At 53.6% G+C, this 116,608-nt stretch overlaps 6 protein-coding genes and 1 long non-coding RNA gene across 16 annotated transcripts; 5 read left to right on the plus strand and 2 right to left on the minus strand.

Annotated features, from left to right (window-relative positions):
- The first annotated feature begins 7,121 nt into the window (after positions 1–7,121).
- GNB2 (G protein subunit beta 2) lies at positions 7,122–12,359 on the plus strand. Of its 4 annotated transcripts, XM_077140812.1 has the most exons (10): positions 7,122–7,270; positions 9,533–9,678; positions 9,934–9,972; positions 10,060–10,166; positions 10,500–10,563; positions 10,659–10,821; positions 10,915–10,981; positions 11,275–11,476; positions 11,571–11,787; positions 11,871–12,359. In XM_077140812.1, the coding sequence occupies exons 2-10, from the start codon at positions 9,622–9,624 to the stop codon at positions 11,975–11,977; spliced, it is 1,023 nt and encodes a 340-aa protein (XP_076996927.1). In that variant the 5' UTR covers positions 7,122–7,270; positions 9,533–9,621; the 3' UTR covers positions 11,978–12,359. The 4 variants fall into 4 exon arrangements, with proteins under 4 accessions (XP_076996927.1, XP_076996931.1, XP_076996929.1 ...); XM_077140816.1 differs by lacking the exon at positions 9,533–9,678 and having other exon boundaries at positions 7,174–7,270; XM_077140814.1 differs by lacking the exon at positions 7,122–7,270 and having other exon boundaries at positions 9,661–9,745.
- Positions 12,360–14,702: 2,343 nt separating this feature from the next.
- On the minus strand, positions 14,703–27,008 carry GIGYF1 (GRB10 interacting GYF protein 1). 4 transcript variants are annotated; one of them, XM_077140808.1, is made up of 29 exons: positions 26,993–27,008; positions 23,670–23,742; positions 22,908–23,129; positions 22,096–22,246; positions 21,939–21,999; positions 21,676–21,788; positions 21,452–21,581; positions 21,232–21,327; positions 20,960–21,071; positions 20,725–20,833; positions 20,346–20,386; positions 19,967–20,137; positions 19,514–19,767; positions 19,292–19,400; positions 18,649–18,786; positions 18,360–18,460; positions 17,999–18,170; positions 17,689–17,855; positions 17,446–17,546; positions 17,254–17,358; positions 17,028–17,128; positions 16,724–16,806; positions 16,483–16,626; positions 16,169–16,396; positions 15,705–15,892; positions 15,443–15,603; positions 15,185–15,354; positions 14,979–15,108; positions 14,703–14,879 (listed from the first exon to the last, which is right to left on the minus strand). In XM_077140808.1, exons 6-29 carry the CDS (start codon positions 21,708–21,710, stop codon positions 14,827–14,829), a joined length of 3,099 nt encoding a protein of 1,032 aa, XP_076996923.1. In that variant the 5' UTR covers positions 21,711–21,788; positions 21,939–21,999; positions 22,096–22,246; positions 22,908–23,129; positions 23,670–23,742; positions 26,993–27,008; the 3' UTR covers positions 14,703–14,826. The 4 variants fall into 4 exon arrangements, with proteins under 4 accessions (XP_076996923.1, XP_076996924.1, XP_076996925.1 ...); XM_077140809.1 differs by lacking the exon at positions 26,993–27,008 and having other exon boundaries at positions 22,109–22,246; positions 23,670–26,206; XM_077140810.1 differs by lacking the exon at positions 26,993–27,008 and having other exon boundaries at positions 15,705–15,889; positions 23,670–26,206.
- On the plus strand, positions 26,628–42,076 carry LOC143667055 (uncharacterized). The gene is made up of 3 exons (XR_013167832.1): positions 26,628–26,720; positions 40,503–40,652; positions 41,716–42,076. It is a non-coding gene; the product is annotated as an uncharacterized LOC143667055 (long non-coding RNA).
- POP7 (POP7 ribonuclease P/MRP subunit) lies at positions 37,119–38,216 on the plus strand. Its single transcript, XM_077140189.1, has 2 exons — positions 37,119–37,319; positions 37,572–38,216. Exon 2 carries the CDS (start codon positions 37,586–37,588, stop codon positions 38,006–38,008), a length of 423 nt encoding a protein of 140 aa, XP_076996304.1. The 5' UTR covers positions 37,119–37,319; positions 37,572–37,585; the 3' UTR covers positions 38,009–38,216.
- A 4,589-nt stretch (positions 42,077–46,665) lies between the features above and the next one.
- Positions 46,666–48,683, plus strand: EPO (erythropoietin). The gene is given in 4 exon segments (XM_077140817.1): positions 46,666–46,968; positions 47,218–47,304; positions 47,571–47,750; positions 47,940–48,683. Coding segments are annotated over 4 exon segments (726 nt in total). The 3' UTR covers positions 48,096–48,683.
- Positions 48,684–56,688: 8,005 nt separating this feature from the next.
- ZAN (zonadhesin) lies at positions 56,689–96,517 on the plus strand. Of its 4 annotated transcripts, none has more exons than XM_077140819.1 (48): positions 56,689–56,731; positions 57,254–57,350; positions 58,384–58,436; positions 58,935–59,081; positions 59,216–59,487; positions 59,700–59,787; positions 60,557–60,709; positions 62,613–62,678; positions 62,877–63,041; positions 63,343–63,434; positions 63,623–63,701; positions 63,813–63,941; positions 64,446–64,717; positions 65,025–65,109; positions 65,528–67,735; positions 69,402–69,586; positions 71,536–71,674; positions 71,834–71,953; positions 72,447–72,571; positions 72,789–72,934; positions 73,518–73,670; positions 74,079–74,186; positions 74,302–74,471; positions 75,127–75,329; positions 76,579–76,720; positions 77,036–77,283; positions 78,039–78,219; positions 78,489–78,600; positions 79,113–79,207; positions 79,512–79,688; positions 79,990–80,198; positions 80,328–80,478; positions 80,837–81,084; positions 81,186–81,350; positions 81,523–81,650; positions 82,019–82,311; positions 90,641–90,852; positions 91,302–91,443; positions 91,848–92,095; positions 92,590–92,719; positions 92,927–93,101; positions 93,421–93,594; positions 93,818–93,957; positions 94,383–94,582; positions 94,680–94,818; positions 95,218–95,358; positions 96,113–96,212; positions 96,300–96,517. In XM_077140819.1, exons 2-48 carry the CDS (start codon positions 57,274–57,276, stop codon positions 96,382–96,384), a joined length of 9,270 nt encoding a protein of 3,089 aa, XP_076996934.1. In that variant the 5' UTR covers positions 56,689–56,731; positions 57,254–57,273; the 3' UTR covers positions 96,385–96,517. The 4 variants fall into 4 exon arrangements, with proteins under 4 accessions (XP_076996934.1, XP_076996937.1, XP_076996936.1 ...); XM_077140822.1 differs by having other exon boundaries at positions 96,116–96,212; XM_077140821.1 differs by having other exon boundaries at positions 71,837–71,953.
- A 2,111-nt stretch (positions 96,518–98,628) lies between these two features.
- Positions 98,629–113,719, minus strand: EPHB4 (EPH receptor B4). The gene is made up of 17 exons (XM_077140823.1): positions 113,547–113,719; positions 110,962–111,032; positions 110,536–110,823; positions 109,335–109,731; positions 108,290–108,445; positions 107,765–108,097; positions 107,402–107,526; positions 106,865–107,030; positions 105,672–105,774; positions 105,392–105,456; positions 105,177–105,290; positions 104,811–105,058; positions 101,906–102,121; positions 101,468–101,617; positions 100,955–101,148; positions 100,642–100,797; positions 98,629–99,628 (listed from the first exon to the last, which is right to left on the minus strand). The coding sequence occupies exons 1-17, from the start codon at positions 113,596–113,598 to the stop codon at positions 99,499–99,501; spliced, it is 2,964 nt and encodes a 987-aa protein (XP_076996938.1). The 5' UTR covers positions 113,599–113,719; the 3' UTR covers positions 98,629–99,498.
- Positions 113,720–116,608: the final 2,889 nt, after the last annotated feature.

Below are 116,608 nucleotides of genomic sequence, written 5' to 3' on the forward strand. Positions count from 1 at the left end.
GGACTGGCTCCCCAGTCTGGCGGATCTGGGCGCAGTGGGAGGATGAGCTGTAGGGGAGAGAGTAGACCCCGAAGCTGGGGCATTGAGACTATCCCAAGTGACCATAGATCAGTCATTGGCCTCTCTATGAATTGAGACCTAGGTGAGTTGGATGAGTGCCTTAACCTCTCGGAGTCTGTATTTTTTCATCTTTCAAAGTGTCGAGGTGAGGATTAAAGGAACACTGCAGGGAAAAATTATTCCATTCACAATCTGGTTTTATGATATTTAATGATGTAATCGTCACTTCCTGGGTAAATTCACCTGGTCAATTCCCACTACTCCTTGGGGGCAGCCACCTCACTGTCAAAACCTGCCCCCGTTGGAGAAACCTTAGTGAGCAGATGCCTAGGGAGTCACTGGGAAGGTTATAGGGTTGAATATGGGTTGGCTCCCCATTACATGGGATCTTTTTTTTTTTTAAGGTTTTTTTTTCAGTATTACATATTTTAATTTTTTAAAAATTTATTTTGTATTATCAAACCAAAACAGCATACAAACATTCCATGTATGGTGTACAATCAATGGCTCACAATATCATCACATAGTTGCATATTCATCACCACAATCATTTTTTAGAACATTTGCATCACTCCAGAAAAAGAAATAAAAAGAAAAAAGAAAACACTCACACATACCATACCCTTTACCCCTTCCTCTCACCGACCACTAGTATCTCCATCTACTCAATAGATTTTAACCTTTGTTCCCCCTATTTTTTTCTATACCCCTTATCAGCCCCTTTCATTGTTCACTAGTATTTCAATTTACTCAATTTATTTTTGACATTTGTTCCCCCATTATTTATTTATTTTTAATCCATATTTTTTACTCATCTGTCAATATTGTAGATAAAAGGAGCATCGGACACAAGGTTTTCACAATCACACAGTCACATTGCAAAAGCCATATCACTATACATTCATCTTCAAGAAACATGGCTACTGGAACTCAGCTCTACAATTTCAGGCACTTCCCTCTAGCCTCTTTAATACACCTTAAACTAAGAAGGGGATATCTATAAAGGCATAAGAATAACCTCCAGGATAGCCTCTCGACTCTGTTTGAAATTTCTCAGCTACTGACACTTCATTTTGTCTCATTTCTCTCTTCCCTCTTTTGGTGGAGAAGGTTTTCTCCATCCCTTGATGCTGAGTCTCAGCTCATTCTGGGATTTCTGTCCCACGTTGCCAGGGAGGTCCACAACCCAGGGAGTCATGTCCCATGTAGAGAGAGGGAGGGTGGTAAGTTTGCTTGCCATGTTGGCTGAGAGAGAGAGAGGCCCCAGACATGGGATCTTGGGGTTTTGTTTGAATTGTTGAATGGATCAATTTCTTCCTGAAAGAGCCCAGCTCTCTTGTCAGCCATTGAGAGAGGGCCTTGTTTCATTAACAGCTCCGTCTTCCTCTCCAAGCTTCACTGTCCTTATCTATAGAATGGCTGGTGGTGAGGACTTAACCTGAGACCAGAATCAGGTGCCTGGCTAAGAACCGGGCCCCAGGACTACTCAGTAGTCATTGGTCCTTCAGAACATACTTGGGAAGTTTTTGAGGCTTTAATATTATTAAAAACAAGTCCAAATTCTGTAGTTTATCTGGTAATGAGGAGGGAAGTTTCCTCTCAAGCCTGGTGGAAAAGCTACAATCTGCTATCTACAGGACTGGACTTGGATTCCTTCCTAAGCAACTGTGTTCAACTTTCACTGGTCATGGGATCTGACATGAGTCCATTGTATTATGGGCATGGTTACAGTGAAGGGAGTTAATATATTTCATTTGTCCACTCACTGACTCAAGGGACTTTTTTTTAAATGCTTACTGTGTGCCAGGCACTATGCTAGGCATGGGATTACCAAGGTGTCTAAGGTATTTCTGCTGTCAAGGAATTTTTGAGCTGGAACTTAGATCTAAATGGAAGTAGGGTGCATTGAAGACTCAGAAGATGGAAGAGCTACCTGTCTTTGAGAGCCCAGGAAGGTTTCTAGAAGTTTGAACTGAATCATAAAACATTTTGGTACATGTGGGAATAGTTAGGAGTTCGATCTAGAAGGAGGATTAGACATGAGCTGTTGGCAGAGGCCAGTGCCACTGGGGGATGAGACTAGACAAGTCATCAGAGACCAGCTCTTTCATGCCTGTAAGTATTTAAAAAAAATTTTTTTTTTTGCTTTTTCTATTTTCTTCTTCTTTTCTGAAACTATTTTTATTTAGCAGACACAAAGCATCTACTTTATGCCAGGTACTGCTATAAATGCCTTACCAATATTAAGTCATTTAATTTATCCCCAGTTTGCAGATGGGGAAACAGAGGCATTATTCTAGTCTGCTAGCTGCCGGAATGCAATATACCAGAAATGGAATGGCTTTTAAAAAGGGGAATTTAATCAGTTGCTAGTTTACTGTTCTAAGGCTGAGAAAATGTCCCAGTTAAAGCAAGTCTATAGAAATGCCCAATCTAAGGCATCCAGGGAAAGATACCTTGGTTCAATAAGGCCAGTGAAGTTCAGGGTCTCTCTCTCTCTTAAGTGAGAAGGTTCATGGTGAACACAGTCAGGGTTTCTCTCTTGGCTGGAAGGGCACACGGTGAACAAGGCGTCATCTGCTAGCTTTCTCTCCAGGCTTCCTGTTTCATGAAGCTCCTCGGGAGGCGTTTTCCTTCTTCATCTCCAAAGGTTGCTGGCTGGTGGACTCTGCTTCATGGTGCTGCAGCATTCTCTGCTCTCTCCGAATCTCTTTCATTCTCCAAAGTGTTTCTTCTTTTATAGGTCTCCAGAAACTAATCAAGACCCACTCAGATGGGTGGAGACATGTCGTCACCTAATCCAGCTTAACAACCACTCTTGATTAAATCACATCTTCCAGGGAGATGATCTGATTACAGCTTCAAACATACTTTGAACAGTATTGAATAGAGATTATTCTGCCTTTACAAAATGGGATTTTGATTAAAACATGACTTTTCTAGGGGACATACATCCTTTCAAACCAGCACAGGCATGGAGGTTAAATGACTGGCCCAAGGTCACTCAATTGGTAAGTGACAGAGTTAAAATCTAAACCAAGGCATATGAAAAATGTTAATCCTGGGCAGGTGTTATGCTTTCATTCATTCAATAAATGTTCCCTAGGTGTCTGGTAGGCACTGGGAATAAAGCATAATACAACTTCCATTGAGTTTAATGTCTGTCCAGGAAGGTAGATGCCTAAATGATTAATTTCATAAACAGATCTGATGGTTCTCATATTTCAAGCTCCCATTCTGGGTGGACAAACCTGAACACCTGGTAAGAAGGTCCAAGGCGGTAGGAGCAGGCCTCTCAGACCCCATATCCTGTAAATGTTTTGGCATCTTCCGGGGGTCTGTTCATGGTTTGCTGAGCTCTCATCCAGAACTGTGTCAGATCAAAAGTGTGCCTTGGCTTCACTGAGAGCCGCTGGCCCAGTGCAGGTGGCAAATGCCCAAAAATAAACAGAGTCCAGTAAAGGCTGCAACAGGAATGGAGCCAGCATTGCAGCGGGGCACAGACAACAGCATGGTCCTGGAATGCTTCAAGGAGAGGCAATATTTAGATTGAGCCTGAGAAAATGACCTGAATTGTCCGAGCTGACAAGGCAGCGGGGGGTGGAAGACATTCTGAGTAGAGGGGACAAGACCTGGCCTGTGTGTCATGCAAAGAAGTTTGGCCCTCTTTGTGGAATTGATGGGGAACCACTGCTTGATTTTAAATAGGAGAGTTATATGTTCCAATTTGCATTTTAGAAAGATATCTCTGGCAGCTATTTGGAAGATCGATTAGGGACAGACTGTCCTGGAGGCCAGGAGATAGGCAAAAACTAAGAAAACAGCAATTGGCAAGCAGCAGAAGGGTTGGATTTAAACATCTGGATAACTTCTGAGCAGAAATTTGTGATGCCTTTAAACAGGAAGGGACTTGTACTCTCCGTCCTCCCCCTTCCCAGTGAATGCAATTCAGGTATGGCAGTGGGAGCTGCCTGGGTTACCTTGGATCCAGAGATGGGAGCTACTTGCTGAGGATGGCAGAGATGCCCCCACAGTGGAATGGCCACTTTGGGCTTGTGGCTTAGGCCATTGTACTTTGGGGGCCTCTTTGTTTCAGAAGCTTAGACCATATCTAATTAGTTGATCATCCTTTGTACATGGGAAATGAGGGAGTAGGAAGCTCCTGGGTGGGTGGTGGTACTCTTAATTGGGCCAAGAGATTCAGGAAGGAGTAGGGTGGGGCAGGGTGGGGCGGTGTGGAAGATAATTAGTTTTGACTATGTTGGGTGTGGAATGTCTGTGAATACTGGTATGTAGTAAATATTTTAACAACCAACTCTGGGGCAGTGGGCGAGAGGAAAGATCTAAGGGATTTGCCGATCTCCATTCTGAAAATACTCCCCCCAGGGCTGCTTTCAAGTTTCTTACTATCAACATGACCTTACTGAACAAGGAGTTGGGAAGAGCAGCGTACAGTGTATGAGCCGGCACAAGCTGACTCCAGCGCACCACTATTCACGAACATTCGGCTGGAGATATCCGCTCTGCATTGGACACACACCAAGACTGCACTCCGGCAGGGACATTTGGGCTAGAGATGGATGTCTGAGAGTTTTGAGCAATCAGGGGGTAAAGTCACACTAGTGGATGAAATCACCAATGAATTACACAGACAGTGAGAAGAGAAAGAGGATGAAGTTGAGGTCATGGGCAACACCAATGTTTACAGGGGGCCCTGAGGACGAGAACGTCAAGGAGAATGAACAAGAACAGTAAGAAGAAGCAAGTGTCCCATGACCCATCAGAGCCAGTTCATCTACTGGCTTACTTCTATGTACCCCGCATATCTCTCCTTCTCCTTCCCATTGGCATCCAAACAAGCTCTAGGAGCTCCCATTAAAAACAAATACCTTGACTTGGCATTCTTTTCCCATTGTGCCATTTTCCTACACCCCCTCTAAGCCAAGATGTCCAATGGCTTGGGCACTTTGGCTGTCTCCCTTGCCTCTTTTTCTCACTTACCCTCAGCCCACTGAGAGCAATGCCAGCCTCACCCTACCAGCCACTAAAAATGCTCTGGACAAAGGCACCCACCAGTGGTCTCTATGTCATTCAATCTCCCCCACACACTTTTCAGTCCAGTCTTGCTTCATCCCTCTGCAGCACCCAAGAGTTTACCATTGCCTTTTTGGAACATGTTTTTCTTCTGGTGTCCAGAACTTCACATTCTCTTGATTTTCTTCTTAGCTCTCTGGCTTCTCCTTTGGCAGCTCGTTCTCTGCTGCCTGACCTCTAAATGTGGGAGTTTCTCAGGGCTTGGTCGTAGGCCATCTTGTCTCTTTCCTGAACCTCTTTATGACTTCACCTGCTCTAATATGCCACTCACTCCCAAGGCGCTATTCCAACCCAGACTTCCCTGCGGAGTCCCAGACCTGCTTAAATCCGCCAAGTGAACACATCTTGCGTGTCTCACAGGCACCTCAAACCTAACATGTCCCAACCTAAAACTCTTGATCTTCCTGCCTAAATGTGCCCCCTCTCAAGGGCCCTATTCTCAGCAAATGGCACTTCCAGGCAACTAGCACTAATTGTTACTTCAAGGATTATCTACCATCTGTCTCCTTTCTGGATTGTAAGCTCCCTGAAGGCAGCAGATGGTGCATATGCTGTACACGGTTGGACCCTCTGGGCCTACCACACACCCCACCCTGATACCTAGCTGGCGCTCGATAACTATTTGCTGAATGAGTAAAAACAGGGAAGCATGTTGGCACAGAAGCCAACATGAGGGGAAGCAGTGTCAGATGCCCTAGAGATTAGCAACATTGATTTCTAGTCCTAGGCGGCTAGTTTTCTGAGCGACTTTAGGGAAGTCATTTTGCCCATTTGTAAACTGAAGAAATTGAAATACATTATCTCCGAGATCGCTTCCAAATCTCATAGCCTATTGACATCTATCACGGACTGCTAATTGTGTCATTGAATTGGTAGGTGCATGTAAACGGAATTTATGCCTAATAAGGAATGTGACTTTTTTATGTAAACAAATTGTGCTTTGAGAAATGATAGGTGAGATCCTTAACAGAGGCTAAACCAATAGCGTTGGTTTAGATAGTTTTACTTTCTATATTGCACCGGGACGCAAAGGTCATTTGTTGAACTTTCCAAAACATTTTCACGGGGATTTTGTAGCAGTCCAAGAGACTTGTGAGCGGGTAGCCATGCACACCGTCCTTTTACAGGAGCAGAACCTGAGGTCTATCCTTTCATTCTCATCCCAGCACAAGGACGGTCCACGGGGGAGTGGCAGCAAGTGGCTGCTGTTGCTATAATTGCACGGCAGAGTCACATCCCAACGCAGCAGCCCTCGGTCTCTGTTTTCATTACTATAAAATGGGGATAATGCTAATACTTAACCTCACCGGATTGTCCTTACTTAAGTAAGGAACTCAATAGAGGAGTTGTAATGTCAGGGTCGTGCGGCCCTGTAACGGGCTTTCCAAAACCCCCCTGCCCAGCGCTTGGGGAACTGCCCCGTCGGTTCGAGTCTCAGACGTCCCCCTGTGCTGCAGCTCAGGGACTTGGGGAATCGCAGCTCTTACCGTCAGCCGCCTGGTGGCGGGCCCTGCCCTGCCCTGCCCTGTCCCCGGCCGGAGGCCTCTGACTCCGCCCCCCTGATGAGGGGCGGGGCCGCACCAGTGCGGGGGCGGGGCCAAACCGAGAACTGGGGCGTCGAGCTCCCCTTCCCAGCCTGGAGCCGCCCAATCCGGGAGGGGCGGGGGATCTGTCACGTGACTACCGAGCGGGTCCACCCTCCCCTTTGCCGGTACCACCTCTGCTAGTCCCGAGGGGGTAATGTCCTCATCTTTTTCGGGAAGCAAACCATTTATTTTGGTCCGTTTTGCGTTGAAATAGTGTGCAGTGATATCTTTGTTGTGGCTGAGTCAACCCTCGCACCGAGGCGGTATTTTCTCTCCAGACCTCCCCGCAATCAAGAGTTGGTCTCGCCCAGCCGGACCCTGGGCGCGGCGGCGACGGCCGCGTCACCGGCGGGCGGGATCCCTCCGCTCTGGGGAGAGCAGCGCCCGGCGGCCGAGCTGGGGTGACTGAGAAAATCCATCCGCGTCGCCGCCGCCGCCGCCGCCGCCGCCGCCGCTGCCGCCTCCGCCGCGGAGGAAGACAGGACCTTCGCGCTCCTCTAGCTACCCCTCCGCAGAGTCCACCGCCACAGGTACCTCCGCTGACAAAAGGAGTGTCCGTACCCCCCAGCCCCAAATTCCCTCGAGGGTCCTTCTCTTCCTTCCCTCCCCACTGTCTGGCCTCTCGGGAGCGGACGTAACTCCGCGGACCTCTCCTCCCTTCCTCTGGCCCCGTCGCTCCCAAACCCGGAAGGGGATCTAGGGGGACCCTGGCCCCCCGATAATGCACTCGCTCCCTGCACCAGCTTCGGCTTTTTGCCGGACCCCAAGACCCTATCCCAGCCCCACTTGCTGCTTCTTGCTCCCTCAGAAGTTGGGGGGCTAAATTTGGGGCTTCCTCTAGGCCCCGTCCCGCCCCCTTGCCTCAGCGCCGCCACCCTCCCGCCTGTTCCTGGCCGGCACCCCTGTGTCCTCCCGTCTCGCAGCCCCGCCGCCGGTCGCCTTGCAAAAGCCCGGAGTCCTCGGAGGGGCCAGCCCGGCGGCGAGGCCACCCGTCCCTTAGTCGCCACCCTGTCCCGGATTGGGGCTCTGCCCGCGGTTCCTGGCCCCACAGCCCCAAGCCCTCCGAGACCGCGGCACCCCGTGCCCGCTCCACGTCCCAGCCCCGAACCCGGCTCCCCGGCGCCCCCGCCCCGCTTTCTTTTAGGCAAAATGGAGGTCGTGCGGGCCGGAGGGCCGGGCCCACTGCGCTTCGCAGCGCGGCCCCGGCCCGCACCTTCCAGCTGCCACATCCCGGGACCCTCGCCTGCCCCCTCCCCGCCGCCCCGCCAGACCTGCGGAGGCGGCGGCACCCCGTTTCTCCTTGGGGCCTCGGTTCCTGTATCCCCCGAATCCGGGGGGAATGGACGGCGAGCCTGGATGGCGATGGGGACCGAGGGCTGGGCGCGTTGCCCCCGCCCCCAGCGGCTTCCTCCGGGCCTGCTTCCCTCTGTCCCGGGCCGCTGGCGCTGTCGCCCGCTCTGGGCCGCTGGCTGCGGGAGGAGGGGGTTGTGTCCGGCCCTGGATGGGGAGTGGGGGGTGGGGTCCTAGCCCCTCATTTCTTTTCCCTTGGGGGGAGGGGCATCCCGGGCGCTGGCGTAGAAAGCTGAAGTTAGTGAGGGGAAATGTCAGTGGGGAAGAGGAACGCCCAGGGCCTGGGGGAAGTGGGAGCAGGGGTGGGGGGAGATCCTGGATCTGCAGGGTGCAGAGCCGGATCATACAGGTGTCCACGGAGGGAGGGAGGCAGGCTCCGGGTTCTGGAGAGGAGCCAGCCCGGCCCCCGGGGCCCCAGCGCCAAGCCCCGCGCGGCCTGTGCTCCTGGGGTGCCGAGGGCGCCGGGGACCGGCCGCCTGGGGCCGCCGGCTCGCCGCCGCCGGCGCCTGGGAGAGAGCAGCTCTGCGCCTGGGGGCCGGGGACCTCTCTTCGGAGCCCTAATTACTGGCGAGCGGCTCCCGCGGGCTGTCTGCGGACGCGGCGGGGCGGGCGGCCTCCGCGCGGGCCGGGAGAGGCGGCTAGGGGCTGCCTTCCCCTCCACCCTCGTCCCCTCCCGCCGCGGACGGCTAATGGGGCGCCGCCGGCCGGGGGATTATCCGGGGTGAGCCGTCCCAAACCTATTAGTGCCCAATCGGCTTTTCCCAAATCCTGTAAACAGCCACCCTGTCCGGTTCTGGGGAGGGGCGGGTGCTGAGCCCGGCGGGGGCGATGGGGCCGGGGGTGGGGTCACCCACCCTACAGGTCTCTGCCGTGGATGCGGTTGCCTTGGCAACGGGACTAGGGTGGGGGCACTTCACCAATGAGGTGCTCTCAGTCCGGGTGACGGTTGCCTAGGCAACCCCACGAACAGCCCAGCTTCCCCCTCTGGTCTCTCCCCCCCACCCCGCGTCGAAGCTGGGGGTGTGTGTGCGGCGTGTGGGGGTGAATTTAAAGAGGCACCGCCCCTTTTAAAATTAGGTGCTGGGAGGGCGGTGCCTGTGCGGGCTGGGGCGGACGCCAGGTCTGTTTTTTGACGGGACTCCCCACCCCACCCCCCACCCCAGTTCCTGCCGCGGGTGTCCCGCCCGGCTGCTGTCCGAGGGAGGGGTTTCCCCTGCGCTTCCTCTTGCACTTCCCGCTCCGTTTCCGGGGGGCGGGAGGAAGATTGGGGAAGTCTGCGATTCCAGGGCAATATCTCTCCTGTGCCAGAGATCCCAGTTCTGCCGCGGCCGCCCCTCCCCCCTCCTGCCCGGTGCTCACCCCTTCCGGGCCGCGCGTCAACCCCGCCTCACCCCCACTTCCCCCGCGGCCTTGGGGCCTGACGTCAGCCCTGCATCCCCCAGGCCTCGGGCCAGCGGCGAGGAGCTGCCTCCCCCAGCCCCCGTCCCGCGGCCCCCAGCCGCCCCCAACCCCGCCCCACGGGCCCGGCGCCATGAGTGAGCTGGAGCAACTGAGACAGGAGGCCGAGCAGCTCCGGAACCAGATCCGGGTGAGGGCCTGGCCGCTGGGATGGGGAGGCCAGGTGGCCTGTGTGCACTATGGCCCACTGCGCTGGAGTGCGTCTGGGGAGGTTTTTTGTTTTCTGTTGTTTTTTGTTTTTTGTTTTGCAGGGGGGATGGGGTACCCTAATTTCTCAGTGTCTCTTCTTCACCTGCTTGTCTCCTGTTTCCTTGCCTTTTCTTCCTCCACTCCTCTCTGCTTTTCTCTCTACTCTCACCTCATACTGGCTCACCATCTCTTACAGGATGCCCGAAAAGCATGTGGGGATTCAACACTGACCCAGGTGAGAAAGCTGGGGCTGGACTGGGGGTGTAGTGAAGGAGCCCCTGCTGCCTGACCCTGCCTGAACCCATGCTGCCTCTATCTCCAGATCACAGCTGGGCTGGACCCAGTGGGGAGAATCCAGATGAGGACTCGGAGGACCCTCCGTGGGCACCTGGCAAAAATCTATGCCATGCACTGGGGGACTGATTCCAGGTGTGTGCAGGGTTGGGTTGGGCTGTGTGCCAAGGCGGCGCTCTCTGTGTCAGGTGCTTGTGGGCTGATTTCATAGCAGGTAGAGTGCCGGGGAGAGCGGCCTGGCGAGGCCTCTGGGAGGGCCAGGGTGCCCATGGAGCTGGAAAAGACTTCAGAAGACTGTGGCTCCCAGTTTCCCCATGGGCTCTGGGAAACTGAGGGCCCTGCGGATAGGAACTCCTGGGCCTCAGCCTGGAGTCATCTCAGAGGCCCTCCACCAGATGGGAGAGAGGGTGTCCTGCTCCAGAAAAGGGCTTTACACTCCGACCCCTCTCCCCTGCCACCCTCCAACAGGCTGCTGGTCAGCGCCTCCCAGGATGGGAAGCTCATCATCTGGGACAGCTATACCACCAACAAGGTAGAGGCTGGACCTGGGTCGGGGAGGCGCTGGGCTTCTGGGCCTAGGCTGTGGGGCCCTGGCTGGCTCTGACCTTGGGCTCGCCCTCCTCCTAGGTCCATGCCATCCCTCTGCGCTCCTCCTGGGTCATGACCTGTGCCTACGCACCCTCAGGGAACTTTGTGGCATGTGGGGGGTTGGACAACATCTGCTCCATCTACAGCCTCAAGACCCGTGAGGGCAATGTCAGGGTCAGCCGGGAGCTGCCTGGCCACACTGGTGAGCAGGCCCGGTCTGACCCCGGGTATGGAGAGTGCTGCTGGGGAGGATGACGGCACCACGGCCCCGCTGAGTTCTGGCTCCTTTCCCCAGGTTACCTGTCGTGCTGCCGCTTCCTAGATGACAACCAAATCATCACCAGCTCGGGGGATACCACCTGGTAAGAACCTGCCGGGGCTGCGGAATCTTGCTCACCCACACTTCCTGCCTTGGGGGCCACGGCCTTCGTTCTTAGCCAGGACAGAGCCTGCTTTCAGAATACCTTGCCTCCCTCTGCTGGCAGGCATGAAGGGGGTGGGGGAGGGATGCCTACTCCCCCCCACCCCCGCTCCAGGGCGCTTTGATCCGTGGCTCTGGGGTCCCTTCCTTTTATTCAGCCAGTGGAGGGGGCCAGGAGGCAGGTAGTCTGTCCTTTACATCATCCCTGATCCCTCTTTCCTGTCCACTCTCCAGTGCCCTGTGGGACATTGAGACAGGCCAGCAGACAGTGGGTTTTGCGGGACACAGTGGGGACGTGATGTCCCTGTCATTGGCCCCTGATGGCCGCACCTTCGTGTCGGGTGCCTGTGATGCCTCCATCAAGCTGTGGGATGTGCGGGATTCCATGTGCCGACAGACCTTCATTGGCCACGAGTCTGACATCAACGCAGTGGCTGTAAGGACTGGGGCTGGAGCTGGGTTGGCCCCTTCCTCTGCCACCTCTCACCCTGCCCTGCTCCCTCTGCTCACTGGAGTCCTGTGTCCTGCAGTTCTTCCCCAATGGCTACGCCTTCACCACGGGCTCTGACGATGCCACTTGCCGCCTTTTTGACCTGCGAGCTGACCAGGAGCTCCTCATGTACTCGCATGACAACATCATCTGTGGCATCACCTCTGTGGCCTTCTCCCGCAGCGGCCGGCTGCTGCTCGCTGGCTACGACGACTTCAACTGCAACATCTGGGACGCCATGAAGGGCGACCGTGCAGGTGAGGGCTGGGTGGCAGCAGGGTGGGGCAGCAGGGCGGTGATACCTGATGGGATCAGTTCTCATCTCCCCCCTCCCTCCCAGGTGTCCTCGCTGGCCACGACAACCGCGTGAGCTGCCTGGGGGTCACTGATGATGGCATGGCCGTAGCCACAGGCTCCTGGGACTCCTTCCTCAAGATCTGGAACTAACTGCCCCAACCCCAAGTGGGCCCAGGCTGGGAGGGCCCTGCCCACGCCCACACTACAGGCCGGGAGCCCTGGGGCTGGGTGCACCCTGAGCCTCCCTCCCCGGGCCATGGGGCCTTGGGTCCCTGCTCCCCACCCCCACCCCCCAGGCTTGGTTCCTCCCGGGGCCCCCACTGTGGAGATGAAGATGGGAATAGGATGGGGAAGGAGGAGACGATAGAAAGCCCTCTTCCTTTTGTTGCCCTGGGGTTGGGGCCTCACCCCTCTGGAGGGCCAGAGGCAGGAGGTGGAAACTCCAAGGGGCTGGCTTTTTAAAAAACTGGTTTTATTTTAATTTTTATTATATTTTCAGTTTTTCCATAAAGGAACCAATTCCAACACTGTACCTGGTCTCCACCCTTGCTTGTGTCTTCCTTGCCCCAGCTCTCTGCCATCTGGGTGTAGAGGTGGGCTGGGGTAGGGGGTGAGGGCCACACCAGCTAAGGAGTCAGGAGGCTGAGTGCCCCAGGCAGGTGTAAGCCCAGCCCTCCCATGGCTCATCTGCCAAGGCTGCCCCTGCCCAAACCTCTCAGTGCCCAGCCCCGGCCTACCTTCCCTCACTGCCCCTCCCCCCAAATAAGGACAGAAGCGTAGAGGGAGAACACACACCGAGATTTATTGGGGGAAGGGAGGTATTTACAGGGACAGGTAAAAGAAAGGGTGGTCACACAGTTGGAAAGTGGGGGACTGGGGAGTACAAGGCAAACAAGGGAGTACAGCATGACTCCCCTCCCCGCACCACCCTAACCCCAGAAAGGAGGGGAGGCAGCTGGGGCCACGGAAGACTGGGATTGGGAACAGGCGGTGGGGGTCTGAGTCCCTGGGCTGGGGAGGGCTCAGGGGCTTGTAAACATTGACCACTCTCAGAAGGGGATGGGGGTGGGAGAGGGCTCCCCCTACACTTCCTCACAGGGTTAAGGCCTCTCCAGGCTCAAGGGCCCCCTAAATTCAAAGTCTCTTCAGCTGGGGGAGAAAGGGGAGGGATGAGACAGGGAAGAGTATCACCCCCCCTCCCCCTGCATTGGCTGCAGCAGGGGTGGGGGCAGTTACATTCAGTCACAACAGTAGTCCCCCCACCTCTAATGCCACTAAATACTGGCAAGAGGAAAGGGGGAGCTGGGGGGCCAGCAGCAGCAAGACATTCCCCCTGGCCCATCACCCCCTTATTGCTTTAGAGAGAATATTGTCTTTTCACGGACGTTAACACTGTTGAAACCAGGGAGAAGCAGCCGGAGGGAGCCCTTCAACCCCCAAGGCCAGCTCTGCCCCCCAACACTGACTGACCCAGTTGCCACTTTGGTGCAAAAAAAAAAAAAAAAAAAAAAAAACAGGAAAAAAAGTCTCTCCGGGGATGAATGGGAAAGCCAAATGGGGGAGAGGCCTCCCCCCCCAGTTTTCCCAGGGGAGGCAGGATAAATACATTCATGGCGGAGGCGGTGGCAGGTCTTGCCCCAGAACTGCCCTCTGAGCAATGAGGTCACAAGAGAGGTCAGGTGAGAAACCCCAAAGATGAAGAAATCGGAACAGTTTTTTTAAAAAAAGGATGGAGACAACCAGGTAGGCGATGAGGAGGAAGTCAGCGAGAACTAGAGGGCCGCCTACCCCGACCTCAGCCAAACTCTCCCTAAACTTACTCAATGTTAAAAAAAAACTTGCCAAGGGGGCAGGGAGGGCACTCACCCCTCCCCATTTGGTCAGTGGAAGAGGGCATGCGCAGAGCCGAGTGGTCCGTACCCCACCCCAGCAGCTGCAAGTTGAGGGGGCTCAGTACCAACCCCTGGCGGGGCGTCGCAGCCAGGCCGCCCCTCCCTGGTCCGCCCCCACCCCTGGGCAGGAGCAGAAGCTCCGCTGCGCAGTGGTACCGCCCTCCGACTCCTGCTTGGGCGCCGCAGAGGCATGGGGCCCAAAGAATACATTCATGTGGCAAGGCAGGGGGCCAGGGCTTCAGCGTCACACCCTGCCCCGTCCCCCAAATGGCAGCGGTGGGAAAGCCCCTTACCGGGGCCGGCATCCGAGTCCTGCCGCCCCGAGAAGGTTGGCACTGCCCAGCCCCTTTCCCCTGCCCGGTGCAGGACAGCAGCCTGGGGACAGGAGGCGGCTTATCCAACTTGTGCGACATTCCCCACAGCAGCAAAGCTGAAGGGTTCCTGGGCCCCGCCCTGGTCGCTCCTGCCACAGTCACAGCAACGAGGGTGCCGTTCACAGCGGGTCCGGCATGCGGGGCTCCGAGGGGCCTCGCTGTGCAAACTGCCGGCGCCCCAGCTTCCAGTTACCCCGATGGCCCACCTCGCAGGGGCAGGAAGGGTAAGTGCAGCCTTGGGGGCCAGGCAGGACAGGTCCATGGGGCCTGGGTCCGCACTGCCCCAAAGAAACAGTGTGGTTTTTTTCTTTCAGTCTCCTAACCCTTTTTTTTTCATTATTTTTCTTTTTTCTTAAAAAAAAAAAAAAAAAAAAAAAAGAACCTCTGTGGACCTTTCATTGTCTCCCCCCACTACCCCAGAGGGCAGAGGGCAAAGGGGTGTTTAGAGTCTAGGTTTTTAAACATATTTTTTTGTCTCTAACGTTGTCTTCAATGTTGTTTAAAATAAAAAAGAAAAACAAACAAACAAAAAACCCCTTCCCCCCAATCTGTAAAGTGCCTCGTGGTGGGTGAGTTAAGGTGCATCGTGTGGTTTGTAACAAGTGCTGGGGACCCTTGTCCCTTGCCTCCTCCTATGCTCCTTGTGGGGAGCCTGCAGGCTGGGGACCCAAGGGTCCAAGCTGCTACCGCTGGCCCTGGCCTGGAGACCAGGGGGCCGGGTGGAATGGGCTGCTCAGTAGTCATCCACGCTCTCGATCTCTCCAGAAGACCCATGCAGGGAATACCCTGAAGCCAGGGGAGAAGGCAGGTGTGAGCTCCATCCCCCAGGCTCCGCGTGCCCTGTCTGGCAAAGGCGCCTCCTCCGCCTGCCCTGCCCAGCCTTACCCAGGATGCTGGGATCCGAGTGGAGCATCAGGGCCCGCCTCTTGGCCTTGCTGCCCTCCCCAGGGCCGAGTGGGTTGCTGTGGTTGGTCTGAAAGGCTGACTGCAGGGAGGCGCTGTTCAGCCAGGCCTCCTGCAGGCAGGGGGCGGGGAGTCAGGAGAGCAGCCTGGTACCCTCACCCCCATGGGCCAAGGCTCTGAACACTCACTTGCTGCTGCTGCTGCTGCCGCTGCTGGCTGGCTTTCTGCTTGGCCCTCCGCTCCAGGAATTGTTTGGCAAATTCTTTGGCTTCCAGCGTGTCCCCCAGGCAGGAACGGATATAGTCATGGACATCGTAGGGGGACTCTACCTCTTTGAGGATCGCTACGGCCATGGGCACTAGGGGGCAGAAAGGGTCTGTCAGGGCCTACCACCCAGGCCTGGTCCCCTGGCTCCACCCTGACCCTAGGGCCCAGCCCGCCTGTACCGTCCAGGCTGCCTGTGGTGCTCAGTGTGTGTAACATCTGCTCACACCACTGGGTGAAGCCATCCTGGGGCCTGGGGATGCCCTGGAGCAGCTTCAGCAGCTTCTCTTCCTCCTCTGTCTTCTTGCGCACAGGCCGCCCTGAGAGGTGGCTGTAGGAGTCACTAAGGGGACCAGGGCGAAGGAAAAGCAACAGATCGGCTCAGGTACTCCATACCCTTCCGTCCCTAACTCCCCTGGGGACCCTTAGGGCCCCAGCACCCACCTCAGCGAGGGGCTGCTCCGGCTGTTCTTCAGGCCAAGGCTGCGGGCCAGGCTCCCGCCACTCTTGAGGGTGTCCTCCCAGAGCCCCAGGCCACTGCTGCTGCCCCCACTCTTGTCGGGCCCGCCCCACAGCGGCCCAGCCTCAGACACCCACTGGGACAGCGGGGCGGTGCCCAGGCCCCCGAGCTGCTACAGATGGCAGGCAGTCAGGGCAGCCCCAAGAAAGGTGTCTGAGAAAGCTAGGCAGGGACGTTTGCTTGGGTGGCAAAAGGTGGGCAAGGTGAGGACCATGCAAAAGGGGGGGGGGGGGCATTCAGAGGCAGGTAAGGACCCAGGGCTGGGGTTGAAGAAGTCTGTCCTTAGTGATCCCCCTCCCCATTGTCACTCTGGAAGGTGATTAGAAGGGGTTCCTGAGGGCCCCGAAAATTCCAGTCACCCACCCAGGGAAGGCCCCAGCCTGCTCACCACACGGTGGTTGGGGGCCTGGGCCCGCGATGGCTCCCGAGGCAGGGGCTGCTTGTGCAGCTGTCGCTCACCCTCCAGCTGCAGCTCGAGCAGTGCCTTCATAGACAGTCCTTGCTTGGCCAGGCCAGCCCAGAGCGGGGGCGGCGAGCTGGGCGCAGGGGGCACGGGGACGGTGGCTACTGCCTGCTGCTGCTGCAGCAGCTTCAACAGGAGTTCCTGCTGCCGCACCTAAGCAAGGAGAGCCACGGTGAGGGCAGCCGAGCTAGCCCTAACCTCAGACCCAGGCAGTCCAAGGGGCTCAGCCAGGCACCAACCTGCTTGCGCCGGAACAACTCCTCCTCTTCCTGCCGCCGCTTCTGCTCCTCTTGCTGCTGCTGCTGCCGGCGCTTCTCTTCCCGGCGCTTCCGCTCCTCCTCCTCCCGCTTCGCCCTGAGCTCCACTTCTCTGCGCTCTTGGAACTGATGCCACCAAAAAAGATCAGAGATGAGTCCTGGGGTTCTCTGGACTTGTGATCAAGTCCAACCCTTAACATCCAGTTCTAGGATGCCTACTCACTTTATGCTGCAGCTGGAGTTGTTCTAGAATTGGACCCTGAGTTGAAGAGTTAACTGGTATGTCCCAAAGACTGGCCTCACCACCTGCAGGCAGCAAAGCACCTTCAAAGGGGAGCTCAGGCCTGGCCCCACTGCCCTGTTCAGTGGTCTGGCTCCTTAGCCACAAAGATAGATGGGGCAATGCCAGGGAAAGGAACAGACTGCCTGGGGAGAAGGACACATGGCAGAGATGGGACAAGGGCCTCTCCTATCAGGCTGGCCAGGGGAGGGAACTGGGGAAGGCTGGAGATCTGGCGGTCACACACCTGACTGTGACGAGGCTGAGGTATGTACGTCCCAGAGGGAGCCCGAATCCGGCACTGACAAGGAACGGTTTATTGTTGGGAGCAGGTTCTGGTCCCCACCTCTGAAAGGCAAAGCACTGATCTCAGGGCCCCTGTGGCCCATTTCTAGTCTGCCTGCCTCCACTTACCTACCCCAAGGGCTGGTGTGCAGCCACTCAGATGCCTAAGGGGAGGGTGGACCACGGACCTGGGGGCTTTGAGAGCCTGGAGCTGCTGCAGGAATGCCGTGAGTTGTGGCGGCGGGCCTCCCAGAGTTGCCTTTTCCCGGAGCGCACACTGTGGGAGCTGGCGGCTGCAGACACACAGCAGGGCATGGGGGTGGCACAGGGCCCACATACATCCAATACCCTGGCTACTTAGAAGCCCTTCCAGCCCTTACCTGCTGACCAGCTGAAGAAACTGCTGGTGCTGCAGCTGTTGGTACAAGGCGGCTGCTGCCAGCTCCTGTTGCTTCTTCAGCCGTTCCTGATCCATGTTTCCCTGGGAGAAGGGGTGAGAACATTCTTAGTGCAAACGGCAAGAAGGGTGGAGCAGGTGGAGCCCTCCAGGTGTCCTGCAGTGCACCACCCCTTCCTCATTCCAGCCCCACCCCATGCTCCCAAGATCCCTGCTTCATGCTCACCAGGAGGGGTGGTGGTGAGGGTCCTGGGGCAAAGGGCACACGACCCCACATCTTGATCACTTCCCCTAGCGGCTGGAAGCCCTCATCACAGCCCCGCTTCACAAGCAGTGACATTGAGAAATAGCCAGCCTGGAACCACTCTGCCATCTCTTGTGTTGTGAAGGGGCCTGGCCAAGGAACCAAGGAGGAGAATGAGCACTGGGAGCAGAAGGCAAACCTCAGATGCCCTGAATGAGAACGGCCTCCCTGCACTCCCTCCTTCACGCCTCCCTGTACTCTGCAGGCACCCTGGATCTCCCCCTGTGGGTACCTTGGATCTCCCCCTGCGGGTCCTTGTAAAACCACTTGCGGGCCGCGCCATGGCTGAGCGGGAGGGCGGTAGCGGCTGCAGAGTGGCGCAGGCCTTGGGCCTGCATGGCGGCTGTGAACTGCTCCTCCTCCAGGGAGCTGTCCTGCAGGGAGGCCACCAGCTTCTCTGCCTCCTGGGAGCCCAGGAAGGGAAGTGAGGATTAGGCAGCCAACCACAGCACATCAAGATGGGCTGGGATTGGGGTTGGGGACAAGAGGGTAGTGGGAAAAGCCTGGAATCTGGGCCAAGGGCAGACAAACGCTGGCCTCCCTGCAGGGAGGATCCTCAGGGCTCTCTCAGGCACCCCCCCGCCCCCCCACACCTGCTGCAGGTGCTTCAAGCCTTCATCATCTTCCAGATCTCCAAGTGGGCAGGGGGGTGAGCCCACACCAGGACTCAGCTGGATTCCCCTCATGTCGTCTCCTGGAAGGAGGAAAGAAAGAAAGGTGGGACAGGGGTGTGTATGGTCCACAGAAAGAACCAGGACAGTCCCCCATCCACCCACACTGCAGAAAAATGGGCTCTAATCTAGCCCAGTCAATACCAACACCCTCCTCCCCCTCCCAAGGGCCCCACCTACATAGGAAGAACTCCCCTCTGCCTCTGTCTACCTTCGGCTGCTGGGAGGTCTTTGTCCACAACCTCATCACCTTCCCCACTGGTTCCCCAGAGGGGGCCCAAGGCAGGCAGTGGGGATGGGGAGCTGGGTTTTTCCTCTGGAAGAGGCAATGGGGTCAGTTCCTTCCCACCTGCAAGAGAAAAGGAACCCCCACAACTCAAAACCAAAGAGCTGGAAGACCTTAAAGCCAACCTGCATGAGCCCTTCCTCTGCGGCCATAAGTCGGGCCTCTGGGCACCGGGCCCATCGGATGCCTGTTTCACCTTGGTCACTTGGACTGACACTCAGGGAGTCTGACATGCCACCTTCACTGTGCATGCGCACTCACGCACCCACGCCACTCCACAGGATTGTGTATTTCACACCCTGGATTTAGTCCTGTGCTCTACAGGTTCTTTAAGAGGTTTTCAAAGGTTGTTTTGATCACACTTGGCTTTTATCCAACACACCGCCTTTAAGACACAGCTCTGCTGTTTCTGGATTCCTCTCCCACGTCTGTCGGCATCTGCTTTCCTGTCTCCTTTCTGAACAGCCTTATCCCAGGGGCATCTGGACAGCCGGCACTGCCCCTGCCAGGGGTCCCTGCCTGCGTGGCCCAGCTCCGGGCCGCTAGGGCCCCTCCCCGGCAGGCTCACCCGCCTCAGGCCCGTCCTCCTCCAGGCCTTCCGTAGGCTCCTCCTCCTCCTCCTCCAGACCCTGGAACTCCAGCTCCTGCTCCTCGGGAATCGGCTCCTTCGGGCCCTTCTGCGTGGAGTTGGGGAAGTGAAGGGGCAGAGAACAACGGGGTGGGGGTGAGGGGCCCAACCAGGTTCCCACCAGCCTCTAGTAAAACCCTCCCCCGGCCTCCTCACAGATACCTTGAGAGGCAAGAAGGCCCCAGAGGCATCGAAGGTGCCCATTTCTTCGTCCTCATCATCCAGGCACCACTCTGGGAGCCCATCTTTGTCGTCATCAAAGCCATCGGGCCCGCGGCACCTCCGGAGGTGAGAGCTGGCCCCCCCGCCCCGCCCCTCCTCTTCACCACACCCTCCTCGATCCCCTCGCAGATCAAAGTCAAACTTGCGACGCCGATCCCCATGATCGCGCCAGCCGGCAGAGCGGGGGCCGCCGTCTAGGCAGGGAAGGAGGAGAAGCGCGTCGGTGCCCTAGTCTAGCCGGTCTCCACCCTCCGGCTGCCCACCAGGATACGCCTGGAGCAACTGCCACTTCCAGGACCGCAATCCCACCCACCCAGAAAGCTTTCTGTTTCTGCTCCCTCCTTGTGGTCACGGGAGCCCACCCTCGTGAGACAGTTCTTGCCCCCCTCTCACCAGGGCTGGCTGAGCGCCAGCGATCGCCGTCTCTTCGGGGTCCAGCCCCAAGTCGCCAGCTGCCCTCCTCCTCTTCCTCTTGCTCCTCTCGTAGAGAACGCCAGTTCTCGCTGTCCGAGCGCGCGTGCTCCTTCCTCGGTCCAGCCCCGCCCTCCTCGAACCCAGATCGGGCTTGGGGGTGGGGAAGGAACACACTGTTAGGAGACTGGGGGCCCCAGCACCTGCAAGACTCTTCCTATCAACCTTGCAGGAAATAAAGAGTCCAGCTCCAAGCCCGCGGCTCCCCTCGCCCCATACATATCTTCCATTTTAATCCTCCCCAACTGCCCAATGACCTTGAGGCTCCGGACCCCACCCCCACACTCCCACTCCTTCATACCTCCATCCCTCCTTGCCGACTTTTCAAACCGCCTCTCGCCTCTGCAGGAGGGAAAGGTATTGGTCAAAGTAGCACAGCTCCCCTCTCCCCAACCTGTGGGATCTCTGCACACCGTGCCCATTCTGCCCCAAGAAAGGTGAAAGGAGGGAGGGGACAGGAGACTTGGGAAAGGCACGGTGTGGGAAGAGAGCCCAAGGAGGCACCTAGAACAGGAGGTCACAGGCACCAATGGGTGCTGAGAGACTTGGAAGGGTAAGGGGCAGGGGTTGGAAGACAAGGAATTATCTGGTTCACTGCTACCCTCTGATGAAAAAGACCCAAGCCTGAGCCCTGGAGCACCTCTCCACTCTGCCCCCAGACCACCCCCTTCCCTCTGCACCTGTCGTCCCAACTCTGGCTACGTTGGATCTCCCGGGGGTTTCGTCCAAAGGCCCCATCGCCTTCTTCAATGCTTCTTTGGTAAAAGCAACTGTCACCACGGCCGCGGCCTGGAGGAGCGAATGTACAGCGCAAACTGGGTAGTGGGAAACCTACCAGACAATCCCCTCTGCACCCTAAGTACCCCGGGCCCCACCTCTGCCCATGTCCCTGAACACGTACTAATTCCCTTCTACCTCGGCTCCGTGTGCTGCCCCTGCCACGGGAGGTGCCACCGAGGGGGGGGCCAGCCCCTTTTCCCATCAACCTCAGCACAGCTGCACTGTTCACTGACAGGGAGAAGTTCCTCTGAGGAGGGAGCCAGGGGTGGGAGTGAGGACCCAAGCACCCGGGCACTCCCACCCCTGCCCAGAACCACAGCCTTCCCAACTCAGTGGCCCCGTCGCCCCACCCTCAACATCCCACCCTTCCCAGGAGCCTGCTCCCTCGGCCCCTGGCCCAGCCCCACCTGCTCCTCTTCAGTCACAGGCTCTAGGGCCAGGGGCTGCAAGGGCTCCTCTTGTAACACAGCAGCGAACTCCTTGTCCTGCAGCTCCTCTGGGACCTGGGGTCGGGGCAGGAGAGCTGAGGTGCCCCACATTCCCAGGCCCTCTCCACTGACTAAGGCCCAACAGGCAATGGGGCCACAGACTGCCCACACCTACCCACCCACCCCCTGCACCCCCAACCTTGTTCTCCTTGACGTAGAGGGCCAGCATCTCCTCTCGCCCATAGCGATAGTCGGCCAATTTGTATTTGGGCATGGCAGGGGACGGGGGTGGGGAGGCCACACTCCCCCCGCTGGAAAGGGCCCTCAGCCTAGGAGAGGTGTGGAAGGGGGAAGACAGACAGAGTCACAAAGCCCTCTTTTCTCCCTGGCTTCTCCACGCCACCCAAAGCACACCTGACCCACCACTCAGGCCCAAAGTTGAGAGTCTCTGCTGCCATCGTGTAGCTGGGTATGTTTCCTTGAGGTTGGAGGGAAGGAACAGAAGAGAGAAGACCTTGCGTTCACTCTCCGAGTACCTGTGGAGGCACGGGGGACAAGAGGGCTTAGAGAACGGCAGGCGTGGAGAACCTCCAGAGGACTGGGAGCTGGTGTGACTCTGACACCTGGCTAGGACAGGACCGAGCCTCAGGCTAGCGAGGAGGATCATGGGCTCTAAAGGGACTCACCTAAGCCAGCCACGTGGCCACTCACACCATGAGTCAAAGGTGAGCCAAAAGGGAGAAAGACCTGGAAGAGAGGAGAAAACAGGGATGCTGAAGCCCCTCCACCCCTGCCGGGACTTCTGTGCAGGTACTGAGCAGCCTTTCCCTCTGGCTCACTTACCTGGCAGCCTTACCCCTGGGAAGGAGGGGTGTGGAGCCGGACTCTCTCCAGGCAGAGGCCGAGGCTGGAGTGAAGTGCGGTCCCCAAGGTACTGGATACTGGGCTGGCCTTAGGAATGCCTGGGGAGGGACCTTCAGATCTGGAAAAGATCCTTCCCGAGAGGCAAGGGGGAGATGGGGTAAGATGAATGGGTCAGATGGACATAGGTGCAGAGTTCTCAGCCCCTGTCCTTCTTCATCTCTCCCCACACATCAGACTCGTGAGCAATTTTCATTCATTCACCCACAGTAAGCGCCCACAACAGATGGGTGAGGAACTAGGTGTTGGAGGTACGGCAGGAAACCCGCCAGGCCTGGTCTCCAGGTCACTGGCATTCTCGATGAAAGGCTAACAAAAGGGGGGTACACTGTCCACTACAGGGGTGGTCACAATACGTATAGACAAAAGACCACTGGAGACTAAGATATCCGAAAGAGAGAAAAGGTTAACTACAGAAAGAAGGATTAGATATAAACCTGGAAGCAAAACTACGTCTCTCAAGAAAAAATGGGGGTTGGCTGCTAGGAGGCCAGAATCCAGGAACTTGGTGTGAGAAGAAACCCAGGATACAGAGAACAGGGAGACTATTCTGGGGTCCCAGACGGGCACACACCGAGGCGGGAAGGTCTGTGCACACATCACGGGACTGGTGGGCCAATCAGGAATAAATACCTGGACCCCCAACCCCACATCCAGAAAAGGTGATGTAAGCACAGAAAAGATGGAGAGAGAACGACATACTTATGCTGTAAGTGGGACAAAGGTCCCCTCACCATGAAGCAGAAACAGTCGGAGGCTGACAGGGGAGAGGTGCCAATGCTCTGTTCCTCTAAGGAAAAACCAAGGAGCCTCTCGGGAGGGGGCGCATCCCCGGCACTGCCCAAGCAGGGGGGAGAGTGACGTCCCAGGAGCTGCACCAGGGCTCTGTTGCTGGCTGGCAGGGAGGCTGGCCCAGAGCCCCTCTAGGTGCCCATCAGCATCCAGGTGCCACAGTCCTGGGAAGGAAGGAAGAAGAAAGATTTCCACAAGCAGCTCTCAGCTGCAGTTGGCAGGCACAAAGATGAAGCAAAACAGAATGACAAACAGGGAGCCACTCGCAGAGTCATAGTGTCTCAGGTGAAACGCAGCTTTTAGAGAGAGTCTGCGCTCGGCCACCCTCCTCCACACCCATCACAGCATGGCATCTCTTCTGCAACAGCTGCTGCTGGACACTTCTGGTGGCAAAACATTCAGCACCGCTCAAGGCCGTCACAGGAGACAGGTCTGTCAAAAAGGTGTTCCTTTTGCTAAATTAAAGGTGGTCTTCTCGGAACGGCAGAGTAAGGTTAACTCCTTCTCTCCATTACAACCCTTGAGACACCTGGGAACACCTGTACACCATGACAAGAAAATACCCTGCAGGGCTTCAAACACACCTCAGGAGCCTCCAGACTCCTCACTAGCCACCTCACTCCAGAAGAGTCCTTGTCTCTAGAGGGACAGAAACCAGTCCTGGTGGTAAGGAGAGGGGAGAAGAGGAAAAGGGAAAAACTCACCCTCCCACCTTCCAGGGACTGGCAAAGGCAGCTCTCCTTCGTGTTTTCTGCTTCTTGCCTTCACGGTTCTGTCCTGGGTGGAAGGAGCAAACAGAGGAAAAGCGGCTCACACAAAGATGAGAAGACAGGAAGCTGCAGAGACAGGAGAAGAGAGGGAACCACCGAATAGCAAAAAGCCAAAGTGATCCCACCTTCTTAGAGAGAAGCTAGGAGGAAAAGTCTAAGACCCGTTGCCCAGCCAGAGAAAGGTTTAGTCCCAGAAGCTGGGGGACTGCTGGCTCCCTTCTTCACCCAAACGGACCCACGCAAAGGAGCATGCATGCCATCTCCCAGGGTCCACCCCTCCACACCCTAGTACTTCTTTTCCACATGCTACCTCGGAGCCAGTGGTTCACAACTGGGAGTGACTCTGCTCTCCAAGGTACATGTGGCAATGTCTGGAGACATTTTTGGCTGTCACAACTGAGGGATTGCTACTGGCATCTCATGGGCAGAGGCCAGGGATGCTGCTAAAACAACAGCCAGGTGGGCCCTGGCAACCACTGTGGAATGACTGAGTGTACCACTGCTGAGAAATCACCTCCATGCTACGAGCACAGGGAAAGCCTACTCTGTGCTTGGGAAGGATGGAAGATGAGAAAGCAAACTGACTCTGGCTCATTCTCCCCTCTAAACAGCAAAGAAACCATTCCCTAACTACACTGTCTTGTGAGAGAAATCCAAATCCAGAAATCCTGCCAGGAGAAAAATCCTTGAGAGAATCGACCAAAACAAGCAAACAAATAACGTGTCCCAAGCTTTTGTATCACAAACTCTCAGAGGCAAGCATTTGGACCCTTCCCTGCGCACGAAAGAGCTGGAGGCACGGACTAAGGGCTGAACGCAATATCCTTGCCTTCCACTTCCAGGCCTACGAGCGGAACACAACTTTCTCACCTTCAATTTTCCTGGCTACCTGATTAAAAGGGCTCCTTCTCACAGGCCTCCTCCAGCTAACCCATCGCCCCCTCAGCCTATCTCCTCTCCATGATGCCTCCCCACCTTCTCTTTCTTGGGCCTCAGTCTACCTTCACTTCCCCAGCACCTGGCTTACTGCTGCTAAAAGGCTGCCCCCTGCTGGAGACTGGAGAGAGGTACACACTGGTCCTCTGCATTCACACCAGGTGTGGGGGAACAGGAAGAGAGGCTGTTTTGGGGGTTCAGAACTCATGGGAGAAGGAAAAGATGCAGAGACAGGCAGTGCCAGCAGACACTAAGTAACGAACATTACTTCCTCATGCCACACCCCTAAAATTAGCCCTAATCCAGGGCAATGTCCCTTGGCACAGAGGGTACCACCATCAGCAGTAGTCCCCAATTTCCCCGATCCCAGGTCTGCCAGAGGGGCCTTAGCCCTTTCTCAGGATGAAAAGATTCTCCAAGCATGACAGGGCCTGAACTCGGAGGCTTAAGGGAATATAAACCTGTGCTCTTCCCAGCTGGCCCCAACTCTACAGGCTCAACCATCATGACAATGCCACTTGGCATTTACATGCTGTGTAAGTTTTCAACACCCTTGCATTCCTTATCTCATCTAAGCCCTCCTGCCCACTTGGCTACTCTTGGGCTCCAGCTGGGGGAAACAAGGAAGGGGAGTTGAAGCAGCCCTAACAGGGTACCCCGACTTCCCTCAAAAACGCTATGCCAGCCTGGAGAAAAGGATCACACATCAACACAAACCATCCCAAGCTCAAGGCCATACTTCGTGAGTTTTAAGCCATTTTTGTTTTGTTAGATATCTGTAAGCCTTCCTACAGCCTCCTCTCTCCTTTAAAATCTCTAAAATAGGGCTATATTCTTAACCCCGAACTTTAATGACAGACATCAAAATGAGGCCAATCTGGGGTCCTGCACCCATGAAATCACAAAGGACGCAAATGCATCCGCTGCCTGGAAATGCTCGTGGAGAAATCCCAGGACAAGACTCATGCAACCATATCATGACGTGGGATGCTCAGGGCTGCGGTTCCCAAGCAGTGCTGGGACACAAGGTCCTGCCCAATTACATGATGGCAACAGGGGACCAGGACTGACAGCGAGGAAATAAAACTGGAGCCAGGCTGGAGGGGAGGAGGCCTGGGCCTGCAAGGGGAACGGGAGAGATGGGAAACAGCCAGAGACCAAAACTGCCACGTTGTGTGGGGCCCATGGGGACTGACTGGCCTACTGGTGCTGATGGTGTTTCAGTGGTAAAGGTGAGCAGTATGGGGTAGGGAGGGGAGGACAGGTTAAGTGGAAAGAGCTCCCAGAGGGCCCGCAGCCGATGCAGATGAGCTTTGGGAAAGCAGCACTTTGAGAAGTCAGAGGGGAGCCAGACTGGGGTGGGTGGAGGCAAGAAGCAGCCACAGGTATTTCTTCAGAATCTACGATGGGACATCCCTGCAAGCTGGCATGGAATTTCTAACAACGACTGGGTAAAAGGCGAAAGAGAGGAAAAGCTCCTTGAAGATCCTTGGCGTTAAATAAAAAGAAAGAAAGAAAGAAAAAAAGGCCAAGCCTAAGGGGCTGTGGCTAGGAGCTGCTGTAATGGGGGGGAGGGGGGCGGGGAGGTTGCACAGTTTGGGAGGGTGGACGACGGAGCCTGGCTTGGTGGAATCAAAGCCCCGGCCGCCCCTGCTCAGCCCAGCCAACAGGGAGAGGGGGCGACCCCAATGACCAAGCATTAACGCCGCTCGCCGACAGGAAATTTAGGGGGAGAGGCAGCCGAGGTGCTCTGGCTAACGGGAGAGGCCTCCAGCTTGGCCCAAGTCACGGAATGCTTGGACTGAACGACCCGCCAGCCCCAGCCAAGTCCGCCGAGAGCCCCGGAGAGGGCGGGTTGGGGGGACCGTCTCGGGACTCGGACACTGGGGTCGCAGCGCCCTCGGCGCGCGGGGGTGGTGGGGGGAGAAGCTGCGGCCCCCAGAGCAGGGCTGGGGATGGGCCCGAAGGGGCGACCGTTAGGAGCGCGGGGGTGGGTCGGAGGCGGGCCGGCCCCGGAGGACAACGTGCCCTTCAGGGAGGGGGCGCCAGGTGCGCGGGCCGGGGGGCGGCGGGCGGGCGCCTCCCCCCCGCCATGGGGCCCTGGCCGCGGGCTCGGGCCGCTCTCGGGGCGGCGGGGAGGGCCCGGGAGGGCGGACGCACCGGGCGGCGGCGCCTCGGGGAGGAGACCGGGGAGGGTCCGCGCCGGCGGCCCGCGCTCTGCCTCGGGCTCTCGCCGCTCGGCGCGGCCGTCTCGGTGTCGGGGGCGGGCCGGCCGCAGGCCCGGCTGCGGGCCGGGGTCCGCGGAACTGCCGGGCGCTTACCGCGGGCGGGCGGGCGGGCGGCGCGAGGCTCGGGTCCCGGGGAGGGGGCGGCGGGCCGGGGGCGGCGGCGGCGGCGGCGGCGGGGGAGGGGGCGCTGCGCTCCCGCGGTGGCCGCTCCTCTCTGTTTGTGTTTGTAGCAAGATGGCTGCCCGCCTCGCACCACGTGACGCGGACGCGGGGACGCGGGGCCGCCCCCTCCGCCGCCGCCGGCTCCCTCCGCGCCGCGGGCCCCTCACGGCCCCCGGGCGCTCCCCGCGAACCCCGCGGGGCGCGGCACCGACGCCTGCCGCCCCCGGAACCCTGGGCACGTGACCGGGGAGCCCGGCTCGTCACGTGACGCGGGGCGGGGGCGGGGGGGATGTCCCCGGGGTTAGTCCTGCGCTCCCCGCGCTGGCCCCCGGCACGTGACGCGCGGCGGGCGGGACGGAGGTCGTGGCTCTAGTGGCATCTTGGGCTTCTCCTGGCCGGGCGGCTTCCTTCGGGAAGCCCTCCTGGATTGAAGGAGGCGAAGTAAAAGCGGGAAGCGTTCCTTATACGTCCGGGGCTGTATGGGATAAGCGCAGGACCTGGGATTTAGGAACTGTTCCAGGCGGCCCCGGCCTGGGAGACCTAGAGTTCAGATTGCCCCAGTCGCCCATTAGCCTCTACACTGCAGGCGCATGAGGTGATGCTTTCGAGCCTCAGTTTCTCTTCTTTAGAAGGGTCTTCAATGCTCTTCTCCCCGTTCCCTGCCCCCACCTCCTTCTCTCATGGCGGTGAGAACCAAAGCAGGTGAATATGAAAGACTTTGAAAAGAAGTAAATCACCCTGCGGATGTGAGACATTAGACTGAAGCCTCCTTTGTTTCTGAGTCGCTGAAACTTTTAGGTTGGCAAAGTTGCGTGTTCCCCCATTCCCTTTCGAAGTCATTCCAGAATGTAACACTCTGCTTCCCTGCTTCCTAAAGCAGCTGTTACCAAAGCCATATGCAGTGTTCCTCACTGCTCCCAGGTAAGTTCACGACTGGAAAGTTGAGCCCTAGTGTATGGTGCCCTAGCAGAGCCGCGTGGAAGGCCCTTTATTCCCGCACCACGTACCCTCAAGGGTTTTGTGCATTTGGAGCTTTAGCGTTGACTCCCCGCCCACCCCGGTCCTGTTGGGCTTCTTGTGGTCAGGATTCTTGCTTGCTCCCAGGCTGGAAAATGCAGTGGCTGAGAAAGTAAGAGCCTGTGCTGCTTCCATCCCTTACTGACTGTGGCTTTAAACTTGTGGGTGGCCCAGGGCAGGCACCCCACAAATGTCAGCTAGTAGAAATTCCTGGTTCAACATGACCAGGAAACACACAATATTCAAGAATTAACACTGTATGAAAATGTAGCAACAGAATCCAAGCTTGGGTGAGAACTCTCCTGGAAGATAACCCCACGACAGCTGTTTTTTCTAACTCAGCAGCTTTTGGTGGCGGTGGTAGTGGTTGATTGTTTACCTTTCTGTATTGGAGCTGTGTTCCGGAGGCTGAACGAGTGAGCTCTTAAGTGTGTTTTAACAGTTTGTAAGGAAATGTGAGATTGCAGGATATGGTGGGGAAATGGAGGTGGAAGCACTCGGATGCTGGTGGCATGAGTGGATCTGGAGGGAAGTACAGATTTAGGAAAAGTGGACATAGGTTTGTGAATAGCAACACGCTGTGCTGACCAGAGAAGACTTAGATTGGGAGTTGGATGAGACGTGAAGTGAAACCTCAGTTGGGGACCTGGAGTTCCGATTGACCCGGCTACCGACTAGCTCCTACGCCTCAGGCGCCAGTCTGATCAACACAGATCAAAAAGTCTGTTTTGATCTGAGAGTAGCACTCGTTGTAGATGTAGCATGTCAAGGAGGGCACTCTGGGCTTTCCAGGTAAGAAGACCACAGTGATCCCTTAGGATCCTCCATGTCTCCTGGTGAGTCCTTTTGTCTCCCCTGACAGTACAGAGCGGGCACGCTGCTGCCTATGACATTGTGGAAACTGAGTCGTGTAAGCCCCCTCTTTGAGAGAAGCTAGGAAATCAGGATTGTGAATCTGCCAGACAGAATTAAGGAAAAGGATGATGAAGAAGCCATTTAGATCTAAAATACTTTCATTTATTCAGGCGCTATGCTGCAGTAAAATGTCTTGGTCTGTACTGTTTTAAATTTGCGAGGGTTTGAACTAAACAAAGAGATTTGGCTGGATGATTAATTGAGCTGAAAGGGATGTCTGGGGGAAACCAAGGTTGCCCTTTTTTCTCAATGGTAGAGTCCCCTGTGGTAAGGTGGAGAGAGATAAAGGCGCTATTGTTGTCAGATTGGTTTATTACAGAGCCTGGCTTCACCACCTCAACTTGCAGCTTTTCTGTTTACCTGGATGTCATAGTGAGTAAAATCTGCTTTAGCTATCAGGCAAAGACACACGCCCTGAGTAATGTGGTGAGAGTTCATAAACTGGGCTTATTGTTAATTATTTTAGACATAATGGACCTTAAAATTAATTTATTGCATTCACAATTACTTCCTGCCATGAGCCAAGTTCTTTGGTCGACCTACATTATGGAAGTTGCAGTGCTATTTCCACTATTTGAAACAGTCCCTCTGTATTTACTGTATTTACCCCTCCTACAGAGGTTGCCGTAAAAGTGCTGCAGACAGCTTAATAACCTGAAACGGTGTGTTTTCTTCATATTTCGACACTCCCCACTTCAAGGGGTCAAAGCAAGGGCAGAGTGAGAGAATGGCCCCCGGACAGCGCAGTGCAAATGGTAAAATGTGCTGCAGATGTCAGACGTGGGGTTCGTAAGACTGGGTGCCTAGAAGTTTCTCTCTCTACTGGATCACTTTCATCAACATGCTGCTATTTCTCCCACTGACAAAATGGGAGATGCTAATTTCTCCCATTGACTGCACTGTCCCCTCCAAATACCAGCCTATCTCTGAGGCCCCTCTAACAGCCTACACTTGCAGTTTCCATTTCCCTCGCCTCTCTGTCCCCTTCAGCCTGGTATTCACCCCAACACTCCACCCCAAACTGCTTGTCGAGTGACCAGTGACCTCTATGTTGCTAAATCTAGTCCTCCTCTTCAATGACACAGCAGGAGCCGGTGACAGTGGCCACTCACCGCCCCACCTGGCTCCACTTGCCTTACCTCCCACCTCGCTAGCTCAGGGAAAGCCCTTCTTGCCTCGCTGGTTCCTTCCCTTCTCCCCGGCCCAGGACAGAGGAGTGTCCCAGGGCCGTGTCCTTCCACACCTTCCCACTGGGACAGGGCGGGCTGCCCACGAGACGGGCACCACTGCGGGCGGTCAGCAGATGGGCACTCTGGTGGGTTTGGGGGGAGACAGTTTCCTGTGAGCTTCCTTTGGGAAACCTTGGATGCCCCGCCTGTGTTTGCTGCAGACCCCCCTTTTGTGTGTAGGGGTGTCCACGGCATCCTGTACATGTCCCCTGCATGCACAGGTCACACCCTCTGGCTCATCTGGTCTCCCACACGAACCCACGGGCTGCTAACCATAGGATTGTGTAATATAACTGCTCTTCAAACAGCCTGATAGGGCTCCTTGAGCCACCTTTGCCCCCTGCAGTTCATTCTCAAAACAGCAGCCAGAGGGACCTTTAGGAAACCTAAGGGGCTCCAGGCTCTCTCCTCTGCTCCAAACCTTATGATGCTTTCCCTTGCATTCAGGTTAAAGCCAGAAACCTTAACTGACCTCAAGGTGCAGTACGATCCCCCATCCCATTCCCCCCTGACCTTCTCTCCTCCTGTAAAGCGGGGGTAATAGGACCACTTAGAACAAAATGAATTCTACCTGGAAAGCATTTAGAAGGATGCCGGGTGAAGGTTAGCACTGAGAAGGGTTCCTTACTGAGGCAGGACTCTGCTGGGATTTGCTATAGTCTGAGCCCCAGCACAATGTCTGATATAATGTAGCGACCCCAGAAATGGATACTGAGTGAATGAAAGGAATACCTAAAGAAATGAATTCAAGTAGGCACATCTGGAAGGCAGCTGCACGTGTAGATTTTGGGGAGAAGGTTACTGTTAGTCAGCATCCATTCTTTTTTTTTTTTTTTTGATGATGATTATAGATGCATGATAAATTGCAAAAATACTAGAGAGAGGTAGAGAGGTCTGGTACCCTTTCCCCTCCATCCCTTCCCAATGGTAACCTCTTAACCATAGGACATTAGTAAAACAGGACATGGGCATTGGTATAATACTATTAACTAAACCATTATTTGGATTTCACCACTTTTCATGTGCAAGCATTCGTGTGTGTATGTGTGTGTGTAGTTGTATGTGATTTTCTCTCATGTATAGATTCATGTACACACCATCACAGTCAAGCTGTACAACAGTTAATTGCAACAAAAGAAACCCCTCTCAGTGCCTCTTTGTAGTCACCCTATACAACCTTAGCCCCTGGCAACCACTAATATGTTCTCCAGTTCTCTAATTTTGCCATTTTGAGAATGTTACATGGAAGGAATCACCCAGTTTGTAACCTTCTGAGATTGCCTTCACTCATACGGCTCCTCGAGGTCCATCTTAGTTGCATATCACTAGTTCTTTTTTATTGCTGGGTAGTGTTCCATGGTATGGCTTATCACAGTTGTGTATCCAATCCCCCATGGAAGGACAGGATTGATTCCAGATTTGGGCCATTACAAATAAAGCTGCTGTGAACACTTGTGTACAGGATTTTGAATGCCCAGGTGAACTACTTTGGAGTCATATGGTAAATGTATATTTTATTTTATAAAAAACTGTCAAACCATATTTTCCAGAGTGACTACCGTTTTTTTTTACATTTCCACAAGCAGTGTATGAAGGATCCAGTTTTTCTCCATTCTTCTCAGCACCTGGGAATGTCAATATTTTCTCTTAGCCATTCTAATGGGTGTGTATTGGTATTTCATTATGGTTTAAATTGTATTTCTCTTAATGGTTAATGATGTTGACCATCTTTTCATGGGTTTATTTGACATCCTTTTACCCTCTCTGCTGAAGTGTCTGTTGAGGATTTTTGTCCATTTTCTACCTGGATTGGTTGTTTTCTTACTCAAGTTGAGAGAGTTCTTTAGATATTCTGGATTCAAGTCTTTTGTTGGATATGTGATTTGCAAATATTTTCTCCCAGCCTGTGGCTTGTCTTTTTATCTTATTAATGTGATCTTTCACAGAGCAAACCTTCTTAATTTTGATGGAGTCCAACTTACCAAATTTTTCCTTTAGGATGTGCTTTTGGTATTATGTCTAAGAATCTCTTTGCCTGATCTCAGGTCATGAAGATTTTTTCCTATGTTTTCTTCTAAAATTCTGTAGTTTTACCTTCTATATTTAGATCTACCGTCCCTTCTGTGTTAATTTTCATAGAGGGTCGAGGCCCAGTTCTTCGCCAATGGATGTCCAGTGATTTCAGGACCTTTTGTTGGAAAAAAACCTTTCCTTCCTCCATTGAATTGCTTTTGTACCTTTGTCAAGAATCAGTTGACTGTGGAGTGTTCCTGGGTCAGATAAATCCTGAAGCCCTGAGGGACCAGCCTCTCCAGGATTATGGATTGATGACATCCCCCTATGCTTTAACATCGACACCCCTTCTCAACATGAAAAAGTCAAAATAAGCATTGCCTAAAGATCCCTATAGACTCGGAGAGGAATCAGAAGAAACGGAGGAAACATACCAGAGAAGATAGGATTAAAAAAATGAGCATGACTGCTGAATCATTTTATCAATATTCTTTCCAGCACTGCCTGAAAATGTAGAGCTGTGTTCCAGTAGCCATGTTTCTTGATGATGATTGTATAATGATATAGCTTTCACAGTGTGACTGTGTGATTGTGAAAATCTTGTGTCTGATACTCCTTTTATCTACCTTTTCAACAGATTAGAGGAACATATGGAATAAAAATAAATAATAGGGGGAAAATGTTAAAATAGATTTAGTTTGAAATGCTAGTGATCAATGAAAGGGATCAGTAAGGGGTATGGCCTGTAAAACTTTTTTTTTTTCTGTTTGTTATATTTTTCTGTTGTCTTTTTATTTCTTTTTCTGAATTGATGCTAATGTTCTGGGAAATGATCATGATGATGAATATGCAACTATGTGATGATACTGTGAATTGCTGAGTGTATGTGTTGGGAATGTTTGTTTCTTGTAATTTTTTTTTAATTAATAAAATTTAAAGAAAAAATTCTTTCCAGCCTCTTGTGTTTTGGAGCAGCTAGAAGGAAAAATCTGAGATGGTGGAATGGTAGCTCATGTGAGACTTTGGGATCTGTTCTGTAAGTACTTGTTGACGTGTGCTTTGAGAATTACTGATTTTTCTCTCTTTGCTTTATATATACGTTATATTTTACAATAAAAAACATTAAAGAAAATCAATTGGTGGTACTTGTGACCATCTCTTTCTGGGTTCTATATTCAGTTCCACTGATTTTTGTGTCTAACTCTCTGCCAATACCACAATGTCTTGATTACTGTATTTATATAGTTAGTCTTAACCTCAGGTAGTGTGATTCCTTTTTTTTTTTAATTATTTTTTTATTTTTATTTTTATTTTTTTGGGGGTAGTGTGATTCCAATAACTGGATACTGCTTCTTCAAAATTGTTTTAGCTGCTCTTCTTCCTTTGCCTTTCCATATAAATTTTTTTGTTAAACTGTTTGTTATTTATATCTTTCTTACCCTACAGATATCGTGGCAAACTCTTGAGAAGTTTAAGATATACTCCCTGTCTTGAAGGCAAATGAAATCTAATTTGCAGAGAGAAAACTATTGTTCAGGAAATCAGATAATAAGGAGAATATCCATACCTGTGTACACACACGTGTACATGTGCCCCTTATTATTTGATTTGGTGTCCTAAAGGGGCTGATTTAAATTAATCCACTGAAAATGGAGGCCCAAGTTCTATATTAAATAGTAAAATAAGGTTTTATTTGATCTATCATAAATAAAATTTACTTATAGGCTAAAATTTTATGTTCAAATTGCAACAGTATACTTATTTGTAAAGAATGAATGAAGTCATAATGATGATAAATTTAGATGATAAATATTGTCTAAAGCTACAAAAATTCTTTCTGGTTTCTAAAGCAACTGCATTAAATTTAAAGACCAATGTAGGGAGTCGATATCTTTATTATCTCAGATCTTCCGATACATGAACATTTACTTAGATCTTTTTTTCATTTCTTTCATCAGCATTTTGGAGTTTTCAGCATACAGACCTCGTGCATATTTTGTTAGATGCATACCCTATTATTTTTGTTTTCAATTTTATTTTGCTCTTCTTTTAATTATTTCCTTTATTATTTTCTACTAGTTTCTTGAAGGTGGAAGTTTAAATTATGCTCATTCTATGTTTTTAATACTGTTTAGCGTTTCTAGAATGCACTTTCATTTCTAGGTCCCTGAAGAACTCCTATTTATCTGCCAAAACCTAGATCAGATATCACTTCTGAGGTACATAGGAATGTAAATTCTGGAGCCTGCCTTTTGTTAGACACTAAAGCATAGGGGGGTGTTTCTTTTCGTTTTTTTTTTTTCTTTTTTTCTTGGAGTATTTCTTGTAAATGCTTTTTTAAATTATTTTTTTATTTTTTATTTCATTTTCCAATTATTCACTGCTTACATATGGAAATACAATTTTGTATGTTGCTTTACTTCCCTACAGACTTGCTAAATGCACTTATAAGTTCTAGGATTTTGGGGTAGATTCCTTGGGATATTTTTGAATACTGTCAAGCCATCTTCAAGTAGAGTCAGTTTTACTTCTTCCTTTCCAAGCTGTATCCTTTTCTTGCTTTATTAAACTGGCCAGGACTCCCGATAAGAGTAGTAAGAGAAGACATCCTTACTTTGTTCCTGATTTTAACAGAAAAACTTGGCTTTCACCTTAAATATCATGTTAACGGTAGAATTTTGTATATGTTATTGATCATATTTCTTGTTTTCTGAGACGTTTCTTTTTTGTTTTGTTTGTTTTTTAAATCATGAATGGATGTTGAATTCCATTAAATGCCTTTACTCCATCAATTGATAAGATCATGTGGTTTTCTTTGTTAGCCTATTAATATGATTGATAACGTTAATTTGTTTTTCTTCTGCTGAACCAGTCTTGCATTCCCGGGCCCAACTTGGTCATGGTATATAATCCTTATTATGTATTATTGGAGCATTACCAGTCTACGGTTTTCTTCTTTTGTATAGTTTTTGTCAGTTTTTGGTATTAATGGTGAAACTGGCCTCTTAAATGAGTTATAAAGTGTTTCTTCTTCCATTTTCAGGATGAAATTTTGTAGAATCTTCTTTAAATGTTTGGTAAAATTCATCAGTGAAGCCAACTGAGCCTAGATATTTATTTTCTAAGGCTTTTAACTAGGTATTTAATTGTTTTACTAGTATAGGACTATTTAGATTATCTCTTTCATCTTGGGTGAGTTTTGCTAGTCTGAGGTTTTCTAGGAATTAGTACATTTCATCTAAGTTGTCAAATTCACGTGCGTAGCATTGTTTGTGGTCTTCCCTTAGTAGGCAGTATTCACTCATACTGAGTATGAGTGCCCTCTCATTAGTGCCATTAGTTTTTTTATTTCTGGTCATCATAATTGTGTCTTTCTCTTGCTTTCTTTCTTTGTCAGTCTTGCTAGATTTTATCAATCTTATTGATCTTTTCGGTGAACTAGCTTCTGGTTTAATTGATTTTCCTTATTGTTTTTGTTTTCAATTTTGTTTATTTTGCTCTTATTTTAATTATTTCCTTCTAGTTTCTTGAGGCAGAAGTTTAAATTATGCTTCCTTCTGTTTTTAATACTGTTCAGCATTTCTAGAATGCACTTTTAGTTCTAGGTTCCCTGAAGAATTCCTATTTATCTGCCAAAACCTAGATCAGATAACACTTCTGAGTTAGGAATGTAAGCTCTGGAGCCAGCCTTTCCTCCCTGCCCTCTATGGCATAAACCCCAAGCTTGGGGTTAAACAAAGAATCTGAGGCAAAGGAGAACTACAGGATTGAAATCGGGCTCAGAGAAAAGTTCTTAGAAAACCGATCTCTTCTTTTCAACCCCAGGCAACCAGAAAGAGGCCCAAGGGGCATAAATATGCCAACTCCCGTGTGTAGGCCTACGGTTTTCAGATTGACAGTTTCCAGTACAATCTAGTTTTAGGAGTTATCACCCTTTTGGGTAATGGAGAAATTCAAGCGGCAAGTTCAAGGTCTCCAATGCAGGTCTAACGCTTTATCCGTGCTCTGTCTGCCGGGAACGCTCCAGAAGCTACACAGCCCTAGGCAGAGATCCCCCTCCTCCCTCCCCGGGTGGGAAACTCCTCCCCAGTGGTCTTGGGGTCCCCGGAACCCTGCGCGGGTAGCCACCCCACCCTGCCCGCCAGGGGGCGCGCGTTTCTACTCTCGGGTTCCAAGCAGCCGGGGAAGAGCTGGCGGGCTGGGGCTGAGGGGTGTGGGTGGGTCACCGTGCCCTGGGGGAGCAGACCTGGTACCCCAAGCGCGAGTGCTACATCAGAGCGAAGGCTGGACTTACTGCTCATGGGTTGGGCCCGTAAGGAGGGAGGGACGGGTCCCGGGGCGCTGTCCTCGCCGAGGTGCAGACCGACCTGGGCCCTCAATTCCTCCCTCCGTCTTTGGACTACGGGGCCACCTGGGGCGGGAGGTCCGTTCTGCCCACTCTGCCCACGCCTTGCTAGCCGGACGGACGGCGATGGACGCGGGAGCCCCAACTTGCCTTCAGGCCCTTTTGGGATGTCGTTCTCCTGCATTCACCCTCAACCCCTCCCTGCTATCCTTGGGAAGACCCCCCACCCTCCGCGCCACTCGAAGGGCCTCTCCTCCTCCCCCGAGTAAGGATCCCTGCGGGGGCCGGGAACATGGACTCGCCGGAGCTGGGAGGAGCTAGCTCCTCCCCTGCAGGGACTTGGTATGCTCCTCCTCTCTCTTCGCCCCGCCTCCGGGGCGCCCACGTGGTAGGTCCCCTCACCGCCGGAAGCATCGCGTTACTCAAACCCCTCGCGGGGTCACGCGGTCGCTGAGGAAAGGGGCGGGGAAGACCGAGCGGGGAAGGCGATTCGTGGATCGCGCGGTCCTGGCCGCAGTGGGGCGTGGCGGTGGGGGCGCGCCTGCGCATTTCTGCAGCCTTTGCGGGAGCTCGGCGCCGGCGAGCCGCCTGCGATCTGACGTATCTGTGGCGCGCCCCTTTTTTTCTCTTCTTGTTTTCGAGTCTGGGGGTGGCGGACAAAGCCCTCCTCTTGGGCCGGCCGGCGCAGCCCTTCCGAGGCCTGTCTGGGGCGCGTGGAGGGCCCTGTGGAACGGAGAGAGTAGGCGCGGAAGAGCCGGGGCGGGGGCGCGTGGGAGGGGCCTGAGGTTGGGGGAACATGCATTTGGGGGAGATGCGACGAGGAAGAACTAGCGGGGAGGGGCACGCGGGAGCTTGAGGGAGTGAGGGGAGCGGTGAGAGGCTGGAAGGAGGAACGTCGTATGCGCCCCCTCCCAGGTGCATCCTTTGGAAATGGGGTGGGCAAGGATGTGAAGTTCTTCTGACCCTTCTCTGACCCCACCTCTTTCCCAAGCCGGGGCCCCCAGCATGGCAGAAAACCGAGTGCCCCGCGGGACGGTCGAAGTTGAACTGGACCCGGTGGAGTACACCCTTCGGAAGCGGCTTCCCCACCGCCTGCCCCGGAGGCCCAATGACATCTACGTCAACATGAAGACCGACTTCAAGGCCCAGCTGGCCCGCTGCCAGAAGCTGCTAGACGGAGGGGCGCGGGGGCAGAACGCTTGCACGGAGATCTACATTCACGGCCTGGGCCTGGCCATCAACCGCGCCATCAACATTGCGCTGCAGCTGCAGGCGGGCAGCTTCGGGGCCCTGCAGGTGGCTGCCAACACCTCCACCGTGGAGCTCGTCGACGAGCTGGAACCAGAGACTGATGCACGCGAGCCGCTGACCCGCATCCGCAACAACTCTGCCATCCATATCCGTGTCTTCAGGGTCACACCCAAGTAATTGAAATGAGGCTGGACTGTCGTGGACCTCTGCCAGAGCCGTGTAAGGAAAACGCCTGGCCCCTCTCACCCCAGAGGACTCCAAAATGAGGAGGAGGGTGTTGCTTCTTGTTGGATCCCAGCAGTGGGTTTTCCGGAGTCTGTGTGTGGTCTGGAACCATTGCCCTTTGCAATAAAAAGTGCTAACTTGTTAGTGTCCTGCCACCTCACTGCCAGTGTCTCTTCTCTGTGTATACCTGGAGAGGAGGGAGGGTAGGAGACGCAAAGTATTTAGCTACAGGAGGGGGTACCTGAATGTTTTCTGCCTTCACAGACAGTGTAGATCATCCTAGGGTCTGGGTAACCTTAAATGGTCTAGGGCACTGCAGAGGTTGACAGTCCCAGCGTTTGCTTTAAAATTTCTCATTCTTAGAGGAAGGCTGGGCAGATAAGCATCCACTCTTGCCCCATAAAATGCAACAGTGACAGTTGTATGCTTGGGAAGCCTCCCACTGCTCCTCTGGTGACACCAAAAATGGGAGGGCTTGAGGATGAAGGAAGCACATATAACACCCTAAGGGCCTTCTTTGTCTCAGGCTCGGTGAGAGGTGAACTGGGAACTAAATGAACTGAACTGGGAACTAAATGAACTGACGAATAACCCTAACTCCTTCATTCGCTTAGCTGGGCCACCAGGGCTGCTCCTGAGCAGCTGGGGGCTGGGAAGGGTCAGGCCCTCCTGGCTGGGCCACTGTGGTGGGGAAGGGAGTCTCCCCCTGAGTAATCCCTAGACATGCAGGTGATAAATATGTTCTTGTTTGGATATTTGTGGGACGGTCTGGTTTTTTCATGTTTATCAAACCAGGGTCATCGAAAGCAATGTTTATCAAAGCAGCTAGTGACCTGTTTGTGGGCCTGCGAATCAATTTACTGTGGTCACAGCCTTTTAAAAACAAATAAAAAGGAAAAAGTTGCAACCTATGTGGTAATTTTATTGAAGCTTTTTCAGCTATGTGTGTGTGCATATATTTATATACACACATGTAGTGGTCATATTGGCTGAGGTCACAGAAAGCTTCGGATCTAAAGGTCAGTAATAGTATTTTACTCTAAATCACTGGTAGGTAGTTTGGTTTGGAGCTCTGAACATCAGACCCCCAAGTTTTACCTTCCTCTGGTAGACTCGTGTGTTCCTGTCGATGAGTTGTACTGGGTCAGTGACTGCCACCAACTCAGGCAAGCAGACTGCTGCACACATACGACTAAACATGTGCTGATGCCTGTTGCAAGCAAGACCTGGGTTGGACTCCAGGGAGATGAAGATGGGCATGATACAGCCTCTGCCTGCAAGAAACTCACCATCTAATTGTGAAGGAGTGAGAAGTGGCCTAAACTGTGAGAAGCCCTGGTGGGGTCCAAAATGACTTCACCTTTGACCTGGGTATTGATGGGTGATTAGGAGTTTGTTAGGCAGAGAAGAGAAAAAAAGGCATATCTGGCAGAGGGCTTAGCATATATAAAGGTGGGGATTCATGAATAGTCAGGGTGTGCCCTGGGCCTGGAGATGCACTGAGGATGGTTAAAAAAGCAGGATGCACTGGGGAGATTCAGGCGTAAGACTGAAATTTATTTAGCAGGCTACTTGCACCCCTCATCAAGTTTTGGACCGGAGGGGTTCCTTGTCCTGGAGCCCCACAGTAGCAGAGTGGGGAATCAATCGGCAGGGCGCCGTGTGGAACTGTGTGTCTCCCTGCACGTATGTGTTTTCGTCTCTGTGCTCCTGGCGTGGGCCCAGCCGAGGTGATGGCCGGCGTCCCTTGTGCGTTCGGTTTGTTTTGGCAGCTCCCACTCCCAGCCTGTTTGTTGTTTCTCCTCCATGTTCTCTCGCTGCTAACCAGTGGGGCTTCCCTCTGTGCAGTTCGGCACAAATAGCCCATAGATGCTGCCTCTGAAGGAAGATGGGCTCTAGGGGCTCACTTGGTAGTGCATGTTGGCACGGAGTAGCATGGGAAAGGCCCCTGCAGTTCCTGAGTCCATGTGTGGTGGGCGGGCCTGGGGCACCTACTTTCCTCTGGAAGGAGGCCCACTCGGCCTTTGTTTTCCCTTCTCTTGGCTCCCTGATGTGGCTTCCATCAAAGCTGGGACAAGAGGAACAGGGAATGGGAGTGGGGCTGGGGTTCAAATGCAGCTCCCTTCCTTCTTTTTACTTAACAGTTTGAGAGCCCACGATGAGTGTGGGAGACCTCTTACTGCAGTCACAGACCGCAGAGTCCAAATACAAATCCACATGCTTCTCTTGCAGGAGGGAGTAGACATTCGCTTGTCATGCATAAGCACTTGCTGAGCAGATTTAGAACCTGGTCCTGTCCTCAAGAGATTTACAGTAGGAAATAGGACAGAGAGATTTAAAAAGACAAATACTTTGTCCTTTTGTTTCTGGCTAATGTCATTCAGCCTAATGTCCTCAAGGTTCATCCACGTTGTCACATGTTTCATGACTTTATTCTGTCTTACAGCTGTGTAATATTCCATCGTGTCTATATACCCCAGCTTGTTTAGCCACTCATCCGTCGATGGACATTTGGATTGTTTGTGTCTCTTGGCAATCGTGACTAATGAGAGGCTATGAATCTTGCTTGCTGCGAGAGAAACATACTTTCTTGAAGGTACTAAAATTATTTGCTGGTTCATGAATTAAGACGTGAGCAGAAGGACTCACTTATACACAGATCAGGGGATGCTTATGAGGTCAAACAATCATTGAGATTTGTCAATTCTCAGTGAAACCATTAACAATTTGGGGGAAACATTTGCTAAATGGGGATGTTTAAGAATATGTCTGAGGCTGCTATAAGCATCTGTTGAGTTGGTTTTGGCCTACGTTCCTCCAGTTAGGGAGGGTGGTAAGCACTGACAGGCCCGCCCTGTGGAACTCATGCAGAATCCTCAAAGTCACCAAGCCCATGGGAACAAGACAAAACTTCCTTATTCACAGCAACACACCTCCAGAGCCTTACCAGGGAGAAAAAAAAATTCCTCCCATTTGCATTGTCAATAATGTTTTGTTTACATTAAGATTTTATCATGTTCGTTTTATTTGGACAGGAAAGCTACTCTGGTCGATTTACCAGCTCTGTCTTCCAAAATAGGATGGGTGACGTGGGAAGGGGCTTAGGAATATTCGGGTTTACTTGTGAGCTAGAGATGCCAGCATGTGGTCCAACCAAGGAGAAGGGGTTCTGAAGCCCGAGGTTGAGGTAACTGTGTTTCTAGGGGGGTGTCTGAGCCCTCCAAGGAAGCAAGTGTTTGGGGGATTCAAGAGAGGAGGAACCACGGATACAATACTTCAGGCCTTGTCTAGGCTGAGCTCAAAGGTCTCGTTCAGTACAAGGCATTTGGAGCTCCCCTAGGTCTCCCTAGGAGGTGACCCCTGTGGGCGGGAGAGCTTAGAAACGCTGGATGGCCCTGGGCTTTGAATGAAAAGTTTGAGACTGTACTGATAGGTACAGTACCTCTCACCGCTCTCCCTGCCCCCATGGTGACGCCATTTCACTCAACTGCATTCAGGGGCAGGTTTCTCCAAAGTGTGGTCAGTACGGAAGTGTGGTCACTATGCACGCCTGTAGAAACCTCTGTCCACACCCCACCGTTTTGAGGACCTTTTTCAGTGAGTTGCTTGGTGAGGGCAGTTACAATATCAGAGATAAGGTGCCATGAATTTGTCCGCAGGTCTCAAGAGGGAGTGGAGGAGGATGCTGAGTACACTGGAGCTTTGGTCTCTAGGTCTCCAAGGAAAGGACACGGAGAAGGAGTAAGGAAGCAGGGAGTAAAAGTAAGAAGAGCTAGCATCATTGATTACCCTGTGCCAGCCATGACATAATCTCATGACAGCCCTGGGAGGCAATTCCTATTGTCGGCACCATCCCCAGAGCAGTTGTTCACCGAATAACCCCTCCAGCTGCGGGGTCGCAGGGCTGAGAGTGGACGCCTGCATGCCTGGTTCTACCTCTTGCACGGCTCCGTTGTGACCAAGAAAGCAACCTTTGCCTTAGTTTCCCCAAATTGACCTCCACAGAGGCCTTTTCTTCGGTTTTCCAGCAGAAGCCCCATCTCCAGTGCCCTTGCTCTCTTTCCACTTCCCCAAGGGCCAGGAAGCCCTTAGCCTCCAAGACTCCCAGCCACAGAAAATCTCCCGGGCCTCTGGCTGAACTCCCCAGCAGAGCCGAGAAGCCACTGCTGGAAAGGGAGGAGGGAGGAGTGGCCTGGAGGCACCCCCCAACCCCCCAACCTGGACTCAACCCCGGACAGCTGGGGCTTCGTGCTGCCTGGGGGTCTGGGACAGTTCAGGGGGGCTGTAAATTTGCTTCTCCTTGGATTTTCCATCCGAATTGGCTGCCAGGAGGAATCCATGGAACAGAGCCCACCTCCACCCCCGCCATCCTCTTGTCACAACCGTCCCTTTTCAGCCCCTGCCTCAGTGGCTGCCTGCTCCGGAAGAGGATGAGACCTCCCGTGCCCCTGGGATCCCACAGAGTTGGGTTGTCCGGGCGGGGCTCCAACCCGAATGTGCAGAGAAGGAGCGTCTCACGTCCCCCTCCAGGCCACACATTCTCGGGCTGACCAGCCTGGAGTGGAGGGAACCCAAAGTGCAACTCCACGTACAAGCGATAAACTTAGGCAGGCAATGAGGTGGGCGCTTGCTGGGTCCAGAGCTAAGCAAGCCCGTCCACCCCCGTGCCTCACTCTTCTCCCATTCACAGGGCACCCGTGCTGCCTGATTCCAGAGGCAGCTGTTCCCATCTGTGTCTGCATGAACGGCGCCCCCTGGAGTTGAGCAGGGCTCAGCCTTGGCAGTTGTACATGGCGGCCCTGCCAGTAGAAGGCCTAAGGCTGTGGCATAAAGATGGAGGTGCAGAGGAAGGAGGCAGTATTTCCTGATGGGGGCTCAGGGAAGGCTCCATGGAGGAGGAATAATGCTTGGCTGTGGGCTGGGAAGGACAGGGATGGGTTGTGTGTGTGGGGCCATCTGTGGGGAAGGCTGGCGTGAGCAAAGGTCAGGAAGTCGCACACCCTTTAACTCAGCTCAGGTGAGGGCAGGAGGGGTAGGACCGAGCAAAGTGGGAGAGCAGGCTGGAGAGCTGGGCTGTCGAGTCTTCATTCCGGAGCAATGGGGAGCCACTGCTGATTCCTATGGAAGGGCGTCACCCAGACAAGGTTATTCAATGGGAAAGTTAATCTATCGGCTGGGTGGGGTGTGAACTGGAGAGGACTGGGAGCCAGAGGTGACAGGTTCCAGGAGGGTCCCGGGATGGGGCAGGCACAAGGTGAGGCAGAGGGCAGCCAGAGACCATCTGCGGTGGTGCAGGGACTGGCTCAGCATGCCACTGGATGGGAGCCGGCGGTTGGAGTGGACACTGGGCAGGTGGACCACCAGGTAGCAGGTGGTCTTCTCCTGCTCCCCCAGAGCTGGCTGCTATTGAGGATGGATGACCCCCACTGGGCAGTATCCCGCACCTGAGATGAGGCTGGGCCACCAGCCAGTCTTGGCCCACTTCGCAGGTGGTTCCAGCTTAAAGAGTGGGTATGGGGTGGACCAAGATTTTCTCCTCTTCCCTCTTGCCCAAACTGCAATCATAGCTCTCTCTTACCAGCACTACCGGGCTCCAGCAGGCCCCAGCCTCCAGGATCTAGGGGCCGTGCACATGCAGGCAGGGGCCTGGGAGATTTGCTCAGGGCCTGACAAATTGCTGGGAGGGGAAGAGCAGGCCCATCAGCCAAAAGCCTCCTTCTCCTCCTGCTCCTTAGGCCCCCCTCCCCATCCCCATCTGTCCCTGGCCCCCTCTCCATGGTCAGGTCAGGACAGTGACGCAGGAGCCAGGGAACTGGGAAAGCAGAGCACTGGCGGGGGGTGGGTGGGATGGGGGGTGTCGGGGCAGAACGCACGTGCGGATGTGTGGACGTGAGTGTGCATGTGCGTCTCCACAGCTGGGTTCTGGGAAGGGAGCAGAACCTGGCTCCGGAGGCTGCACGGGGCTGGGAGGCTGCCAAGGTCCTGAGAGGGGAACGGGGACAGGAGCACACAGTGGGGTGTGCAGGACTGGGAGCCAGGGTGCCAGGTTCAAGGAGGGCCCCAGGGAGCAGGTGCAAGGTGAGGAGGAGGGCAGGGGAGCTGGGCTCTAGGCTTCCAGCCAGAGAACTTTGTAACTCATGGCCCTGCCTCCTCTGTCTGCATTTGTCCCACCATTACCCTCTTGATATCCCTCATTGATGATGCTCAGCCCCCAGATATCTTTGAGGACCCTTCCTCGACTCGGACTACCTTCTCAGCATGGCATCACTAGAGGATCTGAAATCCACCCACCCCCAGCCTCCTGATCTCTCCCTTGATGCCTTTTCTCCTTAGCTCTGAGTACCATTTGACACGCTCTATTTTTTATTCATTTCCACTTACGGTCTGCCGCCCACTGGGATGCCAGCTCCCAGAGAGCAGGGATTCTTGTCTGTCACATCACTGCTCTGTCCCCAGGTGCCTGCCAAGAGGAGGTACCCCATGATATCTCTTGGATGAATGAATGAATGTTCCCCACCCTTTCCAAACAAAACTCGAAATCTTCCAGGTGGCATTCCCGGCCCTTCCCAACCAAGCCCCTCGCATTCTACCCCCTCCCCAATGCACGCAGCCCTCCATTCACTTTGGCTGACTCAGCTTCTCCCCCAACCTGCCTCCATCTCTTCCCACTGAAATCCTGCCCACCCTTCAAGGCCAAGCTCATTGTCACCTCATCAAAAGCCTCCTTGATTGCCCCCAGGAAGAGGTGAGCTCCCTCCTCTTGCAAACTCTTGCAGCTCCAGTCTGCACACTTCCGTCCTCACACACTGCCCTGTGTTCCTGTCTCATCTCCATTTACAAGCTACAAACTCCAGGAGGGCAGGAGTTAGGTCTTAACATGTTTTTCTATCCTGCAAAGTGTGTAGTCAAGGGTCTCGCACAAAGTGAGCACTGAATGCAGGAATAAATATCTCAAATAAAGGCAGGGTGGGGAATACAGGAATACACATATATAATCACCTGTGTTTGTAGGACTTTTCTGTCGTTTGAGACACGCATGAGGTGGGACCAATACTTTCATCACGCCCATTCCTCAAGGAAGACACTGAGGCTCAGGGACTCAGGCCACTTCCCCAGGTTTGAAAGGCTAGCTGGCCTTCAACTCTTAGTCCAGGGAGCTTGTTCCCCTTGCATGGGTCTTCCCCGAAGCCCCAAAGTCTTAGCTGCAAATTCAAATTCCCTTCACTCTTGGGGTTAGCGCTATTTCAGGGTTCTGAAAAAATCTTGTGACATGGGTCAAAAAAAAAAAAAAAGTGATGCCAAAATGCATAATGTGTCCTGAACAGCATGCCATGTGCTCTGTGTCCTAAAAGTTAAACTTCTGTGTTTTCAGGGTTCTAGAAAATGAGGGATGAGGGAGAAGAGTCCCAAATTCTTTGCTCAGTACACTTCCTCAAACAGACAACACTGGCTTCTAGAACACACACTGGGATAGTGAGAAGGGAGGCAACTACCAGCTAGCCTCTGCCAGGGGCTTCGGGGGTGTCTGGACCCAGGCAGAAACCCAGGCACTCCCAGCTCTGAGCTGGAGTGGGGGGGTGGGGGTGGTGGAGGGGTGGGGGTGGGGGTGGGGGTGCAAGATTGGAATCCACCCCACCTGGCTCCCACCCCCAGAGGAGGTGTGGGGGTCCCTGCCTTTTCCAGAATCGCCCCCTTCTGGGTGCACCCCCAGCTGCGTTGCCCTCCCAGAGCCCCGGGGGTCCCGCGGGCGGCCAGTGGCCCCCGCACGCGCGCGGCCAGTGGCCCCCGCACGCGCGCGCGCCTGCAGCAGCTCTCGTTCCCTCCGGGCCCGGCGAGCCCCCGACCCAGGCGTCCTGCCCCGGGCTCTGACCCCGTCGGGCCCCCACCTCCGGCGACCCCTCCCGCACACACCCTCGCCCCCACCCCACCCCCACACACGCACGCACACATGCTGATAACAACCCCGACCCCCGGCCGGGGCCGCACAGTCCCCAGGCCAACCCCAGCCGGTCGCCTCGCCGCGCCTTCCTCTCGGACCCCGGCCAGGGGCGCTGCGCTCGCGCTCCCCCGACCCCTGGGCAGTTGCCCCCTCCTTCGAGCCACTAGGGCTTCGCTGCCCCTGCCGAGCTTCCCGGGATGAGGGCCGGCCGAGCCCCGGGTCGCTGAGGGGCCCCGGCGAGGTGCGGAGATGGGGGTGCGCGGTGAGTACCTGCCGCCGGGGGGGGCCGGGGGCGCCCCCTGTCCGGCTCCAGCGGGTCCCGGCCCGGTGTTGGAGAAGGGATTTGCCGCCGGGACTGTTGACCGCGAGGTGGCTGGGTTCAAGGACCCGCGACTAGCCGAGGACCCCGAGGGGGGGGGCGGCGCCACGTGCCGGCCCGGGTTGGGGAGTCCCTGCGAAAGGCAAGAAATCTGAGCGGGAGACGGGGACAAGGCTTTTGGGTTCCGGGCGACGAGGGGCTGCCGTGTGGGTGGGGACGAAGCGGATAGCTGGGTCTCGGAGCCGCCAGCGGGACCTGCGAGTGGGACAGCCTCTGTCAACCAGGATTGAAGTTTGGCCCCGAGAAGGGGATGCCGGTAGCTGGGGGGTGGGGTGTGTAGGCGGCCGCTGAATGAATGAAGGCAAGGGAGGCTGAGCCCCAGGGCTTGGGAGGTTGGGGTCAGGAGGGAAAGGGGGGTGCAGAGGAGCAGGACGCCCCCAGCTGCCCGCCCTCCCCACCCCCAGCAACCCCTTCCTCCCTACCCCTGCCTCATCCTGGCCCCCTTTTCTAGAATGGCCTGCCCTGCTGCTTCTGCCGCCCTTGCTGCTGCCTCTTCTGGGCCTCCCAGTGCTGGCCTCCCCGCCACGCCTCATCTGTGACAGCCGAGTCCTGGAGAGGTACATCCTGGAGGCCAAGGAGGCCGAGAATGTCACGGTGAGGCCTCCCCCCCACACATCCGGGAACCTGGAGCCCTTCCTGACTCCCGGTTCAGGGGTGGGGCAAGGGGAAGCCAGACGCCCCTCCCCCCCGCCATAAAAAAAAAAAAAAAAAAAAAAAAGACCAAGCGGTGACCCCCCAAAGCACGTGTGGAGGCTGGGGGAGGGAGAGAGGCACAGCGGGTCCTGCGATGAGCCTGCAGCTGCCAAGGGTCCCTGGGCCTTGACCTGAGCCTGTGCCTTTCAGGCGGGCAACCCTGAAGGCTGCAGCCTGAGTGAGAATATCACCGTGCCAGACACCAGGGTTAACTTCCGTAACTGGAAGAAGATGGAGGTGAGGTCATGTGTTCCTTCCTCGTGGGGAGTCTCATTTTGGGAACCTGATTGGAGAGGGAGGGAGACTGAGACAAGAAATTGAGCTGCAGAGATGAGGGTGGGATGGAGTTCGTGCACTCACTTACTTACTCATTTGTTCTTTTATTCATTCAACAAACCTTATTGCACACCTCCTGTTTGCTCCGCTCGGTGCTTGGGGCTGGTGATGGGGAGCAGGGAAGGAATGGCTTGAGCCAGCTGACTCCGCGTCCCTGCTCCCTTTAGGTTGGGCAGCAGGCCCTAGAAGTCTGGGAGGGCCTGTCTCTGCTCTCAGAGGCCATCCTGCAGAGCCAGGCCTTGTTGGCCAACTCCTCGCAGGCTTCCAAGGCTCTGCAGCTCCACGTGGACAAGGCCGTCAGCGGCCTGCGCAGCCTCACCTCCCTGCTCCGGGCGCTGGGAGCCCAGGTGGGTAGGAGTGGACCCCCTCACACTTGTGTTAGCCTTTCCTGTAAAGTGGGGGAGAAGGGGCTCTGCCAAGGAATTCTGGGCTGTCTTCAGCAAATTCCTTCCCCCACCCTGATTCTGTCCCCAATCCCATTTCCCTCCGGGGTCCCCGGCACTGCAGTGAGTAACCTCCCGCTCACTCCTTGGCAGAAGGAAGCCATCTCCCTTCCAGATGCAGCCTCCACTGCGCCACTCCAAACATTCACTGTTGATACTTTGCGCAAACTTTTCCAAGTCTACTCCAATTTCCTTCGGGGAAAGCTGACGCTGTACACGGTGGAGGCCTGCAGGAGAGGGGACAGGTGACCGGGTGTCCCCCGCCGCCCCAGGATGCATCCACCACCTCGCTCACCACCCCTGCCTGTGCTGTGCCTTTCTCACCACCACTCCCACCACCCTTTGCGGGTCCATCAGCTCAGCGCCAGCCTGTCCCAGGGACACTCCAGTGCCAGCAGTGACATCTCAGGTGCCAGAGGAACAGTCCAGAGCTCACCTCTGAGATCTAAGGATGTCACAGGGTCAGCATGAGACCCCGGAGCAGGAGGAATTCAGAGATCAACCTTCAACTCAGGGATAGAACTGTGCTGGGGAGATGACTCGTAAACGCATTTCCCTGCCCGGCAGAGCTGTGATGCCACAACGAGCTTTGGAGAGAAAACATGTCTTTTTGCACCTACGAAGCAGGGCCAGGATGGACTGGAGAATTTAGGTGGCGAGCCTGGAATCTTCCAGGTCTGACGGGGACTCCCACTGCAACAAGCACCCCCTGGACAATTGTGTGTGTGTGTGTGTGGGGGGGATGATGGGAGTTGCAAAAATGGGATAGGGGCTGGCCCCTGCCTTACATGGGGCCCAGCATTTGTGTATTTTTCAACCTCACTGGCTAAGAACCAAAACCACTAACCTCGTCTCTTGGCTTTCTGTTTTCCTGGGAGCCCCGATCTCTTTTTTTTTTTGTCCTCGGAGTCTCCAGAGTGGCCCATCCTGGCAGTGGGGCAGTCCTGGGGAACGAGGGGTGGGGGCAGTCAGGCCCTACGTGCTGCCTTGCACAGCCCGGCTGACCTCCTGACCCTCCTGGGCCTGAGGCCACAGCTCTGCCCACATCAGTCAATAAGGTGTCTCCATTCAAGGCTGTTTCTCTGCGGTAGGCCGCCAGCCCCTCCTAGGCCAAACCTTTGGTGAGCCCCGCTGCCCTCGAGGAATCCAGAGCCGGGACCCGGGAGCGGGGGGGCCCCCAAACCCTGCCCACTGGACCCTGATGATTTCCCGTCCCTTTATGGCCCCTTTGACAAAGGCTACGTGCCCAGCGTCCGTCTCTGCCACGTCAGAGCCTAAGCTGAGCACCCCCTGAATGCAGCTGACCTCTTTCCTGGCCTGAACCTTCACCGTGAACCCTCCACCCCAATGCTCCCAGGAGGGGGCAGAGACAGCAGTGCATCTGGCAGGGACAGGCCTCTCACCCAGCATCATTTGTTTTTTCCTCACACGACCCCATGATATGGGGACAGCTGGCATTCCCATTTTACAGATGAAGAAGTAGAGCTTTGTAGTTTCCCCAAGGCCAGGAAAACAGGGAGTCCCAGTCCCCCCCTGCGCTTGCCTCACCCCTTCCTGCATCCATTCATGCCCTCCTTGTGACAACAGAACAAACTAACTCAACCCCCACTCTTTTTAAACTTCTGATTGCAGCAATATAAATACAACGCAAAACTTCCCACTTTAACCACTCTCAAGGGTAAGCTTCAGTAGTATTCATTAAATTCACAATATTGTGCTTTCATCGACTTTTCCATCACCTCAGACAGAAACTCTGCACCCGTTAGGCAATAGCGCCCCCCCCAACCCCAGCCCTGTCACCTGTAATCTACCTGAAACTGTCTGTCTCTATGACAACCCTTACTCTTGATTCCTGCTGCTAACTTTACCCTTTACTCTGACAACGGACTTCAGGTTCCTTCCCAGAAATAATCCTTCAGCTGGAAATCACCACCCGGGGGAGAACTGTACAGACAGCAAGAGATCTTGTGCATCCCCAATCCTGAACACTGTCCCAAATCTTTCTGCTTCTATCACAAAAATTAGAGAGATGGGCCTGCGTCGGGGTGGGGGATGGGGGTGGGGCGCTGTGGTGGGAGGGGGCGGTTCAGGGCAGGACCCCCAAGGCGACTCCCTGCCCCGCTAAGCCGGCTCTGGGGCTGCAGTGCCCTCTGCAGGCCCTACTGGGAAATGCTGGAGTAACCCGTAAAGAAGAGGAGCCCGTGGGCTCTGAACACATATATTTCAACACAATTTTGTTTCCTGGTTTCCCGTGTGGCTTCTGACTCTTGCACTACTGCTGTAAGTGCGGTAGGCAGGCATCTACTCTTTACATTGGGGAAGTTGAAACTAAGAGTTCTTAAGCCCAAGGAATCCGGTTAATGAATGACAGAGCTAGGACCTGAACGCAAGATTTTAGGACTCATCCCCCAAGCCTTGTCCACCGCTTAGCCTGCTGCGGACCCGAGGCCTACACACCTCCTGTCAAACATCTGGCTCTTTCCCCCAGGTTTTAGGGCTACTGACCTTATTCCCTGACTTCCGACTTTTTACAGCTGTGGAACCTGTGCTCTATGCCCACCCCTGGGCCAGGTGTGGTGGGAGAGTCCGTGAGAAACATCCAGAACACAATTCGTTTATTCGGCCCTGACCGTGAGCAGCCTCTAACGAAGGCCGGGACACAGGAAGTGATGCTCAGTCCGGACTACCGAGGCTGACCTCGCGCCATCCCACAGACTCTCCCACAGTGGGCACTGCCCTGGGGGTGGGAAGGTGGCAGCACATGAATCGAGACCCAGACAGCTTGGGATGTGATTGAGGGCTGAGAGGTGGGGTCTGGAGGCTTATGGGAAGGGAGGACACCCACCTAGGAGGCAGTGTCCCTGCTGGGAGACATGGTCATGCCAGGAGGGTGTGGCCAACTTCCAGAGGTTCTTCAAGCCCAGGCCAGGGCTGCAACCTTAATCTGTACAACGGGGACTATTCTTCTCAATGACACACTGAGACTCTTGCACCTTCGTGGTCGCTTGTGTGTCTCACTTCTTCTCCATGAAGCAGGAGGGAAGTAGGTACCATCCCCATTTGTCAGATGGAGAAACCAAGTTCTGTGAGGCAAGTGACTGAGATAGCTCCTGCGATATCCTCTCCCGGGGACAGGAACCAGTGCAGCCCAGGCCAGAGCCAGCAGGTCGCATAATTGCCTAGTGGCTTGGTGCACCACGAGGTACTTTCCCAGCCATTCTCTCATTTGCTCTCCTAATCCCGCAAGGAAGGCAGGGGCAGTAGAGGAGACCCATTTTGCAGATGAAGAAACTGGGGTCCAGAGAGATGACGGGGCTTTCCCAGGTCATAAGGCATGATGAGGGGAGGCCAGGAGCAGAAGCCAGAGGACCACTTGACTCCAGAGGCCCTCTTCATCTGAAGTATGGGGTTGGGGTTTGGATCATGGCCCCCTACAAAAGGCATGTTCAGTCCCAAACCCAAATGTGTGAACCCATTTGTAAAAAGTGAATTTTCTTTGAAATTACTTTCGAAGAAGTAATTCATTAAGGCGTGCCCACGCTGAATGAGGGTGGACGTTTGTCCAATAGGGCTGAAGTCCTTATAAGCAAAGGAAATTGGACATGGAAGGAGAGACCACGGGCAGCAGCCAGAAGCTAAAGTCAATGGAACCTGGACGAGAAAGGAGAAGATGCCCCATGCGCACCGCCTTGTAACAGAAAAGCCAAGGAACCTCAAAGATTGCCTTCTGGCCAGACGGCACCAACCCTGGTGAAAGCAATCCTTCTCTAAATTCCTGTTAAGTCCGGCCATTGTGTGGTGTTTGTTTTAGCAGCTGGGGCTCTAAGACACACAGGTTGTCAGGTTGAGGAGAGAGCAGAGGGCATGGACGGCAGGAAAAAACAGCTGTGGCTATCAAGGCATTAGGACTGTCCACTTCTCGCTAATAACTTTCCCACTTTGTCCCCTGCCTGCCTTGAGCTCCTACTAACCTCCTTGGACAGTCAGAGGTTGCTTCCTGTACGAGCTTCCCCTCTGGGCCTCCCTCCAGCCCCAGCTCTCTACCTCAACAGCCGTCCCCAGGCCTCGGACACTCCCTGGCCCAGATCTTTTCCCAGGCCTGAGTGCCAGGCCGCCCGAATGCACCTGCCTCACCCTGGCACGCAGGATTTTTACTGGAATTACTCAGCCTCCTGGTCTCGCCAGAGCAGGTGAGCATTGCTGGAGTTGAGTCAGCTCAATGGGGTCTCTTAGACGTTGGAATCTCTGCTGAATGGTAATTATATCATTTCAAGCGATTCAAGGCTAATTCCACTAAAATTCCATCGTAAAATTGTGACATTATGAAAGATGACTGGCAAAAGAAAAACAGATAGCAGTCGTTTCCCGACGTATGCGAGTCATGCCCCAAAATCTATAAATTCCCTTCTTGATTTTTAAAAAGGAATTCTTAGGAAAAATATCATGTGACCCCCACACATATGGATTTCCAGTTACCAGCAGTAACAAAATCCCTTGGCTGGGCTGATTCTCTGTCTCCCCTCCATCTTACAGATGAGAAAACTAAGGCTCAGAGAGGGTGAGACAAGTGTCCAAGGACACAGAGTAAAGCCAGGACTGGCCTCCAGTTCTCTGGAGTGAATCCCGGGGTTTTCCTACAGCCTGGGTCTCTCACACCTATTCCTGCAGCTGGCGACAATCCCCCTCCCCCACTCCAGGACCTTGCCCATTCCTGGTTTCCCAAAATGCGCTGCCCAATGCTGCCTCCCTTCCTGCTTTGACTTGAGTGCCTATACTGCATTGAATAGTGTAGAAATGGGCGACAAAACTTATATCCACCTGGAACCTCAAAACGTGACTTAATTTGGAAATAGGATCTTGGCAGACGTAATTACTAAGTTAGGATGAGGTCATACGGGATTAGGGTGGGCCCTAAATTCCATATGATTTGTGTCCTTATAAGAAGATCCAGAGGTACAGACACAAAGGGAAGACAGCTGTGAAGGTGGAGGCAGAACTTGGAGTGAGGCGGTTCCAAGCCAAGGAGCACCAGGGAATGCCGGTGTCCAGCGGCAGGGAGAAAGAGGCGAAGCTGTTTTAAGCCACTTGGTTTGCGATTTCCTCCAGCAGCCCTAGAAAACTACAGCTTGCACCCCCCACCTCCCCCAGGTTGGAAGCAGCGGTTCTTCAGTCCTATGATGCAAAAGGGAGGTCAGCAAAAGCTGCCCTCAGAGGACCTGTTGCCCAACCTCTAGGGGCTGTAGATCGATTGTCTTCTGCAGTGGGTTAACCGTTTCCTAGCCTGTCCTGGCTCTGTCGATTGCTCTGCTATCCTGGTATCTGGGAAGAGAAAGGTTTGGCGTGGGCATCCTTTATGTCCCGCAGCTATGACATAAAGGGAAAGAAAGTCTCTCTTGTCCCAGTTTGCCCCTGCCCTGGGCCCCACTGGCACTCCCCAGGGGTGCTCTCCAGCCTGTTTAGGAAGGAGTCCCCGGCCCTGCAAAGGGGCTTTACTTCTTTCCTGGAGACTGGTAGCGTGACTGTGTCACTGCTCCCTGACACCTCTGGAGAATGGGCACTTGTCAAGGGCAAAAGCCAGTCACCCAAGAGATGGAAGCGGTCCAAATGTCCATGAAAGAATGAATGGCTAAACAAGCACGGGTATATACACACGATGGACTATTACACAGCTCTAAGCTAGAACGAAGGATAAACCTTGAGGACATTATGAAATTAGCGAGAAACAAAAGGAGAGATATGGTATGGTCTCATTAATATGAACTAATATTACTGAGTGAACTTGGAGAATTAAAGTTAAGAACACAGGTTATCAGGAGATAGAAAGAGGGTAGAGATTGGGCATTTGGTGTGAAGGAATACAGAATGTTCCACAGGACTGATTGTAAAGATCCAGAAATGGATAGCACGATACTATCTGATGTTAGCACATTTTTTTCAAGTACACTGAGCGAAGCTAACTGTATGATTGAGGGAAGAGGGCTGGGGACCTGTATGACACAGAAGGAAAGATAGAGGATAAAGACTGAGACAGTATAACTTAGTGATGACTGGAGTGGACAATGGTGGTGATTAAATGTACAAATATAAGCATGTTTTTGCATGAGGGGGAACAAATGAATGTCAACATTGCAAGGTTGATGGAGATGGGGTGGTATATAGGAAAAAATACAACCAACACAAACTAGGGTCTACAATGTAACATTGTTATATGCTCCCATTGACTGTAACAAAGGCAATATGCCAAAACTAAATGTCAATAAGGGGGGATATGGGATTCTTTGCAGAAGAAAAGGAAATGTCCTCATATGGATTATGATGGTGAAGGCATGGCTATGTGATTAAACTGGGAACCACTGATTTTTTACTTAAGCTGGATTATATGATGTGCAAATAAAAGTGTTTAAAAATGAAGAAAAAAAAAAGAAAGAAAGAAAAGAAAAGAAAAAGCCAGGCATCCTGGGCTCGGATTTGATAGCAGGGGTGGGTGACTGCCCAAGCGAGGCACACCTAAGGTTTCTAGGAACACCTGGGTGGGGTGGGACACAAGAAATCCCAGCCCACTGTCCCGCCCCAACCCTCCAGCCTCGATGCAGCCCTGTGTGTGCCGTGGGAGCCAACGGGTTTTGAAAGCAGCAAAACTGCCTCTTCAGTATGATCTTATGTAGAATTGCCATTTATGAAACTGACGAAAGCGGATCTGTTCTGGCTGGGGTAGGAACCCTCTCCCTGCTCATTTCAATCCCCAGCAGCCCAAGGAGCTCCTCTGCAGAGCTGTGGCTCTCAGCAGAGCACAGCGAGGGAACCACGTGTGTGGTGGAAAAGCACGTGGGAAATGAAGACGAGATTGTTAGCAATGAAGAGGAGATGACATGCAGTTAGGTTAGCCTGGAAGAACTGGGAAGCTTCTGGACCCACGTCCCCAGCCCTGTCGCTTTGACTTCAGACTTGAGCACCTACCATTTCACCTCCTACTCCACATGGCTGCCAGAGCAATCTTTTGAAAATGTGAATGGAATCAAGTCATCCCCATTGCTTAAAAACTTGCATGGCTCCTCAAAGCTTAGAGTACCAAGGTCCTTCAAGATGGGGCATGCATCTCCCAGTCTGACATCTACATGCACACATTTACACACACACACACATTCACACTAGCCATATTATCATCCTTGCGGGACTCCCAAAGTGCCATGCTCCTCCAAGCTCCTTTAGAAGGAAAGCCAGGTGTCACCTCCTGCCGAAGCCTTCCCTAACCAGCTCCCCTCTTCCTTAGGCAGGTGGTCAGGTTCGCCTTTCACAGGCTCACCCAGCAGAGTGCTTGTCCAACTGGGCCACAGTTGTCTGTCCACTTGTCTGTCTACCTACCAGAGGAAGGCGGAGTTGGGGTGGAGCCTTGATGCAATGGGGAAGTGTGGATAAAGGCGGGTGGGGTGGGGCAGAGGAAGGAGGGGTGGTCTTGGCACCAGCAGGAAGGTGGGAATGAGCCGCTGCAAGAAAGATTGGGCTGGAGCTCGCCTGATAGGGCAGGATTGGGGTGGAGTTCGCCAAAGGAGCCTTCTCCATTTGTCTCCAACTTTGCAGGGAAAACAGAAGGCACGAAGAACGCACCACCGCCTGCGTGTGACATGCAGTGCCCTCTCCCAGTGCACAGTGAGCTCGACCTTCTGCTCTGGGTACTAGACTCTTCCCACTCACCCTCTCAGGGACCCTTTCCCCATCTCTCCTGCTGGTGGACTCTTCCCAGAAGCAGTTACAAGGGCTCAAGTTTCTCTTATCTAGAGAAAACTCTTCCTTGCCCCCAGTTTTTACACCTCTCCTCCAAGTAAAAAGGTATCCCGGCTCCTTACAAGGGATCTTCAACTCCCCTCCCTCCTCCAACCCCCAGGCTGATTTCCTCACACCAGACCCCCCCCCCCCCCCCCCAAATGGCTCTCATCACGGCCTCTAATGATGTTCCAGATCTATCACACGAGGCATGTACTGAAGCATTCCTGCTCTGTGAGGGTCACAGGATTCTTAGGCAGGACAACAGGAAAACCCTCGCTTGCCCCTTCCCAGAGGTAGCCATGTTCCTTTTATATGCTTCTGCCTAAATATGTGTATGTAAACACAGACCTTTGTTTTGGGATTTTACCTAAATGGCATCACATTACAACCATTTTTTTTCCTGTGACTTTCCGCTTTCATTTAATAATCTGTCTAGGTGTTCTTTCCACTATCAGGACATACAGATCTACCACCATCCTTTCTAATACCTGTCTAATATTCCTTAATATGAGTAAGATTTCTTAATATGATCTGATCACATATCTGCTGGCAAACATGTAGGTGACCTTGGTTTGGGCTTTCCTATTGTAAACAGTGCTGTAATTAACATCTTTAATATAGATATCTTTGTGCAAAGGCACAAGTATGTCCGGGGGAAGATTTTTAGAAAGGAAATCCTGGGTCAAAAGATAAACACTCGCTTGAAAGTTTAATAGTCATTGTCAAATCACCTTCCAAGAAGTTTTCACCAGCATATGGCTTTATCACCAATGTACTCCAGTGTGTCTACTGTGGCCTGGCCAACCTCATGTTATGCATCCTTTAAAATTTCAGTCACTATACCAGTTGTCATCTTCGCTAGTATTTCCCTTTTTATTAGAGAAGCAGACGTCTTTTCCAGGCTTGTATTTTTCCTCTGTGATGTGTCTCTTTGAATTATTTGCCAATGGACATTTCCAATCCTCACGTTACTTGACCTTCCAGCAGCCTTTGCCACTGTTGCCAGCTATAGAATTTTAGCTTCGAAATGATTTTCCTCGGAATTCTGCAAAGTTCCATTGCCTTTTAGAATCCATGGTTGCCAGTGAAAAGCCCAGTGCCATGCGGATTCCTGATCCTTAGTATGTACCGTTTCTTTCTATCTGGAAGTGTTTAGGCGCTTCTCTTTTCCCTGATATTCTGAAATGTCATGACACAGCTCGCACGGGTCTCCTTGCAGTCATTGTAGTAGGCACCTTTTAATCAAGAAGGTTCATGTATTTCACCTCTGGGAAATTTTTTTGTATATGTTTTTTTAAAAACAAGTTCCTCTCTTCTGTTCTCTCTTTTTGGTACTCTTTTTCTTGGATATTAGACTTCTCAGACTGATCGCCCCAAGTCTCCTACTTTTTCTCTTACTTTCTCTCTCCCTCTCTCTCTCTCTCTCTCTTGCTCTCTTTCTTTCACTTGCCTCGATTTCCATGTCTAACTCTCCTATTGGATTTTAAATTTCACTGATCATAGATTTGCTGACCCTGAGCTTGTTTTCTTGTTTCTGGTTGTCCGTTTTTCATGGCGTCCTCAGAGGGCTGCTGAGCAGGGCGGGCCGGGGGCGCATAGGAGCAGCCCAGCGCCTCACTCTGCCCTCCCCCCTCTCCCCTGAGAGCCGGCTCTGAGGATCCTCATGGCTCCTCCAGTCTGGACTCTGGTGCTGCTGGTAGGCGCTGTCTGGGGCCAGGGCCGAGCACCTGCCCCTGTGCGGTAAGCTGGGCTCAGGGGTGCGGGCGGGTGGTAAACCAGGGGCAGGTTGCGCTTCGGGGGGGTCTCTGAGCAAGATTATGGGGCAACGCTGGAGGAGGCAAACAGGCTAAGGGTGAAAGGCAGACTCCTGCAGGGGGATGTGGAGCCCCCCGGGACAGGAAGGGGATTGGTGGCGCATGAGGGGGCCAGGCTCAAACCCCAGAAACTGGATTTGAGGCATGGTGGGGTCCCAGGTGGGAGAAGCAGGACAGAGCTGCAACGTGAGGGGAAAGGGAGCTGGGGCAGAGTTGGGGAGACAGGTCTGGGGTGGAGGAGGGGGTGGACAGGGAGGTCGGGCCCTCAGAAAATGGTCCAAGCCCATGGAGGGTCCAGCTGAAAGACAGACCTCAAGTAGGAGGCAGCAAGGACTGAGGGATGGTGTGGTGACCTGGCGCTTATTTGGGGGAAATCTGAACAAGTGGAACTTTAAATAAAGAGAACAAGGGGCTGTTGTCTGTGGTCCACAGCACCTGGGGAGGGGCAGCCCGCCTGTGGGGTTTGGAGGGGGAGGGGGAGAGGCCGCGGGACGGGTTCCTTTTTGTTGCTCATTTATAAGTTCAGTCACACGTAGCAGTGGAAACAGCACCCTCCCCACGCTCCTGGCAGGGTGGCACTGACGCAGTCCCTCCTCGGTGGGGACACTTGGGCTGTGGCTCAAAAAGACCTCAACCACAGGGCAGAGTTGCCCAGAGTGCAAACCCCCGAGCTCCACGGGAGAACTCCCAGGCAAGGGGGACAGGCTTCTCCCACAGGCGGGCGGGGCACCGACTCAGAGGTGGGAAGATAAGAAGTTGAGGGGAGGAGCCTGTCAGGTGACCTTTTCAGAAAAATATGAAGACAAGTGGCAGACGTTCACCGCAGCACACACCGATACAGTACAGATAAACCAGAAGAAAAGGAGCATCTCTCATGGTTTACCATTCAGAAACCTCATGACTGCAGAACCTTCTGTTTCTTGATCATGACAAATATCAACCTTTCCTCTTCCTCCAAGGAAAGAGAAGCCTCCGGACTGGAAGCCAGTGATTCGCAAAGCTAGGGACAACTGTGAGTTGGGAACCAGGCCTGCTCGGACCTTCTCTCCCTCCTGAGAACCCGGGTTCGGGCACCAGCACACCCGGTCCCGGGCCCAGGGATGGGGCCCCTCAAGTGCCCTGGGGGTTCTGGACCGTGACCTAAGGATGTGCCGAGGGAGCCGAGGGAGCCGAGGGATGCGGGCAGGGAGAACCCGGCACAGCCCAGCCTCAAAAGTTCACATTCAAATGAAGAAAATGACAAAATGACCGAACCCGTCTGCCCTGCTGAACTCAGCCTGCGGGACCCCAGTTCGCCACCCCTGACCCAGCCATTTGGCTCCCCCTGCCTCCCCCTCGCCCCCAGCCCTGAGTTCCCCCTAAGAGATGGCTTATTTCTCCGATCTGCTTTCCCAAATCTCTGCTTTGGGCCCCAAATGCCAGTGGCCCCCAAACAACCCTGCTGCCCCCAGCCCCTCCACTCTGGCTCTGCTCCCCTCACCCCCGCCTCACGGAGTCCCTGTGCTCCCAGCTGTCCTCACCCAGTGCGACTTTGAGGATGACTACAATCCCTTCTGTGGCTGGACCCAAGAGTCTGGAGATGACGGGAACTGGACTCGCACCAAGGGGGCCAACCCCGATGATATCACCAGGCCCCAGGGGGGGTACCCCGACGGAGGTGAGGGCCCACGGCCGCCCTCTCATGGAGGGAGGCAGCTGGGAGTCAGGCTGCCTGGGTGCTCCGGGAGAGGGGCTGGGGGTCAGCCCCGGAGAGGGTCAGGGCCTCACCCTCGCGGGCCCTGCTTCGCCCAGAGGGCTCCTACCTGCACGTGGATTCGCCCACCATCAGCAGCGGCGGGGTGGTCGCCCTGAGCAGCCCCATCCTCTCGGACACCGGCCCCCTGTGCGTCCACTTCGCCTACCACATGTTCGGGAGGTCGTGGGGCGCCCAGCTCAAGCTGCTGCTGCTCCCCGGCGCGGGAGGCAGCCCCCGCCAACTGCTCTGGAAGCAGACGAACACGCAGAGTACCTCCTGGATGCCCGCCACCATCACCGTGCCCGCGGGCATCGTCAGCCCCAGCCGGGTGAGGCCGAGGGCAGAGACTGGGAGCCCAGGTCTGGGTGTTAGGGGACAGGGGGGTAGGGGGCGGCTGCAGCAAAAGGTGGGGGGCGCTGGGGGTGGGCAGGGGGCGTGCCTTCTGAACTCAGAAAGGAAACTGAGAGCCAGAGGCAAAGGGGCAGGAGGCCCGGCCAAGAGGTTCATGGGGATGGTGGCCCCTTTTCTTCCCTGTGGCAGCTGATGTTTGAGGCAGTGAGGGGCAAAACGGCTTACCTGGACATCTCTCTGGACGCCATTTCTGTCCGTAGGGGCTCCTGCGATCAGGGTGAGCCCCCCCTTACCCTTCCTCCTGCACCGAGCCTCTCTCTCTGCCCACGCACATCCGCAGGGGGGCAGTGTGTGGGAGACACTCAGGGACCAGAGAAGCCCTGGCTTCTCCCTAAGTTGGAGCTACCTGCTCCACTCTACCTCCACACCCCCCACACCCCACACCCCCACACCTTTGATTCCTGAAGCAGTCGCATCTAAAGAGAGGCTCTCTTGTGATGTCGAGTTGTGGTGATGTCTGTTCCAGTGTGACCAGCCGTCCCCATATGTCTTGAAAAGTTAGCACGGAAAGTCCAGATGGTGGGAAAGCCTCAGTCCCGGGCAAACGGGACGTTTGGTCACACCTAGCTGTTACTTCAGATCCATCAAGAATCAGCCCTCTAAGCTGAAGTGAGAGATTCAAGGGGAGGAAATTCAAAGGAAGGAAAACTCCAGAAGCTAGGTGAAAAACTAACCTTTGCTAAACATAGACACAGAGCTGGAAGTTCCTCTTACATGATCTGATTTATACCTTGTGACAGTCCAATGAGGCGGGCATTGCTTTTCCCAATTTATAGATAAGAAAACTGAGGCGCGGGCAGCCTAAGTCATCTCCACCTGGAGAACAGCCAGTATGCAGTGGAGCGATATTAGGCTTGAAACCGCACCATGGCTCACAACAGGATCCGGAGTTGAACTCAGAATTCTGACCCCACATTGAGGCATCCTTTTCTGAGCTGCCTCCTCTTAGAGCAGGCTCAACCCTCCCTTCCTTTCTTTGTCCTCAGTCTGTGTGATGCAAACCTGCAGTTTTGATGTTCTAAATGACTTCTGTGGCTGGAGCTGGGTGCCAACTGCCACCGGGGCCAGGTGGATCCAGAAGACGGGGCCATCGGGGCAGTGGCAAGTGGGACCTGAGGATGACTTCTCAATACCTGGTAGTGAGTAACGGGGGATGCTGCATCCTTTCATTTCCAGTTTGGGGCTGCGGGTGACCTACTCAGGAGCTTATGATGTTTGTTTTACAACAATACAATAACTTGTGCTTGGGGCAGCCTATAGGCCAACTGCAGTAACCTCAAACTCCTGTTTACTCCAGCTGCATGGCAGGAAGCAAACTCCAAGCACCCACCCAGTTTCCCTCCCTATCATCCTACTAGTTCTACTTGGAAAACCCATCACAGCCTGATCCCCATGTCTTTCCCTTTTTTCATTTATTCATTCAGCAAATACTATGGGGGCATTGGATATATGTCAGGATACAAAGCAGACAAGGAGCAGTAGGGGGCGAGGGGAGACAGTTACTGAAACAACAAATAAAGAAATTATATCATAGGGTGAGCAGTGTTATTGAAAAATAAAAAGTTGAGCAAGGTTAAGGGGAACACAGGAGTGGGGCAGGTTGCAAATTTTAAGTAGGGTGGTCAGAGAAGGTCTCATTCAGCTCACACTTGAGCAAAAGCTTGAAGGAGATGAGGGAGTGAGGCATGAAAAGCATTCCTGGCAGAAGGGGCAGCCATGCAAAGGCCCTGAGGTAGCAGCAGGCCTGGGGAGCTGCAAGAGCAGTAGGGAGCCAGCGTGGCTGGGATGGAGTGAGAGAGAGGGAGAGGGATAGAGGGAGGAGCTCAGGGATCACAGGAGGGGCAGATCAGGCAGGCCCTCGAAGGCCATCACCAGGCTTTTTCCCTATAGGAAATGGGGAGCCTTTGCAGGATTTGGAGTAGAAGAGTGACTTGATCTGACTTATATTTTAAAACATCACCTGATTTTTGTGTTGAGAAGCCACTCAAGGGAATGGGTAAGGGTAGATGCAGGGACACCATTTAGGAAGCTTTTTGCCAGGTTATTCTCTTTCTTTCTCTTCTATTCTATCCATGTTTACCTCCAGCTTCCTTTTCACCATTGCCTGCACTCTTGCCTGGGTTTTTCTTCCTCTTTCTACCATTGACCCAACCCTCCCTCCCTCCCTTCCTTCGGTCTCCTATTCTTTCTCTGTATTTCCTCTCTCAGTCTTCTCTGTACCACACACACTTCCAGCCCTCACTGAGTATGGGCCATGACAGGCTTTGTGGGTCAATCATAGAGCACGAGGCTCCCCTACCCAGTTTATACCTCTTCTTTCTTCTATTTTCCTTTGTATCTCTCCCTTTTCAGCCCTTTCCCTTCCTTCCACCTAAGTTCCACATTTTATTTTCTCCTCTTCTCCACTTTTCCCTCACCCAGATCCATCAGTCCTCTCTGTCCACCCCACTCTGAGCTCTCCTTCCTCTGCCTGAGGTTTGCCTTCTTGAAAGGCCCCCCCAAGAACCCCCACGCCCAACTTCACTCTGGGTCCCTGGTCAGCAGGATGGCCCAGCCCATCTCTGCATCCCCCCAGCTTCAATAAACGTTGGCTGGCCTAAGATTTTCCTCCCTTTCCCTTCCCCTCTCACCATGCTCACTTCCTCATATTTTTTTCATCTCCCACCTCTCCTCTGTCCCCCTTTTTCTGTCATCATTTTACCATTTCTCTTCCTTCCCCTCCCCTCCCCCTTCCCAGGTGTTTACCTCCTCTCTTCTTTCCCACTCCTGCTCTCCCTCCCCTTTGTCCTCCCTCTCTCCCTGCCCGCCCTGCACCTGGCTGGACCAAGGGGCGGCCAGACAAGTGGGCGCACACGCTCGGGACTCCCTGCTCGGGACTCCCTAAGAGACGGCTCCAGTTTTCTTCCCAGCTACTAGTTGCGTCATGGGGCGAGGTCCAGGCTGATTGGCTGTCTGCGCTGGTGGCGACGGGTGGGTAGGGAGCCAGCCTAGGGTACCCCAAGGGCCCCCTCTCACGCGTTCGTGTTACTCGGCCATCTCCAGAGGGTCAAGAAAAGGAAGAGGCTGTGACTCCAGAGGACCTAAGAAGTCAGAGCCCCAAGGACAAAGGTCTGCGAGCCGCTGCTTTGGGGAATCGTTGGGCGGCCACAGCTCCCTCACCTTGGCTGGCCACGCACTTCTGGGCGGACCGAGGCCACATCCGGTTGGGGCTCCCCGGGGCCAGGCGCCCCCTGGGGCCCCTCATCCCTGCTGCCGCGTCACCCGAATCCCAGGCCCCTCGTCACCGGTCTCTCTGTTCCTTCCCAGAGGGCTCCTACCTGCTCCTGGACCCCAAGGACGCCAAGCCGGAGCAGAAGGCGGTGCTGCTGAGCCCCCTGAGCCAGTCGCCGGGCTGTCTGGGCCTCACCTTCCGCTACATCCTCCGCGCCCAGTCTCCCGGCGCTGGCCTCCAAGTCTTCGCCAAAGTCCTGGGTTAGAAGTCCTTCGCCTGCTGGCCTTCTGGGGCTTCATCTCCCGGGGTGGGGGGCGGGGAGTGAAATATGGGGCGTCCCTCGGGGTCTCGGGAAATCGGGGACGTGTAGGACTTTATTCCACAGAGTGGGAGCCGGGAGCTTGGAGAAATAAAGGTGCCGGCACCTGAGAGAGAGAAGGGTGAATTTAGGGGGATGTGGCCTTCAAGTATTCCCTGTGCTACTCATCCTTTGGAGTAGAGGTTTTTAGTCACTCCGCAGTGTCCTTACTTTCACTTCTCTCTCCCATTCCTTCTTTTTAGGCAGCATCCGGAAGCACATTCTCTTCTCAGGAATACCGGGACCCAGTTGGCAACCGGTTTCTGTGAAATTTACAGGCCAGGGGGAGATTCAGGTAGAACAGAGCGAGGGCTTAGGTTTCCTGGCAGGTAGAAGGCACCCGCCTCCCCCAATGCTGAAATGCATGGAGGGTCTGGGCCCTGGAAGTGAGGGTCCCGAGTGTCCGAGTGCAGTCGAGTCATACAACGGCTTGGTGCTTGGGGTCTTGTGCTCACTCCAGGCCCACCATTCCTCTCTCTCCAGTTCATCATAGTGGGCGTGTTTGGAGTGATCCCAGAGCCAGCTGTGGCAGTGGATGCAATCGGCATTGCTCCCTGTGGAGGTGAGGGCAGGGCCCCTGGGAAGCCCAGATCTTTGTGAATCTGGGCAGGATAGGAAGGGGAGAATGAAGAACATGGTGGAAGTTTTTCAAATCTCCCATTTCGGCCCCTAGAGAGCTTTCCTCAGTGTGACTTTGAAGATGATGCCCGCCCCTTCTGTGACTGGATCCAGGTATCGGGGGACGGTGGACACTGGAGCCGGGGAAATAGAAGTGCATCTGCCCAAGGGCCCCCTAAAGGAGGTGAGGAGTTTGAGGGCCCTTCAAGCCCTTGAATCACTGAATCTGGTTCCAACTCTAGGGTGTCCTGGCATGACTCATGGAGGAAAGGTCATTAAGATTTTATAATGGTGAAACTCAGTCAGCAGCAGCTATGTTTGTTGGGAAAATACCATTTGGACAGAGCTGTGGAGGTGAAAGAGCATTCTCACAGCTGTGAGATCACTGAAGCCCCCCCCCCCCCAAAAAAAAATCCAGACCTCTTCCTCCATCGAGCCTCAGGCTTCCAAAGCCACATCTCATTTTCAGCAAAGGAACCTGGTTGGTTGGTTTGGTTTTCCCTTTCTTTCTGATCCTTTCTTCTGTTTGAAGTCTAAAAAGAGCAGGGGCTGAAAAAAGAAAGTAAAAAATGTAGGAGTTTGGCTGCCCACCTCAGACCACCATTGGGAAATCAAGGAGTTGTTCCAGCAAATTTAGTCAGAGCCTCTCAAGGGATCTCATTCTGCCTTGTCCCCTCCTTTTGTTCAGAGCATCATTACATCTACCTGGAAGCTGATAAGGCCTCCCAGGCGGGGAAGTCTGTCCAGCTGGTGAGCTGGCCCTTCTGTGCCTCTGAGGTCATCTGCGTGGAATTTTCTTACCACATGTTTGGCCTTGGAGAGGGCCCTACTCTCCAGCTCCTGTTGGGGAGTCCTGGAGGGACCACTTCAGACACTCTCTGGAGCCGTGTTGGGTCTCAGAGCCCTGGCTGGCTGCAGGCCTCCGTCACCATCCCTTCAGGACATCAGCAGCCCATGCAGGTGAGAGATGGAGGGAGTGTGTCTACACGTGTCTGTGGGGGAAGGTGGAGCATGATGCCAGGAACCCCGGAGGACAACGAGGGGTGAGAAGATGGAAAGCTAGAAGGGGACCAGAGAAGAGGTGAAGTTACTGTTAAAGGGAAGAATATTCATTTCCTGAAAAGGGGTGGGGACAGGGCTGGACTGTGGAGGCCAGAACAAGGTATTTTTTGGAGAAGACAATTTCTATGCCTTGTAGAGTTGCTGAGCTGCTGGGGCTTCATTTTCATTTCTCTCTCTGCTTTTCTCTCTCCCCACTTTCCTTCAGTTGATACTTGAGGCCATCACGGGCACCAGCACCACCTTTGAGGTTGCTGTAGGTTTCATCTCCATCCGTCATGGGACCTGCTCAGGTAAGACAAAGCCCAAGGCCCAAAAGGGGGCCGTACCCTGGAATGACCATCTCTTGGACTACTCCATAGGAACCATTTTATGGGATCCTCTCTTGTGCCTGAGGTCTCCACTGGGACTCTGATTTCCTGTTTGATTTTTCCTTTCTATATTCTTTCAGTCCCCCAGCCCTCCATCCTACTGCTTCAGTGATCCTGAAGGCAGAAACCATATCCAGTACTTTTCTGGACCTTGGCACAATGTCTGATGTTGATTAGGAGCAAATTAGGTGTGTGTTGAGAAAGAGAATATTGGAGGTAGGGAGAGAGGGAGAGGTGTGAATGATTTAGGCCTTTGAGTGCACTTCCTCCAATTATAGGTGACAGAAGAAGGTGGTATGATTGTGACTAAACTCTAGGGGTTTTATTTTATTTTTGACAGAACCTATGTCCACAGTGCTTCCTACCACAGAGAAGCCCACCATCCCTATGGAGGGAACCACATTCACCTTAGAGAAGCCCAGTGTCCCCACAGAGAAACCTACCATCCCCACTGAAAAACCCACAGTCCCCACAGAGAAGCCCACTGTCCCCACTGAAAAGTCCACCATCCCCACAACAAAATCCGCTGTCTCCATTGAGAAGCCCACCACTCCCTCTGAGAAACCCAGCATACCCACTGAGAAGCCCACCACCCCCACTGAGAAGCCTACCATCCCCACAGAGAAGCCCACCATCCCCACAGCAAAGTCTACCATCCCCACTGAAAAGGCCACCATCCCCACAGAGAAGCCCACTGTCCCCACAACGAAACCCACTGTCCCCACTGAAAAGTCCACCGTTCCTACAGAGAAGCCCACCGTTCCCACAGAGAAGCCCACCGTTCCCACAGAGAAGCCCACTGTTCCCATAGAGGGGTCCACCATTCCTACAGAGAAGTCCACCGTTCCCATGGAGAAGTCCACCGTTCCCATGGAGAAGTCCCCCGTTACCACGGAGAAGTCCACCGTTCCCACGGAGAGGTCCACCGTTCCCACGGAGAGGTCCACCATTCCCACAGAGAGGTCCGCCATTTCCATGGAGAAGTCCACTGTTCTCACAGAGGAGCCCACCATCCCTATAACAAAACCCACTATTCCTACAGAGGAGCCCACCATCCCCACAGAGAAGCCCACCGTCTCCACTGAGAAGTCCACTGTCTCCACAACAAAACCCACCATTCCTACAGAGAAGCCCACCATCCCCACAGAGGAGCCCACCGTCTCCACTGAGAAGTCCACTGTCTCCACAACAAAACCCACCATTCCTACAGAAAAGCCCACCGTCTCCACTGAGAAGCCCACTGTTTCCACAACAAAACCCACCATTTCTACAGAGAAGCCCACTGTCCCCACAACGAAAGCTACTGTCCCTACTAAAAAACCCACCATCCCCACTGAAAAACTCACTGTCCCCACAGTGAAACCTGCCGTTCCCAGTGAGAAACCCACAGTCCCAACTGTAAAGCCCATTGTCCCTACAGAGAAGCCCACTGTCCCCACAACAAAACCCATAGTCCCCACAGAGAAGCCCACCGTCCCCACAATGAAACCCACCGTCCCCACAATGAAACCCACCGTCCCCACAGAGAAGCCCACTGTCCCCACAATGAAACCCACTGTCCCCACAGAGAAGCCTCCCATCCCCACAATTAAACCCACTGTCCCCATGACAAAACCCACCGTCCCCACAGAGAAGCCCACCATCCCCACAGAGAAGCCCCCCATCCCCACAATGAAACCCACTGTCCCCACGACAAAACCCACCATCCCCAAAGAGAAGCCCACTGTTCCCATTGAGAAGCCCTCCATCCCTACTGAAAAACCTGCTGTTCCCACTGAAAAACCCACCATCCCCACAACAAAACCCACTGTCCCCACAACAAAATCCACTGTCCCCACAATCAAACCTACCGTCCCCACAACAAAACCGCCCATCCACACTGTCTCTACAACAAAACCCTCCATCCCCACAACAAAATCCACCGTCCCCACAACAAAACCACCCATCCACACTGTCTCTACAACAAAACCCCCCGTCCCCACAACAAAATCCACTGTCCCCACAATCAAACCTACCGTTCCCACAGTGAAACCCACCGTCCCCACAATCAAACCTACTGTCCCCACAATGAAACCCACTGCCCCCACAACAAAATCCACTGTCCCTGCAATCAAACCTACTGTCCCCACAATGAAACCTATCATCCCCACAACAAAATCCACTGTCCCCACAACAAAACCGCCTATCCACACTGTCCCCACAATGAAACCCACCGTCCCCACAGCAAAACCCACCGTTCCCACAATGAAACGCATCGTCCCCACAACACCCACCATTCCCACAACAAAGCCCACTGTCCCCACAACGAAACACATCATCCCCACTGTCCCCACAACAACACGCACCATCCCCACTGTCCCCACCACGAAACGCGCCGTGCCAACTCTAAAGCCCACCATCCACGTCGTGAAGCCCCCAGGAGCGCTGACCCCCCCCACCATCCCCACACTGCAGCCCATTGGGCCAGCTGTCTGGGCCATCACTGCACCTACTGCAAGTGCCAAGACCAACGCCACCACCAGGACCACCAGAGGCCATAGACCTCCAGGTATGAGCTAGAGCCTTGGGCATGACTGAGGAAGAAGCAGCTAGAAGAGAGAGAATTAAGGAAAGGGTTGCCTCGGTAGGAAACTTCAGCCTTAGAGGAGGGAGGAATCAGACCCTGACAGCTCTAGGAGAAATTCTGAGAACTTCAGTTAGCAAGAGGGACAGTGTGAGGTGGAGAGTGTGAGGAATCAAACACTTGACTGCTTTTTATTTTGTTTTAAAATTATGATGCAATTCACATACCATAAAATTCAACCTTTTAAAGTTTTTTTTTAGCATATCACAAAGTTGTGCAACCATCATCACTTACTTTTTTTTTTTTTTAATTAGAGAAGTCGTAGATACACAAAAAAATGTCAGGCAGACGGTATAGAGTTCCAGTATACCTCCCACCTCCTACAGTTTTCAGTTTTCATTATTAACACCTCGTGTCAGTGTGGTGCTTTTGCTGCAATTGATGAAACAGTATTATTATTATACTAATTTAGTCCATAGTTTACCTTAGGGGTCACTGTTGTGCAATTCTATGGTTTTTAAAAATTCCTATTCTGGCAACATATATACAACATAACGTTTCCCACTCCCACCACACTCAAATACACAATTCAGTGGTAATTACATTCACAATGCTGTGCTGCCATCCATTACCAAAAGTTTTCCATAACCCCAAAAAGAAGCTCTGTTTCAATTAAACATTAAGCCCCCATTCCCTACCTCTCCCCCAGCCCCTGATAACCAGTATTCTAGTTTCTGATTCTGTAAATTTGTATATTCTAAATATTTAATATAGGTGAGATCATATAATATTTGTCCTTTTGTGTCTGGCTTATTTCACTCAACGTAACGCCTTCACGCCTCATGCATGTTGTAGTATGCATCAGAACTTCACCCCTTTTTATGGACCACTGATATCCCATTGTATGGATAGACCACATTTTGTTTATCTCTGCTTCAGTTGGACATTCCAGTGGTTTCCATCTTTTAGCAATTGTGAATTAAGCCACTAGGAACATTGGTGTGCAAATATTTGTTCAAGTCCCTGCCTTCCGTTCTTTTGAATATATACCTACAAGTGGAACTGCCAGGCTATATGGTAATTCCATACTTCACTTACTGAGGAACCATCAAACTCTTTCACAAGAGTTGCACCCACCAACAATGAACAAATGTTCCTAGGTTCCCACAACCTCTCCAACTCTTATTGTATTCTGTTTTTTAATAGTAGCCAACCTAGTGTGTATGAAATGGTATATCATTGTGGTTTTGTTTTGCATTTTCCTAAAGGTTAATGACACAACATCACTTTTAATTCCAGAACATTTTCATCAACCCAGATAGAAGTCCCACACCTCATATTCTCCCCTTCTTCCAGCCCTGGTAATCACTAATATACTTTCTGTCTCTATGAATCTACCTATCATGGACATTTCACATATAAATGGAATCATCCAATAAGTGGCCTTATGTGACTGGCTTCTTTCACTTAGCATGATGTTTTTGAGGTTCATGCATATTGTAGTATATTTCAGACTTCATTCCTTTTTATGGCTGAATATCATGGGCCTACTTCTTAGAAAACTTGAGTTTGGGAGTAGAGGGATGATAGAAAAGCTTCCAGAGAAAAGCTATGGAGTGGAGGCTTAATAGAGTCTGTGTTTTCCCCCTAGTGAGCTGTCCCCCACAGTCCCACTATGAATCTTGTGCTTGCCATGCCACCTGCCAGCACCCCAAGCCCCACTGTGAGATCCCCTGCAGGCCAAGCTGTGTCTGCAACCCTGGCTTTTTGCTTAGTGGCTACAACTGCATCAAAGCCTCTGACTGCAGCTGCCACTACAACAACACCTTCTATAAGGTAAGACTGCCAGGATCCCCTATGGGAAACTGCTGGTGGAATCCCTGGGTTCTGGTTCCATCTGCTCCCCATGTGAGGTGAACTTGGATCAATGGGTCATTCCCTAGGGAATCAATTCAAAAGCAGTAGCTACATAGAGTTGGAGTCATTCAGGCAGTGTGTGTTCTTGATGACCATCTCTGTTCAGACCACCAGTATTTGTGGAGCACCAGTTTTGGCCTGGCATGACATGAAGCTGGGAAGAAGATTCAGCCATCCTGTGGTCTTATGCTAAGTGTTTTTTCTGGTCTTGATATTTCCCTACTTCCCTGCCCTGTGAAGGCAGCCTTAATGACACATATTTGAGGCTGGAGTTGTCTTGTGGTGTCAGACCCTCATGGCCATCCTGAGGAAGGCTGGGGTCCCTGCGAGTAGGGAGAACACTGGACACAGGGTACAGTGTCAGGCAAGTTCTAGGGCAGAACCTGGCATCCCGAGTCTTGGGCCTTTCTTCCGAAGGTAATTGCATATCCTGCTAGGTCAAAAAGAGAAAACGAATTGATGGTCTCCTGGAAAGGCTCAGCCAGGTTAGATGCTTTGGAGGGCTCTAGACCAGTGCTGTGCAGTGCAGCGAGCAGGCAAGCCACACACATTTAATATTTCCTAGTAGTCACTTTCAGGAGGTAAAAATAAAACAGGTGAAATCAGTTCTAATAATATATTTAATGCCAAATATATAATTATTTAAATATTTGATCAATGAAATGTTATTAGGGAGTTTACATTCTTTTTTTTTTTTCAAACAAAATCTTCAAAATGCAGTGTGTATTTTGTGCTTACAGCCTATTTCCATTTAGATAGGCCACATTTCAAGAGTTCATGGCAGGTGGCCACTGCATTAACACAGGTCTAGTGTCAGACAGATCCAAGCTTGACTCGTAGCTCTAGTGCTCACTCACAGGGTGCCCTTGGGCCAGCTTTTTAACCTCCTTAAATTGGTCTCTGTATGTATCAAACATGCACAATAAGATTTTCTACCTCATAAGATTGTCATGAAGACAAAATTAGATCTTGGTACATACCAGTTATTAATAAGTGTTAAGAATTAGCAATTTGATAATATGATAAATCTCATATGCAACATAATTATTATTGTATAGTTGAGCAACTATTGTCCCTCTTTGGCTGTTCTCCCTGTTCAGAGCTCTTGTTTGTCTCTTTTGGGGCCATCTCCTGCCCACCCCCCTTTAACTAGCCTCCTGGTCTCTCCATGTCAGAGTTATGGCTGCCTTCAGCCAGAGCCTGGGTTGAAAGACCTGTCATAACCATCAGCATCAAGCAGCTCTTTGTTCTGCCCTGGGAAGACATATATTAACTCATTACATATCCCTTTATGCATCCAACAAACACTGATGGAGTATACCCTATCCTCCTGGCCTGGGGGCTGCTGTGAATAAGGCCTCGTCCTTGCCCTCATGGTGGTCTCGGATTCCGAGGAGCATCCTGGGTCTTGCTTTGTTCTTTCATTCACGAAGTACTGATCGAATGAGAGCTCTCTCCTGGGCCCTGTGCCACATGGTGGGGCTGAAATGGTGAGCAGGGCACTTAATACAGGGCACTTACGGTCAAATAATCACCAAAAATAAATAGAAAAGTGCCACTATGGTTCGTCATCTCCAAGAAAGGTCCCCAGATCCGTGAGGACAATCAGGTCAGGAAGGTCTGGGAAGTATTCCTGAGAAAGTAACCCTTGAGAGGAGCTCTGCTGACTGTGTAGGAATAACAAAGGCAGGAATGAGCATTCTAGGATGTGAGAATAGCACATGAAAATGTCTTGTGATGGAAGGTTATATCAGGTGGATGGTGGGACCAGGAAGCCTGTGTACAAGGTTGGGTCTATGCAGTGAGGAGGAGAAGGGGAAAGGGCCCCATGAGCTATAGCCCTGTGATTCCTGATCCCTTGTTCTCAGCCCGGGGAAGAGTGGTTCAACCACGACTGCTCGGAGTATTGTAGCTGCGTGGGCAAATGGGCTACATGCCACGCTTCTCAGTGTGGGGCACATAGAGTGTGCCAGGAGAAGAATGGCCGCTTTGGATGCTACCCCCAAGGTGAGACCCTCCCCTCCTGCGGTCCCTGCCTGGGACCTGTCAGAGTGAGTGGGGCACCAGCACCCTAATCCTTCCTTGATCAGAGGAGCTGGGGGGTGCCATTCAGTGGGTAAGGTGAGTTACAGCACCTACTTCATGTGATTCCTGTCTTCCCCTCAGTAGGCGCTGCCACCTGTGTGGTCTATGGGGACCTTCATTATCTCACCTTTGACCGGAAACCCTTGACCATCTTGGGTAAATGCACATACATCTTGATCCAATCCTCAGAGGAGTCCACAGGTAGGGTCCTGGAGACTCCCGTCCTGACTTGGGTGGAGGGTCTGAGATTAGAAGTGCCAGGCCTGGGGCAGAGTGGGTGACAGGAAAGGGCAGGGAGCTGGCGTGGGTGGTATGAAAGGCCAGAGGGAAGCAGGGCCTCCTGGAGGGAAGGACTGAGAGCTGTACCCCAGAAGCAGGAACATCCTCAGAACCAGACCAACAGCCAAAATGAAGGTAGTTTAAGCTACTTCTCTTTATTGGGTCCCACCTGAGCAAATGTGTATCAGGGGCATACTGTGCCCTCGAGACTGACTCAGTCCACACAGAGGGGAGATGGCGAATAAGTGGTGCACAGCTCCAGGCTGTCTTGGAAGTGGGGAGATGACCATGCTCCCACTAGTGTCTGCCTCCTGCCTCCCATCTTGCCCTGCAGGTCAAGCTCTGGGGCCCTTGATCCCCGCAATAGGTGCTCTGAAATACTTGTTGTATAATCTCCATCCCTCTTCCCACCCAGTCCCACACTTTAGGGTGACCGCAAAGACCGAGGAAAGAGGCCGGGATGGCATCACCTGCCTGAGCAAAGTCTCCGTGACCCTGTCCCAGGTCACCATCACTCTACTCAAAGGCAGGCACGCGCTGGTGAGCCCCCAACCTCTCCTGCCTTACGCAGGCCCCTGGGCCTATGTGGCCTGCTCTCGTGCTCTCTAAGTGTGGTTTTAAATATGATAACAATGGCAGAAGCCCTACTGGGGAGAAGGTCGCCCTGCTGCAGATGTCATGCCTTCCAGCAGCAGAATAGTTGGGGGATTCTCCTTGACCCCCAGGTCTGTCTGTCTCTGTCTCCTTTTTCTTCCAGGTTGAGGGTCAACGAGTCACCCTCCCAGCCATGCCTTTTCAAGGAATCTTCCTGTTCCTGAGTGGGCGATTTTTGGAGCTGCAGACAGCAGTTGGTTTGCGGGTGCGATGGGATGGTGACCAGCAGCTGTTCATGACCGTGCCAGGGTGAGGGGGTGACTCAGTGAAGCACCTGCCACTTCTACTCCACCCTCCTTCTCCTAGGCCCCCTCCTCTTCCTTTCTCCTTCCTTTCATCTTGGCATGTTCAAATTCTTCATCCTTTATGGACCCCCAATGGTTAGGAAGCACAGTGCCCAAATCAGAAGACAGAGATGTACACATGATGCTTTGGGAATGTGCTAGAATGAGTCACTAATGGACCCTGGGGACTTTCAGAAGAGTTGCCCCTTTGATCTGGGTCTTCAAGGAAGAGTGCCTACCCAGATAGACAAGGGAAAGAAAGACTTTATAGAATCACTGAACAGCAAACACAAGAAAAACCTAGTATTTTAGGGCCAGCAAGAGGTTTGCTAGGGGTAGGAGATGGGGTGTGAGCAGAAAAAGCGAAGAGGAGAGACTGTAAAGGTGAGAGCTCTGAGGTCCTCATGGGCTTGGAACCCTTGCGCAGGGGCACCTCTGGCCCCCTACCCCACCTCTTGGCTTCCCCAGCGCAGCCCTTCTCTGTTAGTGGTCCCTCAGTGGCCAACCCTTTCTCTCCCTCAACACCCCTCCCCACTCTGTCCCTACAGCACCTACTTTAGCAAACTCTCTGGTATCTGCGGAAACTTTGATGGCCAGAGCAACAATGACAACCGGAAACCAGATGGCCACCCAGCAAGAGATGAGAAGGAGCTGGGGAACAGCTGGCAGACGAAGGACAAGCATGAGGACAAGGACACACAGTAAGTGGGGTCTGCCCCATCTCCCTCTCTGCCCTCCCATTCGTTCATCCTTTTGAGAACCCTGACTCCTGTCATCTCCTTTCTCTCTCCTCTTCTCTTCTCTTCCCCCAACTTCTGCCACTCTTCTCCCAGCTCTGTCCTCTGCTGAGTTCACAAGCCATTGCCACCTCCCTCCCTCGACTGCCAGGTGGACTCAGGTCCATGCCCTTCTGGGGACCCCAGCTTCTAGCTTGTCAGGAACTGGAAACTCCAGGCCTTTCCACCTCTTATAGGGTTTGAGTTCAAATGTTCTCCACCAGTGGTTGGAGAGAGCCATGCGACTGTTTTCAGCTGTGCTGCCTGGTGGGCCAGGGACTCAACTGGATGCTGGCCTTGACTCAAAAGGGATTTGGGCTGGGTCTCTTTTAGGTGCCAGAGCAACCAGGGGACTCCCCCGTCTTGTGATAAAACCTTGCAGGACAGTCTTCCAGGGCCACAGTTGTGCGGCCAACTCATCGACCCCCAGGGACCATTTGAGTACGAAAGAGGGCAGGAAGGGCTGCACAGGGCAGCTTGGGACCTGGGACCTCCAGGTGGGAGCTGAGGGGGGTTCCGCCCCCCTCGTTCCTACTGATTTTGCCTCTCTCCTCAGGAAATGCCTGCCTCACCTCCAGGCCTCTTTCTACTACAAGAGCTGCTTGTTTGACATGTGCAGCTTCCAGGGGCTGCAGCAGATCCTGTGTGTCCACATGGCGGCCCTGACTGAGGCCTGCCAGGCTGCTGGCCACATGGTGAAGCTCTGGAGAAGCCCCCAGTTTTGCCGTGAGTTGTGCCGAGAAGCAGGGTAGAGAATGCAGGACCCCTTCCTTTCAGACCCAGGTGCAGTCATAATCGTGGAATCTGAGATTTTAGCACAAGCTTGGAGACAGCCTGGTGGAACCCCTTCACTTTCACCAGAGAAGAGTAAAGCCTGAAGAGTTAGAAAAACTCCACGGATAAAACCATAGTCACTTTCAAACTCAGAAAGCCTCCTTAGCTGTGCGAGCTCTGTTAATGACCCCAGTCTTCACACCCACTCAGAAAACACAAGTACATGAGGGCACACATAATTCTCCAGCTCCTCATGTTTGCATCTATCACAGCCCTATTGAGGCTGTTCTCCCCTGGATAGACCTGCTCCCAGTTTAGGCTGGTGGTAAGGTAGCATCTGAGCAACAGCCTCTTGGCCCGAGCAGCTCAATTAGCTTCTTGGACCCTTTGGTCCAGACAGAATGATCCAGAAAAATCCAGACCTTCTAGGGCCCTTCCATTCCTGGGGAGTAAACTGGGCTTCCTTTGTTATGCTTCTCCCAATCACTCTCGCTTTTAAGATTGGGCAGAAGCCTCTAGCTGTGGATATTCTGAGCATGTCCGTCACCCTGTCCCACCCCTGTCTTGCCTGGCCTTGTCCTCTTCTCACCTCTTATCCCTCTACCAGCTCTGGCCTGCCCATCCAACAGCAAGTATGCGCTGTGTGCCAAGTCGTGTCCCAAAACCTGCTACTCAAGATTCTCTGTCCCGTACTGCCCAAACCGGTGTGTAGAGGGCTGCGAGTGCACCCCAGGCTTTTTCCTCGGTGGCCTCCAGTGTGTCCCCGATTCCCAGTGCGGGTGTGAACAGTCCACAGGACGCTACCACCTGGTGAGCAGCTGGGGATGGGCCCCTTCCTGTTCCAAAATCAGTGGCAGACTCTCCTAAGGCCAACCCTGGACCAGACAGAGAGCCAAGGGATTTAGGGTTAGGGTTAGGGAAATTCTGGCTCGGATGCAGTTTCTTTTTTTTCTTTCTTTACTTCTTCTTTTCCCACAGTCTGAGATGGAATCAACAGGCTCATTTCCCTCACTGCTTCCCTCCCAAAGCCTGAGGGCCTCTCCAGCCTTTCCTGCTGCCCCTTCCCTGTCCTTCATGAGACTGAATCATTTTGCCCACTCTCTGAAGACCCCCCTCCATCTGCACTTTTTCCAATGTTATATTCTCTCCTATCAAGGGTCCCTTTCTCTTCCTTTGTTCAGAGTTTCCCTCTTCTCAGAGGCAGCATTTGGAGCCAGCTCTTCGACCTGTGGCCCTTCTCTCTTCCCTCTTTGCCGGTTCCTCACCCATAGCCTGGAGATAGGAGTGTCCGTCAAAGCCTTTCGCCAGCTTTCCTCCCTGTCCGCCCATGCCCAGGCTAGACCACTGAACCCTCTCAGCCTGGGCCTTGCTCTTCTCCCATTTTGCCTTTTACCAGCCCCTTTTCTCCCAACTCTACCCCCCAGCAGCCTCTGCCTGCTAGAATCCTTCGCCTCTTCTGAGCCGGTCTGAAATACTGCCTCCTCCTAGAACCCTTCCTGATAAGCCGAGTCAGAAAAAAACATCTTCCTTTCTTTTTGCATACTATGTGGTGTCATTCTTTTTCCATGTGACTATCCCTTTATTGCGGCACCATTTGTTGAATTCCCAATGGCAGGTGAGAATTCTACCACTGAACTACTCCTGTACCCCTAGAAAGCATCTTTCTTAACTCTTGTAGCAAAAGCATATTGTCTATGTCAATGCTTATTGGGTGCCTTGATTGTCTTATCACATTTCAGTATATTATTTATTAGTTTGCTTGTTTACTGTCCCCTCTTGGATGGTGAGTTCTGTTAAAACAGGGCCATTGTCCATGTTAGTCATTGTTGAATCTTCCATGATGAATGACCTGGCACAATCTAGAAGATAAATAGCTGTCAAAATAGCAAACTAGCAAACAAATGATTGCCTGGGTAACTGAATGAATGCCAGACTTTTGCAATGGAGCGTTGAGCTTTTGGGAAACAGGCATGCCTCCCCAGTGAGTAGGCCAGGGATCTAAATAGTACTGTGCTATTGTGTCAGGCCTCAAATGACTTCTTTCCCCTCCTTCCCCCAGACAGGGGATGATTGGTATTTGCCAGAATGCAAGGAACGCTGTTACTGTGATAAAAACCGCCAAATTAAGTGCATGAATTCGAAGTGTGAGCCCCCATATAACTGTGTCATAGAGGATGGTGTCTATGGTTGCCATACTGAAGGTGAGCATTGAGGCATACAGTCTCCCTCGAGGGGATGGGCCCACCCTAAAGTTGTCCCCCTCAAGAGCTGGGGCCTAACCAGAGGCTGGCAGGCCACTGCCCAGAGCAGGAGCATCTTCAAGGACTGAGAGAATGAGGTGGGGTGGGAAACTCTCTCCTGGCCATGCCCAAGCCAGACAGACCATAGGAAGGGTCTGTGACTGGCCAGTGGGCACCACCCCATCCCAGACTCACCAAGATGGCGGCTCTGGGTCAGGGCTTTCTGGGTGTCCTTGAGGGGCAGTGAATCCCTGCAGTCCATCTTCTCCTCCCCAGCTTCTGGCATCTGCACTGTCTCGGGTGACCCTCACGTGCAGACGTTTGATGGAGCCCTGCACCACTTCATGGGCTCCTGCACCTACACCCTGACCCACACCTGCTGGTATGTGCCCCCAGAGGCCTCCTTCCTTGTGCACATCACCGGTGAGTTCCGGGGTGGCAACCTTACCACCTCCTACGTCAGAATTGTCCACGTGCAGGTCTTCAACATCAAATTCAAGCTGCTCAGACGCCTCAAGGTCATGGTGCGTGCCTTCCCCTTCCTCACAGACCCTGCGCCGTCCCTGCCTGCTCAGCTCCCGCTCCACCCCCCACTGCCCGCACCCACCTGTCTGGCTTCTTGAAGCCCCTGGGGGTGTCCAGGGGCAGACACCAGCCCCTCTTGCTCTGCCTCTCTCCTCCCACTGTGAAATACCCACTATGCGCCTCCTGCTTTCATGGTCTCTTGCGTCATTTTGTCTTTAATATTTTTAACGTGGTCAAATATGTACATAACATGAAAATTATCTTAACCATCTTTAAGTGCAAACTCAGTGGCACTAACTGTTGACAGTGTTGTCTCTTTTCAGAATATTTCCATCACCCCAAATCGAAGACTCTTATCTGTTGAACAATATCTCCCTCTCACTACCTTCCTCCACTCCTGGTGTTTTCTTTTTTTTCTTTTGGTTGCATATAAACAACTCAAATTTTCCCATTATAGCCACTTTCAGGCGCTATTCAGTGACATTAATTAATTATATTCATAATGCTGTGCAACTGTCACCCTCATCCATCACTCACACTTTCTCATCCCCTCAAACAGAAACTCTGTCCTCATTAAATAGTAACTCCCCACCCCCACCTCTGCCCACAGTAGCCTCTGATTGGCATTCCGTTTCAATGATTTTGTGTATTCCAGAGATTCCATACATTTGTCCTTCTCATATTTTTGCCCCCATTGTTGTCCTTGTCCCGAGTTCCTTTCTGACTCCCCTCCTGTGCCCCCCTACCCCTGCAGATGAATGGTCACCGCATGGCCCTGCCCCTGTGGGCTGCGGGAGGCCGAGTGAGCGTGGGGCTCAGTGGCTCCTTTGTCCTCCTCCGTACCGACTTTGGACTTTGGATCCGCTACGATGGGTTCCACCTCGTCGAAGTGACAGTCCCCTACCGCTACATGGGCCGGCTCTGTGGGCTGTGTGGTGAGTCCCCCAGGTGCCTGCAGGAGAGATGGGGCGCTGGGCAGGAGCTGTCCCCTGTCATCTTGACGTCTCCATCAGGCGTCCTGAGTGCTTGCAACTGATGCATTCATTGGTTGAGGCCATTGCTCAGGAGGGTAGGATCTTGGGGAGGCTGCAGATGGAGAAAAAGAAAGGGCTAGCCTTGATAGGTTGAGTGATGAGTGACGGGGGCCTCTTTTAGGAAGGAAGATGGTGGCCCCAGAGCTACTGTCCCCTCCTTCCTCCTGCAGGGAACTTCAACAAAAACAGACTGGATGACAATAAGGACCCCAAAAACAAGCCCACAGCAACCTCTGCCCAGCTGACAGCAGCCTGGATGGCGAGAGAGCTCTCTGAGCCTGGGTGAGCCGGGGATGGGGGCAGCCAGGAAGGGTGGCTGGTCAACAGCCTGGAGGTGTTCCCTGGGCCTCTGCATCCCTGCAGGAAAATCCCCCAAGTCCCTCCCCCTTTATTCTCCTTAAAATTAGGGTTTTTTGTTTTCTGGTTTGGTTTTTTTGCATGGGCAAGCACTGGGAATCCTGGGTCTCTGGCATGGTAGGTGAGGACTCTGCCTGCTGAGCCACCGAGGCCCGCCCTCTCCCTAAGATGAAAAGTTGTCCCAGCCTTCTATGCCCCTGGTGTTGATTCATCCTAGCCGAAATGATCTGCCTTTTTGGAGAACTCTCTTGGGAAATCCACCCTGAGAGCTAACCTTTTTCCTTCTTGCTGCCACTTCCGGCTTTCCTCCTTGACGCTTCCGTTTTGTTGTCTTCCCCATCTTCTTCCCTTCCCTTGGTCCTTCTCCACTCTTGCTTCAGTGTTTTGGGGAAGGCTTCACCAGTGCTGTGTCTCTGTCTTTTTCCTCTACCCCTCAGCTGCTTCCCTGTGGGTGGCAAGCCCCCCAGCTGCCCAGGGAGCATAGTGGCAAAAACCTGGACTAAGGACTGCGAGATCTTAATTAACCCTCGGGGTAAGCCACACAACATCCCAGCTCCTTCATCCTCCCTGGGATGGGAGACCAAGGTGGGAGAGTGGCCCTAGGGCGAAAGGGTGAGAAAGATCAAATAGAGGAGGAAAAGCAGCCAGGGTCAGGAAGTGGGTGAATGAGTACACAGGGCAGAGGCTGAGTCCTCCTGCCTGTTGCAGGCAGTGGTTGTGCAGTCAATAGGGTTTTGATTGAAATGGATATATAATTAGCCCCGGAGGCCCTCTGGGGTCTGGCCCCCTTCCCCAGCTTGCCTGCCCCTCTCACACCTCTACTTTTGCCCTCCCAGGACCCTTCTCCCAGTGCCATGGGCTGGTGTCACCGCATGCCAGCTTTGACAGTTGTGTGTATGGCCAGTGTGGGACCAAAGGTGACCCCATCTCCCTGTGCCGAGCTTTGCAGACCTATGCCACCCTGTGTGCCCATGCTGGCCAGCCCCTCTCCTGGCGGAACAGAACCTTTTGCTGTGAGTGACCTGCTGGCCAAGCTTCCCACCCCGAACCGCATCCTTTCTTTTTCTCTCCCCCTTTCCTCTCATCCTGGCCCTCAGCACCCATGTGGGACCCTCCTCTCAGTGGTTCTCCTCTCTCCAAGCACAGCCCCAATCCTGGGTCTCCCTGCCTTCTCCATCAGATTTTTACCTCACCCCCACATATTGCTCATATTGGGTAGCATTCCCTGGGCCACCTCTTTTCCCTTGGCACCCGTGACCATCAGGGTATGTGGATACCCCCATCCACCTTGCCTGATGCAGCTGTTCTTCCCAGCTATGAGGTGCCCCACCGGCAGCAGCTACAGCCCCTGCGCCCAGCCCTGCCCCATCACCTGCCTCAGCCTGAACTACCCGACAGACTGCCCCTCTCACCTGCGCTGCACCGAGGGCTGTGAGTGCCAGAGAGGCCTGGTATTGAGTGGGACGGCTTGCGTGCCCATCGGCCAGTGTGGCTGCACCCTCCTGGATGGCTCCTACCACCCTGTGAGCAACGAGCTGCCCCGTGGCCTTCAGGGGAGAGCCTTGGGGAGGTGGGGAGGTAGGGGGGTGGGGGCCACATGCGTGAGGCCTCAGCCCAGGGTCAGCTGCTGAGTTTCCACTGACACCCCACAGGTTGGGGAGAGCTGGTACTCAGACCGCACCTGCAACAAGCTCTGCACCTGCTCCAGCCATAACAAAGTGTCATGTAGTCATGTCCCCTGCAACAGCTCCCGCTACGAGATGTGCATTCAGCACGATGGGCTGCAGACCTGCCGGCGCACAGGTAGGATGGCTGCCAGTGCCCGGCATGCTTCCCTACCTTCTCTCACCTGCTGTCCTGCTGAACCCCCAGAGGGAAGAGATGACCTTCCTCACTGCCGGCCAGGGCTCCTGGTGTATCACCTATCACCCTCCCGGTGACCACCACCCCAAGATGGAAGATTAGAAATCCCTCCCTGGCAGAATCGCTGGCAGGCCTCACCCGTCCCAGCCCCAGGCTCTGGATTCTTTCCTTGAACTTCAGCTTCCTTCCCTTTTGAGGCTCCCAGGCCTTTATCACATTCTTTTCCTGAAAGCAGAGAGAACTGCCACCCTAGGGATCCTGTCCAGTCCAGCCTGCAGGCATCTCTCCCTCCCCGCAGGAATGGCGCTGTGCCACGTCTCAGCGTACCCCCACTATGTGAGCTTCGACGACAGTTACCATTCCTTCAGGGGTACCTGCACTTACATCCTGGCGCACGTCTGCCTCCCCACCATGGCGTTGTTTTCCTTCAAGATTACTGCCAAGAACGAGAAGTGGGGAAGCCAAACCCCACTTGTCTACGTCAGCCAGGTCAACATTTACCTCTTTAGTGCCCGAGTCACCCTGGAAAAGGACCACCGTGTGCTGGTGAGCAGGGTGGTGTGACGGAGGAGGAGGGCGGGTGGACACAGCTGCCTGTGGGAGGGCACCGGAACTCCTCCTACTCACGGGCCCACCCTCCTCTACAGATTGACGGCAGACAAGTCTCCCTTCCTGCCAGGACCCAGATCCAGGGGGTCTCCATCACTGCCGAGGGCCTCTACACAGTGTTCACCACCAACTTCGGGTTGTCTGTCAAGTTCGATGGCAGACACCTCTTAGAGATCCAAGTCCCGCAATCCAATTACAACCGGGTACGAGGGGAGGAGGGCAGCCAGAAAGGGGGATTCACATCTTGAGAGTCCCAAGAGGTCGATCCCAGGAAGGAGGGCTAGGGAGTGTATCTTTCTATTGAGAGTGGAGAAGAGAGCTGCAAAGAGATGCTGTCAGACCTCCCCGACACTAAAAACCCTTCTACCTACCTAGCTCTGTGGTTTGTGTGGAAACTTCAACGGCGAGAAAGATGACGAACTACTGATGCCCAATGACGAGCTAGCCAGGAATGACATCGAATTTGGGAACAGCTGGAAAGAAAAGGATGACACTGACCCAGAGTAATTGTCCCCTTAGACACTGTACCTCTTCCCAGGAACAAGAGCTGGGAATCTAGTCTGTATGGGATCCTTGAGAAAAGTCAACCAGAAGCTTTTATTTTGCATGTAATTGGAGGGGAGGGATGGCTTCTCGGTTCCAGGGTGGCTGGAATTTTTTTGGTGGAAACATGAAGGTCTCCCTTTCTTTGCTTATAAACTTGGGGAAAGACTAACACCACCTCAGGGAAGGTTGGCCAGAGCTCAGGTTCACCAGCGAAGAGAAGAGGGGTTGTGGGCACGGGACAGTTCTCTCACAGGATCACTGACTCAGAATGGTTTTCTTAGGTGGTGTAGTGGCTGGCCTTGTGCTGACCCCTCTCCTTTTTCAGTTGCCAACCAGATAACCGGGACCAACTAGCACACCAGGTGAAGCTAAGTGAAAACTGTAATCCAGTCAATCTAGCACGGGCCCAGCTGCACTGCCAGGCAGCCTTCCAGAATCCCAGCTGGGGGAGATGTGCCTCCCTGGTGCCCTCCAGGCCCTTCTTGTTCGGCTGTATCCATAGCTTCTGCGAGCTGGGAGACCTGAAGTGGGCCCTCTGTGATAGCCTGCAAAACTTTGAAGCTGCCTGCTGGGCCCATGGACTCAGGACCCCAAACTGGAGAAATAGCAGCTTCTGCCGTGAGTGTCCTTTCCAACCACCCCAACCCCCATTCTCTTTTTCTCTGTGTACCCCGAAAGCTCTCCTGCTGTACTTTTGGTTGTCCCTGACCTAGTTCTGACCACGTGTCTCTCTCACTTAGAACCTTTTATAGTCATCTCTTTACCGGGACCCCTGCCACTAGCACAGCAGGCTGGCACCTTTGCCTGCGCCATCTTTCCAAAGGAATTATGATGGTGTTGCTCTCTTCTACATGGGCTGAGCCTGCAAGATGAAGTCTGGGCTCCTTTGGTGATGGACAAGGCCCCTAAGCCACCCTAGCTTCACTGCCCCAGCCTCTCCTCTCCCACTCTCCCCAACTCGTTGCCCTTCACATCAGAGACACCAAACCACTTCATTCCCCATGCAGTCTTTGCAGTTTTCCAAAACAATAAACTTTATTTTTAGAGCAGTTTTTGGTTTGTAGAGAAATTGCATGGGAAGTACAGAGTTCCCATGCACAAACACCCCACACTTATTGTATAGTCATTTCAGACTTATTGGACAGTTTCAAAAATAATACACACTCCATATGGAGAACTCCAGCCTAACCCTATCCCCCAGAGACCCCCATCTACCAATCTGGACATTTTGCCACATTTGCCATATCATTCTATCTATCCATCATCCATCCATCATCTATCTTTCTGTCTATTTATATATTTTCGGAACATTTGAGAGCAGGTTGCACACGTCATACACCTTTAACACATAATACTTCTATGTACATTTCCTAAGAACAAGAATATTAACTCATGTAACCACCTTAAATGCAGTTACAAAGTTCAAGAAGTTTAGCATTGAGAAAAAGCTTAAGTAGGTATGTCCCAATAATGATCTTTTGGGCATTTTCTCTTCCATTCTTAGTCCCATCCAGAATCACATATTGTATTTAATTGTTATTGTCTTTTTTGTTGCTTGCTCTTTAAAAAAAAACTGGAAATGTATATGCAATATAAACCTTCCCATCCCAACCCCTCCCTGGCATACCGTTCAGTGGGATGGATCACACTGACAGTGTGATGGTGCTCTCACCGCTATCCATTACCAGACTTTCCCTTCACCCAAACAGGAACCCTACACCCATTATGCATCAACTCCCCATTGCCCCAGTCCCCCGTTCTGTGGCAACTTATATTCTGCTTTCTGTCTTCTGTGAGCTTGCATATTCTCTGGTATTCTCTTTGTGGTTACCATGGGGCTGAAATTTAACATTCTACACCCATAACAATCTCATTTGGTTTGATACTAACTTAACTTCAATTTACTACTCAATCACTCCCCACCTTTATGTTGTTCTTATCACAAATTATATATTTATACATTATGAGTACCAAACTATTGATTTAGCATTACATCTTTTTTTTGAATTAAAAAAAAATGTATTTACTAATTAAAAAATAAAGAAACAAAATAAAACAACATACATAATCAGTAATTCACAATATCATCACTTAGTTGCATATTCATCATTTCTTAGAACATTTACATTGATTTAGAAAAAGAAATAAAAAGATAAACAGAAAAAGAAATAAAACGATAACGGAGAAAAAAAATTATACATACCATACCCCTTACCCCTCGCTGTCATTGATCACTAGCATTTAAACTAAATTTATTTTAGCATTTGTTCCCCCTATTATTTATTTTTATTCCATATGTTCTACTCCTTTGTTGACAAGGTAGATAAAAGGAGCATCAGACACAAGGTTTTCACAGTCACACAGTCATACTGTGAAAGTTATATCATTATTCAATCATCATTAAGAAACATGGCTACTGGAACACAGCTCTACATTTTCAGGCAGTTCCCTCCAGCCTCTCCATTACATCTTGAATAACAAGGTGATATCTACTTGATAGCATTACATCTTATGTATTTGTTTTTTGAACTGTAGAAAGTAAAAAGTGGGATCACAAGCCCAAGCTATAATAGTACTTATATTTATATATGCCCATCTTATCTTTACTGGAGCTCTTTATTTCTTTGTGCAGCTTCAGTCTGTTATCTCGTGTCCTTTCATTTCAACTCCCTTTCACATTTCTTTATTTTTTTGTGCAGCTTCAGTCTGTCATCTCGTGTCCTTTCATTTCAACTCCCTTTCACATTTCTTGTAGGACCAGTCTAGTGGTGATGAACTCCCTTAGCTTTTGTTTATCTGGGAATGTCTTAATATTTCCCTCCGTTTTTCTTTTTGCATGGCCAGGCACCAGGAATCGAACCCAGGTCTCCAGAATGGCAGGCGAGAACTCTGCCCACTGAGCCACCATGGCCCGCCGTCCCTCACTTTTGAAAGATGGTTTTGCCCAATATAGGATTCTTCCTCAGCAGTTTTCCCTGTTAGCGCTTTAAATATAAATTCCCACTGCCTTCTTGCTGTCAGGGTTTACGATGAACACTTAATCTTATTGAAGCTCCCTCATACGTGATACATTGCTCTTCTCTTGCAGCCTTCAGAATTCTCTCTTTATCTTTGGCATTCAACAGTTTGATTATGATTTGGAATGGTGAGGGTCTGTTTGGATATTGCTGTTGTTCATTGAGTTTCTTGGATGTGCATATTTCTGTCTTTCACTAAGTTTGGGAAGTTTTCAGCCACTATTTCTTCAACTGTCCTCCCTGTCCATTGTCTATTTCTTCTCCTTCTGGGACCCCCACCATGCATATTTTGGTACGCTTGATGGTGTCCCACAGGTTCCTCAGGTTCTGTTCACTTTTTTCATCCTTTATTCTCTCTGCTCCTTGATGATTTTAATTGTCTTATCTTCAAGTTCATTCATTCTTTCTTTAGCATGCTCCAATTTTCTGTTGAGCCCCTCTAGGGAATATTTTATTTTGTTACTATGGTATTCAGTTCTGTTTGGTTCCTTTTCATAATTCCCATCTCTCTATTGATAGTCTCTTTGCATTTATCTATCATTTTCTTGATTTCCTTTAATTATTTGTCCATGTTTTCCTTTAGCTCTTTGGGAATATTTAGGATTGTTTTAGTCTTTTTCTGGTCCATCCCAGGTCTGGCCCTCTTCGCTGAAGATTTCTAATACTTAATCTCCTTTGTATGGGCCATCACTTCCTGTTTCTTTGTATATTTCATAATATTGGACATTTTGATTTCTTTTTTGTATGCTGTATGGTTGGCGTCACATTTCATTATTTTTCCATGTGAGTATCCTGTTATTTCAGCACTGTTTGTTGATTTTTTTTTGGAGGGGGATAGTGCACGGGCCGGTATCAAACCCAGGTCTCCCACGTGGCAGGTGAGAATTCTACCACAGAACTACCCTTGCAACCCCCTATTTTTTTGCACCCCCTATTTTGATATTTTAATATGTTATTGCTGGAAGTTAGACTCTGAGGCATCTGTCCCTTAAGCCTGTGTCCGGCTAGTGTTATGATAGAACGTTCCTTGAATGCTAGGAGTTAACGAGGAGGAGAGGAAAAGAAGGATAAGGACGTGGAAAAGGAAGAGGAAACACCTTTCCCAGTCTTTGTGCGTTGGCTTAGACATGCAATGAGTTGAGAGAATAGCTCCAGGCCACAGCATAGGAGCCTCCCTGATTGTTTTTATTCATGTCTTGTTTTGAGCATGAGTATTTGCATGTAGCCGTAGAAATTCCCTGATTTATAGATACAAATGTCTCCTTTTCCTTAGGAAACTGTTTTCTCAGGGCTGGGCACTGCCTGAGTATGTTCTTCAGCCAGCAACCCCTTGCCTTAGGCTCTCCCACAGCATTCTATAGGAGGTCTCTGTGAGCTGCCTGTACATGCAGGGCAAGCTCTGGGAAGGTGGGCCTGTGACAAATGTCCTGGTTCAGATGTTCAGGCTGCCCCGCGACAGATTGGCAGTCATACATTTCCCAATATGTGCACAAGAGTTATTGTGCACCCTCTGGACCCAGAACCAGGGGCTGTCACTGGGAGCGTGGGCCAGCTCTGGGCTGAGCCGGGAGGGGTGGGAGAGGGGCCAGCCAGGATGCCACGATGTCCTGTACTGTTTTTTTAGGTAAAAAAGGGAATTTTTATTTAGAATGAGAGAAATAATTTCAGCAAATTAGAATTTTCCAAGAGCTCATAAATACCACACAATCACAAAATTGCCCAAACACGATATTCTTAAACAACTGTCTGACATAACTCTATAATACGTTGTTCCTGCATTTTTGGCTGCCCAATTTTTTTTATGCAACTTTATTGAGATATATTCCCACACAATATAAACCATCCAAAGTATACAATCAGTGGCTCACAGTATCATCATATAGTTGTGCATTCAACCCCACAATCAATTATAGAACATAAATAAAAAGAAAAAGAACACCCAAAACATCCCATACCTCTTATCCCTCTCCTATTATATATATATATGTGTGTGTGTGTGTGTGTGTGTGTGTGTGTGTGTGTTTGTCTTTATTTTTTACTTAACTACCCATACCCCGGGCAAAGGGAGTGTCAGTCACAAGGCCTTTACAGTCACATGGTAATATGACAAAAGTTGTATCATTATACAGTCATTATCAAATGTTAAGTCCACTGGACTACAGCTCCACAATTTCAGGTATTTCCCTCTAGCTATTCCAGTACACCAGAAACTGAAAAGAAATATCCATATATTGAGTCGGTAGTCATATTCGTTTGCCGAATCCTAATTTGTCAGTTACACCTCCTTCCTCTCACCTGATCACTTTCTCAATGTTTGGGGATATCTGGGCAAATGACTATTTTAACGTCTTTGTGCTAAAAAGGGGTGTTGATCTCATGGAGTGGGGGAATGAAAATGATGTTCTTGGAGATACTGGTACCTCTGGATTTCAGGGCTTATCTGGCATAGGAACAATCTGGATATACTATCGCTTTGTTTTCTTTTTTTGGGGGGGTGGGGGAGTGGTGAGTGCATGGTCTGGGAGTCGAACCCGGATCTCCCACATGGAAGGAGGTCATTCTGCCACTGAGTATCCTATCGCTTTTAAGTTGCCTTTTTCTTGATTTGGCACTTAACTTGTTACGGTAATCCTTTAATTGTTAATTGTTTCTGAGTGCTTTGATAAAGATATTTCTGCCAGTTCTTGCTGGTTGTTGAACGCTTCTGTTGGGGAGACAGAGCCTTGGAGTGTTTTGATCAGGGCCCACTTCCCTATTATTAACCTCTTCCATTAGTGTGGTACATTTGTCACAATCAACAAACCAATACTGATACATTATTAGGAACTCAAGCTCATGGTTCCCACCAGGATTCACTCTTTGTGTATAAGGTTCTAGGCTTAGCACAGTTACACACACACACACACACACACACACAGCTTTTCTATATACTTCACTGGTCCCTGTGTCTGGAAAGCTCTTTTTTTCATCTTCCTTCCTGGCAGATTCCTGGGCATCCTTCTGTAGGTTTTCTTAAGAAAAAAAAAATTTGTGATTGTTGTTGAGATATAATTTCCATACCATAACACTCACCCTTTTAAACACGTACAACTCAGTGGTTTTAGGATATTCATAAGGTTGTGCTACTGTTACTATCTAATGCCAGGACCTTTTAAACTGTAAAACAGGAATTAATTAAAATGTTTTTAGTATGTAATACGTTCCTTTGGTTCAAAAATTTTAAAAGTCTTAAGAGATACCCATTGAAAAATCTCCCTCCTGGGCGTTAATGCTCAGTAGGTACAGATTTTCTGTTTGGGGTGATGGAAAAGTTTGGGTAATGGATGATGGTGATGGCAGCACAACATGGTGAATTCAAGCATAGCACTGAATAGTATACTGGTAATAGTTAAAAAGGGAACTCTTACGTTGTATATATGTTACCATAATACAAAATAAAACATTAAAAAAAATGTTTTCCAAAGTCTCCTTCCAACCCTGACTTCAGTTTACCCAGTTCCCAGCCTGCCAGCATACCTACTCTTATCAGCATCTGAGTATTCTTCAGGAATCTTATAATATGCATACACAAACAAATACAAATGTACAATTCCTTGTTTTCTCCTCTTTTCTTACAAGTGGACGCATACCAGACACAGTATTTTGCACTTTACTCTTTTTCATTTGACAATCTAGCTTGGAGATCTTTCCACGTCAGATATATTAAGAGCGTCCTCATTCTCTTTATAGCTGGCATAATTTATTTAACTCATCTCCTTTTGGAGGACTTCCTAATTGTTGCCAATCTTCTGGTATTACAAACAGTGCCCTAGTGGATAGTCTCGTGCGTATATGATTTTGTAGGTGTGTGACTATTTTTGTAGGATAAATTTCTACAAATGGAATTGTTGGGTCAAGGACTGTTGTGAAGTGTCACCAAACAGCTTTCCATAGGGCTTGAGGAATTTACAGTCCCACCAGCACCATATGAAAGGGTCTGTCTCCCCAAAGCATCACCCACAGGATGCATTATCAATCTTTGGGTATTTTTGCTAATCTGATAAATGAAAAATAATAATAGTCACAATTGTGTTTTTCTCATAATGAGATTGCTTACCCTTTCACACATGCCATTTGCATTTCCCTCTGTGAGCTCTGTGTTCACATTCACCATTTTACAGCTAGGTTGTTGGCCTTTATTTCATAGGGGTCCTTTATTACAGAGGGCAGCCCATTATTAATGCTATGAGTTTCAGACAGTTTTTTCTGTATTGTTTTGTTTTTTACTTCTTTTTGCCATGCAAAGAAAGAAGAAAAGGTGTTTTATTTTTATGGGGGCAAATTTATTAATCTTTGTTTTATGGCTTCTGCATTTTGAGCCATAGTTACAAATGTCTTCCCCACTCTGAAATTAAAAAAAAAATCACCTATGCTTTTCTATTGTACTTATATTGTTTCATTTTTTTATTTAAATTTTCGATCCATGGGGATTTATCCTGGTGTATAATATGAGATAGAAATTAATTTTGTTTCATTTTTTTCCCAGATACTAGCCAGTTGTTCCAGCATTCTTACATGACTAGCCCATCTTTTCCCCACTGACTTGAGATACCACAATGCATCGTATACATACATTGAATTCCCATATGTATTTGGGCCCATATCTGTTCCATCTGTCCATCTGTCTTTCCATGTACCAGGAACAAATGCTGTGATTATTGAGCTTTTACATGTTTTAATTTCTGGTGGGGAAATTCACTATGTGCAGCTCTTCTTTAGAGTTTTTTAGGATTTTCTAGTTTATATCCTCACCTCAACTTTAAAATCATCTCGTCCCACTTAAAAATCCAAGCCTGATGGTATATTTTATTGGGATCATGTTAAATGTATACATTAACTTAGGGAGAGCTGACATCTTTATGTTGATGGTGCTTTCCGTCCATGGACATGGTAGGCATTTCTGTTTGCTCATAATGACTTTTGCCTGAAGGCCTTTCTTTAACTCCCCTGAACAGTTAATACCACTCTGTTCTGTGCCACCATTACACACCCTGTATACACATCTGTCTCACTCACTGTCCACACACATCAAGCTCATGTTGCAGGTGCTGGCTGAGTTCTGTCTCCCACACTGAATTGGGATGGCCATTTCTTTTTTAAAAAAAATTATTCTGATTATATATATAACAAAATGGCCATTTAAACTATTTTAAGTGCACAGTTCAGTGGCGTTAATTACATTTTCAGTATTATGCTACTGTCACCACCATCCCATTACCCAAACTTTATCATCTCTCCAAACACCCTAAACCCATTAAGCAATAATTCCCCATTCCTTCCTCCTCCCAGCCCTGGTAATCGCTAATCTACCTTCTGTCTCTACGGATTTGCCTATTCTGGACGTTTCATATAACCAGAATCATGCAATTTGTGGCCTTTCGTGTTTGGCTTCTTTTACTTAGCATTACATTTTCAGAGTTCTTCCATGTTGTGGTGTGGATCAGAACTTCATTCCTTCTCATGGCTGAATAATATTCCATGGTGTGGATAGACCTCATGTTCTTGATCCATCCGCCCATCAGTGGACACATGGGTTCTTTTCCCGTTTTAACTGCTGTGAAGAATGCTGTGATGTACTTTGGTACATGAGTGTCAGTTGGAGTCTCTGTTTTCTAGTCTTTGTGGTATATACCCAGGAGTAGAATTACTGGGTCCTGTGGTAATTCTCTGTTTAAGATTTTGAGGAACTAGGGAGGCCATTCTTACTGCTTTCTTTCCTCAGTGCCCGACACATAGCCAATATTCAATAAATGTTTGTTGAGTGAATAAGGAAAGGAAGGAAAAACCCTAAGTCATTCACCCTCAGCCTGGTTCCAGAACCACCTTCCCTTGCCTCACCTTGCAGCCTCCAGCCACCTCCATTTATCCCCTCCCCTCTCTACCCTCCACAGCTCTGAAATGCCCAGCCCACAGCAGCTACACATCCTGTGCTCCCTCCTGCCAGCCTTCCTGCGAGGACCCGGAGGGCTTGTGCCTAGGCTCCAAAAGGCCCTCCACATGCTTCGAGGGCTGCACGTGCCACCCGGGGTATGTGCTCAACGAGGACGAGTGTATGCCCAGGAGTCAGTGCAGCTGCAGGGATGCCCAAGGCACTACCTTCACAGTGAGTGCGGACCGTCACACCTTGGTGATGGAGCCTTCTCTTTCCTCAGCCTCTTAGCCTCAGGTGCCTGTATCTCTGCAGCTGGCCCTGAGCTGTGGAGGCTGATGAGCTGGGCCAGGTGAGCTCCAGCCCAGGCTGGCTTGGTAGCACATGGTTTGGGTTTTGGATCTGGGGGATCCAGCCAACCGGGATGTTACGTGGTGTAGCAGAAAGACCTGGGCCTGAACTTTGATTGCACTAGGTCACCTCTGTTACTTTAGTTTCCTCATCTGTAAAATGGCTCCTGAGCACAACATGTACAGAACATCCAGCACAGTGTCTCACAGAGGGGTACAAGGACTTGAGGGTCCAAGTGGAATCGTCCCTGACAGTTGGGGTGGCATATGCCCATGAAGTTATACAGACTGTGGGCTGCTCTCACTCCCTGGCTCATCCTGTGGCTTCTACAGGTAGGCAAAACCTGGCTGTCCCCCAACTGCACCAAGAGCTGTACCTGCACAAGAGGGCACATTCAATGCCGGAACTTCCACTGCCCCTTTGGTGCCCACTGCCAGCTCATCTCCAAAAGCAGAAGCAACTGTGTGCCCGACTGTAAGGGGCGCGGCTCGGGCAGGTGGAGAGGGGAATGCTCAGAGGTGGACAAGCAAGGAGACAGGGGAAGAAGGGGCTCAGTCAGGGGGTGCCACAAAGCGAAGGGACCCTGGCACAGGCATACGGGTGGGTTCTAATTCTGGTTCTTACCCTCTCTGGGTTTGTGTGCAGGTTACTGGTCCTCTCTGGGACTCATTACCTTATGGGCAAAAAGGGGATTGGATGAGGAGATTCTTGAAGGTTTTTAAATGGGGCTGGGAGAAGGAGAAAAGCTGAAGATCAAGTATCCAGGGAGTCCAGGGCTAAGAGGGAGTCCAGGGCTAAGACCTCGGGATGGGTGAAGGGAGCCCGGGGATGGTACTATCTGGGCACAGTCTCTTCTCAGTGCTTGCCCTTCTTGGCAGGGTTGGATTATTGTGCAGTCTTCGGGGACCCGCACTATCGCACGTTTGATGGTGTCACCTACCATTTCGGGGGCAGCATGACCTACGTATTGATAAAGACGGTGAACAGGCTGCCCACTGGCATGGAGGCCCTGCTCGTGGAGGGACGCAACAAGATGTATTTGCCCTGGAGCCCAGTCTACTTGCATGAAGTGTTTGTGAAGGTTTATAGCTATAGAGTCCAGCTCGGGCCTGGTTTGGAGCTTGTGGTAAGGGCCAGGCCAGGGTCGGGAGGATCTGGGGAGGCAGGCTGGGGTTTGGGGAGGCCCCCTTGAGCAGAGGGAGCCAGGACTCCCTATCTCCTGGGAAGCTCCTGGCGGGAGCAGCCTGGGCTTAGAATCCAGGAGCAGTGTCAAGCTCACCTCCTGGAGAGAGGCAGAGGAGGGAGATGGGATTAAGTCATAGGTTGGAGAGAGTCACAGGGAAGAGAGAAAGAAGGTAGTAAGAAGGTCAAACCCAGAATGCAGAAGTGCAGAGGGCTTCACGGTGCCAACTTTTTATAGGGAAGGGGTTGTGGCTGCAAAGGGAGTCACCTCATGGAGGCCTTGGCCATATGGGATGGCAAAGCCTACTGGGGCATCTCACACCACTGCATGACTGCCAGTGGAGGTACTGAGATGTGTGGGCTCAGAAAGGCAGGGAGGAGAGCAACGAAAGGTCAGGTTGGCCTAGATGCCCTGCAGCTTCCATCTTCCTTCTCTAGGTCAATGGTGAGAAAATGGCCATTCCGTTTAGGCCCAACAAGCATCTGCAGGTCTCCCTGCGAGCCCACCGCCTGTACCTGACCACTGACTTCAAGCTGGGCATCAGCTTCGATGGAAGCGAAAGTGCAGGTATGGGAGAGTGGGGAGAGGTAAGGGGAAGGGACCATTCTGGGATAGGGGAGGGGAAGCCACATCTTAGGCCAGCAGGTCCTGGCTTCTGCCTGGGATCCAGGCACCCAGCTCACTCTGGAGCCTCAAGTGGGTGGGAAAGAGAAGAGGCCAGAGAGCACAGAAGTGGGGCACCCATCACTCCTAGCTGCCCCCTTTCTCCTGCAGTGTTCTCCCTACCCAGCACGTACCATGGGCTCGTGCATGGCCTATGTGGGAACTTTGACAGGAATACCCTCAACGAGTACATGATGCCCAATGGCATCATCACCACAAGCTCCAAAATCTTTGGCAACAGTTGGGAGGTGCAGAAAGTCTGGGCGGTCCGCTACCGCTTTCCCAGGTGAGAGGGGCTGGCTTTGAGCCGCAAGGACGAGACTCTGGTGGGAGCAGACAGTGTCCAGGTGGGCGAGCGCCAACTGGGCACCTGGCCATGCTTGTTTCCCCTTCATGGCCTGTGTGGAGGAGGACACACGTGGGAGAACACAGGGGACCTGCCTCAGCTTGTTTTATTTTGTTCGTTGTTTGCTCTCCCAGTCTGAGGAGGGAGAAGCCTTCAGGGGTCAATGTGCTGGGCCCTTCCTTAGCCTCGGTTCCTAGTTCACCCTCCTTAAGCACCACCCCCCTCCGCCCCACAATCATCACCATGGCTTCTCCTCCAGGGCTGTGCAGGAGGAGGAAAAGGAAGAGGAAGGACAGCCTGGCTTCCAGGTGTCAAGGTGCAGCCCAGAGCAGCTGGAGCGTGTCAATACCACCCAGGCGTGCAGGGTGCTGGTGGACCCCCAGGGCCCCTTTGCTGCCTGCCACCAGACCGTGGCCCCAGAGCCCTTTCAGGAGTGAGTCAGGGGCCCTGCTTTGGCCTCTCTGTGGGTTCTGCTGCCTGTTTTCTGCCCTGTACTCTGTTGGGTTCACTTTTTCTTTCTCTCTGTGACCTCAGATCCTGGGGACCCTCCCCCCACTCCATCTGATTGCCTTCTGCTTGGCAGTGCCAGGCCTTCTACTGCGGGGCTGGGTCTCTTTGCCTCTCCCTCTCTGATGTCTGCCTGCCCCCACCCCTAGGCACTGCGTGTTTGATCTGTGCGCTGCCCGGAACCCCAGTGAGCAGAAGAAGATGCGCTGCCAAATCCTCGGCGGCTATGCCACCCTCTGCCAGGAGGCGGGCACTACCCTGATCAGCTGGCGGAACCACACGCACTGCGGTGAGGTCTTCGGCCCCACCCACCACCCACCAGTTCTGCCCTCTGCTCCACAATGATTTCCGCGCCCCTCAATTCTCCCCACTTGAAAGGTCAGGGCGTCTTTCCAACCTGACCCCTTCTGTGCACCCCCCATTCCAGTTCCCCTAATATTCCACCCAGGAGACCTCACCCCCAGCCTGGCCACCCCACCCTGTGCCTCCTCTCCGTGCCCATCTTTGCTCTGATGTCCCTTCATGTGCTTCAACATCCCTGACAAAAAGACCCGCATATACAGCAGTGCAGGACACCCGGCTTCCCTGCCTCCAATGAGTTCTGTGTCCTGTCTCGCAAGCTGGGTCCCCTTCTTTGAGCTTTTGGCCCCAGATTCCCCATATACTCTCCTGGCTGGTCCCAGCTGCCTTCTAACTGTGTTTCTGTCCCCTCAGCCTTGGCATGTCCAGCCAACACTGTGTATCAGGGCTGCATGACCCCCTGTCCCGCTTCCTGCGCCAGCCCGCTGGCCCCAGGGGACTGTGAGGGCCCCTGTGTGGAGGGCTGCGCCAGCATCCCTGGCTACATCTACAGCGGGACCCAGAGCCTCCCCGTCACCGAATGCGGCTGCACCAGCAATGGCAGCTATTACCAGGTGCAGCTGGGAGCTGGGGCCTCAGGGTAGCTAGGGCCTCAGGGCAGCCAGGATGCCAGGCCAGGACTCCTCCCTCTGACCTGCCTCCCTTTTCCAGCGGGGTGACAGCTTTGTGACCAGAGATTGCTCTCAGCGCTGCACCTGTGTCAGCCTGGGGGTCCTGCAGTGTGAGCCCTTCAGCTGCCGCGCTGGTGAGATCTGCACCGTGGCGAACCTCACCCGGGGCTGCTTCCGAGGTGAACCAATCCGCTCCTTGGCTTCAAGCTGACACCCACCCCCGGGGGCATTCTCACTTTGATCCCTCCTATTTTAGGGAGGGGTAAAGGGAAAGGGCCCCCCTGTTCCTTGGGTCCAAAGATCTCTTTTAATCTGTACTTCAGCACTTGGTGGTAAGCACATCATCCCCATTTCATAGGTAAAGAACGTGGACATCTGTAGCACTTCCCCAGAGCCTGGGGCTGGGTGTGGGCCCAGGGAGGGCTGCTGGCTGGTGGGTCTCTGTTCCATCTCTCCAAGCTCTCTGCCCCTGGCTCCCAGCCTCCACCCAGACTTCTTCCTGGCTGTGAATGTCCTACCAGAATTTGGGGCTCCTTACTCCCTGCTGCTTTCTCATGGGCCCCCCTACACCTTGGCAGAAAGCTCGTGTCTACAGAACCCCTGTCAGAATGACGGACGGTGCCAGGAGCATGGTGCCAACTTCACCTGTGAGTGTGAACTTGGTTACACGGGAGCCCTCTGCACTGAGCCTTGGGACATCCCGCCCCCAGGAAAGCCAGGTAAGTTCCCCATCCCGGGCTCCTTCCCCACAACAGCTGCCACTGAACTGTTTTATATCTATATATCTATATCTATATAATGTAATATATACATGCAGATATATATGAATCATATAATATATTCCTAGAGATGAGCAGACAAGGATCCTTAAAGAAACACAGAGTCCCCATGCTCAGCTCCCAACCACGGGCTCCAGAATCTTTTCTCTGAACCCCAGCTCCCTGCTTGGGCTGTTCCTCCACCTCTCGTATCCCTCTCGCCTCTCCACTGACTTCTGTTGTTTTTCCTTCTGCAAATCTCAAGCCTCTGTGCCAGTGCTTCTCAGGCCTTAGCTTTCCTAGATTGAGAGTAGGATAGCCTGTTAAAGCAGACATTGCAGGACTCCTTCCCACTTCCAGAGACCCTGACCTGGTGCGTCTGGAGTGGGCCCAGGCATCTGCATTCTTAACGAGCCCAGGTGACTGATGGGTGGATTCCAGGCTGCTCTTTGAGACATGCCCGCTCAACCTGGATGCCAAGGAGCCCCTAAAATGGCTGATGGGAGTTGCGTTTCCAGCAATAGTGTTCACAAGAGGCCTTGGAACCCCGATGGGCATCAACCTGGGGAAGGAGAACCCAGCCACTCCAGAGATTTAGGGGCAGTGAGGTCCCTTCAGGGCGGTGGCCGGGGTGAAAAGAAAGTGTTTCCTCTTCTACTCCGTAACCTCCCGTATCTTCCTACCCCACGTCCCATTTCTGTTCCCTGTGCCCCAGAAGCATCTAACATTGTGGCCATCCTCTTGGGAATGCTGGTGCCCATGGTAGTGACATTGCTGGCAGTGACCAGAGAGCGTCTTCACAGGAAGAGGCGGAGGTGCGTGCTGGGAGAAGGGTTGTGCGGGCTGGGGTAGGGGACAGTCCACGCAGACTTCTGACCCCAGGCTGTGACCCCACCTCCTAGGGAGCAGGCGCAGAGCTGGGACCAAGCCAGGCTGGTGGTGGCAGATGAGAGCCTACCCCATGACCCAGGCCTTTGGCTTGCCTGACGTGGCGGGCTGCGCGTTCTGTGGGGTTTTCTCGCTTTCTCCTCAGAGTTTGTTCCAGACACTACCTGCAGAGTCACCCAGTTTTAAGGTATCCTCAAAAAGAGGGAGAGAAAATAAAATTATTTATTTTTGAGATGTGAATTTCTATTTCAGTGGGGGCAGTTGGTCTGGAGGTGGGCTTGTGGGGGGGCTCTGCAGCTGATAGGTGTGGGGACCTGGGGCTGGGGCTGGGAGCGGGGCTAGGAGTGAGGAGAGGGTGTTGGCTCCGGCCTGGGGTGGGCATTCCTTCTGAAGCCCAGGGGAGCTCGTAATTGTTGGGACAGGCAGAAGGGACAGGGAAGGAAGACAGGAAGGAAGGCTGGGGTACTGGAGGACAGCTTCACTTTCCATCTCCAGCAGGAATCCTTGTTCTTAGAGGCCCTGTGCTCCCTGGGGGGAGTAAAAAGAGAATCTGAGAAGTTTTGCATTTGTAATGATGAGCTCAGTCACCTGGTAGAGGGCCAAGGATAGGGCAAGTGGCTTTTTCCAAAGGGTGAACAGGCTGTGACCCTCTGGGGCCTCTTTCCTCAGCCCCACCTCCTTTTCCCCAGAAGGCCTAGGGGTTGCTGTGGTAACAGGATGGGGTCTGGTGGGGGCTTGCTGAGGAGCAGACCTCTATCCAGGTTAGAGCCCTCTGCTCACTCCAGCCTGAGGCCAAGGAGCAGGCATCCAGACCCCTCCCTATACCTCCCACCGGGAAGGTCCCTGCTTGGGGGCGGGGGCTGGGAATCCCGCTTGGGCTTTAAGAAAAGGGGGTCAGGATGGAGGACCCAAAAGGCTGGAGGACTTGGGTTTGGGGATGCCAAAGCAGGCAGGACACTGGGTTCTAGAAAGGTCTCCTTATCCTTTATTTATCCTCTGGGGTGAGCTGCATGGCAGCCACCTTTGTTGAAGGATGTGAAACCACACTGGGTAGGGAAAGAGCCCCAGAAAGGGCAGGTATCACGCCCAGTTTGACTTTCCCATCCTTTAGCTGGGTGGGGGTAGCTCACACTCGGGGGCCCAGGGCTGGAACTGGGCCCACCTTAACCTGGGCACCATGGGGCACCCATGTGCTCACCTCCTGCCACAAGGGCCAGGCTCTGGCCCTTGACCTTCAGCCACTGTTGTTTTTTTTTTATCTGTCATCCCCTTGCCAGCCAAGGTCACCTTATCTAGCCTGGATGTCTGGTTGGCAGGGACACAGGTTGGCTGAGCCTGCATCCTGCTCCTGGACACATCTCCTCCTTCCATGGCAGTACTGAGTCCCCCGGCCCTGCCCTGTCTTGGGAGCACAAAGCATGGGTGATGTCCGCAAGGGAGGGAGGGGACTGAGGACTCAAGAGCCTTAGGGACCCTGGAAGAGGGTAGTAGAGATAGGAAATGGGGCAGAACGACTGCTGAGGCCCTGCAATGATTTGCACGATAGGGGGCAGGTGAGAGCTTTGCGAGCTGAGCAAAGATGCTCCCACTAGGCCTGCCCCTGCAGCTGTCCCAGAGGGAGGGCAGACTGGGAGGGAAGGGCCAAATGGAGATGGTGGGATAGAAAATGGGGCCCTTTGAATGGGATTGAGCCCATCTCAGCTCGCTATTTGGGAGAGAGAAGCTGGGGGAAGACGCTCCGTAGCTCCCCCTCCCTCCCCAGGAGCTGGGAGAACCTGCCTGGGCAGCAGCTTGAATAGGGGAATTGTCTGCCCACCCCAGCTGAATGTGTGTGTGTGTGTGTGTGTGTATACCAATGTACATAGACGTGGGGAGTCCACCCTCGCCACTCCCAGCTCCCCTCCCCCATGGCCAATCCAGACACTCTACCCTCAGTGCCTCTATACCAACCCCAGCTGCCCACATCTGGTTCACATCTGTCTCCTTCATCTAACTGGGCCCCCCATGCCAGCCTGGGTCCCCCTCCTCCCTTTCAGGGAGCTAAAGGGCAGGGCTATGAGCTCCTGGCCTCCTTTTCTCAGACAGTTCCCTGCCACAGCTAAGGAATAGGAGTAGCAGAGGGAGGGGGGAGCCCCACCCCGGAGGTGCCCGGGGCTCTTGGCAGAGCCAGCTGGAGCCGTTAGAAGCAGCTGCCAGTGACTCATCTCCCAGCCTCCACCCCCACCCCCAGTCCTGCCTCTCCAGAGCCCCGACCCCTCCCCACCTGCCATAAAACCCTCCAGACTCTGACCCAACTTTCCTCAGAAACCCAGTACTTTCCCCACTCCCAATCATCCCCTGAGCTTCAGCACACTTCCCATTTTCTTTTATTTATACAAAAAAAAAAGTTTTTAAATATAACTTAAGAACTCCTCCAAGCACGGGTCAGCCTCTTACCGCCACCTCCCTGCCCCTTTCACCACCTCACCCCCCACACACCTCCACAGACACAGCTTGGGGGGGTACTTGGGGAAGAGGGAAATCCCTGGGGGTATGTGGCAGGACAAGGCACAGTTCTGGAATCAGCCATGATGTGTCCCTGGTCCAACTTGGGTGGAGGTGGCCACAGTGACACAGGTTCCCTCCAACGTGGTCATAACAAGGACAGGAGAAAAACAAAATGGGAAAATAGGACTAAAAACAAAAAATAAAACTTGAAAACCTTCAATATGAAGGCAACAACAGACGGGGGCAGGCACATTTACAAGGGAAAAAAATAGAGTTCGGTGGTGACAGCAGCAAGGTCGGAGACATCAAAGGCCAATGACTGTCACTGGCCATGACAGCCCTTCCTGCCTCCCGACGTTGCCCCCCTCTCTTTGGTCTGCAGGGCCCTGGCCCTTAGGGTGAGGGGGAGCACCTGGGGGCCCTAATTGGGGATCAGAGGGCTGCTGTGGGGATCCCCACCCAATCTCCCCTGGGGAAGTTGGGGAATCATGGGTGCTTTCTTTCCCTCTGGTCACACCCAATCCTGGGGTGGTGGGGAGGGTAGTCCCCAAATCCAGTCTCTCCAAATTGCTGACACTCCAGCCCCGTGGGTTCAAAGTGCAATCCAGCGGGGTGCAGGGATGGGGCCTCCTTGAGTCCCCGCCGACTCCCGTCTCCCCCCAAGGAAGAAGGGGACAGGGGGCGCCCATGGCTTCAGGGCTGTGGGGCCAGGTGCGGGGGTGCAGGTCAGTACTGTGGGGCTGCTCCTCCGGTCCCGCTTGGTGTTCCAGGCTTGGCCTGGGCCTTCATATGCTGGACACTGGCTAGGATCTTCTTCTGGTGTCCCGCCAGAGTGACTCCAATTCGGAGCAAGTCCCTGTGGGCGGAGAGAGAACAAGGTGAGAGCAGCGCCAAAAGCCGTGTCCCCGCCTCGGGACTGCCAGCCAATCAGAAAGATTAAAGGAAGAGAAGCTTGTAACGTCAACAGTTACAGGGCAGATCCCGGAAGATTTAGGCGGCACTGGGCTTCTGCGCAGCCGCGGGAGGGGTAGGGCCGAGAGCTGCAGCCTGGAGACCTGGATCTTCAAAGGGACGGTGGGGGAAGGGGCTGTGCAGATTGCTTTAGAGGGGAGAGGAGTGAAGGGGCACACAAAACAACCTGTCGTGTCCCCACCCCCCAATCCGCACGCCTGGAGACTGTGATAAGGGAAAGCAGAGGAGATGGTAAATGAAGAGCAGAACCTGTGTCAAAAAGAAGCTGGCACAGGTTAAGGAGGAGGGCTGTTTGGCAGGGAGGGTGGCAACGAGGACCGTCTAGTTCCAGATTTATCATTTTTTTATCATTCTAACCTGGGGCAGGAGAGACTCAGGGAGAGAAATGCAGAGGCAAGGCTGGAAGGAGGATACCAGAGAGAGGCCTGCAAGGTGAAAAACAGTATTTGGGAGACATCAGAACCATAAAACATTTAACTTCAAAGCTGGGAAGGAGCTCCAAAACCTAGTGCAGGCTCCTTTTATGGGTGGGAAGAGTTGACACGTTATTGTTAAGTGTTAGCACCAGCGCTGGGACTGGAATGCAGGATAGATGCACAAAGAGAGATGCAGATTGAGGAGGGGGAGGAGGTAGTGAGGTACAGAGGGCTGCGAAGGAGGAGAGGTGGACATGCAGGCCCGCTCTCAGGATCCTCAGCCCCAGCAACTAGTACTGTTTTGGGGGGCTCTTCCTTAGCGTTGCTCCACTGAGAACGTAGAGCTGGATCTGGAAGTTGACCCCAGAGGTTCCCACCGACTCTGAGGGCCTGGTCCTGGGCTCAGTGCCTACAGTCCCTAGGGTTCCTCTGGCTGCTCAGCTCTCACCATCAGCCCCCTGGAGCTCCTGGGATGACTTACTCAGCAGAGATCTGGCTGACCAGCTCAAAGGAGCCAAACCCTGCGGCTGCAAAACTTTCTTCGTATCTTCCCATCTTGATGGCTCGGAGCCACTCCCCCACGGAGCCAAAAGCTGAGTAGTGAGGCTGCCGCTGGTCCAGGAGTGGATGCGAGGCCCTGGGAGGCAAGGACGGGAGGACATACTGAGTCTCCAGCCTGAGTCAGATGGGGAAAGTGAGGCCAGCCTTGGAGAGGGGACAGACACCATCCGCCCACGCCCCGCGAAAGGCAGTGGCAGAGTCTGGGAAAAGGGTGCGTTCTCTCGGGTCCTCACCCCCCGTTCTCCCTGGCCACGATTTTGAGGCTGGCAGGGTTCCGGATCATCTTGTCCAGGGCGCTGACCACCTGGGGGAAGCGGGGCCGGGCATTCCGGTCCTTCTGCCAACAGTCCAGCATGAGCTGGTGCAGGGAGGTGGGGCAGTCTGGGGGTGGGGGCAGCCGGTAGTCCTGCTCAATGGCGTTGATCACCTGGGGTAGGGGGAAGAAGCCCTGGGTGAAGACGTCAGGGGACAACGAGGATGCCAGAGCCGCCCCCTCCCCAGGAACAACATTTCCATGAGTCCTCCTGGCTGGGGCTGAACGTCCAGTGGCTCTTGGGTTACAGTCTGGATGTGCAGCCCCCCGACCCTGCCCTCCACCTCTGCATCCTTCTGTGACTTAAACACGCCACGTCCGACTCTCTGATATAAAGAGCCACCTTCGTCCAGCCACTCTCAGCACCTCAAGGACCCCTATCCCAGGGGAGAGAACATTCCAGAGAAGCTTGATATGACTGCGGGACACTCACATCCTGATTGCTCATATCCCAATATGGCCGTTCCCCAAAAGACATGACTTCCCACATCACAATCCCATAGCTCCAGGCGTCGCTGGCAGACGTGAACTTCCGGAAGGCGATGGCCTCGGGGGCTGTCCACCGGATGGGAATCTTCCCTCCCTGCAGGACAGGGGGAAAGAGGTGAGCTGAGGGGCTCACAGTCCCCAAGCACACTGCCCACTCGCCCCCATCCAACTCCCATCGCTCCCCAACTCTGTTCCTTTCCCAGACGCCCTAGAGAGCAGTCCCATAAGCTGACTGCACCCACCGAAGTCCGTATTCTAAAGTTCCTTGGGTCTCCCTCTGAATCTGCTCCTGATCCTCTCATTGGACCAGAACATCACTCCCCCCGCCCCCCCCCGCCTCCCACCTCTTCAACCTTCCCTCCCTCCTGCCTCCCAGCCTCACCAAAGAGCTCGTGTAGGTGGGATCAGAAGAGTTCTCCTCCAGGAAGCGCGAGAGGCCGAAGTCGGACACCTTGCAGACAAGGTTGCTGTTGACCAGGATGTTGCGGGCGGCCAGGTCTCGGTGGACGTAGCTCATCTCGGCTAGGTACCGCATGCCCGAGGCGATGCCCCGCAGCATGCCCACCAGCTGGATGGCCGTGAACTGCCCGTCATTCAGCTGCAGGAGGGCACCGGGAAAAAGGCTTGGTTGGTGCGGCTCACTCGCCGTCCCCTGTCCTTCCGCTTCCTAAGCCATCTGTCCTTTCCAGACCCATCTGACAACTTACCTGCCAGCCTCCCAGGTGAGCCGAGGTCCTTCGGCCCTCACTAGATTATGACGAGGCATTGCCTAACATTTCGGTTTCAAATATGCATCCAATTGATTAGATGATAAGGAGATGATTTTAAATTTTTTCCTTCCATTTAACCCAGTTCAATGCTTTACACCCAGGAAATACTCAACAAATGCTTTTAATATACTGTGCTCCTTGTATTTGATAGCAAGAGATTTGTCTCAAGCTAGGAGTGTCCTCTGAGCTACCTGTCTGCAGGTGGAGATGGGCGGGTGCTGGTCTCGCTCAGCCCACTTGGACCCTGACTTTGTGGTTTTGCAAGACAGCACCGAGGAACTGGGTGGGCTCAGCGCCCACAGCGGTAAAACCCAGGACCTAAAGCCCGACCTTGACCTTTTTACATGGGACGGTGAGCTAATCCCATCTTCTGGGTCCAGCCAAATGCAGGGGACTGTCTGCATGCCCTGGAGGGTCAGGGGCACAGAGTCCAAACACTGACTTAAGCCATCCTCCAAACCTGCCACTACCTCAGGCCTCACATCTCAGGTCATCCCAACACGGAAACGCCCAGCTGCTCAGCCATAGACCTGAGCCCCCCGTCACTCCGTCCCTCACTCACCACTTCCAGTCCACCAGCAACTTCTGCTGGCTCAATTTCTGAAACTGAACATCCCCCAAAATGCAAGTGCTGCTCTGTGCCCCACTGCCTGGATGACTGCAGCTGTCTCCCTGCTTCTGCTCCATCCACATGGCCAGTGGGATCTCTTAAATCACCTCACCCTCCTGCTTCAATTCCTTCCCTCCAATGGCTTCTTCCTGCCTGAGGCCACCACCCACCTTGCGACTGGTCCTTGGTCCCCCTGCTCACTGGGCTCAGTCTCTCAAGTCTTCCTGTTTCTCAAATCTGCACAGCCCCTTCCTATTCTGGGTCCCTACTCTCTGTCCCAAATGTGTTGTCCACCAATCTCATGACCGGCTCTTTCTCAGCTACCCAGATGTCGCCTCTTCTAAACCAGATGCCCCCTTCCTCCGTCCTGTAGCTGGACCTTCGCATGGTACCAATGTAACAACACACAGATTCCTGAGTCCACGAAGCAGGACTTGGCTGGCATCACTAACCCAGGGGGCCTGTCTCCACCTCACTTACAGAGTGAGCCAGACAGTCTGGGTCTCCTGGTTGGATGCAAAGAGGAGGTGAGGTATCCCCTGATGCAGTCCAGCCATAAAGGTTTAAGTCTGAGCTTATCAAAACATTCCAGGAGCAGACCACAGTGGCTCAGCAGGCAGAGTTCTTACCTGCCATGCTGGAGACCTGGGTTCGATTCCCAGTGCCTGCCCATGCCAAAAAAAAAAAACCAAAAAAACAAACAAAAAAAAATCCAGGAGATGGAATATATTCAAGAGGAGAGCTGGCTCGAGGAACTGCCATGGACTGGTAATGGCTTAGAAATAATGCCTGGCCCTAAACTGGATCCTGGTTTGGATAAACCAGCAATAAAGGCCATTTGGGGGATATTTGGAGAAATATGAATGTGGTCCATAATAATTTTATCGAGTGCAGTGATGTTACTTTGCTACGTAAGAAAGTGTTCTCACTTTTAAAAAACAATGCATAGTAAAGGTTAAAAATAATAATAAAGTCCAGTAAAACCTGCTAAAGAAAATAAGAATAGAATAAGCTCTTCCTATCTCATCCCTGGCCGCTTTTCTATGACCTTGTTTTTTCTTCCACATCTGCAATTATGTTTAATTTTCTGAAAAGCCCCTTATAGTATCAACTTGACAAAGTGGTGGTGCCCAGTTCTGTCACTGTGAACTTAAATCATCAGCACTGGATTTCACCTATGGCCGATTGCATCTGTGGTCAGCTAAGGGGCGTGCCTTCTGCAATGACTGACCTTAATTAGCTGGAGGCTTAAGAGGTGTTAGAGGAGAGCTCAGCGCTCAGAGCCCACACAGACCCAGATGTTTGGAGATGCAGAGAGAATACGCTCCAGGGAAAGCCATTTGAACCCAGAAGCTGGGAGAGAGGGCTGGCGGACATGGAACATCGGGGTGTGCCTTCCCATGGGACAGAGAAACCCAGGCGAAAGCTAGCTGCCTTGCCTCTGAGGAACTGTACATCTGTAACTAAATAAATCCCCTCTATGAAGTCAGTACATCCCTGGTGTCTTGCATTCCGGCAGCCTTAGCAAAATGGAACACCCCTCTATTTACTCTTTCATCGTCAGTCTCCCCCATTGCTCGTCAGCTCCGAGACCAGAGACCTCGGCAGCCTGGCTCAGGTGTCTCCCCAGCGTGAGAACAGTGGCTGCTGCATGGAAGGCACCTGGCAAAGTTTCATCGAAAGAGCAAAGATGACCCCTAACATCCCGGAGTCAGCCACCCCAGAGGCCAGTCTGACCCCAAGGCAAGGCCGGTTGCAGGGACTCAGCCCTCCCCACGGGGAAAATGAAGGGTGGAGTAGCACAGTCCAGCTGGACACGGCTGGAGTGGGGGCGAGGCCCTCCGTCCTGGGCTCTGGGCCCTGGCTGGCTACAGGGGGTGTCGGGGGGGTGGCTGCGGGGATCTCACCCGCAGGAAGGAGTCCAGGGCACCGTTCTCCATGAACTCGGTGAGGATCATGACTGGCACACTGTTGGTGACGACGCCCTCCAGGCGGATGATGTTGGGGTGCTCAAACTGGCCCATGATGGAGGCCTCGCTCAGGAACTCGCGCCGCTGCCGCTCTGTGTAGCCGCCCTTCAGGGTCTTGATGGCCACGCAGCCCTCCTTCTTCCCCGGTGCCTTGAGCCGCCCCCGGCACACCTCGCCAAACTCGCCTGCGGGGAGGACACCTTGGTCAGTTTCTCCTCCTGGCCTGGCTGGGGGCCGTCCGCTCATCTCCACCGCCCCCCACCTTCCAGAACCACCCAGGTGCCTGGGCACCTCTCCTCTTACCTGCGCCGATCACCTCTTCAATCTTGACATAGGAGACATCAATTTCTTTGGCAAATTCCCTCACAGCCTCATTAGGGTCTTCGTAAGTGAAGGGGTCGATATAGACCTTCGTACCTGAGGAGCCAGGCAGGGGTCCATTTGCAAAGGAGCCATTTCCCCCCAGGCCCCGACACCCTGGCTCCCCGGCTGCACCGCCTCCAGGAGAGGACACCCACCATGCCCGATAAGATACTGTCCGTGCTTGTCCGAGTACTCGGCTTCTCTCCCACTGCTCTGTTTGCTGCGGCCAACGAGAAAGGAGCAAAAGGTAAGCTGAGGCACGCATCCCCGTTCCCCCAGGGGCAGGGCTGGAAGGGGGGGTCAGAGTTCCAGTGACAGTAGGCCCGTGGGGCTCTGAGGTCTTGTCCCGGAGCAGCAGGGTGGGTGGGGGGGGGTGGTGCATCTCCCCGGGGTGGGGGCGGGGGTCCCCCGGGATGCAGGTGCCAGAGCCCTCACCGGAGGCAGAGGACAGCAATGACGACGACCACCAGGACCAGCACCACGCCCACCACCGCCGTGCCTGCTATCAGGGCCAGCTGCTCCCGCCAACTCTCGTGTTCTGGGGGCGACGAAGCCGGCAGTGAGGAAGAGCCCACCAGCCCCCCGCAGGCCCCAGTTCCAGCCTCTGAGCACAGGGGGTCTCCGGCACCGTCGTGACGGATGGGGAAGTGGGGACACAGGCGAGGTCGGCTCGGGACGCCCAGTGGTTTCCAAACTGTTTTCCCTGGGCTCCTGGGTTCCTCCAGGTGCCCTTAGGGCAAGGGAGGGAAGTTTCCCAACCTCGTTTTTACCAGAGCAGTTTTTATTTTGTTTCGTTATAAATGACTGGTGTCCAAGAAACCTTTGGAAGGCTCCAAAGGTCCAGCGTTATGAGGTTTATAATCACACAGCGTGGAGAACCCGAATATTCATCAACTCATGTATGGATAACGAAAATGTGGTCTCTCCACGCAACGGAATATTATTCAGCCATAAAAAAGGAACGGTGTTCTAGCCTGCCCTGCAACATGATGAACCTTGAAAACCTGCTGCCGAGTGAAAGAAGCCAGACACAAATGACCACGTATCATATGATTCCATTTACAGGAAACGTTCAGAATAGGCAAATCCACAGAGACAAAAAGTACAAAATGCCTCGTGGTTGCCTAAGGCTTGGGAGTGAAGGCTAAGGGGTGCTGAGAATGCTCTGAGATCGAGTGTGGCGATGCATACACAACTCGGGGACTAGAAGCCAGTAGTTGGACACTTTAAATGGGTGAATCACATCATGTGAATTCTACCTTAATAAAGCCGCTAATTTTTTTTTTTTTAATTTTCCAGGTTGCGAAAGCCACCAGCCCAGCACGTTACAACAAACATGTGTCACTTTATTTAATTCCCGAAGCCCTGAAGAAAGGCTTGATCACATTTCCTCTTACTGGATGAGAGAGGGAGCTGAGGGTCAGAGGATCAACATTTTGCTGAAGAACCCCCCCAGCTGGTAAGCACGGAGGGGACTTCCCAGCAGGCTGTTGGGTTCTCCCCTGTGCCCTCTTCTCTAGGACATGGTGCCCTAGGGTTGTGGCCCATGACTTGGGGGAACTTACAGGGGCAGAGACGACCCAGTGGTGGCACCCCCTGCCTGCCCCCTGCCATGCGCCCAGGCTCACCGTCCCGCAGGGTCTGGCTGTGGTGCTCCTGGCCAAAGGGCCCGTAGCCAGCCTCAGAGCGCGCCCGCACCTGGACCAGGTAGCTGGCACCCCGTTTCAGCCCCTGCAGCTCTGCCCGGTTTTCTGAGGTCTTCAGGAAGCGCACGCTGCTGGGGCCCTCAGCGCCCTGTCCAGGAGGAGGAGGGGGCAGGTCCTGAGCCAGGGCGCCCAGTTTCTGCTGCCAACCCCAACCCCCAACCCCCTGCTAGCATCCGCTGGGTCACAGGGAGCCTTTGTGCTTACTTAGCACCGTGCTGGGGCTTTCCCACTCAGTGTGTCTGTCGCTTGGTCCTGGTAGCCACCCTGTATGTGGGCACTGTTCTCTGAACTATTTTACAGCCGGGGAGCTTGAGGCTTGGAGGGTCCGAGGGGCTTGCCCTAGGTTCACACAGCTACTAGCTGGAGATGAGCTGCCTGCCTCATGCTGGGGTTCAGCTCCCCCAGCTCCCCAGCCCACTGCCCACCCCACCGCCAGGGCAGGCCACAGCCCCGTCTCACCTTCTCGTGGTACTTGACCTCGTAGTCCAGCACGGCCCCACCAGGCGCCCGGGGAACAGCCCATGCCAGGCTCAGGCTGCTGGGTGACGACCGTGTCACCCGGATGTCGGACACTGGGGGCGGCACTGGGAGAGACAGACAGACATGGGGGCCCCTCCTCGTGGCAGGGCTGTCCCTTGACTTTTCCAAGTCTCCCCCTGCTCGGTGCACTTGTCCCAGCCCCCCGACAGTTTAAATAATTCTGACTCCTCTGCCCCCAGCCCACTTGGGGAGCTGCTCCTCCCTGGCTCTCCAGTCCGCCTTTGCTTCTTTTTCTCTCTTTCTGCCCCCATCCCACCCCCAGCCCTCAGCTCGTGGGCTCACCCTCGCGGTCAGTGGTGACATTGACAGGCTCAAACGGTGCCGGCCCCGTGGCCAAGGAGGACACCCCGTTCAAGGCAGTGACCTCGAAGGTGTAGGTGAAGTCGGGGCGCAGCCCACGAATCATCACCCAGGGCTCGACCAGGTCCTGCGGGCCAGGGTCGAAGGTCAGGTCTCCCCCACAGTGCGTGCAGGGGCCCCCGGGGCGGCACTCCCGGCAGCGGAGGGCGTAGGTGAGGTCCTCTCGGCCCCCGGACTCCAGTGGGGCGCTCCACTCCAGGCGCAGCAAGGACCCGTTCAGGCGGGGGACCACGCTCCGCGGGGCCGAGGGTGGAGCTGGGGGAGACGGGGCGTCAGACGTGTGAGCGGTGGGTGGGGGACGGGTGGCCTGTTCCACTGCTCTCCACACCGGGGACCCCCATGCCGGGCACAAGCAAGAAGATGGGGGGCCAAGGTGGGAGGCCGGGGCCCACTCCAGGGGTCTGAGCTTCCTCCCCGATGAGCCTCACAGGGTCACGGGTCACTTACTGGTGCAGGGTGCACCCCGGGGGTCCGTGCGGGCCCGGAAGTACCCAATGCGGCACTGGCAGACGGAAGAGCCAATGGTGTTGGAGTGGCTGTTGGCCGGGCACGGCTGGCAGGACCCCTCCCCTGGCAGGGGCTTGAAGGTGCCCTGGGCACAGGCTGAGAAAGAGAGAGCGAGAGGGTTGTCAAAGACACCCAGCCTTCCTCTCCCGTGTGCAGGGATCATTTGTCAGGTCACAAAACAAACTGCATTAAGTGTGAAAATATTGGAAGCATACTAAAGTAATTTCTCTGACCACAGTGGAATGAAGTAGAGAAATCAAGGACAGAAGGAGAACTGGAAAATTCACAAATGCATGGAACTAAATAACATACTCTTAAATAACCAAACGGTCAAAGAGAGAAGGGAAATTAAGAAAACCACGCAGCTCTGCCTCCCCAGGAGAGCCAGCTGCTCTGTGGTTTGTATGAAGTTCTCAGCGAGGCAGGGCAGGGAGGCAGGAGCTCAGACCTGCCTCCAGGAGAAGGAGACCCTCCCTCGAGAGCAAGGGGCTTCACCACTTGCGACCACGAAGTCTTCGGATCCCTGCTCAGAATGATTTTAAACACACGCCACAGAAGGCATGGGATTGCAAAGGAAACCAATCATGTTGAAACGCACTGATCAAAACGTCAAGAAAATGATCCCATCTATAACCCCCAGGCTGAGAACCCCTACTCTGGTAGGAATTTCGCATCAGTTAACTGGAAGAAACCCACGTGAACAAGAGCTGAGGCTGCGATGGCCTTGTCCTCTGGTCCCCACAAGGTATGCCACCTGAGACAGTCCTGCATCCCCGGCCAGCCTCCCCTGCCCAGGAAGAGGAGGAGGAGGAGTTGGAAATGGTTAGGGGGGAAGATTCTGGAAGCGAGGAAGAGCTCAGCACCATGGCAGGTGCTCTGAAGGCAGGCCTTCCAGCCGCTGAGTGCCCAGGAAGGTGGACAGGACGGAAATTTCCGAGTGGGTGGAGAGGTCCCAGAGCAGGATACGGGAGGCGCCAGCCCTCACCTCGGCACCTGGTGTTCCCCTCGACGGCCTCGAAGCCAGGAGCACAGGTGCAGCCGGTGATGGGCTGCTCGGCCCACTGGCCGTCCTCCCGGCAGTAGAGGCTGGAGCTGGGGCCAGGCGCGGGGACGGCATCGGCCACGCAGCTCCCTGCCACGGGGACCACCAGCTCGCGGGGCACGGTCTCCGGGAAACGGGTCAGGTTCACAGTCAGCTGGGCGCACTTCTTGTAGAAGAGGTGCAGGGAGAGCAGGGCCATGCAGGCACCCTGGTCCTGGAAGGCCAGGTAAAAGCCGGCCTTGGAGAGTGGGCCCAGGCGCAGGGTCTTGACATTTACCTTCCCGGTCGCTTCGGCCCCAGGGCGCTTCCGGGTCAGGTGCTCGGCCGCCACTGTGTCCACCTGCCCAGGTGGGAGAAGACACTCACTCCCGCTGTCCTCCCCTCCCATGGGAAGGACACTCTCTGCTGCTGTCCTCCCCTCCCAAGCCTCTGGGTAGACTTCTGCTTCCCAGCTCACTCTCTCCCTGCCCTCCTTGGCTCCCTTTTCCGGAACCTTCTCTCCACCTTCTCCAATATGCACTTTCCTGCAGGTTCCAACATGAACCATTAATACTTGCTGAGCTCCTACGATGTGCCCAGCCTCTGTCCTGCACTCCTTTCTCCTGCTCATTCGCTCATTCACTCATTCCTCCAACATTTATCGACACCTGCTCTCCGTGCCAAGGAAACAGAAATGAACGGAATGCAGATAAACTATAAAGTATGAAGAGGGTGAGGATGGGTATCTGGACAGAGTGGTGTGGAACCCCAGGGCAGGGAGACCATGAGCAGGAATGGAAAAGACAAGTAGGAGAGGTGTAGAAATGGCAGAGAGAAGGTGTCGTGGGGTAAGGTGCCAGCTGACACAAAGACATAGGGCTGTAAAAGGGCGAGGTGCATTAGAGAAGGGTGGCGTGGCCCAAGCGTCGTCGGGCAGAGCAGCTGAGACGGTGGAGAAGCGGGCTGAGGCCTGGGCACCCTGCCGTGAGCTCCAGGCCGGGCAGTGGGGGCCACTTCTGCCCCACCCAGTGAGCACACCTGCTTCAGCCCTCGCAGGACTTCCGTCTCCTGCTTCCCAGCCCCCGGTTCTCCCTGCTGGAGGCCTGGGAGCTCATCACTTGCCCCCCAGACCCCAGGCCTGGCCCTGAGTCCCTGGCCTGGCTACCTTGATGTAGGGGTTCTCCATCCAGGGTGGCGTGACGGCCGTGGCCGTGTCGGCATCGCTCTCGAAATAGAAGACGGTGAAAGTCTCCTTGCAGGAGCGGCCGGCCCGGGGCAGGGAGAGGCACTCAAGCATGGTGAAGCGCAGCGTGGCGTACACGTGGACGGCACCGCGCCGTGGCACCCAGCCGGTGCGCAGCCAGTGGGCCAGGCCGGGGGCCCGCTGTAGGTCACACACCTCGTAGGTGCGCACGCTGTGCTGCTCCTCGTCCAGGCCGCTTAGCTCCTCCCACTGCCCAGGGGAGAGGGGGTCAGCCGGGGTGCTGCCGAGGGGGTGGGGGTGGGGGCACAGGGAAGCAAGGGATGGAGGTGCCCTCCCTCTTTCCCCTCATTTCCCCCCAGAGCCCCAGGTCCTGGGTGTAGCTCCTACCTGCCCCTCCACCTGAGGAAACGTCACCCACTTCAGGTCGGCAGTTTCCAGTTTTGTGTTCAGCAGGGTCTCTGAGACAGACAGACACACGGACAGACAAAGTCAGCATGTGGGGGGCAGAGAACAGGGAGACTAGGCCCCTGGGAAGTGGGTGGCACAGGGGAGAGGAGCCAGGCGGCAGAAGAGGTGAGGAGCCGAGCAGGCCGTGCCGTCTGGGTCCTCCTGTCGTGCCAACTCCACCCTGACAGCTGGCAGGCACCCCGCTGCCCACCCCCAGACCTCCTAGTCCCAGGGCTCCACGAACTGGTGGGTGCGGGAGGACGCGACTGCTGGGAGGGGAACAGGGCAACCGGGCCGGCAAGGGTTAAAACCTGAGCCCTGACCTGGGCCTGATTCCGTGATGGGCAAAGCACTGCGGGAGTGGGGGGGGGGAGTGCGGCACGGTTAGGAGACAACACTCCCTCCCCAACTTCCACTCCTCCTCCAGGTATGCACCCCGTTTTCAGACAAAATAGTGCTGCGGTGCCCCGTGCTGTCCTCCAAGCTGGTGCCCTGCACCCCAGGTTCATCCCCAAGCACCACCCATCCCCCTCCCACCCCCACCCCCCCACCAATTAGCTGTCTCAGACAAGGAGGAGGAGGAGGAGGAAGTGCTGCAGGCTGGGACGCCTGGGTTCCCGCCCTAGCTCCCGCTGGGGCCTCACATCTGGATTTCATTTTGGGAAGAGAAGGGGAGATTTTAGGGGTGTTGAGGCGGGGGAGGTGAACACACCTGGATCAGCTCGGACGGGCGCCCGGGGTAGGGAAGGGTGCCGGCGGAAGGGGGGATTAGGGGAAACTGCAGAGCCCCTGGTGGTGGAGGCCAGGACAACGTGGGGGGCAGGCATGGGGAGGGGGCCCCCAGGGGAGCCAGCCCCACACCTGGGGCCTGGCCGCCCTCCCCTCCTCTCCTCCCTCACTGCCGTGGGGGCTGCAGGATAGAAGGGAAGGTGGGGTGGGAGGGGTCAGTCTGTAAACTCTGCCGGCTGGAGGTGAGGCCCAGGGCCCCCATGGGTGGCAGGAGACAGCCCGGCACGTTGGGGACAGGATGCCCGGGATCTGGGACGGGGTGGATAGGGGCTGCCGTCCCCACCCTCCATTGTTCGGCCAGGATGGTGTTTTCCTGTCTCCGATCTCCACACTGTCTGTTTTGGGGCTGTCTCTGAGCGCCTCACTTTCTCTCATCCTGTCCCCAGCCTGCCCCCTTCCAGCTCCCTCTGACCTGTCAGTTCCCTCTTGCATCTCCCATCCCTCCTTCCCACTCTCAGTCCATCTCCATTTCTGGTCTTGCCCTGGTCAGTCACTCCCCTCGTCTCCAGCCCCCTACCTTCCTTAGGGCACACGACTTTGCCTAGATTACTCAGCCCTTCTCCAAGCTCAGTCTCCTCGGCCGTGCAACAGGGCCGTAAGCCCTCCCTCCCCAGGGTCCCTGGAACAGGGAAAAGAACTTTTGTACAGTGCTTAGCAGAGGCCTGGCGCTCGCAGAGAGCTCAGGTGACAGGAATCAGGGTGGCTCTCCTTTCCCCCCTTTTCCACTCTCCATTCTTCCCCTTCCCCTTTCTGGGGAGGCTGGGCTGCCCCTTAGACTACCCCCCAGGCCCAGCCTTTGATCCCCAGCCCGGGGAAACGGGTTTCCCAGCTGCCTTTGATTCCTGCCCGTCAGCAGCGCCCCATGGTCCATTCCCCAGAGACCCCTTTTGATTCTCGGCAGTGAAAGGGGTGAGGGAAGCAGCTCATTGAGAGAAGATTAGGGAGGCAGGAGGGGGGTTTACGGGACTCTTGCACCCCTCCCTCTAGGGGACGAGGAGGGGAGAGAGACACACTGATACAGAAACATTTGGGGGGGATGCAGAAAAAAACAAACTCAGAGAGACTAGGAAGTAGGAGTTGGACTGAGTAAGGACAGCATGGGGGGCTGCTCAGGGAGTCAGGGAAAACCCAGGCTCTCCAGGCCTGGGGTCTAGGTGGCATTTAAAGGGATGGGGTGCAGCCTGGGGAAACTGAGGGAGAGGGAAGGTCTGCAGCCAGAGATCTGGCTCTGAGGAAAATATGGGGATTTGGGGTGTGAGTGCAGAGGGCCCAGGAAGATCAAGGGGTGAAGGCTAAAGAACTGGGGGTGGGGCATTTTCCCGGCCTAGCCTGCAGGTCTGCAGTAAAGCGCAGTTTTTCCTCCCCAAAAGTTTCCTCTCCTTTGGCTGTAGTGTGGGAAGCGGGACAGAAACTTGGGGGAGAGTTTTGAAGACTGGGGTGGGGGCGCAAAGGAAAGGCTGCCAAGGACGTTAGGAACCTGGGTTAACAGTTTGGGGAGCCGGGGGTAGGGGACGGTCCCGGGACCGAGCCCCACTCCATCTCCTTCCCAAACAAAAGAAAACTCCACTCCCCCACTGGGCCGCCTCCTCCCCGCCCCCCTCCCGACCTGGCACCGTTGGTCAGAAGTGTTTGGGATTGGGGTGCGGTGGCAGGAGTACAGAGAGGTCAGCCCATCCGCTCAGATGACAACTTTGGGGGCCTTCTAGGAGTCTCGGGGTGCCCCCGAACAGACTCACCTTCCAAAGCCGCGGCGAGCGAAGCCCAGCAGAGCAGCGCCCGCAGCTCCATGGCGCCGCCTCGCTCCGGCTGGATCCGATACGAGATTGGGGGGCGCCGGCCCCCCCAGGTCTGAACACCCCACCCCACCCCGTGAGCGCGTCGGTCGCCGACTGCCCGCGCGGGACTCTCCGGCGGGCCCTCAGCGCGCGGCCATGCGGGGCACCGGCGCCCAGGTGTGGCCGCGCGGGCAGGGGCCGTCGGGGCCGGGGCCGCCCGGGCGGGCGCAGAGCCAGACGGGGCTGGAGTCGGGGGTCCCTCCGGGGCCTGGGGGGCCCGCCCCGGCCGCTCGCGGTCTCCCTCCCCCCCTCCCTGGAGTCGCCTGCTGCGCCGCCGGGCCGAGTGCGCTGCGCGCGGGCGGGGAGGGTGGGAGCCCGAGCGGGGCCGGCGGCGGGAGGGAGGGAGACTGCGGCGGGCGCGGGGCCGGGGGGTGGGGGGGGCCGGGCTGGGACTGGGCCGGGCGGCGCCGGGGCCGGGAGGGAGGGGCGCGGAGGAGACCCCCCGCCCCGGTCCAGGCTGGGCCAGGGGGCCGGGCGCGCTGATTGGAGCGCGCGCTGCTGAATAATTCATGAGGGAAGCGGAGCGCGGCGCCGAGCGGAGCAGGTCGGGAAGTTTGGAGAAAGTTTGGGGAAACGGGAGGGGGAGGGGCGGCGGGCCTGGGAACCCCGGGACCGCCGCGACGCGCTCGGTGGCCGTGTGCCCTGCGGGACAGCGTGTGTCGGGGCCAGGGCCCAGGGCCCCCCCGGGCAGGGTACCCGGAGCGGGGAAACCCAGCCAGCTCCCGGAGGGCCGCGGGCGCCGCGCAGGAGTGAGCAGCGCACGCACAAAGCCGGCTCTGACCTGCGGACTCCAGATTCCACTCCAGGATTCGCCCGCTACCCCCCGAGTTGGTGCCGGGGACTGTGTTTGGGGGAAACGAGGAGGGGAAAGAGCTGAAAGCTTTGGAGGATGGAGGGTTGCCCATTGGGCCCCGGGGCGGTGAGCCCAGCCTAGGTATAACCGAGCAGCGACGTTCACACAGTCACTCAACAAACATGACATCTTGGGTCCCTACTGTGCGCGCAGTCCCCAGCGCTGCAGAAGGCGGGAAGAAGTGAGGCAACTGGGTTGAGATAGGGAAGAGTGTAGAAAAGTCGAGGAACCCAGAGTAAATAACAGAGGGTGAGGGGTATGGCTCATCAGATCACCTCCCTCACTCTCACTCTCTCTTGGGCTTGGGGGGGGCGGGCGGAACGCCCATGCGGCCCGCGACCCTGACCCCTGGCGGGGGGAGCTGTGGCTGTGACGGCTGCTGCTGCTGCTGTCTTTCCTGAGGCTGTTTCCTGTCTGGCTCCTGAGGGCCCTCGGGATGGCTGGGAGGGGCCCTTCCTTTCATTGCCAGTCCCCCCCATACCATCAGTTCGGGGGGAGGGTCCAGGAAAGAAGTGCTCCTCCCTTCTAATCAGGGTACCGAGAAAGTGGGGTGAGGAGTGGCTGAGGGGTGCCACAGGAGTCAGCCTGTAGGAGAGCTGCAAGGACAGGGCTTAGACTCAGAAAGTTATTACCGGGAACCTAGTCTGGAAGAGTTGCCGAGCAGAGAGGGGAGGGAAGGAGGAGCCTGGAGAAACTTGGGGGGCTGCCAAGCACCTTTGAGCCCCCAGAAAAGACAGCCAGACCTGCAGTGACCTCTTGTCCCAGTGCACTTATCTTCCTGCCGCCAGAGGTGCTCCCGGCACCCCTGCCCTTCCTCGTTGCCCTGCCTGGGTCCTGCTCCGGGGTGGGGGGTCACTGGGGGCAGGAAACAGCCGGCTTTGCTGGAGCCGGGCAGGCCAGGCCGGGGCTGGGAATCCCCTCCTCGCCCCCGGTCCCTGACCTTCCACTCCCCTCCCCTGCGAGCCTGGTCTCCCCTTCTCTTGTTCAGCCTCTCCTTCCAGGCCCCGTACCCCCAGCCCCCTTCACTGCTCTCACTCTGCACCCACATTCTCCAGCAACTAAAACCTGTGTCTTCTGTCTCCTCCGACGCTCTGCCCTCCACCGTTCCCCCCTTCTCCCTAGGCCCTCGATCTCTTAAATGTCCTCATTTGTTGGGGCATGCTGGATGGTGGAGAGATGTGAGGCAGGGGGGCAGTGAGAGACTGATGAATTGGAGGGGTGAGCAGTGGGCCAGAGGAGCTGCAGTCATTTGAACCCAGATTTGAATGCCTGGGGACTAGACCCTCTCAGGCAAGGGGAAGAGAGGACGGGCTGTAGGTTAGAAATCCGCCCCCCTCCCCATCCATCCCATAGCCTGGGGTCACCAGCCCACTTTCCAGCAGGTGGAATATGAAACCTTTACTGAACATCTACCGTGTGCTCCGTGAGCACTGTGCTAGGTTTCAGGATTTGGAAAACATGCCTCCAAGCTACAAAGATCTTATCATCTGATGGAAACCCTGTTATTTCCCCTTTCCATGGAGATGACACCTGAGATATTCCCTCCAGTGCTCGGGAATCACCTTCAGCCCATCTAACTGGTGTGAGGCTGGTTACTTCCACCTTCAGACCCACACAGGACCCCCGCCCAGGCAGGTGCATTCGGTGGGGATGAATCAGCCCCATGAGCATCTATGTTCCTCTCTGCAAATCTGGGGATCTTCTTATTCCTCTCCATGAGAGCACTTGACTGTCAGGGCACCCCAAATGCTGGGCTGTCACCCCGCTCCCTGCCCATGAGCAAGATGAAACGTCCATGCAGGACTTGTTGGAACATCCCCCAAACATCCAGGGGTTTGTGTTTTGTTAAGTGGGGTTTTATTTTTGCTATTCAGTTTCATTGCAGGCTTCTTGCACAGTCTGGTAGTTGGGACTTTTCCTATATGTCATAACAAATAGCCAATCATCTCTTTTCCACCTTAACTTTAGAAGTTATCACTTCTATTCCCACATCCCAGCCTCCCCTTGTCTGGCCCACCTCCTTGCGTCAGGTCCAGAGTTAGGTTTACCTCCAAGCTCAGGAAGTGAATGAAAGCTTTGGCTCGCCTCCCTTGGCTGGTTCCTTCCACGT

Source organism: Tamandua tetradactyla, chromosome 23 (genome assembly GCF_023851605.1).
Source record: "Tamandua tetradactyla isolate mTamTet1 chromosome 23, mTamTet1.pri, whole genome shotgun sequence".
Taxonomy (NCBI): domain Eukaryota; kingdom Metazoa; phylum Chordata; class Mammalia; order Pilosa; family Myrmecophagidae; genus Tamandua; species Tamandua tetradactyla.

Excerpts from the sequence above, each read along its gene's own strand:
- GNB2 (XM_077140812.1), top strand. The coding sequence starts at position 9,622 with ATGAGTGAGCTGGAGCAACTGAGACAGGAGGCCGAGCAGCTCCGGAAC. Across the intron at positions 10,167-10,499 it reads CACTGGGGGACTGATTCCAG|GCTGCTGGTCAGCGCCTCCC; the intron begins GTGTGTGCAGGG and ends ACCCTCCAACAG. Across the intron at positions 10,822-10,914 it reads GGAGCTGCCTGGCCACACTG|GTTACCTGTCGTGCTGCCGC; the intron begins GTGAGCAGGCCC and ends TCCTTTCCCCAG.
- GIGYF1 (XM_077140808.1), bottom strand. The coding sequence starts at position 21,710 with ATGGCAGCAGAGACTCTCAACTTTGGGCCTGAGTG. Across the intron at positions 21,328-21,451 it reads TCTACGTCAAGGAGAACAAG|GTCCCAGAGGAGCTGCAGGA; the intron begins GTTGGGGGTGCA and ends CCCCGACCCCAG. Across the intron at positions 15,109-15,184 it reads GGCAGCAGCAGCAGCAGCAA|GAGGCCTGGCTGAACAGCGC; the intron begins GTGAGTGTTCAG and ends CCCTGCCTGCAG.
- POP7 (XM_077140189.1), top strand. The coding sequence starts at position 37,586 with ATGGCAGAAAACCGAGTGCCCCGCGGGACGGTCGAAGTTGAACTGGAC.
- ZAN (XM_077140819.1), top strand. The coding sequence starts at position 57,274 with ATGGCTCCTCCAGTCTGGACTCTGGTGCTGCTGGTAGGCGCTGTCTGG. Across the intron at positions 72,572-72,788 it reads TCAAAGGCAGGCACGCGCTG|GTTGAGGGTCAACGAGTCAC; the intron begins GTGAGCCCCCAA and ends TTTTTCTTCCAG. Across the intron at positions 93,958-94,382 it reads GCGGAACCACACGCACTGCG|CCTTGGCATGTCCAGCCAAC; the intron begins GTGAGGTCTTCG and ends CTGTCCCCTCAG.
- EPHB4 (XM_077140823.1), bottom strand. The coding sequence starts at position 113,598 with ATGGAGCTGCGGGCGCTGCTCTGCTGGGCTTCGCTCGCCGCGGCTTTG. Across the intron at positions 105,457-105,671 it reads ATTGCTGTCCTCTGCCTCCG|CAAACAGAGCAGTGGGAGAG; the intron begins GTGAGGGCTCTG and ends CGTTGGCCGCAG. Across the intron at positions 105,059-105,176 it reads TGAAGAGGTGATCGGCGCAG|GCGAGTTTGGCGAGGTGTGC; the intron begins GTAAGAGGAGAG and ends TCCTCCCCGCAG.